This window comes from Ixodes scapularis, unplaced genomic scaffold, assembly GCF_016920785.2.
Source record: "Ixodes scapularis isolate PalLabHiFi unplaced genomic scaffold, ASM1692078v2 PGA_scaffold3__209_contigs__length_174095766, whole genome shotgun sequence".
In the NCBI taxonomy this organism is placed as follows: domain Eukaryota; kingdom Metazoa; phylum Arthropoda; class Arachnida; order Ixodida; family Ixodidae; genus Ixodes; species Ixodes scapularis.
In genome coordinates, this window is record NW_024609868.1 from 91308033 (window position 1) to 91452211 (window position 144179).

Sequence of the window (144179 nt, forward strand, 5' to 3'; positions counted from 1 at the left end):
GGATGTCTGTCACAGGTTCGGATGTTAAATATCCCATTTAAACAAACAAATTTGTAATTTGACTTGGACCGCTGTCCAGGTGTTAGGACCACACCTTGGCGATAGACATCCTGAGAGGCGGGAGGAAGTGAGAGCAAAGCATGCCGACGTTGCGAACAGTATTTTATATAAAATAATTTAAAAGTAAGGGAAATGTGCGCAGGACGTACACACATTCGAAAGAATGAAAGAAAAAAAATATCAAAAGTCAAATCGAGGTTGTCATACAGTTTTGGAGGAGGAGAGCCGAGTCAGCGTTCCAAGGTGCAGGTGGAGGTCCGGTTCGTTGCGCCGCCAGTCGGGGTCGAGAAGCCATGGTGGCTTGGGTGTTGTAGTGACGCACAACACTCACTCACAAGCACTCATACCCCTCTCCGTCGAATACCTTCTCGGTGTTCGAACAACCATACCGACGCGGATCTGCTCAGCGCCGACCATCCACACCGTCGCAACCTTGCTCCGCGGTGTGTTCCACAAAACCTCGCGCGCGCGGGCTAAGCTCGCGCTCCTGTCCTTGGCGCTCGCGCACCCCACTCACAAACCCGGGAACGGACAACACCATAACCATTGAAGGGCAAAAATAGTTATTGAATTCTGTGACTATGTCCATGGGACATACTTAAATAGATATTCGTATGTCCTATGGATATCCCCCAATGTCCGAAAAAGGTACGTGGGAAGGGCCCGATGAGACAAATTAGATATCCCTACACCATTCGATAATGGACATCCTCTCTAGATCCCAAAGTGGAGATCTGGCCATCCTGTGGACATCCATAAAAAGTTTTTATGGTAAGTATCGGGATGTCCAGTGGACATCCCATATATGTGCGGAAGTTACAGCTGCATTTTGGTACAATCACAGCTCCATCAAGCTGCATATATCAGCCATATCAAATAGCGGCATAATTTAGATAAAAGGCATACTTCAGCGATGGCATTACCATATATATGCTGCACAAAATATAATCGAAAACGTCTGCCAAGTTTTCTTCAAATCTTCTAACACATTTTATTAATAATAACCAACTTTTTAAAATGTCTTAATACTTTCGTGCTTTGTGAAATAGGCCTTCAATCGAAATTAGGCTGTTAAATTGTCTGACTGATCGTGCTGCTCGATGAAGCTGTTTTCGTACTTGAAACCTATTTTGCATGACAATCACTTGAAATTATGACATGTTGCTCAAACTAATCGCTTTAGCTACCAAAGAAATGTGCTAGATTTTTTCCCGCAAAATAAATAATTGCTAGCTAGAACTCTATTGCATTTGGACAACATGTGTGCAAAAGGCAATGATTTTGATCGGTTGGCGGGATGGACGTCAAATGCTGAGCAAGTGATGAATTTGGCTGGAATTCTAGAAGACTTTTGATACAAAATTTTGGTATGGGATGTTAGGCCCACAGAGCCCACTCAATAAGGCTTTAGACGAGGGTAAACATAAGGGTTTAGACAAGGGTTTAGACAACGGAAAAAAGTTCAAGCTGGAAGAAACCATGCATAAAAAGTTTTCAACATGAAGACCGTTTTATTGACTAAAAACATTTTCCTTTTTGATACAATAAAAAGCAACAGATTTTGCTCTGAGGTGGTTCTTTGCACAACTAAGTGGTGCCTGTAAAAGCTCTCTTTCTGTAAAATAGTGCTAGGCATTTGAAAAATAAAATAAAAGGCAACTGTTTGCGCTCCTAGGTGCTGCATTGCACAGTCAACTGAGGTGCCCGTAGAGGCCGTCTTATCTGTAGAACAGTAATAGGCATTTGAAAGTTATAAATAGTTATGCAGATTCATTAAAAATATAGTAACTGTCCTAATTAGGACACTACTGTATCCATATTAGCTATGTGTACATACTGTGGGCGAAGTCGTTCCTTTGACCGCCGAAACCGGTCCTTAATGGCCACTTGAATGTCATGACAGGTAGGCCCCCTCCTTCACTAAGGCTTCTGAAATGACAAATTCTGCTTGTAAAAAAAAGTCACGGCCTGGGCAGGCATGGCCTCCCCTACGCTGGGAGGGAGCTCTCAGCCTCAGTAAAGCCAGACTGCTCAAGCACAGCTCTCTGCGAGAGGAAGCTTGAGTCTTGCTTTTTAATAGAAATCTGCACGCAGAAACAATACATAGTGAAAGATCAGTGATTGGAGAATACCTTGCAATTTCGCACAACTTACCAAACCATCTAAGTGGAGTGCAACTGTATCAGTTCCGGTGAGGCAAAGGACACACTCTATTCTTTACAAGATCTTGAATTCATGTAGAACTTCTTTCGGGCGGCCACACAAACAGGTTGTCTTCTATCCTTGGGTGGACAACCGCAATTGTACCATCGTCGCCAAACTTCACAATCGTAAACGCCTGGTTCGCTGAAACAAATGAAACTGTTTGTTGCCTCATGCTCACGTAAGATGGCACAAAGGGAAAATAGCCCAACTGTTTTCATGTGGAAGCCTGCGACACTTGAAAACATTATATATTTTGACGCTCTATTTTAGCTCTAGCAGGAGTATATTTATTAATTAGTGCCTTAATTAGCTCGCTGGCGGCCATCCCTGGTTTCAGCTTTCCCGCCTAAAAGCTGTGATCTTGACCGGCGAATTGCGCAATATTCTAACTCAATTCATATTCGTATATAAAAAACTGCAGTTCACTTACGTACGAAAGCCATCCTCGTTCAGGCCTTGGTGTTGATCAGGAGACGAATCACAGTAGTACAAACTGTACAAGCCGTCGCTGTACGTCTTTCGTTTCAATGTATTTTAGATTCCCGCCAAGGCCGAAACAGCGAAACAGCCGAGGAACGGGAGAAAGAAAGATTGGCGAGATCACACTAGATGGAGTTAGCCAGGAAGCCGCGAGCCAGCGATCACATATAAAAGACCCGCACGATTAGTCTCGTTCACGGATTATGCGACATTTGTAAATAAATAAATTAAATTGTTAATGAAATTTCATAGAAATATAAACCTTTCCGAAAAAGAAATTGAAACGAAACAATTCGCTTTACTTACTCACACTTTTCAGTCGCTTCAGTGCATTTCGAGCTCCGCTGAATGCCGTCGTACGGATATGCATCGCTACGCGGTTTTTTGGGTGTCAAATGTACATCTGATAACGGGCGTCCGCTTTCGGCGGCCCTTAGGATATTCATTGGACATACACTTTTGCACATGGATATTCGGACCTTTTCTGTATGTCCGATGGACATTCGGTGTTGTTGGGGAGCAATCGTAGTCCGACGGCGTCTGGTTTTCCCTTTTCATGCCATATAGCCACGTTCTCGGACGAACCGAGCACATGAAAATATACCTTCAAACCTTTTTCGAATCTTTTGCTACAGCCCCAGTCGCGGCGTTTTGACGAGAGGGCCCAGGTTTTTGTCTAGTTTCTCTCTAAACAACGGAGAAATGCACGTCTCACGTGGCGACTTCCACGCACAGCTCCAGACCGAAGTGCGCTCGACGCGCCACCACCGCGCCGTGACGTAACAGAGTTGAGTTGCACACTAAGTTCTATAGAAAGTCTACAGAAAAAAGCGGCCACAAAGCTATAATGAGTAGATAGAAAAGTGGATACATTTTCTTTAGAATATTTATAGCCTCTATACATTTTCTAAGTCGATTATGTAGAAATTGGATAAATATTTTTGTGAGGGTTAGTCAATGAGAAAATCAGTTCCACAATTAAGAGGCAAACCCCTCAAACGCTCGAGCGATGATGACGCGTACAAGTATGTGATGTGAAAACACTTTTTCCTGATTGCGTAATCGCTTCAGATTCATCACACTGACGTGAATGCCACTATGGCGAAGCCGACGACATCAGCCACTCGTAAACGCAAAGGAATTTTGCTCATCTGTCTTATCGCTGTTCCGGGGAGCTGGTTTCTCACGCGTCGCTTCGCAGCGGTGCACTAAACAGGTCTTCGCATTTTTATGGCTCGTCCATGATCTTCGCCAGGTCTAAAAGTCCACAAAACCTTCGCACACACGTCTTCCCTTATACACATAAAGCGCGCGATCAAACTCGTCCCACTTCTTCACGTCGAGATATAAGCTGAGAGTGTGATGGAACCAAAATGTTCGTTCGGACCAGTCGTGCGTTCATCTTTCGCCACGTGATCACGCTCCCTCCCCATATCCACCACGCGCAGAGATCAGAATCAGGTGACGAAAGAGGGGCCGTTGATTGGTCCGGAGAGCGCGTAGCTCCCATCGCACTGTCTGCTTATGGGAGAACAAAGTACCATTAACAAGGCCGCAGTGCTCGAATGTCTAGGTCATCGACTGGAGGGCGATGACGCAGCTCCCCATCTGCACACCACACTGACCTTTGGTTCGTTTTTTAGGCTTCATAATGTAGGTATAGAGCCTGCTCTGAAAAGTGGCACCGATCCGTACTCGAGACACGAGTTAATGGCGATCGCAATGCCGCCATTTCTCCCGCAGCGGCCACTCGGGGAACGGCACGGCTGGTCAGGAGTATCGCATTGGGTAGCGTCCACTGCGATTGTTCTATTTTGGCTTTGATCGGCCATTTCGGCGCCGAAACGTATGCGGTGGAAGGGGTTTGGGACGCCAGCCCTCGTCTCCCAAGCAGACGCGCCGCAAATGACTAATGAAGTTAGGACGCATCCAGTTTGGGACGCGCTAACTGAAATCACCGGTGAGACATTATTGTATAAAAACAATATTCATTGTGCGGCAAAACCTTGTAAACTAAACATTTTAGAAAACATCACGCTCCTGTTATTTTGTACTAATCTCCAATAAAAGTTCATAAGAAAATAGCTTTTTTTTCGTTTGTTTTTACATAAAAACAAGCTCTCTAAAAGCTATGGTACCACAGTAAAGAAAAAAAAAAGATTGAGCCGCCATCTTGGCATATCGAGCCTGGGGGTTTCGGTACTCTGGGAACCTTCAGTGACTCTGGCAGTAGCCAAAGCAACTTTCATGTTTCAACTCGTCGCTGAAGGGTGGCGCGTTATCGCATTTAGCTCGGTCTCAGTGGGCACCAACGGCCCAGGTTTCAAGGCTGAGTTTCCCAACTGAGTGTTGTAGTAGACGTAGGTATACAGTAACTGACAAGCTCAGAACGGAAGCGGAGGGTCTTCAGTCGTCTAGACTTCAGCGCAAGCCTCGTCTACCTTCGACGAATACTTCGGCGTATCGATCGTGCACCCCGAGCTAACGCGCGCTCCCAAAGCACGGTGGAAGGCAGGGAGGGCGTTCTGGAGGCCGGGCGTTCAAAATGAACGCTCTGCCGTCCTCGCTTTGTCACTGACTACAGAGATGATGTTGGATCCATAGGAAGACGAAGTCGGAAACCCATTTTTTTAAACTAAACAACGTCAATGATGCCTGAAAAAAAAAAAAAAAAAAAAAAACTACGTATTTGAATGGTGTTTGGTTTTTAAAAATCTTTCGAGCATCATACGGGTAAACTATATAGAATACAATAGTATAACGCAAGCATTCTCGTGACGCAATAAAAGCGTAAACAAATAAAAATGTCCGAAAACATTTATTTGTTTATAATCTTCCGTTCTTGATTATCTACCCAGTTTTTCGATAGTATAATGCCGATAGTTTACTATCCATTTTTTTTTTGTATTTAGCTTGCTTGTCAGTATGTTATTTTCTTCAAATAATTTTGTCAATATATAGAGTGTCCTATTGTTTCCCGGTGATTCAGCAACAGCTTCCATAAATATTTTTAGCGTAGCTCCCTAAAATAGGTTTTCGCCATTTTACTTTTTGTCCTAGATTTTTTTTTTAAGTTAACAAAACCTGATTTTAAGTAGAGGCAATGTCTAAACATTGCTTCAAGGTGAGCTTTCACTTATGTCTGCTGATATGAGCTATCATTGTGAATTTGCAGCACATCCAGGTCCCTCGGAATATGTAAATAGTCATGTTCCTGAAAATAACCATACTGTTTTCATTTGTCAGTGTGTCGTAAACATACAAATATTGTTATCGTTATTTTGTTTCTAGCCGAACTAAAGAAAATAGATATTCTAAATAATTGCACTATTGACTATTTCTTCTTTAGAGACCACGTAAGATTATTAAAATAACCCCCGTTATAATCAGACGCTAGTATATACCATTGTGTTCTGTTGGAATGGGCAACCGATGGTCTACCTTTGTAGCTATTTGTAACATGAGCAAGTCAATCAGTCAGAGTGGTCAGGGGCGTCGGAACTACTCGGTAGAGGGGACGGGGAGGGGGGGGGGGGGGGCGCTTGAGAGCGATTTTCTGTTTTCTCCCATGTATTGCTTACACAGGAAGTAAAAAGGCAATCAGTGGCGTCTGGACAGGGGGACGGGGAGGGGGTCCCCGTCCCCCTGTTCAGACGCCACTGCAGTCATCTGTCTATCAAACAACAAAGACAAAAAAAAAAACAAAAAAAACAACCTAGTAGCATGATTGAGGAAAGAGTAAGTAAACGAGCGAGCTGGTTGATGTTACACATATTTGAAAAAAAAATACACGAGACGTCGAACGATGAAGGGGACAAACACAAAACGTCTCAACTGAAACGTTTTGAGATGTTTTATGTTTTTCTTCTTCGTCCGTTGTCTCCAGCTTTTTTTTTTTTTTTTTTTTTCAAATATTTGTAATCTAGTAGCCACACCAATTATATACCCTACTAAAATGTATTTATTCATTCATTCCCTCCTAGTAAAAGCGCCACAAAGACCGTCGTAGATGGGGAGCGATATTTCGGGTTTCGAAATTACGCGCCAGAAAGAAAGATCCGAACCGCGCGGTGTTTTGACGGCACTTCATTCAAGGTCTGGCAACAGCGCGCGACGGAACGCTGATGCGATGCTCCTGATGCCGCAGTGACGCCCGTGTGACGGATGTGTTTGCGGCAGCTATGGTTTTGCTGGTTTTTGTTTCGCGGCGCCGTGTTTACCCTGGTTTGTGAACAGTGCACCTCCAGCTTTCAGACTGGCCTCACGTCGGACGTGACATTCGAGTGTTCTGCCACCATCCCGGGTAAGTTTTTCCGCTGGACTTCGCGCCTGAGCTTGTGTGCCGCGTTTTAAGCCTAAGTTAAATCTTCTCGCCGTCCGCTCTCATCGTAACCTTCGTTCACTCGTACCTTTAATGAGTCTCCCGTTGATTAGCGGTATAGTCTGACCGTTACAGATGCTCACTGTCTGGGTGTGGTTGTTTAATAGCTCGAGAGCGACGAAAATGTTTCCTACCTTTCAATATAAGCCGCAATTTTGGTCGTCCGTCGTCGTCCTGCGAGTTGGATCGCATCTCTTGCTCAACAGAGAATGTATGAAATCGCGTAATCGTATGCACTTGGCACTTCCCTCCGCGTTCTCCCAGAGGGCGTGGGTTCTGAAATACTTGTTTTTCTCAGAACGGGCAAAAAGTGAATCCACTTTTCTCGTGTTTTGTACACGGAACATATGATTTGTCAGTCTCTCGGGCGGTGTTATTGATCGGTTGTGCGCGCTTTCGCAGCGGCTTTGGGGACCGATCGGTTTCGTCATTTTTTTTGTCACCAAAGCGCGGGCAACGATTGTGAAATTCAGTCTCGCTGCTTTCTTTTTTCGGGGGTTGCTGTTAGAGCGGACGTCATTGCGCGCGGAAGACCGAGTCGGATACGGGCGGTGCACACAGATGTTTTCGTTTCGTTTCTGCGTGATACTATCGCGCGCTCTCTGGTCTAGATTCTTGAAGCGAGGTCGTGGAACTTTCGAGGAGAAGGTTTCGTAATTACCAGCTTGGGAAGGAAGGGCACGTCGCGATGCTTTCCTGGAAGAGAGTGAATAGGCCGACGTTGCCAGCTTGTCCTATGCGTGAAGGACTGGAGTGAGTTTTCATACGTTGTCACTCTCTGAACCAGTTGTAGTTGTCGCTCTGTGACTCTGTCAGAACCAAAATACCGATTAAATGTAGTTGTAAAGAGCTGATTTTTTTTAATGTATTTGTTTCCTTGACTACTTCTAGATTATAAATTCTTTTTGTTACGCTTATTGGCATATAAAGTTATGAAAATATAAGCAACAATTTGAGTGTCTCGTATGTCGTATTCTCTAACGTCGTTATATTTCTGATATTTACAGTGTACTTGTTATTGTTATATATGTATACATACATTTCTGGGTATAACGTTTGTTTACATGTATGTACTATATACCACTTCTCCACCTTTCCTTAAAGTGTAATACATTGTTTGATACTTCTGAGGCAAAATAAATGAAATGAGATTATTTCCTCCAACCTCTTCTGAAGTTTTGTTTTTTCATACTGTATACACACTACAGTATGACAGGTGTACGGCCCAAACGGCACAAAATATTACACCTGCCTCAGTGGTCTAAGTGTGGAGGCAGTCATGTTTTTGGTAACTTGAAGCTTTTCTAGTCAAAAAAAGCTGTGCTTAATATCCACTGATACAAACGACTGGCTTACAGTCATGTGTAACTGTTGTATCATGTTCTATTTCTGTTTTGCTCTTCGTGGGTTGTAAACATAATACTGTATGATACTGAAACTCTTGCTGTGTTCTCAGATAGCACCTGAAAAAGGTACATGTCATGTTTAAATGCTCCAGTGTCACAACTCTGTCAGTCCTAAAGAAGATGAGCTTTTTTTTTTTTTTTTTTCCAATGCTAATTATAATATATTTTATTTTCCAACGAAGATGCAATGTTTGTGGAGGGCATGGGAAAAAAAGTTGTTGGGCAGCTTGGTTAGCCCCGAGCCCCCAAAACGGAACAGCAACAAAGAACACATAAAATAAACTTAAGCTTATACATTAACAAGTCACCAATCAAAGAAACATGAGTGAATAGCTGTACATAAGAGAGAAATAATACTTCATACAAAATGCATTCACACAATTGTGAAATAAAATTTGCATACAAACTGGCCATTTTGGGAAAAAATTGATTTTACAATGTATTTTCAGCCCTTCATATATCTGCTGAAGCTTGAGAGAAACTTTCATCTGCATCATGCTGAGGTTATACTTTTGACAATAAAAGAGCTATGTAATCCTGGTCATTACAGTCTGCCGTGGCCACGTTAAAATGTTATTATTTTAGTCAATGAGTACTTATTCATATTTGTTCAAAAAAGAACAGTGCTACATCCTGGGAAGAAAACGTTTTGGAAATTGTGATAAAGATCTCACTTGAAAAATGAAGTCAGAATTTTGACCGAAATTTACAGCACATTAAAAATAAAATTTGGAACTCATGTTAGGCATGCACTATTTACAGGTTTTGGAAGGCTCAATTCGAAAGTATCTTGAAAACTGTAATTTTTCTGATCGTCACAACACCAGATGCAGAACTTGCGTGGAGTGGAGTTATCCTTTTTTTTCTTCCTTTATGCTTCAAGTATGGTGAGATGAAATAATAAGTACCTTTTTCATTGGGCAGATTCCTTTGTTGTGAAGAAAAAGTGGACAATTTTGAGGAGGAAGAAATTCATTGGCAGGTTTTAGTTCAGATAAGCGATTCTCTTCACAAGAATATTTTAAAATGTATTTGTCCAAGAAATGCAATTTTAACAATTTAAATGGCAACGTTCATGCATCCTTTTTGTCTCACCAACACAGTCTTGGATGGTTCTTCGGGTTACCCTGCACAGAATGTAAGCTTTGTGAAAGGTTGATGAGAATCTTTTTTTTTTAGATATCTGTGACACCAGTGACAGAAATACTTCTGGTGGCATAACGCTCTGCTTCCGCCGAAGAGCCGCCATGTCAAAATTCAGCACGCGATTCTCTGCCCTGTCACCAGGGTGCGCCACCAACCTGGAGGCTGAGGAGTTTGTTCTTTTAGTAGCGGTAGTATACGCCGGGTCACAACGCCATGCAGTTTAACAAGATTTTCTTATGGTTCGCGTTTTGTTTTTCGTCAGTTTTGGCTTCCAGAAGTTGCTGGAAATGGGGAAGAAGTGCTTTGTGCCACGATGCAACACAGAATACAAGACGTGCGCGGAGAAGCTCGCCGTTTTTGCTACTCTCAAGGAAGAGGACCGCCCGAAGGTGTGGTGTCATGCAATCCCGTGCAAAGACAGCCTGCTATAGCCGATTTTTGAGAGACCTTTCGTGTTGAAGTTTGTGACCAAATTATGGGAAGCTGTCTATAAGGGCCACATTCTTATATGAGCACCACGGTAAGCCGCTCTAGTGAAAGAAACGGTGGGCTGCCCAAACTGCCTGACGAGACAAAAAAAAAAAAAGAAATGAAAGGACCCACGGATTGTTAGTACCCCCTTCCAGCAAACGGCACCATGTTGCAAAGGAGAGCTAGTGTCAGTATTGAAAACATCCTAAATTAATCAGGCAAACAAAGCTCAAAATCTGCACAAGCTCTCAAAGGCTGTCCTGGAAAGACCAAAAATTTTTGGAGATCCGATAAGGTTTATTAAGGCAATTATTTCAGAAAGAAATTTGCAAAATGTGCCAAATTAAACCTGTTCTACTGTTCAAGCTTTTTTGATTGTTATGCGTAGTAGTTGCATAATAATTGTACTTGAAATTTTAAAAAAATTAAATTTGTTTGTTTGTCAAATGTTGCTGTTTTCTGAAGTAGTTTTATAAATTATGTTAACAAATTAGTTCTCTGTCAAATAAACAAAATCCACATATTGATACTTAACTCTGCCGTGTTTGCCTTATTACATTTGTGCACGGGAACTAAAGTTCAGTGAGCCTTGTCAGCAGGTAAACTCCATTAGAGAGTTTTAATATACCGTGTTGGCTTAATCCTACGATAGAAAAAGTAGCACACCACCCGAAAGCACTTTTCACGTACTGTAAACTACTTAATTTTTGTGAGAACCTTTTCTTGAGAGTTAAATACTATCACGAAAAATAGATAATGTGATTGGGTTCTTGATGGCAGAAGCAAATTGTTGTGTGTATGTTTATACAACCGGAAGTTAGTCTGCCTCAGTGGAGGTCTGGTGTCTGAGCTGTAGATGAGCAATTTAGCCAGTGCGGTACAACCGCTAACCTGGGGTCTTTAACGTGCACCACGCAGCAGTGATACACGACCGCACGCTGGTACGATGCTTATCCACATCGAAACGGGCAGGAATTGAGCCCAGGATCCACGCCCTCCGAGCTAATGTGCGCTAAACCACTCGGCCACCGATTCCCCTTTGATGGTAACAAATGCATAGCATACCACCCTGATTTGCAAAATATTCCTGAAAACGACACTTTGTTGAATTTGCAAAATATTGAGCCCACTAAAATAAAGTAGTTCACACATGTGTAAGTGTGGTCCATGGACATAAACTATATCTCTTAAAGGGTGTGCCAATAACGTGCCTTTTACCTCTTTTTTTTTTTTTATTATAAAAAAACCGGTAGTATCTGTTGCTTCTGGAAGAACGAAAGCACGTGCCATATGTATAAATTATAAAAATAAAAATGACAGTGGCCAAAAGCCCTTTATTTATTATTTATTTGAATTTTATATAACGCCAGGAATATATTCCGCCGCTCAGAAAGTGTCATGTTTAGCCACTACATTCAGTTCAGCACGTGCCAAACTTCGCTGCAGTCGCTAAGCATTTCTATCTGCACGTAGCAGATGGCCGTTGTTGGCCTCGACAATTGTGGCGTCATCTGGTGGCGCACGTGAGAAACAGGGATGAAAGTTTGACGCCTCCGGAGACAGTGTTACTCCACCTCAGTCTTCCTATACCGTGTCTGTGACCTTTTCAATCTTGTGCGGTATTAGTTTGCCATAAACTGACGAAATGATGACGCGCCTGTCGAACCCCACTCACCTCTAACTGAACTTGAATATTCAGAAAGTGAGTTTTAGAAGTTTTAGACAAAAAAATTGGAAGGCACAAAAACTCTGCAGTGCTTTCACGACCAGCTTTTCAACAACTCAACATTGAACAGGCACTCTGGAACCCCTTTGCCTTCCTTTTATGTTCTATAGGCTTGGTGTCTTGTCCTAACTACCCTACCCTAACAATTTCAACCTAATAGCATTGACTGTGACACTTTTTTATTTATTTTATTATACATATCAGGCATTGATGAATTAATTTAATTTTATCTTAAATTAGATATTCCCTATCAGTTCAAGTGGTGCATTTCAGTATTCTCTTCGCTTGCTCGCAATAACAGGGCCTGTACACTCGTGGATTTCCGCTTAGTTGGCAAGCTATGCATGGAGCCTATCTTGCTCAAAGAAATGCAACATACTTAAAAAATATTTTTATTCGAGAAATTTTGAACGTTAAAAAATGGGAATAGCAACAGGGAACTTATCAGACACAAACGTTGCGGAAAAGTCTCCTCTCAAGACGTCTCTGTTGCCATTCAAATTTCTTTTGACGTTTGTCAAACAAACGCCTAAAATATGCAACTTTCCTTTTTTTTATTTCTGAACAAACTTGAGGAGAGTTGCGGTACAGACAGGCAAAGCTGGAATGTTCTACGCTTGAGTGGCTCCTCGAAAGCGTGGGGGGCTCTTCCGTTGTCTGTCCTGTTTCAAAGTGAGCAGCCGGGAAGGACTCTGTCAACATCAATAGCCGGAGTGTAGCTGCCTCCTCGCCCCTTCCTGTACTTGTTTGAGTAGCCCTAGGGTGGCCAGATAGTGTCAACCCGATAAGCCGCCCAGTCCCTTAGGTAGGCTGGCACGAAGAAGCCTTCTCAGAGAACATGTCCCGATAAAGCTTACTGTTGTGCAAAAAACCTCCCACGTTGGAGACCCCCCTTTTTCTTTTACGAAAAAGTAAGTTTGTTGAGTTTCTACAGGGTCACTGATCCATGGAGAATGGAGCGATCAGAATTCCTCGGGGAGATTTCGGGCAAGTTTTTTGTGTTCTCCGCTACTTTTATATGCCAAACTGGAAGAGATGTATACTATGAAAGACACCCTAGCTTTTCTTCCTTTTTTTTTGTGTGTGTGTGTTGCTGGTTTGTTTTCAGAAGATCGTTTATGATAGAGGATAAACATAATCCCTACATTAGATTTTCCTTACACTTTTTTGCTTATATCCTGCAGTGTTTATTGTACATTCTGCTTGTTTTCTGTGCTTTATTTTTGTCACTTCAGGTTTGCTGGGACTTGGAGGATGTTTGGGGCACTAAAATAAGGGGAGTGATCTTAACCATGGCTAAAGTCTAGGGAGGCTTATTTTTGGGTATTGGAGGCCCAGAGAAAGTGCAACACCATGTGGCATTTCTGTTATACAGGGAGGTTGGAAACCTACTGGGAGCTAAGGCCTTAGCAATATAAGGAAGTAGAGCATCTCCTCGTGAATCCCCTTGTGAACATGACTTATAATAACATAGACATGTCCCAAATATTGAACGAAAGTGAAAGGTGTTAAATTTTGTTTTTCGAATACAGCTCATGTTTTTGACTGTCGTCACCCAGTGATGATTTAGTTGCGAAGTATAAAATTTTATAGATGGATCATCACTGGGTTCCAGTGTGCTTCAATAAAATCTTACTTTTTATTGTAGCATGTGAAGCAATCTTGGGAGATTATGGAATCTAACAGCATAATTCGAGTTGGTCCGTGTCAATTGTCGCTAATTTTATGGAATGCATTTGAAGTTAAGCCTGAAAGCCTCAACTGGAATTGTCTACTGTCTAAATGTTTTTTTCCTTTTTGGCAAATTTTACACAAGTCTGTACAGTACCTGTGTCAGCTTTTTCATGTTTGAAATGAAGAGAGAGAAAAGTTATGTTTTTCGTGTTTCTTAAGATATATGGATTATATGTAGGGATCTTTGTTTTCAGTCTTTAGTCTTGGCATGATTCAGAAAGCTTTTGTTTCCTGAGTCAATTTTTTAGGGCAAATACAGTGTTTATAAAATTTTATATCCACTAAATTAAGAACTTTTGTAACTCTGCATTTATAAGAGCCTGATTTGGTTGTATTTTCAATTTTCCTGACTTTTGAATAAACATTCACACACAAGCACAAAAAAAAAAAAACTTAAAAAAAATTTTTAATTGCAAGCAGTATATATCTATTCACAACACGTTAGGCCTCAACACCACCTGATGTAGCGGAGAGCTCATTGTAGTAAATATAAACAAACATATAAATAAATAATACATGTATATAATTTCAAGATCATTTGCTTGTTTTGGGGCACTTTATATAAATATTATAATTATTATTATAGCTTTTACTGTTACTGAACCATGACCTCCTCCTCCTTGTTAGAAGCCGGAAACCTGGACAGTGGCTTTCGTAATGCACGTGCTTAGCCCAGCTCTTTAATGCGCTGCGGGTATACTGTTGCATGTATGCGTGATCCTGAATGGACATAGACGATAAGCCCATTTTGCCAATTATCTGAGCTTGCGAAAGAGACGAGTTGCTTCATCCTAGGACTGCTGACCTGGTGCTCTAACGAGACTTGGATCCAGGATCTTTCTTGTCGCTGTAACCTGGAATGTATTGGGGTTTTCCGAATAAACCAGAATCAACTGAAACTTTACAGGCATATGTTTTTTCAGTTTTTATTGGTTATAACTAGGGCTGGGCGGTTGATTGATTAACCTACCAATTATTCAATTAATTTTTTAACTACAATACATTTTTTTTTATTGGTTAATCGGTAAAATTTTGACGAACCAAAAGAAAGTAAAAATTACACGCTTTCACCATGCAGACGTGGACAAGTACACCTGGATGAAGAGCAAACTTTAGGTCAAATTTTAGCCTAAAGTAAACTGTAGGAACAAGATCACTCCTGACAAGTGCAGAAGGTTACATGTGTCCCAACCACTTCAACGTCGTTCGAATGTCTGTTTAGCGCAGCAGAGACCATTGTGTACAATAAAAGGAGGTCGCTCTTGCGGGAGAATATCAACAAACCTTTTTTGCCTCATGCAGTTTCAGTAATAATCTGTGAGCGTGAGTGTCTTCGAACTGTTAACTACACATTGGGATTGATTCATAATCAAAATTGTATATTGTGGCTTTTACAACATATTCAACAAAAGCAAAAAAATATATATATATATATTTTGACTTTAAAAAAAAGATAAAAAGTTAGGCATGAAAATTAATGAGACTGATTAATTGATTACTCAATCGATTAAAGGGTGGCAATTAATCGGGTTAAAAATTTTAATTGACGCCCAGCCCTAATTATAACCGGAAGGTTAAAACCCTAGTTATATGTAATATTATAAGAGCCACAGTAAAATTATTTTAATTCATTTGGCTTCACAGTACCAACATTGCAATGCTTGCAGGGGCAAAAGTTTGAATCTTCTGAACTTTCCAATGTTTGAAAATTTTTAAATGTTGTAGGTTTGTATAGTTTTTTAAATGGTGTAAGTTTGTTAGGGTTATCATTCAGATTATTGTTTTAAGTTTGGCATGGGAAAATGTTTAATTTAATTTTGGAGCTCTACTGGCTTAAAATTACACTTGTTTTTATATTGTACTACTCTACTTTGTTCCTTATACACGTTTGCAAATCCAGTCTCAGGGTGCCGCGATCTTGCTCAGTTGGGTGCGCTTGGGCGCGGCCATAATCCGATTAGGACGCCTTAGCAAGGCTTCGTAATCGGATTGTGATGCGTCCAAGCGCACCCGAACCGAACAAGATGGCAGCGCCCTGAAGCGGGACTTGCAAACGTGTAGACATGGGTGCCACGTTTAAAAAAAATTATTTCATCATTTTTGCAATTTTGTGTATTCAATACTATTTCATTGGCATCTGCTTTTTTCATTTACTTTTCACTTGCATGATATGACCTGGCTCTATTTCACTATGGTATAAGGACTTTTGTTGCCTATTTCTGGCAATTTTTTATGGTTTTATGTACAATGTCTGTGCTTTTTGAGCCTGTGGTGATAGCCACTGGAAAAAGATTGCGTGGAATTAAAAAGCAGGATCAGTTCGATCTCGGAATTCATCAGACGTAGTCACTTTTCGTCAGTCTCTCTACATTGGTGACCCGGACGTGACCCAAACATGCAACCTTCTGATCGGGAGTCAGAAGCCCATGATCAAAGCTGTAGTTCCTTGACAATACTCTCTCATGCTTTTCAATGCTTACGCAAACATAAAAAATAGTTGGCCATCATCTCCTCTTACAGGAAAAAAAAAAAAGGAACTTTCTCATTTTGGGAAAAACTATAAAGAGACTTCCTCCCACTCTGGGGCATAGCATTAAAGCTTTGCCCTCATGTATATATTTTTTTTTTTTGTCTGCAGTATATGGGTGCTTTTGTAATTACGTTATGCGAATTCACAGCCTTAAAGCCTTCAGTCATTGTTTCTGAGTGCAATCTATTAGTGCAAAGAAGCATTATTCATATAAGTTTTTCAAAGTGAGTCATTTAACCATCTCCAAATTGCAGGTGGAATTTGTTTTTGTTTAATAAACTTGGTTTTGTGTAGGTCTTGACAGCAGGAATGTGTCGAAATGCAGTAGCTTTCGTCTCCACACTCGAAAGGCGATTTGTTCAGTTGGGCATGACCACTAACTTTGGCGTCTTTAATGTGTGTTGCAGTTTCAGTGCATAAGCAGTAATGCCCAAGATTTATGCTGAAATTTTATCTGATGGTTACTGTAGTTCCAGTGAATCAGCTGGGCTAGAAACCATTCCAAAAGAAGAAAAAAAACAACATGCATGCCAGCAGGATTGTACAGTGAGCTTGTTTGTTAAGGCACAGTTTCTCAAAACAAATATGGAGATTGGACACCGCTACACTCACTTCTGCCTCAACTCTGCAATTTGTGCTTTGTTTTGATCAATGTCATCGCAGAAAAGCAAAGTTAATGTGTTTTTTTTTTAATTCGCAAGCCACTTTGCGGTCTCTTGGAAATGCTGCCGTGACTCACAGTTCCAGAAACGCTGGGTAACGTGAACCTGTGTCAGTACAACGCATCTTCACATCAAAAGAGGCAGGAGCAGAGTTGGAACTCACATTCAGCAAATCAATATTATGAGTTTCCGTTACACACTTTGCAATTTGTAGCTGGTTGAACGTGCCAATCGATTAGTTTTGCAGCCTCGTGGTTTCCCAAGCCTTGCACTTTGCCATGTTCTGACTTTCGAGGACTGTGGAGTTAGTGAACCCAGCAGGTACTAGCAAGTTTAAGCGTGTCGAACCTCTAGCCGCTCTGGTCAACGTGGTGGCATCTTTTATTTCTCTCAGGAAAGCAAGCAACATGGGCCCCCCTGTTAGCCAGTGCAAGGTGGTGCACCGCATCTGAGGCCAATGATTTTGCTTCACTGCAAACATTCCAAAAGGTGAGGAATTTGCTTCTTCTCCCTATGGCATGACATGGGAGCGAGAGGAACTAGCCGCTTTTTTGTAGGAAAATTGTCTTAATTTTATTGAGGAATCGATTCAGGTGGCATCATGGGGCAACCAACCGTTATACATTTTAAAGATAATACCGTAATATCCCGAGGGGTAGCCCACCTAAAATCAAGAGCAAATCGAGTGAAAATGAGGACTGGGCTAACTTTTGGTGTAAAACCAAGAAAAGTTGTAAGGACACTTGTTTTTAGATTAGGTTTTCCCAACAAACTTGTTATCGGGGCAAGGGAAATTGAAGCAAAGATGACTGTACTTCCCGGTCAGCAATGTTCGCTTATATCCCGCCATAGCTAACTAGCTGAATTTACGCCGAGGTCGTCATTGATCCAAACGCTATGATTACTAGGAGTGGGCTGTCTTTTGGTGTTTAAAAGAAAATATTCCATGCCCTATGCTTTGCCAACCCCAGTGCATGGCTACGATGAAATTTGGTGGCCGAAACCGGCACGGGAATATGGGGCTGCATGTTCTTGTTGCAGATTGGGAAAGTGAATGCTGCTAATTTTTCTTCATTGCTTTCTGCAACTGTTAGTGCATGGCAAAAAAACCTGAGGCATGCTTTATGATATATGAACGTCAAGGATCCGTCTTGAGCGACTGCTTCTCAGAGTAAAGCACCAGACACATGCACAACAAAGCGTTCAACGAGTCACACGACAAGTCGGATACTTGGTCGCATCACGGCCTCCAAGATTCCCGGTGCACAATGCATGTGTTCAACCCTTCCTTTTGCGTGCACGTTTATACGTTCAAACACCGGCAACCTCTGATGTCATGGTGGAATCTGACCATGCTGAAAAGACCACTTTCTAAGTCCCTCAGGTGCCCCAGGCCCACACTCGAGGAATCATAGCAACGGCGATCCTTCAGTTCTTCTGTGATTAGTAATTTGGACCAATTCGATGCTTACACACTTTTGGGTGTAATCCGTAGTCATCCTGAATAAACGTCATGTAGGGTCCAAAGACCTGTCGTACCACTTTTAAAATTTCTCGTCAATGTCAACGTTTTTTATACTGTGCATGCAATCCACCCTTCAACCTGACTGGGCTGCAGGAATTTCTTACAATATTATCGTTCTCGTGATTATTGCTTTAACAGGAATTGCTTAAAAAGCCGATAATTCTCAACAACCAAAACCAGGACTTAGCTCAGAGTCAGGGGGGCTGTTTATAGCACTTATAGCGTTTCTAAGTTAATATCAGTTTGTTTGAAGCTGGTACTAGAATGATACTATTGTAAAAGATTTCTACAGCTCAGCCTGGTTGAAGAATGGATAGCATGCACAGTATCAAAAATGCTGACATTGTCGAGAAAGTTTAAAAGTGATATGACAGGTCTTTGGACTCTACACAGTGCTTACTCAGGGTGACCCTGGATTACACTCAAAAGTGTGTAAGCATCGAATTGGTCGAAATTACGAATAACTAGGGAACTGAAGGAACATCCATTCTCATGATCTCACGAGTGCAGGCTGGGGTGCTTGGGGGGTTTGGCAAGTGGTCTATTCCATCAGATTCCGACATTTTTCCAATGCGTTGTACAACATGTCAAACATTTTACCGCGCATGTGTCTGGCGCTTAAGACTAGGCGGTACTTCTTTTTTATCTTTGGAAGTGCCTTTGGGTTTAGAACAGTCAAGTTCCGTCTTCAAAAAGTTTTTCCCATCATGAGGCACATGGAACAAAGGGACCATCCACGCATACAAAATATGACACGTTGCTCGTTTTCTGTTTTGTGTGTTTGTGTGTGAACATTAAATTATTTGGCAGCCGGCATGGTGTTTCAGCTGCATCCGTCCACTTTTTAATGTTTCTGAGCACACATTTATGCCTGGTTCAGACATTTCCGTTTGAGTATGACCGGCCAGGTTACTACTTGCATCCCATTGCGACACGTTGCACAGACCTCAGTTGCCAAAGCAACCGTATCGTTGCAGAAGGTCAGAAGTGATCGTAAAGCAATCAACCCAAACGCATATCTCTGAACCAGCCATCGGTGTACACAATCTTTGGTAATTTGCATTCGTCCTGGGACGTACAACCATGGCAACGAAACCATTGAGCCTACCAACCTCTTCAGGTGGCCTCGGTGGCAGGCTCCCAAGGTTCCCTGACAAAACAGAAAAGTGTCGCGTCTTCCTCTAGCACACGGAAAATCTGGCACACACGCTGAGCGTGTCAGTCATGCATCTTTGTGTGGGCAACAGCCCACACAAAGATTTTTGCCAACGGCAAAAATCTTTGTGAGCCCGTTGGCATTTTTGCCAACGGGCTCACGTCACTGTGGCAGGTTCACGGATTTGCGTTTTAGTGTGATCGACCGCATCAGAATTGCTTGTGACCACTTACGAGAGAATGTGCCAATGCCATCTATTGGGCAGCTGTGGAGCACTTTCAATCTGCAAATATTTTATGCATCATTCTTTCGCACATTGTTCTTTCAATCTGTGCGTTCTCATTTCACTTTTGATTCAATTCATGCATTATTCTTTCGCTTCTTTCACCACATGCTCGAAATAATCCTGACACTGTCATAAGCAACCATTCCTTGCAGGTCGTGCATAGAACAACTTCAGAGTTCCAGCACTACTCAATAGATGGTGCCAGTGCACTCTCTCGTTGTAGCTGGTTAAAGTGCAACCTATCGTGCTCAGACACGAACGTGAGAAACAGCCTCTCAATGTGAGCAACGCTCACTTTCTTTGTGCCGCAGGATGTGAGGGCGGCACGGGGGAGCAGCGGTGTTGGCCATGCAGCCGGGGCCTGGTGAATGTTCCCGGTGAGCGGGAGGCATGCTCCTGGAAAGCCTGGGCGCCATCCACCCGTGGTGCAATGCCAGCCAGCTCACCATCCGGCGATGCATGCTCCTCGCCCTTGCCCTGGGCCTCTTCTCCTTCGCACTGTCTGTCTACTTCATCAACTATAACTCCATCCGCGGGTGAGTCACAACAAGGTGCACTGTCCTCCGCGTTGCGTGGCTCGTGGCAAGCGGTTCCGGGATTCTTGTAATGTCTTCGTAAGCTCTTGAAACCCTTCAACGTAGGAATGTTCCAACTTTCGGGGCCTACTAAATTTCCTAGTTTCAGTACGGTGCCCAAGAACAGGTGTCGTAAGCTCAATCACGCCCGTAGTGCTCATGAAAACTTTCATTTCTCTCTTGCTTCTCTTATCTGTTTCTGAAAAAACAGGTTCAGACTGTTTATTTTATTCTGAATTGATGCTAAAGGGATATTGAACTAAGCACCACTTTAAAACAAGAGTTGTTTTTGTTAGAGCTGTCACTTCCAAATTTATAATTTACGATTTTTGGGTCCTTCAAAAAGGCCCAGATACACGTGGCTGGTTAGTGAAAGCTGTTCTTTGAGATTAGTATGAAAGCTCGAAATTGTCAAATAGGCAAAGCAAAGTGCAGTCAGTTTTTAAATTTTTTGCTATCAATTTGAAGGAGATATTTGGAAATGTTTTTTCTGTTTTTCACGCACTGTAAGTTTAGAGTTGGGTTACTTCGTCAAGGTGGAATCAAACCATCTGCCTGCATCTTTAGTAGGAGTTTGCTCCTTATATAGTAGACATTTTTTCAAGGTCGCCTTATTCTAATCATTAGTTAATTGGAAACATGCTTATATTTTTGGCAGTGGTACATACAGGGTAATATTTTTAAATGGAAACAAAATTTTTAAAAAAAGATTGCAAACTGCTAGTTGATTATCGTCTTTGCTAGTTGTTTCTCGAGTTTGGTGGATATTAGCTGAGGGAATAATCATTGTGGTAGGTTTGTTAATTAACTAAAATCTGTTAATTTGGTTTTATGGATCATGTTGCAATTGCAGAATTGACGGCAGTAGCTATTAGAGGCCTGACCAATTAAAAGAAATAGCAAAAGTGTATTAGTGTTTGAGATATTAGTTAATAAGTTTTCACATTTTTTAGCCCAATTTAGTAATTGTGTGCAAAAACTGTGCCGCGTTTTTTTAAATCGGGCTAAAAATGTGAATTTTGATTGATCCCCAGAACTAATAACATTTTGCAAATTCTTTTAATTGGTCTGGCCTCTAATAGTAATTACCATCATTTTTGCAAATGTAACATGACCCGTAACACCAATAATTAAGAAGTTATTTAGCAGATTATAGTTTAATTAGCAATTTGCTATTACAATTATTCCCTCGGCTATAGTCCGCCGAACTCGAGAAACACCTAGCGAAGATGGCATACAGCTAGCAGTTTGCACTCTTTTTTAAAAGTTCTGTTTCCATCAAAAAATATTACCCTGTATATTTGTCATGGGAAAAGTATGTTAGTTTGAATGCTACACTTCTGGACCTGGTTAATTCGAATGGTTTCTTGTCTGTCCCACAGACCTGTGAGCCGAAAAATCATGAAAAACCTGTGCCAAAAGTTTCTACATCCGCTAGTGAAGTTGTCAGCCGCACTGCTATGCGACCGACTACGCTTTATACAACGTCCGCTGCGCTGCTCGCTTTCTTGTTTAGAGTATAGAGGAGAGAAAGCAAGCAATCAGTGCAGTGCACAGAAGCACAAGTGGTGACCACGAGAGAGAGAGTGAGTGAGTGAGTGTGAGTGAGCAGTCAAGCACAGCAGCACAGTGCACAGCATGCCAGGCATGAAAGTCTGCAAGTGCTACTGCCTTTGTTTTGCTCTTTATGGCAGAGATGTAAAGCTCATCATTCTTGCACATAAAAGCATGCTGAAGCTATCTTTGGTGCATGTGTAATTTTTTAGCTTCAGCTGTTTTCTTTCGAAGCCTAAAGCAAACAGCGAATGCAGTGATGCGCTCTTTGCGAATGAAAACTTGATCAATTTAAAGTGGCATTTTCTTCAGGTACCTCTGGAGTAATAATGCCTGAAGTATTAAAGTTACGGATACGTTTGATGGTAGTAATGGAGCACTATTTCTAAAAGCTCTTTGCGCCCGTTTGCTGACACTCTCATTCTGCTCGAATGGCCCCAGCAGACGCATAGTCTTTGATGCAGTAGGATAAAGCGGAAGTGGTCGTTTGCCTTATCAGTTATAGAGTTGGTGGATAGCGGTAAAGTGTTGTGTTTCCTTCGCTCTCGGCGGGACAGCGACACCAGCGTACTGCAGATAAGATCTAAAGAGGCCGCCACGGGTTTCGACACTTGCACACACAGTCCTTTGCCAATATTTTATAGCAACCCACTACTACCGCTGAAGTTATCGACAGTGACGGTGCAAAACTACCAGGACCGTAGAGGAGATACACACAAAGCAAGGGTGCTCACTTACAACTCATCTGTATTCGTCATCTACTTCGCGAGAAGCAGAACACTTTCTGCTTCTTTAAAAGGGAGTCAGTGTGAGGTGGATAGATTTCATGGATGTAGTGCATACTCGTATTCACCTCAAGAACCATAGTAAAAGAGAGTCCAGCTCCTTACAGAATGTCGCTACCAGTTTCCCACCTCTTGTGTTGAATTAAAATATATATAGGTGCAACTTAGGTCAGGTTTGTTATTTTGTCAAGACAAAGGCATTGTTTCTTTCTCCGACAAGCAAGCCTTGTAAGAACTACTTTGTGCGAGGCATAAATAATGCCCAAAACTTTCTTTTTTCTTAATTTGACGAGTAAAGTTTCGTGGCACCACTTCTCTCCAAGTAGAAAACAATAAATACTAGGGTGCCTCGATGTTGCTGAGTTGACAGCGGGGGGGAGGATATTCTGTAGTCTGTTAGCCTATCCGCCAACTTTCCTCCCATTGTATGCAGTCTCTTGTGAGCTGCTCACGCAGCTACGGGCATCACCGCTTGTGAAATGACACAGGGTAACTTTGAGAACATGCAATGTCAGGCATTCCGTCAAGTATGCGTTGGTTTTCGGTGCCGGTCAGGAGACAGGAGGCAAAATGGTGGCCGTGATCAAGAAAAGGCGGTAGGGCCCGGTTGCGCCCTCCCAAAGGACGTCCTGGCTTGCTGGCAAGGCACAGCCAGCAAGCAATGTTGGGGCACTCTAATGAATACAGATGAGTTTAAAGTCAGTGCCCTTGTTTGTCTTTCTGTGTGCTTCCCCTGTTGTCCTGGTCTTCTTGTGCTGTTGCTACCTAAGAGGAGTCACCAACTCACCCAAGCATCCACCTTAACTACTGCGACGAAGCCTAGTGCTGTTACTTGCAAGCCACGCGTTGCTCCGTCTAGCTCAAGCTGATTTCGTGGTCAGGGCCTCCTTTTTCGCAGTAGAGGCTGTCTCATTGTTTTCAAGCTGAAAGTGTAAGTTGGTAACTTGTCTAGTCACAAAAAGAAATGTGCAGACAAAATCTTTTACAGCTCTGTCCTTCGAAGAAAGTGTCAATTCAAGAAAGTTGGCATCCTTACAGACTTGTTTGGAAGTAATGAAGGATATGCAATTTGTTAAAATAGAAGGTGTCAGAATGAAGGTGTCAGAACTGCTTCCAACTAAAAACATATTTTAACATTTTACTAAACCCAGAGGGGGCACATGAGCTATTAGTTGCAAAAGAGACAAGAAGGCAAAAGGAAATGCAAGTTGTTGAGCAGACTGTCCCCGGCTATTTATTTATGGTGAACCTACTGTCAACCATGGGGCTAAAATGGGTGGTGTCTAGGCACGTTAAAAGGAAGAGCATCCTCAAGCATTAAAGATATTACAGAAAAAAGCAGACACATTTTCCCTATTGAAATGTTAAATTATGTTGAAATAGGCTGACATAGAGGCAGTACCGATGTTCTTTACTTAAATTGGAGGCTGAAGTTTGGTCAGGAGAAACCTGGGTTGGGCACGAAGTTACAGAGAGTTTTAGAATAGTCCCAAAGCTTGGGGTACCCAAAGCTTGGGGCCCTCAAAGAAATAGGAGATTACCACTGTGCATGCGCTGAACCCAAACTACGTTTTGGGTTGTGGGTTGGCGCTCGCCCCTAATACCAAATTCGAGAAATTACGTAGGGCGCCTACTTGCTTGGGGCCCGGTTGCGTCGGCTAACATTGCGACGCCCTTTCCGCTCGCTTTAGAGCAAATTAGTCATGGTCGCTGCAGTATCAGCCACAATCATTGCCAGTGAAAATTGAAGTTGGCTTTTGCTTCGCTTTATCACGCTCAAACCCCGAAGAATGAGCGGTGAGCTCGCCCCATTTCAAAGATTGTCTTCTGATTCTGGGTGTTCCTAAGCCTAAAGAGACGCAGTAACAGTTGACAGGGCAACGTCTCATTACTTCGAGACTCCGAGTGGATTTAGTTTGTGGCATGTTGCCTGTAGTTTAATATCCAGTCTTTCATGGCTTCAAAGTATGCTTGCTCGCGTTTGTCTCAGTTTCGGCATTGTTGAAGGCCTAAAGCTTTGGCGACACACGGTCAACGCGACACACAACACCAAAAACAATCCGAAAGCGAGGCCCAAATTAGAGCGTTACAGATCGGATTGTTTTGGCTGAAAACACTTGACAATATTTATACTGATTTTAGATTGTCTTTCTCTTAGCCAGCTTGATTTGGTTTTACCTTAACTATTATTTGTAAACAAATAGTACTTACCAAATGCATATGTTCTATGTTTTTTTTTTTCTTTTTGGATTATTAGCTTTTATGCCGCATTGGCACCGCAAGCGGGAAACACAAGCGCGCTGTGAAAACCCTATGTTAGAAACTGGTGATGCCAACCTTGTTGCGTTTGGGTCCCGCAATATCTTAAGGGCACTAAAACGTTGGGGTCCCCTTTTCTAAAATCCTCTATTTTATCTCTCTGTTCTCTATGCCTTTTTTTTTTTGCTATTTTATGTTTAGAATATACCTAGTACTATAACATGCAATCATTGCCTTGTGCAGTAGACTTGGGGACCTGTTACACAGAGTGCTTCGGAAGCAAGTGAGTGTGGGCGTGTATGTATGAAAAAGAAAATTGGCTGTTCACGGCTGTGCTTCCTGTGCATGCTTGTCAGCTGATTGTGGGAAGAGGAATTTTAGTAAAAGGGGACGGAAGAAAGAGATGTGAGCAAGAAGTCCTAGTTCAGTCCACTTCCGTCCAGCAGGCTGTGGGCCAATTGACAAATTTGCACAGAATGTTTGAAGGCTGCAATAGCCACAGTTAAGAAAGAAAAAAAGAACAACAAAGTTTTGTTGTAGAGACTGGATGATGGGATTTGACCGCCGGAAATTTGGTGATTGGGTGCCTCCCATCATCCACGCCGGCATTGTGGATTGTTTTCCAGTCGTTGCGGATGAGCCCGTTGCTCCGTGTGCCCTAACAGCTGCACTGATAAGCCCGAGTCGCTAGAGTGTCTTAAGAGCGCTTTGGGCGCCATTGCTTTTGCTGATCTCGTTCCTCTTGGCCATAAGATGTCCTCAAGGCTGTTGCTGGGTAGACCTTGGCGAGCGAAGGTGGGGCAGAGCTTGACGCGTTGCACATTGTACACAAAAGCCCCAAGCCAGTCCACGGGGTGGTCTTGTGAAAGCCCGACGCTCTCTTGCACGTGCAGGTTCAGCCTGCTGCGGGTGCCTCCCCAGCCAACGTTCCAGTGCCGGTCCCAGCTGGACGGGGAGCCCACGGAGCAAAGCGCGGCCAACGTGCACGCCTCGAGCGCCCAAGCACGGCTGGACCCTCGGGTGCTCGTCTTCGTGGAGACCCAGTTCTCCAAGCTGGGAAAGCAGATCTGCGAGATCCTGGAGGGCAGCCGCTTTCGGTAAGCCCGGCTGGCTCCGTTGGCTTCACCCATTTCTCCGCTTCTTTTGTAAAAAGCCGACTCTGCACCTCTGAAGTAAAGCACTGGTCTACGGTACAGAGCCTCCGAGGTAAAGCACCAGCCTACGATAGGTGCCTCCGTGGCCAAGCACTGTCCTACTGGACAGTGTTTGCGATGTAAAACACTGGCCTATGGTATGGTGCCTCCGAGGTAAAGCACTGGCTTACATTACGGACCCTCCGAGGTAAAGCACTAACCTAGAGAACGGTGCCTCCAAGGTCAAGCACTGGCCTACGGTACGGTGCTCCTGAGGTAAAGCACTGGCCTACAATACAATGTTTCCGAATTAAAGCACTGGCCTATGTCCAGTGCCTGGAGCGCATCTTCGACTTGGGTGTTTACCGTCCTATCCCACACGTGCATGGGAGGGAAGTGGTCCCAAAGTGGCAGCAAAGTGCGTTGTAGCAGCCGGTGTGTCATGCTGTCAAACGTTGCGATCCTGGCGTTTGGTCATAGATATGCTGGCAAAAAAGGCACGGGTCGCCTTTGCCATGGTGTCCCATTTCGTGTCGGCCTCGCTTTCCGCGGACGTCGCAATCCCGGCATTTGGTCATAGATATGCTGGCAAAAAAGGCAAGGGTCGCCTTTGCCATTGTGTCCCACTTCGTGTCTGCCTCGCTTTTTGTTAACCATCTGGCTGCAGAGCGACTTGCAGCAGAACGGACATCTGCCTTGTGCCACCTCTGCTGCTGCCAGGATCATGGTAGGCAACAGCATGAGACTTTTATGGCGTCGTAAGGCGGAAATCGAGGAACCACTTTTGAGAGCACAGTAATCGCACCAATTGGAGGCACGTTCCAGGCACCATTACTTCCCCGACTTGCAGCTTTGAGTCCCGGCTGAGGTGCCCGGAATCTGGCGTAGGCTTGTTGCGGAGGAGACGTCATGTAACCGAGATGTCGGAATATTTAAGGGTGGTGGAAATGAATTCTCAGTCCTGCGCCGGGGCGTTCCAGGCGCCTTCCTTTGGTTTGGCACGTAAAACCCCAAATTTGACTTTTGACTACCTTTGCCAAAAAGCCTTGTGGGCAGAGCGTGAGTGGGCTGCGTCCACGCTACCATTTGGCTCCTTTTCTGAGTGCAACGTTGTGCACTCACGTTTCTCTGCTTCCTCGAAACAAGCGGTGGGATGGAAGCTGCATTATCGACATCGGACTTGTGCCAAGTAGGGGTCACAAGACCACGTCTGGGAGTCGCAGGGGCCCCGCTGGACGGCAATCAAGTATTTTAGGCATCGCGGGCCTAAAAGGCTGCACACCTCTGATCTAGATGGGTCGTTCGACTTTCAGCCAAGGTCTGAATTAACTATCGCGGAGAGAGGTGGCATTTAAAAATGCTTTGCTTGGCCATTTCCTATATTGTGTACTGTGGAGCAGGCTCGTCAGGTTCGGGTGGAGCAGGCTCAGCGTGATCTGCCCAATTTTTGAAGCGTTATAGCTGAACCTGTGAAATTTCAGATAGTCAAAGCTGAAGCCACAGAATATTTCTATAGCATTGATTGGAGGAGTCAAGCTAATCAAGCTTTAGGATTGGCTCTTTTAGTCATATAAACTGAAGAAGAAGAACAAAACAAAAAGTTGTATGCACGACATATGCACACAGTATCTTTAAGCAGCTTGATAACTGCTCCTTGTCAAAAGGTAATGGGCACATTCATTTTTGTGATTCTTTACTAGGACTTCCTATTTCAAGTTACCCATCATCTAGTGTTTGATAGAATGCTGGTCTGTTGGCCCCATGGAGGTAAGACGTTTCCGGAGGCAACAAAACGTCACCAGGAGTGAAGCTGGGGGAGACTTCCAGTTAAAAGGGACATGCCCCCAACGATGACCAAAAAATAGCAAAACCAAAAGAGTCTATTAAATGGACAGGGGACTCCCTTGGGGGCGTTTTCACCGACTGCATCCTCTACTTCCGGCTTTGCCCGAGATTTGGTTGTTTGGCTAGATGGAGCCGGTGTTCCTTTGCGGCTTTTTTCTCTGACCTGCCCTTCATCATTGATGAGAAATAAAAGCTATTATTATTATTTATTGTTATCCCAAGCAGCATAGGGTTGGCCGAGCATTGGCCAATGGCTGGCAATGGTCCTTTGGCCAGTGGCCAGAGAGTGGCCAGAGATTGGTGGATGACTGGCCTTCCTCTGGCCAGTGGCCAATGGCCACTGGCCATTTGCCATTGGCCAAGCATTGGCCAATGAATAGCCACTCTTTGGCCACTGGCCACAGGACCATTACCAGCACGAGGACACAGCGCACCCGTAACAACCACTCAACGGTTACAGTCACACCAAAAGAAAGGGACACTTACACAGTGCTGACTTCAACTCTTTGTATATTCCCGCCTTTTCCCTTCTTTCACGTCTAATGCATAACCTAGGCCTCATCTTTTTCTTTCTTTGCTAAAGGTTAACTGTAAAAGTTTTAAGCCAGAAATTGAAAATTAAAAATTAAATGGAAAAATTAAATGAAAATTGAAAATTGAAAATTACTGTAGATCAATGATGCAAAGCTAAGTAATCCAGCTCTTTTTGTGACAGCGCTATAGATGGATTACTAATACACCTGCCGTTTTGTCTGGCAATGTTCTCCGCTTCTATTATTTCCCTTGTGAGCTGGTCTCGACTCCTTGCCAACACCACACACTTGTCAAGTTCCGCTGTGCACCCACAGTCCCGAATGTGTATGCCAACATGTCCAGAGTTCTTGTTGATGGTGGACAGGTTGTGTTCTCTAAGGCGGTGGTTTAAACACCTACCCGTCTGTCCGATATATGTTCTTCCACAGGACAGGGGGAACGAGTAGACCACATTTTCAGTGCATCGAACGAACTTATTTCTGTGATTCGTAGTGCAGGACGTCGGTGTTCCTGAAGGAGTGTTTACCCTCTTGCACAGGCTGTAGAGCTTGTTCGGAGCGGAGAAAATAACGTCCGTGCCTACTTTGTTTGCTATTTTCTTGAGGCCATGAGAAAAATGATGGAGATATGGCACAATCACTGGTCTTTTTGCCCTGTCCCGATGACTTTTCTTAATTCGCTCATCATGCTTAAAATCTCTGAAAAGTCCTTCCGCCACTGATATTAACAAGGATGGTGGATACCCAGCGCGTTTTAATCTCGACACTTGCCCATCAAAGCTCCTTTGGATGGAATGGAAGCATGACTTCGTAAGAGAGTTCTTAAGGCACAACCGCGCTATGCCTCTCTTTACGAGTTTTGAATGCGCTGAGTTGAATGGCAGAAGTGGCTTCTTTCCCCTTGGCTCGTAAGTCCAGCACGTATGGTACGGTGACGTACAAAGACGAAGATCTAAGAATCTCAAACTTCTTACACTTGGAAGTTCGTGGGTAATCTCCAATGGGTTCATGCACCTTTTGAAACTGTTGAGAATGTCTGGTACCAAGGCTGTCAGATTTTGGTCATCGGTGGCGAGGTGCGAGTTGAATGGCGAGGACCAAAATCTGACAGCCTTGGTACCAGACATTCTCAACAGTTTCAAAAGGTGCATGAACCCACTGGAGATTACCCACGAACTTCCAAGTGTAAGAAGTTTGAGATTCTTAGATCTTCGTCTTTGTACGTCACCGTACCATACGTGCTGGACTTACGAGCCAAGGGGAAAGAAGCCACTTCTGCCATTCAACTCAGCGCATTCAAAACTCGTAAAGAGAGGCATAGCGCGGTTGTGCCTTAAGAACTCTCTTACGAAGTCATGCTTCCATTCCATCCAAAGGAGCTTTGATGGGCAAGTGTCGAGATTAAAACGCGCTGGGTATCCACCATCCTTGTTAATATCAGTGGCGGAAGGACTTTTCAGAGATTTTAAGCATGATGAGCGAATTAAGAAAAGTCATCGGGACAGGGCAAAAAGACCAGTGATTGTGCCATATCTCCATCATTTTCTCATGGCCTCAAGAAAATAGCAAACAAAGTAGGCACGGACGTTATTTTCTCCGCTCCGAACAAGCTCTACAGCCTGTGCAAGAGGGTAAACACTCCTTCAGGAACACCGACGTCCTGCACTACGAATCACAGAAATAAGTTCGTTCGATGCACTGAAAATGTGGTCTACTCGTTCCCCCTGTCCTGTGGAAGAACATATATCGGACAGACGGGTAGGTGTTTAAACCACCGCCTTAGAGAACACAACCTGTCCACCATCAACAAGAACTCTGGACATGTTGGCATACACATTCGGGACTGTGGGTGCACAGCGGAACTTGACAAGTGTGTGGTGTTGGCAAGGAGTCGAGACCAGCTCACAAGGGAAATAATAGAAGCGGAGAACATTGCCAGACAAAACGGCAGGTGTATTAGTAATCCATCTATAGCGCTGTCACAAAAAGAGCTGGATTACTTAGCTTTGCATCATTGATCTACAGTAATTTTCAATTTTAATTTTTCATTTAATTTTTCCATTTAATTTTTAATTTTCAATTTCTGGCTTAAAACTTTTACAGTTAACCTTTAGCAAAGAAAGAAAAAGATGAGGCCTAGGTTATGCATTAGACGTGAAAGAAGAGAAAAGGCGGGAATATACAAAGAGTTGAAGTCAGCGCTGTGTAAGTGTCCCTTTCTTTTGGTGTGACTGTAACCGTTGAGTGGTTGTTACGGGTGCGCTGTGTGCTCGTGCGTCATGAACTACCAACTCGCCCGAACTTCTGTTTTAACAACCATTACCAGCCGTTGGCCATTGCTTGGCCAAAATACGTGCTGCTTGAGATGTTGCCTCTTCTTGTTCCTTCCTCCATGGTTTGACCCCCTATGATCAGGCTCTGCCAGGTTTGCCCACACCGGTTCTGTCCAATAGCACAGGGCCGCTTAGAGCCACGGAATGAGCAGGTTTAGAGTCACAACACCTAATTCCTCTATCGTTTCGGGGGTGCCGCCATTTTGTTGCAGAGCGGGCGCAATGGGCAACAGTTATGGCGCATTCACACTGGAAGCGGATCCGCGTTCGCGAAGCGGTCTCGGATGCGGTTTGCGAACGACTCGTTCAGACGCACCGAAAGGCGGTTGGCAGTTTTTTGGCAATCACACGTGATCTTTTGAGACTTGTTTTTTTTTTTTCTTTATTTACTTGCATTTGGCAACCCTGTTTTGCAATCCAAAATCCACTTTAATTCAATATCCAAAGCCAAACTTTTGCTATTTTGGCACTCGGAATATATTTCTCCAGGATGTTCGCACGCATGACGAGTTCAGGCAGCGAAAAAAGAAGCATGGACCCGCCAAACCCGCCTGTGATTCCCTCGACTTCGCCCAGAAACAAAGCCCAGCTAGGCCGCCTTGCTGACTCAGAACAGGATGCCCCCGACCGTTTCTTCAAAGTGGACCCTTCCCGCATGATTAACTGACCTTGTTTTCGGGATAGAGGGCCAGTTTTCCCCCCTCGTTGTTGTTCGCTCCTATCATTTTCGAAGTTGTGAGTGGTGGGGCGGACCGTGGTGTGGGGGAATGTGTTCGGCGCTAGCCGGTCGTGGCTTCGTTGTTGGCGGACTTTCCTCTCGTCACTCGCTTGTAGATCGAGTCTGCTGTTTGTTTGACATTAAGCTCCAATAAACGCCGTATGGATTACCTCTGCATTGTCTGGTACGTACACTTTATTCCTTGAGTAGGTTCCCTTTATTTATTTTATTAGTAGCAAACGTTACAGGTCGAGCTAGCGCAGGTACCCTGCCCCGTCTGCGGTAGTGCGTTGGCTACGCAATCAAGCTCACGACGTCTCTATTGGCCTTCGTGGTGGTCATGCACGGTGTCGAAAGCTTTCAATAGTCACGCGACTATCTTAGTGGGTAGAACAGCTGACATTTCGGTCAATCAGGGGCGGGTTCCGATGTTCTACAGGGAGAGATTAAGAAGGCAGCGAGCTTGGGCTGTAGCACCCGGAATAATAAACAAACTCTTACCCAAACCAAATCACCGGTGTGAAGCCCGTTCAAATTACAAGTCAATTCTTTTCACGGCAGATTCAAGTGACGGACGTGACCATCAAGTTCCTCCGTTGATTTGTCGAAAGCTAAGACTACAGCGCTAGGACTACAGTGCTAGGACTACAGCGCCTTGGACGCCTCACCAGCGACCGGTGCCATCTTGTTTCGAAAGTCACTGACGTCACGTCAGCATCGCGTTGTGATTGGTTGCCACCTTGCGGTTCGTGAAAGCGGTTGGGAGAAATCGGTCCCGAAGCGGTTGGCAAAAACGCGCTCCAACCGCTCGATCCTAGCCGCTTAGCAGTTGAGAACGCGTGGATCTGCTTCGCGAACGCGGATCCGCTTCCAGTGTGAACGCGCCATTACAATTTTAAAATTCAACTTGCCATGCTTTAGATACGATATCGGGAAAGCTTTGTTTGTGGCTCCGTCGTAGACTGTGTTAACATTCAGGCAGGACGGAAAAACATTTCCTGTGATAATTGCGATAATGCTTCAGACAACTGGCAACAGTGATTTTAAGCAACAGGGTGGTTGAAGTGTCATTGCTTTGAAGTATAGCTTTACATGTAGTCCTTGACAGAATGAGAATGGCGCATATTTGGAACGTCCCGCCTCCAGCACATGCACCATGCCTTCCACAGTGCTTTGGTTGCATGCGCACACTCAATGTGCACAGGACGCCGAAGCACCGTCGAAGGTGGGACAATTAAAGCTCCTTCCCGCCGTTCTCATGTAGTCGTCGATTTCAGTGCCGCCACACGGTTCCGAAACTAATTCTTGGGAGTTTCAAAACTCTTTGAATACGAAGTGTCTGTAGTCGAAGCCACGCTCATTTAGGCGTCAATCCCGACAGTGTTTACCTGCGAACCGGGGATCCCGGAGTAAAAAAGCTTCCTTCCCTCCCCCCCCCGGCAGGTTCAAGGTGGAGACGACGGGCAAGACGCTGCCGGTGCTGACGAACCAGGAGAAGGGCAAGTTTGCGGTGATTGTGTTCGAGAACTTTGAGAAGTACCTGGCCATGCACAAGTGGAACCGGGAGCTCCTGGACAAGTACTGCCGCGAGTACAACGTGGGCATTGTGGGCTTCATCCGCCCGCGCGAGGACACCTATACGGGGGCGCAGCTCGCCGGTGAGTCTAACCCATGGAGGTAGGAAGCTTCTGAAGCTAGGCAACATGATGCCACCAGAGGTGAAGCCAGGAGTGCTCAGGGGCATGACCCCGCAACTGTGGCCAACTGTGACATGGCGCCAACAGCTGTTTTGGTTACCCGTGGGACTGGCGGGTGACCAAAGCAGCTGTTGGTAATTGCAAAACGGGAGCGCGGCTACTTTTTTTTTTTTCATCCTCAAGCAAATTGAAGAGGGCATGAATGTAATGCACTTGGAGCTCGTGCTGCTCCTTTCGCTGAGGGAGTGTCTCGGGACATTGTATTCAAAGTGGTTGGTCGTAGAAATCTCAGCACTACAGACAAATTGATGCGAGTATTACTAATGTTCTGCCATCCCAGCTCATCACTGCTGTACGATAAAATCCCGAGCAAGCGCCCGCTCAGAATTTGTAAATGATCATGTAAAGGCCTGTTCACACTCTTGCGACCGAGTACGACTGAGAGAGACGAGATCTCTTACAACTTCTTAAATGTTTTTAGAATGAGGGAACATATTGACATTGTGGCGCCATCTATGCGGTGACCCTGGAACTGCATTTCACAAGAGCGAAGGTTTTGCGGGATTTTCGAGGTCAAATGTGCGTAATACCCATAGAAAGGCTCGTTTATAACATTGTCAAAAGTGTTTCGAGCCAAGAAAGAAAGGATAATTCTCGAGAAATAAAAAAAAATATGCCGGACCGCCGAGTTTACACTGCTTCCCAATAGATGGCGCCAGTGTGTTTTCTGGTTTGACAAGTTTTAAGGAACCCAGGTTTAAGAGGTCGCAAGAGTGTGAACGGGCCTTAAAGGTGGGAGATGGGCACTTCTTAGAACGACATGTAAAGATATGTTCTTTGTGCATTTCCCAAATGTTACAAAATTGAGGGGTGGGCGCTTATTGCGGAATGGATGGATGCTCGGTATTTTACGATAATGGCCAGCTAGCAAACGGGCTACTGACGAACAGGCATCTACCTCCTTTACCGTCGAACATATTGGCAGTACCAAGAGCCAAAACCTTGCTGCGACCACCTAAAATGCGTGACTGGCGTCGCCAGACATGAACTGAGCAAATAAACTGAAGATGTGCCACAGTACTACCGTAAAATACCACGTAAGCACCCACCTCAGTCAAGCACCCACTATTAACATTTCCCAAACATGGGAATTCTGCAAATTAAATTTTAAGCACCCAATTTGACCGGACAGGCACTCATGTCTAGATTAACCCAGTTTTCAGTGAAAGTGGGCTGGGTGCTTTCTCGAGGCTTTACGGTAATTATAGCTGCTGCTGCATGCAAGTGCCCTTTTCGCTCTGTTTTCTTTTTTCTTTGACTTCAATGTGTGACACCTTGACTCGCTGCATTGTGGTCTTAGCATTGTGTAAACTGTCTTGGTTTGATCATCTGTCTTCTATTCTTACGGGTTTTATTGTTTTTCACCTTGAAGAAACACTGAACTCTCCAGAAATATTTTTTTTTGAGGGCCCAGGTAGGGCATGTGCATCACAAAACCAGCTTTCCCCAAAAAAAGTTAATTTTTGGGGACCATATGTTTGCTGCGAGACAGATTTTATGTTAAAAGTGATTCCAAAATGCGCCTCTATTTTGACATGTTGGCCCCAAAATCGAAGCGTGCTTCAGAATCAATCAAACAAGTCCAATGACAAAAAAAAAATAAAGAAAACAGGCTAAAAATGTTTTCTTTGTTTGGGACGGGAAAGTTTATTTTGCGACGTATGGGAGGGAGGGGGGTTCAACGTCTTTTTTTTTAATTTACGCCCCAATTATCCCGATTTCATACCCTGTTCCCCTTGTGGCGACGGCAGGGCTGCCACTTTACATGCACACCAACATGGCCCTGAAGGACTACCAGGTGAACCCAATGTCCTCGGTGCTGCGCATCACCCGGGCGGGGGAGGTGTTTTCGGGCAATCTGCCGGGCGAGGACTGGGCCCTGTTCCAGCCCAACCACTCCACCTTCGTGCCCCTGGCCCAGGCCAGGTCCCAGCACGACGACACCGCCTACGGCAACGGCCCACACATCACCGTCGTGCAGGTCAGATTTTTGTCATTGGCGTAAGACTTTGAAAGAGCCGTTAAACATTTCTCCGAAATTCTCGGCCATACCGCAAAATCTCATAAGGGGCCCACCCAAAATGAAGATCTAAAAAACTGAAAAACATAAGGTGGTCTATCTTTGGAGATGAGACAGCAAAACTTTATTGAAAATTAATTATGAACATAGGGACACCCGCTGCCAACCACGGGACATGGGAACTGATACCGCAGATCCCAGACACGCAAATTTGCGTTTCACGAGTCGGGTAACGTCGGCCACGGGCGCCGTAAGTGGTGTCGGAACGTTGATGCTGCTCCCGCTGTTCCCTGCCCGTGTTGGTGCATGGGTATCGGAAGTGGCGCCCTGCCAGCTCTGCACGCTGTGCCCTCTGTCGCCCGTTTACTCCGTTTACCCAGATTGCCGTTTGCGTCGGTAGAGAAGGGGAGGAACGCAAGGAGAGTGGAGAGTGTTTCTTTGTGTAGGCTTGCATGCTTTCGGCACCACAGCCGTCGTAATAAGTGTGGTCGGCAGACGATACTCTTAGAATAATCCAGATAAAAATGTGTGCATTTTGGTCGGGACTACATTGAACGTTGATAAAAGGGATAATTCAAAAAAAGTGATTTCGTTTTAATGAGGGATCACTATGAGCGACACCATAAATTAGGTTTTGTAAGTTGACAGTTGACTTATCAAAAGGGAGAACGGTGGCAGTCTCCTTGTGCACTGCAGCTCGTAGCACGTGGGGTGAAAGCTCGCTCTGTAAAACCCAAGTAGGGTATGTTAGGCTTGATTACCACTTCCTTTTTCTTTCTAAATGAAAATTGTACTGGCATTTATTTGTGTACTCACCACTACCAGGCTAGCAGTTGTACCGCCACTGGCAAAATTTGTCATCTACAGCTAAGGCACCACACGCTGCTTGCTGCAAATTAATTTCCCGCTGTCCAAACTTCAACATTATGAACTTAGGAACACTGAAATGAAAAAGAAATATTTGTATAAAGGACCTAGATGTGCACATTTTTTTCTGTAATGCATTTTTGGGTGAGTACACAAGCTGGCTTTGCTCATTGGAGATCCGAGCTCAGTGATGTGATTGCTGCGCCAATTACACCAAACTGCGCCACGGCGCTAACCCTGCTACATCCTGCAGCATTTTGCCAAAATATGGGTAATCTGTGCGAAGCCTGCGCCAAAGGACCAATTTCGGTCGCCTTTCAAAACCGAAACTAAACTAAGAAGGTAATTGAGTATGCGTAAGCTAGGTGGCTCAAGCGGCCACCCGACACAAAGTACCCTGCATCCATCCGGTCCACCCCCCCCCCCCCCCTTCCCCCCCTTTGCATGGTTTTTGCCGCCGTCTCACGTTTCGCGCCTCGTCGTCTTGGAAATCTCTTCTCTCATCTTTTTTTTAACTTCTTCAACGATAAACGCGGGCGTGTACGGACGCTCCGACGCTAGATGGACGCTAGTGTGCCGGGTGCCAGACATGCCGTCATGCTGTGAAACAAAACCATGTTTTTGCGCGACGAGAGTTTTTTTGTGAGCTAAAACGCTGGTCGCGCAACGTCGGGTGTTGCCGTCCCCACGTCGCTGCAGATGTGGTGCTTTCTAAACTTGTTCATCGACATTCCTGTCCTTGTTTAAATCATACTCTACTACGAAAATCCCTTTTTAAAGAGATACTACAACAAAATTTCGGCGCTTATCTCTTGGTCTATTCGTGTTCAAGGGAGCGCTATCACATCGAACACATCAATCTCTTGCTGAAAAAGGCACGAAAAGGAATTTTAAAATGAATGAAATGATTAGCAAAAAGGACCTGGTGGTTGTTAACGCCTCGTTTGTAATGCCCGTCTGGGAACTTTGACAGGTAGTGACGATAACTGTTTCGCCTCCGGCCACCACGAGAGAAAAGTGGAAGGAGAGCTCCCCTCCCCCCGAGAATATCCTTTGTGTCTCTCAGAAGTCGCTATTGTCCGTCTACAAGATTACAGAAGATTAACCCGTCATTTAAAATTCATACAAAAACAGCTGCTTTGGTGGCTGGAACCGTTAGGACATCTTCTCAACATCAGCCTCGCCAAAGCTTTGCCCTTTCTGAGACGGAACTACGTCACGATTGCAGCGAATGTCACGCGCTCTCCGCTAGCTGCTCTCTGAGCGCTTGCCAGAGTGGGCTGTTTATAACCAAAAATACAGCGATCAGGCTCAAAATACAAACGTGCAATTATCATTTACGGATATTGTGGATGATATTCAACCTATTTCTGAACACGACGGGTGTTTTTCAAATTTCTTTGAAGTGTCTCTTTAATTCAAAGACTGCTTGTCGAAATAATGATTACCTAGGTTTCTCTCGGTGGGCTTTCTTTCCAGAGAGACCCCGGTATGTGAAAATTTTGCCACAAAAAAAAGTTGTTGAAGAGAAGTGAGCTAAAGCAAAAAAGACAATGTCTGCACGCTGAACCCGCACATCGCGCTTGTTTGTCTCGTTCAGTCGTTGCACAAAGTGCTCCAAGAAATTTTGTACCCTGGCTCGCGATGTCCTGCATCGATGCGCTCAGGTTTTTTTCTCTTGTACGTCTAGCTAGTACCTCACCTGCCGATCTGGCAAGCATGCGCCGCTAGAGTGTTGTTTTATCATATGCTGGACAGTTACATTTTGCATACTATTTTGGGAACTAGTTTGCGACGGAGCGGAGTGGCATTGTTCCGCTTTTGATTGAACAGCCGTTGTCTCCGCTTGCGCGACGAAGCACATACCACTGCAAGCCTGCTGATGTTGCCCTCACGTGCATGTGAACATGACTGCACGAGAGAGGCGCCAACCGGGAGTCTTGCAATTCAGTGCTTTACGTTTGCTTACTTTTGACGAAAATCTGGCACGTCGGGAACCAGTAAAACGGTGGCAAGCATTCTCTTTGGAATCGCTCGGCAACGCCTACAACACTGTGCACTTGTGGGATGTCTCAGCAGTAAAAACTCAAGAAGCGAGTTCCGTCACAAGACAGCACAAAGTGCCCTTCGTTTGTCTAGCACTTAAAACAAAAATATTTTTTTTTCTAAGAATTTTTGTTTTAAAAGCCACTTTTGCTGCTCCGAAACACCGTTTCGGCTGCTCCAAAAGCCACGTTTGCTGCTCCAGAACACTGTTCTGGCTGCTCCAAAGGCCGTTTTTGCTGCTCCAAAACACTGTTTTGGCTGCTCCAAAGAGGTGCTCCAAAATGGCTGAGGCCAATCACATCACTGCGAGCTATATTTGAGTAAATATGATAATCTGCCACATTTCAATGTGAATGAAACTGAATGACATCATTTCGCTCCAGATTGGAAGTGCTAAGTGGGTCGTCACGGGTTTCCAGGACATTGGCAAGTTTGATGGCATCCAGAGGATCATCTTTGGGAATGGCTTCAACTTCTGGCTGCACAAACTGCTTTTTCTGGACTCCATCTCGTTCCTGTCGCACGGCAAGCTGAGCCTACCACTGCAGCGCTACCTCCTCATCGACATCGACGACATCTTTGTCGCCGAGCGTGGGAATCGCATGACAACCAGTGATGTCCAGGTACGCTAGTTTTTGTTGCCTATATGTAACTGTTGCTCCTTACATAAATCTGCTGGATATGCTGACTTAGCTTGTACTTCGGTTTCCTCTAACATTGGCTTCCCTCCGCCATAAATGCCTGCTTAATATATCTATATCGAGTTGCGTTTTCACATAGCTCTAGATTTCAACCTAAAATTAAATCTAGAGCCAGGCCCGGTTATAACAAATCGAGGGTGATTTACATGTCCCCTTGCTGTTGTACCCTTCAATCTAAAAAACAAGCGTGAGCAATGATGCACATATTGCTTGTCAGGGCGTCCCTGCCCAACATATTTTTGCGTAATAGTCGTAGATAAATGATGAAAATGGCAGATATCAACATCCACAGACTTCCAATATTTTTATGAGTACATCCTGCATATATATGTACACAGTGATGTGATTGCTGCGCCAATTGCGCCAAACTGCGCCAAGGGGCTAACCCTGCTACATCCTGCTACATAATGCCAACATACGGGTAATCTGTGCCTAGACTGCGCCAAAGGATCAATTTCAGTTGCCTTTCAAAACCGAAACTAAAGTAAGATCGGGTGCTGGCGAAGAACTGACCTCGTACAGCCGCGCGGAGTGCCTTCTCTAAGCAAGAAGCTTCTTGGACGTTGCAGAAACTATAATTACAACACAATAATAAAAGTTACGCGGCACTCAAAAATCAAACGTGGGGCCTCTGTGTGCAAGTTGGGTGCGTTGCCAGTTGGCTACGCACGTGGCGCTAAATATAAATTATTGTGGCTAATTATGCCTTCTACAGTATAGACCACTTACAACGTAACCGCTTATAGTGCAGGACCGGGTATAACGCGGTTTTTTTAAACCACCGGTTCGCCTCCCATAGAACTCCATGTATTTACATACCGCTTAAAATGCAGGCGCGCGAAGGGAAATACCGGCTATAGTGCGGTTTTTGGCACAGCCCGCTGACCGCGCCTACGACCGGAGCAGCGGGCACGCTTCCCTGTGCGACACTAGATAACGGCGCTGACGGCGCGGGGCGAGGATGTTGCTCGAAGAAGTGGGGAGAAGCGAAGAGAGAGGCTTCAGTCGCCGTAGCGACAGAGGGACGCACGCACGTGTCGTTCACGTGCGTGCGTCCCTCCGCTGCGTTGGAAACAAAGGAACAAACAACCGCACCGACAGACCAATCGCAGATCGAGGAGAAGTGTTCGCGCGCGTGCATGCCAGTCGCGGGCCGGCTGCTTCTATCCGCAAACATGGTTTCGGTTGTGATCGTCGTCGTAGACGGAGTTCATCTCATCGTTCCGCGTAAAAGCGCTATCCTTGACTGTGAATTTTCGTTGTGTGTCGCTATGATAACCCAGCACGTACTAGAAGGGAAGATTCACCTACTCGTGCGGCGATGTCGTGGCGGCGCTCTCAAGACGGCAGAAACGCCCGTGTCGTCGTGTTTGTTTACTTCGACTACAGTATATTGCCCGGATTTCTTATTAGGCGCATTTCATGCGTGTGCTAAAGTTCAAGGTATTACTGGCGCGTACCGTATGAAGGATGCGAATTTTCACGCGTTTTCATCTCCGGAGAAAAGTGATTAGGGTTAGCAATCCTGAACGCTCGGAACGTCCGTCCGCAACCCGCGACGCCGTTAAAAGGCTGCGCCAGGCAAAAGCCGCTAATTTCTTTCAAAATGTGTGACACACTTGAGACAGAACTGTACTAGTCTGGTAAAATAAAGACTTTCCTCAAACTAAGCTTATTTTTTCATCTAACATAAAATAAATTTTTTTACAAAGGTAAGTTGTCTCATGGCATGTATTTTGGCCTGAAAAATTGATGTTTTGGTTATAACGCGGTACCGCTTATAGTGCGGATTTTCGCGACTCCCGCGACATACGTTATATGCGGTCTACACTGTATATGATTCGGAGGCAGCCTGCTATGGTCTATGCATACTTCATGTAGCCTTGGCTTGCGTGTAATGCTTTTTCGTCCCACTTGAGCATTACACTTTTCCATGAAACCCAGCCCATAAACCTATTCTATGATAAAGGTATTATTACTACAGTTACTTCAAGAAAATAAAAAAGGTAACGCATTACAGCTACAAGTTAGCAAAGAAAAAAAAGAGTTACAGTATCACAAAACTAGTTACGCAATACTATCCAAGACTGAGTTTTTGTCACGCTAGATCATTTAAAGGCCGACAACCAGTTCGCGCTTTCCACTTTTGCCTCGCTTCCTCCTCTCTCTCCTTCTACCCTGTTCACCGCTGCCTGTTTCCTCCTCCCCCACGGTGAGGGGGATCTTCTGCCTTCCAGAATCTCGAGTCTGGTCGTCGGCCTTTAAAGGGACCATGAAATGACTTTTTTACTTTTTCCAGATAACTTTTACAATAAACCGTCAATGTTCACTGAATGCCGAACAGGCATCCGTTTTCGTCTCGGTTTATTAACTTCTACACAAAAAATTAATGAAATATCGACTTTTTCTTGACCGCAAAACAAGCCGTGACGTACGATGTTTCCGGAACCGGAAGTTCTCTCTGCAGTAGGAGATGGGAGCGTTAGCGAGTTGGGGTGCGCCGGTGGGTTTTACTGCGCCGTTGTCACCGACGTATTTTCTGAATCGGCGCCTCTCATCGCCGCATCGCAGCTGAGCGAAATTCAATGAGATACGTTGCGCTACAGCGACAGCATGGGACTAGTCCCCTACGCCGGTATGCCTGTTGGGAAGTGCAGATGGGAACAATTTGCCGCGGCGTTTTTCGCGGTCTCGGAGATGCAGGAGCGAGCCGACGTTAAAAAAGATACGTTTGAACTGTCAGCAAGAGCCACGTAAATACCTGTTCACACTCGGAGCGGACGCGCGCGTTTGATGAAGTGCTGTATTCGCGCTGTTGGTAAGCGCTTCGGGACCGATCTTTTACAATTGCAACTCGATACTGACGCGACACTCGGCAAAGAAAGGTTGGACCGGTATTGCACGTATACCTCCCACGAACTGTTACAGCTCGACAGTGACGTGCAGTCTGTCAGAATAAAAATGGCATACCAATAACAAAGTGTACATACCGTGCTACGAAGGTAATCCATATAGCGTTTATTTCAGCTCTATACCACACAAAACAAGGAGAGGATCGACGAGGGTCCCTTTTTGACGAGTGTTCGTCAACACTGCCTCGGAAAACAAGGGGAAGAGATTGACCTCACCTCTTAACCTAAAATTGAGGTCAGCGATCAAACTATAATACGGAAGGGTCCACAAGGGTAGCGCGGGCATATTCCATTCAGTACGCCAGCCGGTCGTAGGCAGACAATCTTGCGACGAAGCAACGCAGCAACGCTGCGCCAAGTCGGAGTGCCTGCTAGGCCTATATTCCGAGAGCTTCGTCGGAGCGGGATTCGTGGCTGTTGTCGCTCTTCTCGGGTGTTTGTGGATCCAGCGTTCTTGTTCGTCGTGGTTTGTTTTAAGTACATTTCTTTCTTGCTGCTTGAAGTCGGCACGCGCGAGATGAACACGTAGAAAAATAAACGTTCAGTCAGTCAGAGTTTTGAGATGAAGGAAACCAAAGGAAATAACAGTTCTGAACTTGGCCCTGCCCTACTGCGCACGCGCAGTAGTTGCTTCGTTTACCACACGATAGATGGCGCTTGGCTCTCAGCATTATCAAATTTGGCAATTTTCGCCACACATCTCTAATTATGCTACAAAATGTGGATCTGAATATTATTTAACAAAACTTTTAGGAAACATTCGGCGGCTATTTATTGTTTACGATCGCGGTGCTGGTGAGGTAGGCTCTTACCCAATAGGCGATGTGGATTCGGCTGACGTGCACCGTTTCTGCGTATGCATCGTAGTGAAAAGGCAGAGCTTTCGAAGGAAAGAAGTCGCAAAAGAGTCCAGTTTTCTTTTAAAAGTTCTATAGCAAATAATTTTTTTTGGCTCCCTAGTCTTGTGTTTTTGTGTTCCTTTTCACACCTTTTACGACGTGCGGTGGATGAAATTCGATTTTAAAATCATTTCATGGTCCCTTTAAAGACGCCACAGTCATGGGAGTTAAGTTTCTGCTCTGTAACTTCTTTGGGTGGAGCATCGGTTCTTACGTTTTCTCCTGCCAGGTGCTATGTCACGACTTTTGGTTTACTCTCTTTGGAAATTTGAAGGCTCACCTGCAAATTTAAGAGCCATCACTAACAGCTTTGCATGTTTATTTGCAGGCACTGCTGGAAGCACAGCAGCGGTTCCGCAAGCTCATACACGGGTTTCGCTTCAACTTGGGCTTTTCCGGGAAATTTTATCACCGTGGCTCTCGTGAGGAGAACAGGGGAGATGACATGCTGCTTGGTGAGTTAGCCTTTCAGCTTCTTTCATAGTTAGAATAATGTTTCTTGCATTACACCCAGAACCATTTATAATAAACTTCGTTGGAAGCACGCATATTAGTTTGTTATATTGGGTTATTTGTTATGTTCAAACTCACATGTACAAGTTACAGGGCCAGGAGTTTGTAATAAAATATTACAGTGGTAGCTGTTTGTGTCGGGTTCCCTGGCTTTTTCGACCACGTGAGCGTAAACGAAAAGTTTTCCAGCTAAATTTAGCAGAAAACTTGATGTCACGTCACCTGTGCACCAATTCAGTTTCCCCACTAAATTTGGCGGGGAAAATTGATGTCACGTGACCTGACATCACATGACGTACGCACCAATTCAGTTTCCCCCTAAATTTAACGGGAAAACACATCACGACTTTAAAAGCATTTATTTTTCAACAACATATCCGCGCTAAATCAACACAACGTCATTTCAATATCAGATCACCCAATGACGCACGATCAGCACAATGTCAATCAATCGTCATCGTTGTACTGTCGAATAAGCAGCACAGCTGACGCTGTCGAAACGCATCACTTTGTGGGATCGTCGCACAATATTTTTAATTTTTATAGTTTATTAAACGCTCGTTAATTGCTCGTTCGGCGGACTGCAAAAATTAAAGGTATGATCCAGGAAAGGCAACAATGGATAACACTCTATGCAGGCTTATAGATGAAAGTTAAAGTAACCCTCGTGCAATTGCTCATTCTGTGAGTCTATTCGCAAGATTGGGGCACCACTATGCTCTCTGAAAGGAGAGATCATTTACCCATTTGTCTCTTAAGACAGTTGTTTGACAGACACGCCAATTTTGCATTAAGCCCAAAGCTTCCGACTCTACCTGTACTCTACCGTCTAGGTTTGATTCATGGTTTTTTGGAAGGCAAGTTACAATACTCAAGTCACTCTTTTCTTCCCAAGCTATCTTTTTTGTAGGAGCAAACAATGCGGTGCATGTGAGGCCACCGTCGGTTCTTAAGAAAGGCCTTCTTTGAGGAACAAACCATAACAAGGCTTTGTCTTCTCCTTGTCTTTATCTTGCATTGCCACTACTAGATTCATTTGCAGCATCGAATATACCTCATTATTCTAATAGATATCTGAAAGTTTCTGTAATTTTACTTGCCAAGCAATATTGGTGACGGTTACATAGCCACGAAGATTTGACTTTCGACGTACCGTAAGCCTTCTTGACAATGAAGTGCCCTACCATTTCAGCAGAGTAAACTGGTTTGTTCAGATTCTGGTCAAGCACAATCTGTCTCGAATAAAGTAGCATCAGGTAGGGCGTACCCCTTTGAATGGGAGGGGTTTCTCACTGCGTGAATTGTGGCTTAGTCTGTTCTTCTGTCCCCTTGCAGCCCATGCCCACGAGTTTTGGTGGTTCTGCCACATGTGGAGCCACAGCCAGCCGCACCTGTACGAGAATGTGACCCTCCTGGAGACGGAGATGAGGCTCAACAGGGAGTTTGCAAAAGTGCGTCTGAGCCCACCTAGGTTCCATTCGTGTTAACAGTTCGTTATAGTCAGCGACAGGCTGAGAATCGGGTACCGTACAAGCTCCAGCTCCATCAAGCACTCGTTGCCTTCTGCCAGGCTCTTTGGCTGCGCGTTCAGTGGAATACCATCACAGGCACAATGCTTGCACTGGAGGTGGGGAAACTACCGAATTCTTGACCTGCCAACTACTAAAAATTGTTAAAATGTAAAAAAAAAAAACATAAATAAAATAAAAGTATTAAATAGAAGGAGTAAGAGAAACTGGTCCCAGGTTCTTAGTTTAGTAATAAATATTCGCACAGTTAAATTAGTGACTCTAAAATGTTACTTTTTAATAAATAATTTTTGTAGTTTGAAGCAATACGGTAACGGTGACAATTAAAGGGGCACTGGCACCTCAAAAGTATAATTTTTTTTTTCTTATTGTCCAAAACGATGCAAATTGTAGTCATAGACACACAAAAAATTTCCACATCGCAAAAAGAAATATTTCCCACGCGTGCGCGCGCCTTTTTATTTTTGGCGTTTTTTTCTCCCGCTCCTCTCTTCCTCGCTTCTTTTGATTTCTGACTTCAAAAAATCGTGAAATTTAGAAGCTTTGTAGGCGACATTTCTATAGCATTTAATACCGGCAATCAAAAACATGTCCGTTGTGATGTCGCCTCCTGGATTTTTATCCTCCCTCGAAAAACATGGCGGCACTTGATGCATGTAGCAGAGGGTGATCGGTGTGTCAGGGAATCGGACAAAGTGGTCTTTTTTAGGTGCCTGACGACCTTTCAGACTTCCAAAAGGAAATCTTCAAACGGTCAAAACAACTGGGTATCATAGTTTTGGTTGACTCCGCCGGGACAGTGTCGTCTGCTCGAAGTGATAGTCAGCACAGCACGCACGCCGAAAACCGGTTTCCCTGTCCGCCGGCACCCTTCTCTCTCACTCCTTACCTCCTCGCTTCAGGTTGCGGCGATATGTTTCCGACCGGAGGTACGATAGAAACTTGACTCGCAGGATCCCTCAATATTTTACGTCACTCCACTGGCGCAGATTGTGCGGGAACTTCAAATTCGGCAGTTGGAAATTATCTTTTTACTTCACAAATACTGAATTCCCAAGTTTCGAATTTTAAGGGTAATGTCCCGGCATCGTTTTCAATCGTTTCGCATAGTAAAAAAAAAAAAAAAAAAGGTTTTGACGTGTCAGTGCTTTTTTAAGAAAAACAGAGTTTTAGAGAAATGCGGTTAGCTGCCATTCAGGGAAGCAAAGACCATGGATTACAGTTTAAACTACTGCAAACAGAGCAAGATAAGGAATCACAGTAAGGCATTGGCAAATGCACTCAGTTCAGAATTAAGTAATTCAAAAATAAAATTTAGTACATTGAAATAGGCATGGTTCAACGTCTTTTGAAGGAGCTACATAACAAAATGAAAGTACAGTGCAATCCACTTATGATATACCACATGTAACGATGTACTGCTTATAACGATCAGTTGCTAGAGTTTCTAGTCCAGATACAACAATGAGGGTGCAACTTTTATTAAAAAAAGTAAAAGAAAAAATGAGAGTCAATAAGCAACCTAATCCGGAAACAAATAGGCAGAGTCCTAGTCAAGATGTCAAGGTAGCTTGTTTCAGTCTGGTAATCTCTATATTTGCATCCTTACTATGTCAAACTTTTTCTTGGAAAAGTTCTACTCTTGCCTACTGATACAAAGTGTGATATTCTGATCTTTGGCGTGCTAGTCTACTTGTCTCTTTCAATTTAGGTTTCGGTAGAACCGTTTGCATTTGGTATACATGAATACCAAGACTGAAAATGGTTTGCCTGCCAGAATAGATGCCAGAAAGGGCTCACCTCATTTCAGAAAAATGATCTCTGGAAATTACCGGCTCCAGGCCTAGTGCTAGTGACCCATTGCCAAAACATTGTCCTAATTTAGAGCGTTTAAAGCTTTGCCTCCCGCATCACTTCGTTGACATCATGATTGGCTTCACAGTCGCAATTGAAACAAATGTGAATACATACTCAGTTGTTGACTTCTTTGTACCAACAGCATCACAAAACAGCAACCATAATGCAATATATGCACCTTATCTCGTGCCTTGCCACACTAGATTTGCAAAGCGCACGTGCCATCACAGTCACCGCTTCCTGGTGCTCCCAGTATGAAGTGGTCGTTAATCACGTTCACATTCATATGGACTTCGATTGTGCTAACAATAGGAGTAAACTCTTTACTCAAGCGGCTATATTGGAGGTTTTCACACATTGTTATCAGCATGAGCTGTCACTAAAGCAACTTACCGTCTGCAACGAACGGCAGTTTTGAAAATTCGAGAGGAACCCGGAGGATGCTCTTCGTCATCACATGCTCAGCCTCAAAACGCACTACTATGGCCGACGGCAAATACTATCTATGCAGAGCACAAGTCTGTCTGCTTCTTGCACATGGACTGTAATGATGCCAGAACAACTTGTTACAGAAAGAATAAACAAAGAGGACGGACAAGGACAGACATGTCCGTCCTTGTCCGTCTTTTTTGTTTATTCTTTCTGTAACAAGTCATCAAAAACGAACGCACTCACATTCAACTATGCCAGAACACTGAGCTCTTATTGGCTGACTGAAAAAAATAGTGGGTGGACCTCAAGGCATCTAGCATTGAGGTCTACCCACTATCCTACCAATCAGAGCTCGGCGTCGTTCTGACGTCACCGCAACTCCTGCGCAAGAACAGACAACTTGCTCTCCTCATAGGTTCATCCGTTACGCTGCTGCCAGCATGCATGTGAACTGTGAGCGTTTCGTAGGAGAGGTTGTCTCTTTAGGGGGTGTTCTGGCCAGGAGTTTACCCTGGGGCTTGTCTGGGGCGTCCTGGCAGAAGCACCGGATCCAGACGGACTCCGGGTACTCCGTGGCGCCCCACCACTCTGGCGTGTACCCGATCCACGAGCCCCTGTACGACGCCTGGAAGAAGGTGTGGAACATCCGGGTGACCAGCACCGAGGAGTACCCGCACCTGCGCCCGGCCAGGCTGCGCAGGGGCTTCGTGCACCGCAACGTCATGGTGGGTGGGAAACCCCCCTCGCCCTCTTGCCACGTTTCGCAGCAGAGGTGGCACCCATCCCCTACTGTTACTGCGTTGCTACATTGGTTTTACTCTCGTCCAGGAACAAAATTAATTTTCTTAAAGTGATAACTTCAAGGAGCTTGTGTTGCAGAGAAGCCGTTGTCGTCATTGGTGGGACGGTAAATTATGATTGGTCGATAAGGTCATGACAATACAGCCACATCTCCTCGCCGGAAATTTCTAACAACCCACAATGTTCACGTGAAATATGACATTACGTGTGAAATGAAAGTGATTAAAAGATGACATGCTATGCGAATTAAAGGTCGCCACATGTCTCAAATGATTTCTTTTTATAAAGTAATTCATTTGCCTTAAGGGGAGACACCCCCTGGGAGGGTCAACTTCTGAACCCTTGGCTTAAAATTAATGAAATTTACAGGGTAGGCTGGTGGTCATGCTAGAGGGAGCATAACAAAATTTTAGGTCTGTCGGTTAATTGGGAAGGAAATTAGGGCAGCTTCTATCAGCAACACCCCTACACTGTTTAGTTAATCTATCGTCAGAAAACTATCACAATATTAAAGATTTTTATTCGCTAGATATGTAGCAGAATGCCTAGGAGGTGTGCCTATGGAAAGGTTTTTGTAAAAAAAAATTGATTTCTATCAATTTTCTCTTCTGCGAAATTGGTCAAGTTTTTGGTCTTCTGTGTCTCCGACAAAATGTCAACATTTTTTATAAAAGACATCCGTAAAGTGACAAACAAACTCCATAGACGTATTCCTTATTAAATTTCAGTCAGGAAAAGTGAAGAACGAGCCTTGCCTGTATTTTCATTTTCAAACGATAGATTGACTAAAATGGAATTTTTACAAAAAAGTGGAACGGAGAAAAATGTGTTTAAAGTGCTCCAAACCCTACCTTTCCTTTAGCTTTGGTGGACAGAAAATAATTTATAAAAAATTAACTATGCAGTGTAAACTAGTGAAAATTTCTGGGAATACTCTCTGGATGTAGATGGATGTAAATATGTAATTTTTCAAAATCAATGTTTTTTGAAGAATATTTTTTTCTCCGGGTAGTGTCCCCCCTTAAAGAAAAAGTTCGAAGAATTCGAGGCAGAAAAGGGATTCGAACCCATGACCCTTGGGTTGCGAGTCAGACACGTTACCGACTACGCCAGGCAGACACTCTTGCGCGGCTTGGGAACAAGCTGGGGTTTATGTGTTTAGTTATCGCATTCAACCCTTAAAGGCGAAGCTTAAGCATCTTCCTGTAATCTTTTTCCCACCAACTAACATTTTTTTAAGATAAGTGTAACACGCAATCACCTCCAAGTAGAATGCTGCAAAAGAAAAAAAGAACCCCTGAATAATAGAGCAAAAACAAAGTGTGTGACCGATCGTAGACAGTTTTGATAGAAAGGGTATGTAAGAACTTGCACGAGAGTTCTATTGCTTGCATTTTTATTTAAAGGGACCATGAAATAAATTTTGGATAGGGGTAAATTTTAAAGGATTTCAATCACACTAAGTGCTTATGGTTTAGTGCGGCGCTTCTCAAAGGGAGGTTCGTGGACCCTTTGAGGTCCCTGCAGGCCTTCTTGGGGTCCCTGAACCCCTTGACCGTCAGTCAAGCCAATCAATAAAACTTTTTTTTATGATGATGGCTGTCCCAGGAAGCTAAATACACCAAGCAATGTGTGTTGAGTGTGTACAGTTGATTATTCTCCGTTTCAAAACTTCAAACTTGGTTTGCATGCCTTTAGTTTTCTTCATTTACTTTTTTGTTATTGTAATTATCCAATACCACCCTTCCTCCCCTATGGGTAGGGTCCCCCATCACTTCCGCTGATCCAGAAGGGGTCCCCCTAAACATCGGGGTTGAGGGCCACTGGTTTAGTGGATCAAATTAAAGCTACTAGCGCACGATGGTAGAGAGCCGAAAGCCTGCTTTTAGGTGTGAAATATTTCAAATAAGAGCAGACTATTTCTTATTTTTTCTCTTGCGGAAAGCTCTGCTTTTTCACTTTGATGAATCCGCAGTTCTCAAGCAGTCAGCTGAACCTAGCTCACGTATGGGACACAAGCATTGTGTCACTTGTACGTATGAACTCATTAACAATCAGTCTGTTGACAAATATTGGGTTATTGGGATCCGCATTCGGGGCCAGCGACATCGCGAGTTTCAATCCCATCTACTTATCATCACTTGCGAATGACAAGTTCAACGATGTTGTAGTGGTCAAGGATGGCCACTACATTTTGGTGACAAGGATGTGATTGATACCGTTGATTTTCCGCCAGTGTTCCGTGTTCTGGGACATCGTACAAGGGGCTCCCGTTCGGTGTGAAACTTAGCAAGAAAGCCGTTTTCAATGTTATAAACTGTCGTTCCTTGGCCATAGTATGTCTGTAAGGGGCCCACTCCTCTTCCATCAAAGATAGACACTGTTTTAAATTTCTATAGTCAGTTACAGGTTAAGAAGGTAGCGGCAAATGCCCCTCAAAGGGAATCAGATATCCCTCCGCCACCTCCGCATCCAGTATCGTCCCACCGTTTCCGTGACGTCGCGGCCAACGCGCGAGGAGGGTCTTGCCTTTCTGTACATATTTGCTTTATCTTTCGACTTTGACTTAGCATTGTGGAAGCCACGAGAAGGAGATTAGAGTTCTCTCCCACCGACGGAAGCAAATACAACTTTCGGGGATTAGCTTCCCCCCCGATGGATACAAAGACTGCTTTCAGGGGCTCGGTTCCCTCTCCAATGAATACAAAGGTCGCTTTCTTAAAAAGTGGGATCGGAGACAAGTGGGAATCCACTGAAACGGAACAAGGAGCATTTCCAGTGAACTCTTCTTTCGACTGCGGAGAGATTTGAAACAGGCGCATCACACTTGTGGGAGGAGCTTCTCCTACCTTTTTGACTTGTAACCGACTTTAGCACCATCTGGATTCCTGATGGCATACTACATCTGTGCGTAAAAAGCTCGGCAAAGGCAACAAACGCCATCAAGATTGGTTTGATATTACTTTTATTTCTGTCAATGAAAGCAAAATTAATCAGAGTGGCCAGTCATAGAATGCCGACCACATAGGAAAGAAGGCTGGGAGGGCCGTCTCTGTAGGTCGACATATATCGACAAGTGCAGCCGATGCAAGGAACATGGACAGCTAACCCTGCCAACTCCAGACAGCTGGGAGATCTTCCGGGCGAAATAAGATGTCACGATCACATGATTTCCCATTTTGCTTCTGAGTTAAGGAGGAAGAATTTGGAAAATAATTTCATGATCCCTTTAGGCAAAAACACCGTTGCCATGATGAGGGCTCTTTCTGCTTGCAAAAGGTTTGTTGCACTGTGCTACTTCAAGCATGAATAGAAAAATATTTGAAATAAGATAAAAAATGCACAAACAAAAATGAGATACTCTGGTCTTTGCCAAACCCTCTATACAAAGAAATATTAATGAATGTTCTAGCTAAGCTAGTAAAGACACAAAGTCTGAGAACTACCATGGTTCTTCCTCTTTTTCGTTCTTCCTCTATATTTGGTTGGCCATTGTAGTATTTTTCTTTAATGATAAAGATAGTGCAGCTGCAGTCCGCATGACAGGAGAGTGCAGAGCAAGTCGCCACTATCTTGATTCAGAGGAGCTTGAAGCCGAAACTATGTTTTTGACAAGATCAAGATTATTTCCCACATCTTGTATGTGTTCAAATTTAGTTTTCCTTTGTACCTTGGAGCTATGTTTCCCCCCACAATATGAGCAATTTTTCATGATACAGCAACACTGGGCCACAAACCAGTGTTGCCAGCAACACTGGGCCACAACAAATGAGCCACAAACGTCAGGTTTACGCACGTACGGCACTATACATCACAAAGATGGAAGACAGGTGGTCCTTCCGTTGTTGCACTTTCTTTTGCCTTTAGTAACATCCCTCCCCGAAGTTCAGACACAGTTTTTGCAGGTCAACATTCGGAGCACCCTTCCCTACTTTGGGGGGATTCTTTGTTTCATTTCCTTTTCTTATTATATTCAAGAAGAGCTGAACCACGCATGTGGTTTAAACTTGCCGACAAATTTACATGTAATATATAGATCTTTGTGTGCATTTACTACATAGCCTTTTCGGACTGATGTTCGTCACCGTTTCACGAGGTAATATCACTCCACTGAAATCCTCTTAGCTTTATTGCGCTGACAGCTTTTAATGCAAAAGCATTAACTGTCCCATGGAGCGAACTGACGTCATCAGCTTTGAAGCCGCGCCAAACGGCTCCTTCCCCTGTCCCAATGGAGCGAAGCCTGTCTTCTGTAGCAGAAATCTGATGGATAGGCTTCCATTGGCTGGCGCGCATCATCCAGGAACAAGGCTCCCATTGGCTCTCGCATGGCGTAGTTAAAAAGTCCGAGGACACCTAGGCACTTCTTATGAGTTGTGAATGCGAAAGCATGAATGTCATTCTTCGCTCCCTTAGTTCGTCTGCGGCATAGTGGCATAGACGGCCACGTTTCCCCGGCTGACGGCCGAGTGCGCGCTTTCGTGAAGGGGTAGCGTCGGACTGAGCACGGCCGTGCAGCCTCCCCGGAGCTTGCCTGAGCGGGCTCTGCCGCCAGGCCCGCACCACTGCACCGCTCTTACCAGCGGCCGGGCCACTACGTGCGTTGCGCTGCCATGGAGAGGGCTTCTCTGGTGGGTTTTTTTTTTTGGAAGTACGCCGCACAAGAGCCAATGGGAGCCTCATTCGTTGATGACGTGCACCAGTCAATGGGAGCATAATCCATCAGAAATTATTTCGCTCCCTTAGTTAAGGGGATTTTAGGTGCCGTTTGGCCAACGCTTGGCGTGGTTTCAAAGCTGATGACGTCAGTTCGCTGCATGAGACAGTTAATGCTTTCACATTAAAAAAACGCCACCAGAGAAGCCTTCTTCATGGCGGCGCAGCGCACACAGTGGCCCGGCTGCTGGTAAGGGGTAAGACCTGGCCGCACAGCCCGCTCGGCCAAGCTCTGGAAAGGCTGCACGGCCGACCTCAGCACAGCGCAGCCACTTCATGAGAGCACTCTCTCGGCCATTGGCCGCTACCTCGGCAGTTGCAAAAGATGGCAGATGAACTAAGGGAGCGGAAGAACGACATTCATGCTTTCGCATTCACAACTCGTAAGAAGTGCTTACCGTAGAATACCGTGCATCTTCCCATTCCACACTAAGCGCCCATTACCAAATTTGTAAGTTCTGAGAAAATACGCACCATACATTTACATGTAAAATTGATGACCAAACAAGCGCCCACCCCCTATTTTTCTGCGATTATCTCTCAATTTTGAGTGGGCGCTTGCCCGGTATTTTACGGAAGGTGTCCTCGGACTTTTTACTGAGAAGTCCCTGTTCCTGTTTCAGTCTGTTTAAGTAAGAAAGTGCATTCAAAACCGTCCCCTAGCAATCTATCGATTGATAGTAGATTTCTGGTAATAACTTTGGACACATAAGAGATATCGGACCTTTGACTAATTATATTGGCAGAAAAAGAAAGGACCAGTTGGTCAGATGTCAATTAGCTGTCCTACTCAAAGTGAAAGCATTCATTTCCTAGACTTTTATTTTTAATGTGGCTTCCGCAATGTTTGCAGGTCCTTCCACGGCAGACGTGCGGCCTCTACACTCACACCATATTTTTGGAGAGGTACCCGGGGGGCAGAGAGAAGCTGGACAGGAGCATTCACGGGGGAGACCTCTTCCACCTGTTCGTCTACAACCCGGTAAGCCCATGGCGGGCACAGCCCGCAGGGTGAAGCGTTCTACTGCGGTATTCTCCGAAAGCGCACGAGACTCTGCCGCTAAACTTGGAAGCATCCTCTTTGGACATTCCTTTCCTCAAAGACAGGCACTGTCAAGCTTTTCAACCTCAAGGAGCCCCTTCTGGTTTCGACGTTGATGCAGTAAAGGGGGACAGGAGGCTACAGACTTTGTAAGCAGTAATTTACATGGTAGCAAGTGTTTGGCTCATAATTATGCATCAATGAATGGCTCGGGCCTGCTAAAATTGTGCTTTAGCTGGGAAAATACTCTAAATAAAGGCAGATAAGGTAAAAAAAAAAATTTGGGAGCTTGAGGAACAAATGAGGATACTGTGGGACACCTCTGGGTTCCTACAAACCTTGTTTGAGAACCCATGCTCAAAGGGACTGGGATAGAGATTTGCCTGTTATGAAACCATTTTAGTGGAGAAGCCATGCTGCCATCCCTAGGGACTCCGGGCTTGCTCCCCTAAACTTATGTTTTAGTTTTGTGGTAATCTAGATGCTCAGTAGCTCCAAGTTGCCTTGACGCCTGTTTACACATAGAGTGCAGTGCTAACTGTTCTGTGTGTTGATAGCCCCATCCGTCCCTGGGCTTAGAGGTGGGACTTGACATACGGAGCACCGTACGAACCAGTCCGCCAATCCGAAGCAATGTATCGGCTGGCCTCAAAAAATGCTACCACCTCTATGACTGGGTTTGACTGTGCTTGTGTAAGCGAAGTGGCTGCTGTCCTGGTGGCTTCTTACCTGATCTTACGATGGTCCACAAAATGTTTTAGGATTTGCAAGAAATAAACATTTTTGGAAAATGAAAAAAAGAAAAAAAAACATTGTAAAATGCAAAACCTCCCCTGGCCACGATTGCTGTTTGTCATTGCCTTGGATATTCTGAAAATGGCTAGATCGTTGCTTTGATAGAGTCATGAAAAATATGTTTCGTGGGTGTTGCAATGAAACACCATAAAAAAATTTTTTCAAGGATCTAAAATTAAAAAAATGCTTGTTGTTGTCTACATAATGGCACGTGATAAAAGAGAAAAAAAAAAAAGAAACAGGCAAAAAGGGTTTTGGTGGAAAGCAGAGCACAGAGTGTTGACGTGTGCTCACGTAGAAGAAAGTGGTTTTTCACAATGAAATTGTTTTCACTGTTTCTGACACCATCTTGATGCATTTGAGACCGTAAAAATAAATCACAATCGGGGGTGTCAGGGCCCCTTTAGATATGCAGACTTTAAACCATAAGGCTTGCTCACTGAGCCACTGTTCACCAAGTCACTGTGGAAGGTACCGAATTCTCCTCCACATTCAGATCAACATCTTCATGACGCACCTGTCCAACTACGGCAATGACCGTCTCTCGCTGTACACCTTTGAGACGGTGCTCAAGTTTGTCAAGTGCTGGACGAACCTCAAGCTGAGCACCATCCCGCCCCTCCAGCTGGCCGAGAAGTACTTCCAGATGTACCCGGACGAGACAGACCCCATCTGGATGGTGAGGGAGGCAGGATGGATGAAAACCATAAAACAAATCAATTCTTTTTTTTTTTTACATATTGTTAGTTATGAGGTCAAAGCAAGTTGGTAGGCATGTTAGAAGTAAAAGCAGCCTCAAGTATTTAAAATAGCATAAGGAAAAGTAGACACATTTATATTGTTTACAACATTTGTTGATGGATAGTTCCTAACAAATGCAGTGTTTAACTGATGAGGCATAAGGAATTTGTTGTGTTTCATTCTAGTGCCATTATCAGAGTTTGTGAATATCTATAAAGTAATTGACTACATTTGTTTCTTCTGCTTCCAGAACCCGTGCGAAGACAAGCGTCACCTATCAATCTGGTCATCTAGCAAGTCATGCGAACAGCTGCCAAAATTTCTAGTCATTGGGCCCCAAAAGACAGGTGAGTGAATAAAAATACCCCTTCCATAGCAGCTCAGTCTTCTTCGATGCACTTTTAAACTAAAATAAGGTGTTTATAGTCTTGTGTGAAACAGCTTCATTGTCTTTGTTCCCATGTGCATCAGTAGCATCGCCGAAGTTTTGATATGCATACCTATAAGGAAGAAGCAAGATTAATATTACCATGTTGCTAGCAGCAAGCAGATTTTTGAAAGAAGTTGTATCATGTTTCACTTCTTGTTCTGGTTAGTCCGCAGTGTTATTGTAGATTGCTCACTAAAATCGTGAGCAATTTTTCCCGCTGAACCCGCACGGTAGCTGTTTTTACCTTTTGCTTGGTTGTGACCAAAAGTGGAATTACCTCGCTTAGGTAATTCTTTTCGACTATTGTCTACCTACGACACGACCATCAGCTTTCAGTTACTTATTTCAGTTGCATTCCTTCTTTTAGAATCAAATGTCTCTGGATTTCTTACCTTTAAAGCAGAAGGCGTAGCATAGACCAAATCTCGAGATAAGAAAACGAAAAGTAAAACAGCACCAAAATAACAATGGAGGTCAAAGACGAAAAAGTGCGCAAAGTGTACAAACAGAGTTTTAAAATTTCTCTAGTCATCTGTTGACTGTGCCATCTTAAGATAATCGTTTTATCAAGAACGGGTTTGCAACCGCACCTATCAGTGTACTGACAAGTTGCCTGCTGGCGATGATCTAATCGATAGAGCATGCTCTCTTCACCTCTCGTTCACACATCTGCCGGTCTGTCCGATGTAAACATTGCCACATCAAATTGTCCTGTGGCAATGTTTACGTCGGACAGGCCGGCAGATGTAAACATGCAAGTCCCACTGGCTGCGACACGTCATATCAGATGCTTCGTCACAAAAGCCGGCAGGGCTGCTCGAGGTCAAAGCGGATGCGCCTCATAAAAAATAAAACACAAAGAAAAGCACAGCAACACAGATGTATTGTCACAGAAGCCGGTGGGCCACTCAAGGTCAAAGCGGACGTGCCTCATAAACAAAATGCAAAGAAAAGCACTGCAATGCAGATGCATTGTCACGGAAGCCGTGGAGCTGCGCAGTAGGGGAACGTGATGTCACCTCCAGAGCACCTTTTGAAAAAGGAAGATATGGTGCGCTGCTTGTTGGAGTGCTTTCGCGTTCCTACACACAAGCAGTCTTGAAGGGGTACTGACAGGGTATTTATGCCCACCAAGGTTTTGATTTGTACATGACATATGAGAGCCCAACTACCCAGAAAACAATTTGCGGCTCGAAATTTGTTTTCTTTCTGCCCAGAAACCGCCGATCGAGGTCTGGCCAGCTTGAGTCGCGCTCACTCTCTTCTCCCTGGTCACGTGCTGTTTTCTATGGTTTAGACACCACCACTAAATATAATACAAGTCGCAGGTCATCGAGGGCATGCACAATATTAAAAATAGGAAAGAAACATGAGACCCATTTATTGTGGCTGCTAAAAAGCTGCAAAAGGGTTGATTGGGAAAAAAAAAAAAAAAAAAAGTATCACAGGCTACGGGACTTTTGTCAAATTTCTCCTCCCCTATGTTTCTTCCTCCTCCCCAGTCCCGTTTCGGTTTCGAACAGTTGTGTTTCTTTACTAAAAATATATGAGAAGCTGTAGCAAAATATTGATTGGGTAGTCTTCTGACACCGTAATATATCATTGTTTTTTTTGGCGCTGTTTTACTTTTAGTTGAACACTTGTTTTTGATTCGACCTGAAATGATGAAAGCGACCTGTCACGAGTGCAGTCTGCGATGGGGGCCCCTTTTCTATGTGTTTCAGGCACAACAGCACTGTACACGTTTCTCACCCTTCATCCCACTATTGCAAGCAACCACCCCAGCCCTGACACTTTCGAAGAAGTGCAGTTCTTCAATGGCAAGAACTACTACCGGGGCCTCGACTGGTGAGTGTTTTTCAGCATTGAAAGAGCACTAGCATACCAAAGGAACGGCAAGCAATGGGCTCGCACATATAGTCCTCCAAAATTTTGTGTTTGCCTTCTGTGTTTTCATTGCGGGTGCAGAGCGCAATACTGTTAGCACAAACAAGTGTTCAATGGTTTTCCTGTTTCTCTTTTGGGATTTAATCGCTGGCATCAGAACCGGCACTCCACGTTTGTCATGTGACTACGCTCTGCCCAACTGGGAGGTCTTTTTACATGCTCCGGTGGCTCGTAGCATCCGATTTGCTCCATCATAAGGTTCGTCGTAAGGTGGGACAGAGTGTAGTGTCACGAAGGGTGCTTCTTCGGGGCTCCAACCTAGGCAATAGAATTTTGGGCTCATCAGTAACCCGATGTAGTAGAATGCAAAAAAGCTCCGCTGTCGTATTCACACTGTTTGTTTCGCATGGTGCGCAACCATTGCATTTTGTCCCAACGCATGCCATTTTGTCTTTTTCGTACGAAGAAACAAACTTCAACTTGGAAAGTGGAGGCATATTTTTTCTAACCCTGTAAATTGATTTCGTCCGCTTCAGATTTGGGGAGAGGTATATAGATTTTAAGTAAAGGTGTGCGAATACTCGAATATACAAATTTGAATCGAATAGCAAGTCCCCGAATAATTCGATTCGCGAATCGAATTCCTAGTATTCGGTCACTCGAATATTCATTACATTCGGCCAAAGACGCGCGGTCGGTGCGGAGCTGACAAAAGAGCCGTTTTATCTTCCTATGTTAGCGCCGTGATGTTTGACAGACCATGCGATTAACCTCTTGGTCCTACCATTCCACAAAAATCTAATCATGTTAGAAAAAAAGAAAAGTAACGAACGCCACAAACTTCATAGCACACAGATTTACTCATGATCGTGACGCAATCTAACCTTGAGTCACAACCGAAACATCCCGATTGCGCCGCTTCCTGAGAGGAATTGTTCTTTTCACAAGTAAAGCCGCTCATTTCAAAATGAAGCTCCAATGTAGAACAGACTTGCCACGCTCAAAGAAATCGGCGACTGCAAGATCACAAAAAGAAAACCACGTTAACCACATTGATTAAACCAGCCGAGTTGTCGGCGTCATTCTTTCGGAACCGCAAGCCGCAAATTCTGATTCGGAACGAAACGGAACGGAAAAATAGTGTGCCTAGATTTGAGAGGGTTTCCAACCGTTCGATAGCCACTTTTGAATTACGAACGGCGAGAAGGTGACGAAAAGACGAAAGCTTCGTTCGGGCAGGCGTCGTCGCTCTTCCGTTTCCTTGCCTTTTTTCCACGTGACTACAAAACACATGCTCACTTACGACCAATCTGAGCAGGAGCCGTCCCCATGGTTTCAGTTTTGCTTGCTCCCTCTTTTAAATCTGGGCTCTCTAACACAGGATAGGTCGATGGATGCATAGCGATATTTGGATGGTGACTTGTGCCACCTAACCACATGTTTTTTTTCTTACTTCAGATTATATTGTTTAAGCCTGTTTAAGCAGATTTCACAGCTATCTGTTTATTTATATCAAATAAAATCCCGGGTGCTTTTTTTCTCTTAAAATTGAGACCGAATATCGCAAAATGTCCCTTTTCTGAGATATATAAATATATAAAAAAAAAAAAGGACATGTCACGGTGTTAGGTCTTGCTTTAAACGAGAAAAAAAGGCACGCGTGGCTGTAACTTTGGTTGGTTTTTTTTGTTTTTTTTTTGTGACGCTTAGGGTAGATAGATTATGTTTGCGCCATAAAATTGGATCTTTAGTGCCCAACGTCCATCTGCAGTTGCTTTTCTTTTTTCTTTTTTTTTTTTTTTTCACTAGAACTGCTATACATTTTAGCTTTTGTTCGTTATGAGATGCATATTCTGCACCATGCGCATACTCTGCACATATTATAATTTCATTCACAGCACACTTTGTAAGATTCCTACAAATAAAATCACTATTCAATATTCGGCTTTTTTTTCTTAATTCGATTCGGTATTTGATTTATAACTACTATTCGGTATTTGCACACCCCTAATTTTAAGTGCTGAGGAGATAAATGATGTGTGTATGTTGCATTTGGTTTTGATTACTCAAAATAATCTGGAGTAGCTGAACAATTTTGTCTTTGATGAACTCGGAAAGGCTTGTTTGTCTAAATCGTCTTGCCTGCTGTCAGAATAGAACCATGATTGCTTCCAGTGAATTCTCTGGAAGGTATCGTACCGCAGTCTATCATGGTTGGAATGTAATATTTCGACCAAAATAATTCCTTCAAGTCACTCGGTTGTATGGACTCCTGCACGATATCCGTCGAGTCGGGAAAATCGGCGAGTGACTATGGTAATTAAATAGTTTTTGCGGGTGCAATGCAGCTTTTATACTCCGTTTTACGTCAAGTCTGACCACAACCAATGCCACAATTTGACAGAGGCGATCAAGCGGCACCAAAAGTGCATCGTCCTGGTGCCCGTTGTCTTTTTACGTCCGCCATCACCGGCCAAACCAATTGTGTACAGCAAATGCACCGCAGTGCCGTGCTTTCTTTTCTGCCGTCGATTGGTTCAGCAAATTCACTCTCAAATACGATGAGCAACACGACGAGACACTTTTGGCATTGCTCGATCGACCCCGTCAGATCTTAGGATTGGCTGCGGTAGGATTTAACGTGAAACAAAGTCTCACGACCTCATGTTAAGGACCAGAGGTACACCCCCACCCAACGCCGCAGGTACCAGAGCTTCTTCCCGGTGCCCAAGAACGGCACGTCCCCGTTGCTGTTTGAGAAGAGCGCCAACTACTTTGACGGGGAGTCGGTACCCCAGCGGGCCCATGCCCTGCTCCCCCGTGCCAAACTGGTCACCATCCTCATCAGCCCCACCAAGCGTGCCTACTCCTGGTACCAGGTGGGCACACCTCCCTCCCGCCTTGAAGTTCTGCAGACGAGAAATTTTGCGAGGGCACTATTGCCGTTCGCCCGGGGTCTTTGGCACGCACTACGCAGGGGTGGGGATTGAGTCCAGGATCCCTTTGTTCAATCCCCACCCCTGCCCGCTTCGGGAGTGCCCAAACTTCTCGATCATGAGGAACCTTTATCTCTGTCAGTCGAGATCCAAAGAACCCCTCTCGGTCTCAGCATTGCTGCAATAATTCAGTACAGAAGTCTACAGAAATTGTAAACAGGGATGGATGTACTCGGTCTTAAGTAGTAATACATTACTAGTAACGCGTTACTGTAACTTCGTTACTTTTTTTGTAGCTTGTAACTGTAACGAGTTACTTTTTAAGAATGTAACTTGTAACTATAGTTTTATTACTTTTTTTCTGAAGCAGGGGTGAAAGTAGTAACGACGTTACTTTTGTCGTTACTTTCCAGTTTTTTATGAATAATAAATCACTGAATGAGTACAATTTAGCCATTCTTTGCGCTTTCCAAATTGTCTGTTCTGACATTTCGAGTGTCAAGTTATTTATTGCACAAACTTGTGAATACGTTCTTTCTCGCCAGTCACGACCCGATTATAGTCATGTGTAGATTTGGTGAAAAAAAAATGTAGCTATCTTTAGCAAGTGCTTGTACTTTGTGACTGAACAATTGCATCTTAGTATCTTGAAGAACTGTCTCTTTTGCGGTTTTTCTTTTTTTCTGTGCAAACGCTTTTTAATCGGTTGAATCAAACGTGAAACAACAATACATGCGGAGGGCACTGCGAATCTTTCATATTTTGATTAGCGCCACCACTCCGCACTGCGCATGTTTCATATTTTGATTTGCGCCACTACTCCGGTGTAGTGTCAACAGTCGAGGCAAAATTTACTGCTGTTTGCGTGGGGTTTGTTTCTGGCTTGCTAGGTACGAACTGAAATATGTCCTGGGACTCAATGAACCCAGCGCAACCGTCCACGAGCCAGCAATGTGCTAGTGCTACCAAGGATATGAATGTTGATAAGAACAAAGAACTACCACGGCCAGCGTACAGAGAGTATTTTGCTGTTGTGAAGGTGGTTACTAACAACTTGACCGCAGAAAACGGCACTCTGTTGCCTCAATGCCTACCCGGTAATCAAAAACCTGTTCCGGCAAAACAACACAGCAATTCCTTTTTAGGGCGTTAGACGAGCGCCTGTTCAGCAAGGGCAGGGACGTGTTCATTATCAAACAAGGAAAACTTTAGACACTAATTTCGAGAAGCAACTGCTGCTAAGTTACAATATGAATTGAAAAGCACGCTTTTTCATTTTATACAAATAAACTTGGTGAAAAGCGTTTTCTAGTTTTTCCTAATTTTTTTTGTGTTGTAGAAAAGTAACTGAAAAGTAACTATAACTGTAACGAGTTACTTTTTTGTTGCGGTAACTGTAACAGTAACTTTGCTACTTTTTTTAAAAGTAACTGTAACTGTAACGAATTACTTTTTAAAAGTAACTTACCCAAGACTGGATGTACTAGTGAGTGCTTGGCACATAGTTGTACGTCAATGGGTGGCTGAAATCTGCTAATTAAAGAAAGAAAATGCGCTACAGTCAAACCCGGATATATTGAATTCAAAGGGGATTGTAAAATTGTTTGATTTGTCAATATTTTGATGTATTAAAATGTGTTAAATTAAGCTCGAGTTGAGATTCCCTCGCGTCTCTGCTAATATCGAAGGTATCGACAAACGGGAGCTTACCAAATAGAGCATCTAAGAGCCGCTAAATATAGTAGAGCGTACCGTATTTACTCGCACTATGAGCGCACTCGCGTAATGAACGCACCCCCCAAGTAGGCTCTCAAAATTTCGACTTTTTTTTTCACTCGCGTAATAAACGCACCCCCAACTCGGACGTCAAAATTTTGACCCCTTCCCCCCAAGCGCGCGAAATGAACGCACTTTTCTATCCTGGTGCAGCGAGGTCGCGAATGCATGGGCAGCGTGGGCGAACAAACGCCTTGCAAAGGGCGTTAAAAAAATTGGCAAAGATCCAACGGAAGCAAGAAAAAAACAAAAAACATAAAGAGGAGCTTTTCTTCTTTTTTTTTGTTTTGTTTTTTTTGTTTTTTTTTTGCACAGCGCAGTTTAGACTTTGGGTTCGTGCGCCGCCGCGCGCAAGGAGGTAAGGAAGAGAAGCGGAGACGCGCTCTAAGCAAACGAAACAGCTTGCGAAAGGTGGCAAAAAGAAAAAAAAAAAAAAAAACCACGGAGCTAAAAAAAAAACAAAAAAAAGCTTTTTTTTTTTTTTTTTTTTTGCACAGCGTAGTTTGGTTACGGGGCGGGGTCACGCGCCGCGCGCAAGGAGATAAGGAAGATAAGCGGAGTGCCCTCGTCTAAGCAAACAAAACAGCTTGGGAAAGGCGGCAAAAAGAAAACACCCAGGAATTAACAGAAAAAGAAAACACAGTTTTTTTGTTGTTTTTTTTTTTGCACAGCTTAGTTTGGTTACGGGGTCGGGCGCCGCGCGTAAAGAGATAAGAAGTTACTTCGATTTTTCAGGATAAAAGGTCGGTTCATTATGCGAGTAAATACTAAATACGGAGGCAAAAGTTTTACTTCCCGTAATAAACGCTCCCCCTAACTTTGCATCGATTTTTCGAGAAAAAAAAAAGTGCGTTCGTTCTGCGAGTAAATACGGTAGTTGGTGGAGACCACAAAAACCACTGTGCTTACGCGTGCACCTGGCCGGAACCTTCACACAGCTTAAAGGGGTAGTGAAATGAAATTTTAGCGCCGATCTTGTTGCATAAATATGGGCTAGGGACAGGCACCACCTCGGAAATATAAATATTGCGCTGTAAAACACAGGAGAACTAATTTTAAACATAATTCGATTTCAAATTCTCATCTGGTGATTGGGGGAAAGCTCTCGTGACATCACTTGTACCATAATAGCAGCGCCGTTCTGCGGCAATACGGCGTGCCGGCAGAATTCGCCTAGGCCTGAACGCGTTTGCAAAGCCTTGGCGGAGAAAGCCAAAGCGTAGTTGGCCACAGTGAGCTCGTTCTCGTTGCGGCTCTTTGCACGACACGACCCGGGCGTGCTTCTGGCACGGCCGGTATTAGTTGCTGCGAGTCGCGAGCTGCGAGCTGACGTTAAAAAGGATATGTTTGAACTACGAGGGTGTCAGCAAGAGCCACGCAAATACCTGCTCACACTCGGAGCGGGCACGCGCGTTTGATCGAAGTGCTGGATTCGCTCTGTTAGGCCGCGTTTCGGTAAGCGCTTCTGGACCGATCTTTTATGATTGCAACTCGATACTGACATGACACTCGACAAAAAAAGGTTAGACCGACATCGCGTAGCTCCCACGAACTGCTATAGCTCGACAGTGACGTAGCGTCGAGTCAGAATAAAAATGGCATACTAATAACAGAGTGTACATACCGAGTTGCGAAGGTAATCCGTATGGCGTTTATTTAAGCTCTATATCACACAAAACAAGGAGATAGAATCAATGAAAGTCCCTTTTCGACGACAGCGTTCGTCACCGCTGTCTCGGAAAACAAGGAGATCGAGATGACAAGGGGAAAATATTGACTTCTGAAATTTAGTTCAGGGATCAAACTACTCATCCGGTAAGGGTCCACAAGGGTCGCGCGGGCATATTCCATTCAGCAGGCCAGCCGGTCATGGACAGACAGTCTTGGCCAAGGACCGCCGGAGCAACGGTGCGCCGAGTCGATGTTGCTGCTAGGCCTACTATATTCTGCCGAGCTCGCTCGGTCGGCAGAATCGAGGCCGTTGTAGTTCTTCTCGTGTGTTTGTGGATCCTGCGTTCTTGATCGTCGTGGTCTGTTTCAAGTACTCCTTCCTTTTTTCTTGCTGGTTGAAGTCGGGACGCACGAGAAGAGCACGTAGAAAAATAAATGTCCGTTGGTGGCCGATACCAAGTAACTGAGCGACGTTGTCGGCCTTGTTGATTTGATCGTAAAAAGTGCGTAAGACAGCTTCGGAGCTGTCGTAGGATTCTGTCGTAACCTGCGCAAAGGTTACGACAATTTCGTTTCGAGAGTACGGGTTTTCTCTCAAATTTGTCGTACGCACTTTTTTCGTCGCGAGTTCGCTTTGAGAATCCGGCCTCAGAGCTGGTTTTGTCAGTGCTGCCGTGGTTGCCGACTTGCCGTGGTGCAGCGTGCGTGCAGCCCTTGCACATCTCAAACGGCCACGTTGTCACAGGTCGTATATCGTCGACGCGCCACCAAGTGGCAACGCTCGTAACCACAACATTCACGCCGTAGCCTTTCCCGTCTGGCACAAGTGACGTCACGAATGCGCCCAATATCCCAAGACGCATCGCGCTCTCCGATGGCCGATTTTTGAGCGCGCGCCCAATCGGGCCCATTAGGGTGAAAAATATAGCCATCCGTTCAAAATACAAACGCGCGATTATGATTTATGAATATCATTGATCATATTGAACCTATTTCTGACCATAATAGGTGCATTTCAAGTTTCGCTTCAGAGGGATACTGAACCGAAATTTCGAGCTCACTGAACAAGGCCGGGCGGATAGGCGGGAAGCTGCGGAACCAAAAAATATCTCTCATACGGCGATATATCTAACGGATCGCCGTATTTTTTTGGAAAAGAAGTGCGCGATTGAACCCGGCCGACAAGGCCGACGAGCCAAGGCACGTCACGATTCCCATTCTCTCTCCTTCTCGCAACGTCCCGTCAAGCTGCTGAATTGAAGCAAGGAGGAGAGAAGCGAGGCCACTTCTCCTAATTCTCAAATTCTCCCGGAGGACAGTTACGTCAAAGAACTCGCTTGATCGCGCCCTTCTTTTCCAAAAGTACGGCCATCCGTTTGAGATATCGATGTACGAGTGATGTTTTGGAGTTCGTAGCGTCCAGTTCAACACTTCTGCAGCTTTACTTTGCAAAATCCAAATTTTGGTTCAGTATCCCTTTAAGCAACCAAAAACGAAAATAAGTTTAAAATAAAATGAAAGAAAAATGGAAAAGCAAGATACATAGAAAAAATTATAGGGTGATTTCAGATAAGATCGACCAAAGGATGGCTAGTCGACATTTTCAAATCAACTGATGTTTTTATATGTTATTGTCTAGTGTCTGGTATGAACGAATCCAAACTTAGTTTTGACTAGAAAAAATACTTGGGGACAGGAAAAATCGTAAGGCATGAGGCGGTGGACAGTTGCATTAACGCGCACTGATGGAGGGGGCCCGTTTGAGAGTGAATAGCTAAAGCGATAACATTAGGAGAACTCTAATACGTTTTAGGCGCAAACTATGGGTATAGCTTGCTAGTAATAAAAAGTAATCATATTTATTTAAAATTTATTTATTTTTTTAAAAATTGACAAACATGCCTGCTCGAACGACAAATGGCAAACTTTGGAGGTCTGTATCTCATGAAATAATTTAATCATTATGATATAATTTGCAGATATTATTCTACTAATATATAGCTAATATTTAAAAAATAACTAAGGTATCTGTGTGATACAATACTTAGGATATATTTAGTCAAACATGGAAAAAAAATCAAACAAAGAAAAATTCCAATGCGAATAAAAAAAAAACACCACCCTCGATTTTTTTTTAAATTTAGGTAACCTGTTATACTCTATTTTGGCATTCATTTCCATTAAAAACATGTTGCATCATTTTATTGAGAAAGAAGATACAACTCCCCAAAGTAGGGTCCTTTTTCAAAGCCTACACTTAGCAGTGTTTTATACAAGAACTGACTCTGAGTTCCAGTTTCATGAAACCAACACACATCTTTTATATATTTTTATTCAGATGAGGTCAATGATAACTAAAGAAATCGTTCACACACTTAAATTAAGGAGAAACTACTGTGTACAAAGAGGTATCATATTACGGACTAGTGATCCGAGAAAAGATCATGCAGCCATCGGCCACTAGGAACTTTGTTTACTTTATTCACCTGCGACACTATATGCTATTCCCTCTTCCGCTCTACCTTCATCTCTCTCTCTCTCTCTCTCTCTCTCTCTCTCATATATATCCCTGATATATATCCAGAACAAAAACATGTTCAAGCATTCCCTTTCTGCGTGGTAGTGTTCTGTGGCTAGCAAAAATCATTTCCTCGCTAAGCTCACTATTATGGCAAAATAGTTGCCGGAAACCGCAGACGACACTCGTCGCTAGTTCTGGCAAAACGGCCGATACAATCTTTTTTTCGCATTTCCCCGCTCGCTGTCAAGGACAAGGGGGTTCGCTTCAACCAGCAAAACATGGCCGCCGACGCCTGTTAACTGAGCAGTCATGCCTGTCGCCATCTCACTCGCTGGCGTCACGGGCGATAATATCAGGCACAAAGGGGCACACCAACCGGCAGCATTATCCCCAAATACTCGAGCCTCGCGTAAATACATAGAGTGTAAACGCTGTCGCCATGTTATCGTAGTAAGACCGCCCCCCCCCCCCCCCCCCCCCCTCCCCCAACGGGGGACTGCAGTACGCGACGGCGTACTAACACAACGGCGACGATATCGACATCGCGGGCTCCGAATTTTCCCATAGTTCTACTCCACGGGCATTTCTCGAAACGCTTGATATTGTGTACGCCCGCCTGGAAGGATTTCAGGCGCGTAGTTAAGATAAGGCGGTTCTCCGCGGCAAAAGAAAGCAATTTCACAAAAGCTTAAAAGCGGCGGCGACGCGTGTGCGGTGAACGCTTGTAGTTTTGGTGTAGACAGGGTGTGTGTGTTCTCGTTGTTGACACCAGCCGGCGATAAGGCACTGCAGGCGGTAGCTCAGTACAGCAAGGGCTAATCCGAGTGACCATCAACGTAACCCCACCGCCAACCCCTCGCGAACCAGTCGCCGACATGGTTCAGGCTGTGTCATGAACCACGTGGTAGAAGCTCGGGTGCTTTCATATCAGCGCGTGGAGGGACGACAGTGCGATTCCGGAAAGTCTTTTTCGAAGGCCGCTGACCACAATTTTTTGTCTGGAGACTTTCCCTCTTTCTTCCTTTGACGTGGATCAAGCTTCGCCGACAGCCTCAGTTGTGACCTCTCTTTTCAAATGTATGTTTGCAGTGAGTGAGCTCCTCAGCCTCGGACTTGTCAGTTGTGCACCCAGTAGTTCTTTCACTTGGCAATTATATGCCATCAGTTGGGGTTTAATTTCTATTATTTATGTATACATTATGAAGACGTCCTGGAGCTCCGAACGAGTGTTTTGTGCAGATTACTTTTGCAAACACAAAAAGACTATACCAAAGCAGCGGAATTTTCGAAGTGTTGGCGAGTTGGACCTAAACTCGTTGAAGCAAATTCTTCCGCCTGACTGTTCCACCAAAGTGAGTGCGACGGACTACCTGTGCTACCATTGCTTCATGCACATCGCTAAGGAGATCTTGATGCGAAGCTCAGAGCAGTGCCCTGACATATTTGTGCCAGCTGAAGAAGCAATTGAAGATCTAAATCGCAGCATACTACCTACAGATGTGTCGCCGCTGAGACAACCAAGCGTCGTAAGAAGTCGGGACAGGCCTGCCTATGTCAAGAGAAAGCAGACAGAACTGGAGCAGGTTGCTGTCAAGAATATACGCTCAAGGCTACGTATTGCGTACGACAGGGACGCACCATCGGGGTCGTCCGAACCAACATGCTCCACATGCACTGAGTGGGTGGACAACTTTCGGCAGGTCTTTGAAACCGCCACCTCTCTCCGGGAACGTTGTCAACTGCTTACACTCCTGCCGTCAACACTGACGAAGAATGAGGTTCAAAAGATGATTCCGCAGGCCTCAATGTACCTCATCAGTAAATCCCGAAAACTCAAAGAAAAGCATGGCGTGTGGTATGAGCCGGATCCTTACACGAGGTGCAAGGTGAGCCCTGAGAACCTGTCTGCTGCCCTAGAGTACTTCACGAAAGACGAGCTACAATGTTCGCGCCAAAGTCCCAACCAGAAGGACGTCATCTCTGTCATGCTCAACGGAGAGAAAACGTTCGTGCCAAAGCGCTTCATGACACGCTCAATACGAGAGGCCTTCCGTATATACAAAGACAAGCATCCCGATTCCGGCGTTGGGCTAACGAAATTTTATTCGTTGCGCCCTAGATGGGTCCAATGTATTCCACACCAGGAAGTGTGCGTTTGTGTGTGCTGCGCCAATTATTATCTTTGTATTGCCGCTCTAGAGAACGTTACAGGCTCAACATTCAACACTGGTGAAATGAACTCGGCATTTCTGTGCGACCCAGCAACAGAACTGTGCCTTCAAGGAGACTGTGATCACTGCCCAAAAGGCCAGTTTCTTACACTCCAGGAACTTGATATCCCGGAGGATGAAGAGATTGTGCTTGCAACATGGGAGTCCGGCGACCTTGTGAAAAAAACTTAGGAACCTGAGACTTTCCTAAAAGTCATCCAAGTGACGGTTGGAAGTTGGGTACTTCACAACCATATACGGCTAACGCAAGGTAAAGCGGTCTACGATGAAAAACAGTGCATGCAACGCGGGAGCATTGTCTTTCATTTTGACTTTGCTGAAAACTGGACCATCGTGCTTCCTGACGAAGTGCAAGCATATCACTGGAAAAAAAAAACAAGTTTCGATATTTACATGTGTAGTGACGACAAGAAAATCTACAAACAGCTTTGCCATCATCAGTGAGGACCTGTGTCACGACGCCGCTCACGCTTGCTTGGCTCTAGAAAAAGTGAAGGAGTGGGTTGAAGACAACGTTGCGGTATACTCGTACGTGACGTACGTAAGTGACGGCGCCGCCAGTCATTTCAAGAATCGCTACCAGCTTCACCAATTTGCAAAGGACGATTGCCCACAAGCCCAGTGGTTATTTTCTGCATCTGGACATGGGAAAAATGCATGTGACGGAGTTGGCGGACTCGTGAAGCACCAGGCCACGCTGAACAACCTGAGAGAACGTTCAGTAAGCGCAATTCAGACGGCCAGGACAATGGTGAGCGTTCTATCAAAGAAACTGAAAGGCGTGCATCTTGTATATCTGGACGAAAATGAGGTTGTTCGGTATCGTGAACAAAAAAAAGAAGAGTGGCTGACGGTGCGCGCCTTCCCTGGCATTCAGTCTTGGCACGCGTGGCGGCTCAGCAAGTCATCAACAGAAGGGACCTGTGACGTATATGTAGCACGGACAGTCGGATCTGCTTGGAAGCAACTTTATTAAATGGGTACAGCGAGGAAAACCTTAGCGTAAAGTGCCGAATTTGATTTCCCAAGGACTGCTCATTTTGAATGCAGGGACATCTTATTTATCACATTTTTCTTCACGGGGTATTTAACCTACTGTTTCGGTTGGTGGTTACTAATAATTTTTATCTGATCACTATAAAAAAAATCCCAAAATGTTACCCTCAAGCAGGATAAAATATATCGGCTTGCCACGATTCATTCATACACCGAGAGCATCGAAGCTGCTCCAGTTAGGCACTATGGCATCCATCACCTGAAATTGTTTGTAATCGTAAATACACAGCCAACCTAAATATCTTACTATTATATCTTTGTTTTTGTGTGTGGAAGTAAAGTTATTTATTTTACTCTAGATGTAAAATATACCGGAAGGTACAACTCCACACTGCATCATCTTTTCTCAAATCATTAGTCTCTAATATGATACCACTTTGTAAGCTTATGTAAAATGCTGTATATAGTTTCTCCTCCCTTTTACTGTGTGACCGATCGCTCTTTTTATCAATGACCTCATCTGAATAAATGTATATAAAAGATTTGTGCAAGTTTCATGAAACGGGAACTCAGAGTCACTTCTTGTGTAGGACACTGCTAAGTGTAGGCTTTGAAAAAGGACCCTACTTTGGGGAGTTGTTTCTTCTTTCACAGTGCAATGGTGCAACATGTTTTTAATAGAAATGAATGCCGAAATAGAGTATAACAGGGTACCCAAATTTTAAAAAAATCGAAGGTGGTGTTTTTTTTTTTATTCGCATTGGAATTCTTCTTTGTTTGATTTTTTTCCCATGTTTGCCTAAATATATTGTAACTATTGTGTCACTCAGATACCTTATTTATTTTTTCAATAATAGCCATATATTAGTAAAATAATGTCTGCAAGTGATGTAATAATGATTAAATTATTTCATGAGATACAGATTTCCAAAGTTTGCCATTTGTCGTTCGAGCAGGCATGTTTGGCAATTTTTAGAAAACTAAATAAATTTTTAATAAATATTATTACTTTATATTACAAGCAAGTTGTACCCATAGTTTGTTTGTAAAAAGTTTTAAAATTCTCCTAATTTTATTGTTTTAATTATTCACTTTCAAACTTGCCCCCTCCATCAGTGCGCGTTATTGCAACTGTCCACCTCTCCCTGCCTTACGATTTTTCTTGTCTCCAAATTTTTTTTCTGGTCAAAACTAAGTGTGGATTCGTTTATACCAGACACTAGACAATGTCATATAAAAACATCAGTTGATTTAAAAATGTCGACCAGCCACCCTTTGGTCGATCTTATCTGAAATCACCCTATATATCCTTAGAAAAACTTTTGGCTAGAAACAAAAAAGAGAGCTCCTAAATTCAGGCAGCAAAAAGAAAAACTGGCAAGGCAATAACGGTGAAAGAAAAAGGTAAACAAAGATAAGGCGGTCAAAATGCGATTGCAACGCTGTTCTTGTCAACACCCTCGACTTGCTGAAGACTTTTTGTTTGCTTATATTATTTTGAAGCTAGGAATTCGTGCAGCATCAGTAGCGTTCAGGGAAAGGGCACAGGCTTCCGTTCTAACAGCAGGCACTCCCTGCTCTCCCTAGGCACGCTGGCATATGCCCCTCCCTTTGTTTTTGCCATCCTCCACTTTTTTTTTCTTTTAAGGGGTTCATTGTCTCTTTTCCCACAACTGCTCTTTTGCTGTGTATCTTCTCGCGTGTATTCTGGCTTGGCGGCCTGCCAGCTACGCAACCAAGTGATGCAACCAAGTGATGTGCTTGCCACAAGCCCAATGGGATCGTGGAAAAAGCAATAGGCCTCTGGGCTTCGTTCGCTAAATTGAGCGTCCCCATAATGGGAGTTGGATACAAAAAGGCAACGCTCCTATACTATTACATGTGATTTTCAAGGGGTTGTTTGCACTGTCTGATATAAACAATAATTCGAAATACCTGAGTGTGATATAACCAGGCTCGATTGTACTTGGAGGTAGCCATGGTCAGGAAATTCTGAGTGCTCAAAGAACCCTCGAGAATGCTCAGGGAATGCCATGTTCTTGGGAACCCATGCTCGAATTAAATGAAGCTTTCTTTCTTTTTTTGGGGTCAGCACCAACGGTCGCACGGGGATATGATCGCCCTCAACTTCACCTTCTACGACGTGATCACTGCCAACGACCACTCCCCCAGGCAGCTGCGGGAGCTTCGCAACCGCTGCCTCAACCCGGGCCTGTATGCGCAGCACCTGGAACGCTGGCTCACCTACTACCCGCCCCAACAGGTGTGCTTCAGAGCGGTCCTTTTCACCTTTAAGACCGCCATGGGTTTTGCCTTTTCCGCCTTTTGTTCTCTCCTATTTGCACCTTTCCTCTCGCAAGCATTTGGTATTTTCCCTTAGTGGGGCTTGTGTAGCCTGTTGTTTTCTTGGCCTCTTGCAGAAATAAAGTACCTAAAAAATATCTTACAACCTGCTCAAAGATTTTTTTTTTTTTTTATGTGCATTAGTGGTTTTGTTTTTTGTTCCAAAGAGATAGTACAAGGAAAAATTCAATATATGGGAGTTTTTTGTTTGTTTTGTTTACCATTATTTAATGGAAGCTCAAACAGTGCTTGGAAGGTATCCAGATTAAGAGCACGGAGTTGAGACATTGCAAGGGAAAAGTTGTCACCTTGCTTCCATTCGGTTTCATTTTGGGACGTCCGCTTCTGCGACATTGCGCAGTCTCAAACTCTGAACCGGAGAATCGTCGGATGATAGCTGTCATCCTCTGAATTCAATTCTCAGAAGTGTAGAAAATTCTGAATTAAAAGAGCCAGCTTTCTGATCGCCACTATACTGCCAGAGCAGGCAATACGAAGCAACTATCTTACGTGGATTACGTGTACGAAGCTTCAAATTTCGAAACCACAGATAGACCAGAAAGGCAAAACACGATGTGAATATGTTTTTAGTTCCCCAAAGACATAATGGAAAACAGAAACCAGCATCTCTCGGGGCACGCACCGGGTGACGCTGGTGCGTACCCCAAGAGTTTGGGTGGGAACTTACAATTATGTAATCGGCGCCGTAGATGTGTGGCAATGACCATCAAAGGATTAGCTTTAGGTTCGATTGGGGAGGATAGTTGAGCTTTTTAAGATTTTTCTGACACTTTCAATTGCTTTTTACATTCATATTGGTCATCTGCTTAGCAAGCTGTCAGAATTGACGCACAGTGTAAGAAAGCATACCGTAAAGTTCTGAGAGAATGGCTGCCCCTGAGAAATCGGCCATCCCGTTTTTCTGGCTAAATATCTGTAACATAAAAATCCTGAAGCATTGCTTACCTCCCGATTTCCATCGGACATCACGCGATGTCCAACAAGAATCGCATCAATCACAGAATTACTGTACTGGCACGTCTGACAAGCAAGTTCATAGCGGGTTCCCGCGTTTTTAGGGAGCTTTCGTAGACCTCGTTTCCCGCTCTGCTAAGCCATCCGCAACAAAGAAACCTCTACTCTGCCTGCACACTGATGTCCTTGACTGTAGAGTTCCAGGTATCATAGCGGGTTGTGTAGAGCATTGCGGGACGGTGAAAACAATCTACGAAAATTTTCTATTGTCCGCGATCTGCGCGCGCGATATCGGCTCCCGTAACACGCGAGTTGTTCCCGCTTTATGTTGCACCGTGAAATTCGAATCTGCTGCGTTCGCAATTTGCGATATCCGTTCCCGTGACATTAGGTTTATAGGAGATTCCCGCATTTTTGTCTGCGATCTGCGCACACTCTCTCGATTCCATGCGAGTTTGTCCTGCGTGTATATTGCATCATGAAATATGATTCTACTGCATTCGCAATCTGCAGCATCTGTTCCTGTAACATACGAGTTTGTAGCAGATTCCCGCATTTTAATCCGCAATCTGCGCGCGCGGTATTGGTCCCTGTGACAGGCAAGTTTGTAGTGGGTTCCTGCGTGTTTATTGCACCATAAAACTTGAATCTGCTGCGGCCACGATTTGTGGTATTCATTCCCGAAGGATGCGAGTTCTTGGCGGGTTTCCGCGGGTCCTTCGCTCGGTGAAACGCGAATATGCTGCGTCTGCAACCTGCGGTATCCTTTCCTGTTACACAGGAGTTTGTGGCGAATTCCCGCATGTTTATTGCATTGTGAAACGCTAATTTGCAGTGTCCGCAATTCGCAGTATCAGTTCCCGCGTCACGTGGTTTTCAGCGTGTGCCAGGGTGTTTATCATTCATTTTTGATTAAGTTTAGCTGTGGCATCCCCAAAGATAGCCCACCTCATGTTTTTTACCATTTATCTCTTCACTTTTGCTGGACGATCTTTCGGAACTTTACTGTATGTTTGACCTAATTTATTTCCAAACATATTTTGTTGATGTGGGGATTAGTAAAGCATTTTTCTGCATGAATGGCAAGATGCAATTAACATTCTTGGGGTTATTGCTAAAAATTTCATTATATAAAATTGTGGGACGGTGTTGTTCCCCTGAGCCTTCCTTTTTCCTGCATTCGGAAAGATTTTTTTTTTTTTTGTCTGCATTGGCAAAAAGTTAGCTTTGGATCCAAGCCAGCTTCAAATCTCGACTGTGGTGCCAGCACTCTGAGAAAATTGTATTGCAGTGTAGGTGCCATGTTTCTGAGATAGCATGTGCATCTGAGATCCCCAGGCAGTTAAAACTATGGTCGCCGACCGAATTTTCGGACTTGGAGGGGACCCTGAAAATGTCCAAATAATCAAGCGGTTCGAAAAATCAATTTCAGGGCAAAATATCAAGTTTCCACGCATATTCCGCTGTGTATTGGCCACTTTACACTCTCTCAATGTCAATTTTAATTTGTGCCTTCGTGGGCACAAATAGCGAAGTTGAAGTTGGCTCCATTTGGCACTATTTGGAGACAACGTTTAGTCCACCAAGCTCGCTTAAATACTAAGCCTTTCGGCAAAAAACCGTCACGCCTAAAGACCACAAGAACGGCAGACGGCTGCTCTTCTCGCGGTCGCACTCGAAAAACACGGACCACGAGGAGAACTGGAAGAACCATAAGTATAGGCAGACGGCGGCCATGTTGGCTATAGTGGAACCAGAAAACACGACTATAGCCTCAACCTAGCTTGTTTACTGCGTAGGGCATGGTATCGAGGCTACAGGGCAAAATCAAAGCAACCAAAATGGCGGCAACTAAGCTCGCTGCACTATCGCGGCGGCTGTTTTGTGGCTGTAAACTGAGGAAATCGCACAAATTATGTTCGAAATATCGAGCAATTAGCTTTATGGTGTCCAAAATATCAGTCAATGTTATACATTAACTCTATGGGGCAAGTGACGGTTCGGCAAAAACGTCCGAATAATCGGATATGTCCAAAAAATCAGCGTCCAAAAATTGGTCGGCGACTGTATTTCAATGTCTCCAGCTGGGACAAGCTGATGTCCTTCATTATTTAGATGCAGGAGCCTTTAAACTTCTATTTCATTCCACAACCTTTCTAGTTTGACAAAGAAAGTGTTCCTAGCTTTACATCAGCACATTTTCTGGCAGTCACTTACATTTTGTGTATGGTCCGTTGCAACTCGAGAAGGTAGGGCGAGGGTAAGATGGGCCGGGGCTTCTCATCTTCAGCGTTCCGTCTGCTTCCCCCTCCCGGGCCCGTCTTACCCTCGCCCTACCTTCTTGAGTTGCATCAGACTATAGCACACACTACCAGTTGTGTTTGTGCCAGCTCGTTGCTCTTGGTACTGACGCTGGTTGCTCTTTCTGCAGCTGATGATAATCGACGGGGAGGAACTGAAGTCGGACCCTGTGAGCGTCATGAACAAGCTCCAGACATTCCTTGGCATCACACCCTTCTTTGATTACACTGCATCTCTCAGGTAAATCATCAGTTACATTCTTTTTTTTTTTTTTTTTACTTAATTAGGTGTGTGGTTTTTCAAGAAAAATATAGAATACTTAATAGTCTCACGTGCCCATCTTTTTGCTAAGGAGGTGAAAAGTGCATTGCACAGATAAGTTGTATGTGGAAATTCTAGTTTCACCACTCTAGAACCGTGCTAGTGTGTTTTCAGAGGCTGCTTTAAAAATAATGTATGGTTGAACCTGGATATAAATTGAATTCAAAATGAATCATAAAATAGTTTTATTTTACTATTCATTTTACGACTCAGGAACATGCACTTGGTCATTTGAATAGATGGCTGCACTAAGAGTCACAAAATGAGCCATCCCCGATTTCCCTGTGGGTGCTGTCATCTTGGTGCCTAGCGTAGAGCGGGCGCAACTGGCGATAATTACAACGAGAAAATGCAACTTCCAGTGCTCTGGGTAGGATATGGGGCAGCTCTGGCCATCTTGGTTTTAAAAGCGCACAAAAGACGAGGACAGAGTAAGAAACACAAACAACGGACGAGCGCTCTTACTTTGTTCTCGTCTTTTGTGCGCTTTTAAAACCAAGATGAATAACTACCAACTAGCCCAACTTTCCACTCTACTGCAGCTCTGGCCATATTGTTTTCTTCTGTCCCAAACCGTTTTAACAATCTTGGAGTACGGAAAGGCATTTCCTGCAATTTGGGATAAAGCGTCGGGCAAGTGGTGTCTATGGTCTAAAAGCACCAAGTTTGCTGAAGTGTCGTTGTTTGAAGCATAGCCTATGTAGTGTCTCTACGGTAATCCAGTGTTGGTGCACCTCAGCTCAAAGCGCGTAGAGAACCGAGGGGGCTCCTGAGATTCTTTCCCTGCACGTGCCCCCTTTAATCCGAATGAACATTTCACTGGCTTGCTTTCGTGTACTCGCTTCAAGCGCATTGAAGGTGCCATGGGTTAGTGGTCGTGCACTGGCTAAATGGCTGAAGTGGTTTGCAGTGATATCGCATTTTCGTTTTCGCTTTCTTAGGGTAATACAGTCGAACCCGGATATATCGAATTCAAAGGGGATCGTAAAATAATTTGCTATATCGATAATTTGATATACAAAAATATGTTAACTTAAGCTCCAGTTGAAATTTCCGCGCGTCCCTGCTAATACCGAAGGCCGCGACAAACGGGACCTTACCAAATAGCTAGAGCTTCTAAGAGCCGCTAAATACAGTAAAACTTGGTTGGTGAAGATCACAAACACGTCCGCGTTTACCCCACGATGTTTGTAATAAAGTTAAGCAAGCAACAAAAAAGAAACCTCACTAAATTCAGGCAACAAAAAAAAAAAGCAAAAAGACGGGCAATGCAAAAACACGGCGAAAGAGAAAGGTAAACAAAGATATGGCGTTCAAAGTGTGATTACTCAACCGTTGTCGATGCTCTCAACTTGCTAAGACTTTTTACTTTTTTTTTTCTCCTTATTTTATTTTGGGGCTAAGGAGTCGCGCAGCGGCAGCGGTATTCCAGGAAAGAGCGCGCGCTACTGCTCCACCCCCTTTTTCTAACGTTTGGGATTTTTTTTTCCAATTGTTATTTTGTTGCGTAGCTTCGTGCGCGTAAGCTGGCTTGGCGGTCTACCAGCCCCGCAGCGCGAGCTATGTGCCCGCCGCGAACGCAATCCCGACCACCGGAGAAGCGACCTGCAGCCGTTTTAGTTCGCTATACCGAGTGTCCCTGCCATGGGAGTTCAATACAGAAAAACAACGTTCCTATACTATTACATGTGATTTTCAAGGGGATGTTTGGACTATACACAATGACACATACACAGCGCAAAAGGACTAAAAAGGGAAGACTGTTCTGTTCAATATAAACAATAATTCGAAATACCGGAGTGTGATTTAACCGGGCTTGACTGTATAATCTTAATTTAATTTGACAATATAAATTCTTCTTTATTGTTATTAATATATGTGTAACCTTGGTTCATATTTTTCTTTCTGTACGAACTGGTGTCTATTTCTGTGTTCCCTTCGTGTATCTGCAGTGTCACCACATGATGTTTAAAATTGGGTTAATATACATATAAAATAACAATGAGTTTATTTCCATCTGCATTGATGGTGCAGCTCGAGGGAAAAAGCTGTGAAATACAGCTTGACAAGGCCCTTGACCTCCTACATAGGCACAACAACAGAGGTACAGGAAAAGATGCTACTTCATGCCGAAGTACAAAACGGGTGGATAATATATGCACATAACACACAATTAAAAAAAAACTGAATCATCCTGGAAATATTAAACAAACCGCCAGATCACTGGCATTCTACCTATCTAGGTTTACAAAATATTCTCTAAGTTGCTCAAAGGAAAATATTTTGTAAACCTAGATAGGTAAAATACCATTGACCTGGAGGTTTGTACTTTTTTGATAAATATTGCCTTATGATTATACTTCTATGTATTTGAAAGTATGTGTATTCTGAATTATTGATGCTGCTGCTACGTGATGAGATAAGTGTTGTATTATTGTTTTGTATTGTTTTCTTATATCTATATCGTGTATTTATTTTTAAGCTCTTGAACTGAATTTTCGGGGTGGGGGGGGGGGGGGGGGGGGGGCAGGGGCAGGGGCAGGGGCAGGGGCAGGGGTAGGGGGGGGGTAGGTAGGCAGGGCAGGGGCAGAGGACACTGCCATTGACCATGCCTTTTTTCTGGCCTCTCAGCAGATAATACTGTGCAGTTCACCTATAACGATACCACTTGTAACGATATATCGGTTATAACAATCAAATTTTATAGCAGCACCCGTAACCCCATAACCTTGACGACTGTCCAGCCTGCCCCTCCCCGCCCTCCTCTTCCCTGCGTCGCTGGCGTAAAAGGCGGCTCCGACGAAGCGGAAAGCTATCTCCTTCGAGGTGAAAAAGCAAATCCTCTGTGATTCGCGGCTCTCCTGATTTCAAGATCACTTTATTGAAGGCTGTGCGTTTTGTGTACAGCGCGTGGTATGAAGTGAAGCAGACCACGATTGAGAACTGTTTCAAGAAGGCAGGCTTTGTACAGGTGGACGATATAAACAGTGAAAACGAAAGTGACGTTCTGATGGGGCTACCGTCAGTGTACGCGCAGCAACTGGCTGCGATGCACACCGCGATAGTCAAGCTCCAGCTGCCGCGCAAGCAAGCGGAGATCCTCGATTTTTTTAGCGTGCTTAACACCATTTCATTGCGTGCTTGCTGATGACCCTGCAATAAAACTTTGTTTTATTGCGGCACTTCTTCTGTGGTGTGATTGAGTGAACACTGGTGAGTAACCTTCTGCTTCGGGGAACTATTTTGGGCAGTTTTCAGGGTCAGTTCACATACAACGATAATCGCTTATAACGATCGGATTTTCCGCATTTAATAATATTATAAGTGGGCTGCATTGTATCCCCAACACAAATAATAACGAAAAGTGTTGCTATTCTGAAACATTACTTGCTTTGAAGCTTTGGCTAGCTTCGCCCTGCCCCGGCCGGCACCGTTTTTTCTCACACGTCATACCCATTCCCGCAGGTTCGACCCGCACAAGGGCTTCTTCTGCAAGGTGGTGTCCCAGAGCAACCGCACCAAGTGCTTGGGCCAAGGCAAAGGCCGCCTGTACTCGCCCATGGACGTCCGTGCTGAGAAGTTCCTCAAGGCCTACTACCTGTCGCACAATGTGGCCCTCTCCAAGCTCCTCAACAACCTCAGGCACCCGCAGCCGCACTGGCTTAAGGAAGACCTCTCCCGGGGATGAACCACGGCCACACCGGTGTCTTCCTCTCCTGCCGCATGCCCAGGGTTCGGGCCATTGAGTCCGGAACGCGTCTCCGACCGGTGTGTTTACCGCATCATCAAAAGCGGTCCCTCGATTTCCGCCCGACAACTTCGCAGAAGCGTCCCGCCGTCGCCTTTTTCGATCGCGGAGGTGGTGCGGCGACGAACGTGGGTGCGGCGGACGCCCATTCCACCACAAGTCGCCCTCCGGTTTGACGGGCCGCAGAAGCTTTAGCAGTCACGAGGTGGGGCAACACACAACGGCGACCATGGCGTTAGCTCACGCTTTTTCCTGGAATTCTACGAACGACTGCAAGGATCGCGACATCCGCCAGCACGACATGGCAACCTTGTGTGGTTTAGGACACTAAACGCACCAGTTGAAGACGAATTCCGGGCACCTTTCGTGTGAACAAAAAAGCCGCCGTTCTTTCTTCTCTTGAAGAGAGGCTCCGAGGCTCTGGAGCCTTCTCCTTCATTGCCGAATTCCGGCTTCGGCGACCGCACTTCCGACAAAGAGAGACGCCAAACGTCCGGCGAGGAAGCGCGCGGTGATCTCCTCGACGACCGCCGGCCGGTGTTGCCAGGTGGAACTCTTGGGAGCCGACGGCCACACCTCTTTTGCTCGGGTGACGTAGGATCGCCTCCTCGTTGTGATGCGAAGCAAAGTGTTGTCTGTTCCGTCTCTGTCACTGCTTGCCCAACTTGGCTCCTGTAACGTTTGTTTTGCAGCTGCGCGCCAACGGACAACTGAAGGTTCTTGGGTCGTAATGGTTCGGCGGTGCACTGTAGGTTTCGGTCCTTCAGCGTTGGGAAAGGTTTCGTTCGCACATTTGGCATTAGTAGTGTCGACAAAGGGCGTGAAGCATTCACAGTTGTTTCGAGCGTTGCCAATAAGTCGTGTAACAATATGCTGTCGGCGTCGGGACTAACCGGGGTGGGTAGTTTCGACCTCGGTTTTTGAACAAGCTCGAGAGTATGAAGCTTCTCACTGGAGAATGGTGTCGTATGAGCTCTCAAAAATTTCTCGTGCTTTGGAGTCTAGCGGGGCTTGTTTTGTGTCGGTTTATATCTCGGCAGGACATAGAAGATATGTGTCGTGCGTTGTGTTTCAACCTAATTATGTTTGGCAAAACAAATCTGATGCCCATTATCTATCAAGAAGGTTTTTCTCCCGTGTGCTAGAAGTGGTGCTAATGGGGGATAAATGAAACTCTGCAAAGTTGTGCCATATTTTTAGGGTATTCATTAGTACATCTGCTGCTTGACATGGATTAAAGAGTTTGCAGTCATCTTACTAAATGAGCATCTGGCACTGGACACCTTTGGTATGTAGATATCGGTGTTCAGGAAAGAAGACTGCTGAACTTAAAAGCCTGAAATTTCTAACATATATATATCGTGGAATCTAAAATGTATGCAAAAAAGGGTAATCATAGTTGAGCACAATGCCTGGAAGTGAATTTCCTAGGGTGCCATCTGGAGGGGACTGGAACTACTCTGAAGTGTGAAAACACACTTCAACATTATTTTCCTTGTCTTCCCTTACCTTGCCCCTCATTTTACTCGAATTAGGAATCTGTCTAAAATTGCTCATAAAGCAGTCGCACTGTTGCAGACGAATTTGATTTAGTCTGAACTTAGCAGTGCTGTCTCTTTATAAATACAAAATTTTAGGCAAAAAAAAAATAAAAAATTTTCAATTGCATGTGTTATGATAGCTAGGGCATGATAGCCTACACAAATTTAAGATTGTTTGGATTTCCATTTTTTCTCGAATAATGCTTAAGGAATTAACGATGGTGCTCTATGTTTTGTTTGTGCTGATATATTGTATTTGCACGAATATATCGCGAAATGCAAATTTTTAAGCTCCTAAAAAAAGAAAAATTATTACCATTAGAACGTGATTGTAAGGTTATAGCACTCAAGGGCATAGCAGAAAGTGGGGATGAGAATCGGGGGAAAATGTGGCCTTGCCTTGACTGCACTCATTGTCACTGCTCAGCTCCTTCTCCTATAGCCACTTTGCCACTTCGAAATATGCTTGTACCATAGTCTCTTTTTCTTTTGGGTGAGCTCTTTGTCCACAAAGCATTCCTCTTGAACCAGCGTGTCAAGTCGGTTGCAGGGGGCAGAAGCACCAACGCACAAACACCAGCTCACCCCCGAGCAGAAACTAAGAGATGCACAGCCAGAGCAAAGACTGCTGGAAGCGATACACGATTCTTCTTGCCCTTCCTACTCTTCCTCTGCATAAACGCACACCTTGTGCTTTATGATTACGTAAACTTGGCCAACCATCTTGGCTTGGCTTATGTCTTGACTTGGCCTGGCTTGGCTTGAACCCGGTGTCCCACATTCCCGAGCAGTCGGAGGGATGGCTTTAGCTCAACTCAAGCGCCTCGTGGCCGAGCTTGATATCAGATATAACTCGAGATGTGTTTTGGAGCATGTAATTTCAAAGAAAAACTTTGTTATATTTGTGCAAGTACATACTTCATCACACTTATTCTGTTAAGGGAAGTCTGAAAAGTTGAAGTCTGCCTCTGGTTTTTTTACTTTCTTTTACAACAAACATGTTCTTTACCATTTTTAGGCTCTTAATTAAATAGCAGCTGGTAGACTTCTGTCCTAGGGAATTTACCAAACAAGATATGTACACTGCACGACACCATTAGCGCGAACACGTCTTTGGCATTTTTTTTTGCATTTTACCTCGAAAGGATGCTGGCAAGCATCAAATTTTACCACTTAGGTTAGTATCACAACTACACTTTCCACCACTTTAATTTTGATGACAGTCCTTCTAACTGAAAGAAAAACAGAAAAAACCCGCGATGGCTTGTTTGTTTGTGCTAATAGTGCCGCAGAGTGTACTGTGATTTCAATCATCTCTACTCTTCTGTAAGCAATTGGGTTGGATAGCAACACTCCACTGCTATTTGTAAGGTAATGTTTAAGGTGTTTACGTAATGATTGAGCCCAGATATTAAGGCTATCGTGCAAATATACTACCGTTTTTATAAAAGAAATCAAATACTTGTCGCACATTTTGCTTTGCACACTGTTTTTGTGTACATTGCAGATAGAAATCTAATCTCCTTTAACAACACTAATAGGATAGGAAAGGGTTTATTGGCAGCAAAAAAGGGAGATCTTTTAGGTTGCCATTATGGTTTCAGCTTAGGGAATCGATTGTACTCCGGGCAGTTTAAGCTACCTTTATTGTTAAACAGTCTAAATGGTGTACTTACTGTTACCCCTTACTGTTAGATACTATAATATTGTGTGTAACTATTTTGTTAGGTGCAACTTTTGCAGACTGGGCAAATGCCAAGATCTCAGTGTCTTGCAGGCACTAAATTTTGTGAGAGAAACGGACTGTGGGTGGTGAGAAACGTCTCTGACGTGTTATAATTAGCAAGTCTAAGTTTGCATATGTTGTCGTTGATGAAATTTCAAAATATGCATCCACTTCAAGAAATTTAAAAGGGAAGGGCTAAGAGGCTAGTGGTGTTTGAACCATAGATTACCGGGGGCACTGCCCAAGTCTTTGCAACACAATGGTCAAAAACGGCTTCGCTAATTATCGTTAGTTAGCCTCATGATTTCATGTGCGGTGCTCCCACTTCAGGTGACAACCCCCGTGGAAATGTCGAACATGTTCTGGGTACTCTACCAGTTGTCGCCGTTTTGCCAAACGGACGAACGACCCTTGGCGTTGACCGAAGACGCCCTAACGGACCTTTGCGCAAAAAGCGCTTTTCTGCAAAGTTGTGGAGGTCCTTGCCACAAAAGTGTTGTGCTACGTAGAAGGTGCGCCTTGCTTATGGCATTGCAGATGGAGAAGCGAGGGACAAGAGCTTCTTGTATATGTAAAAGTGCTGTGTCTTTGAGCCTGTATCCACAAGGAAACCACTAGTCTTTCAGGGTGACATTTGCGACAGAAGTGCCATACGTTGAACTGCCAGATGAGCTCTTTCATGTGCCTCGTGCCCCCGAGCGCTTGCCTGCGTAGCTTTGGCCAGGAGACAGCGTCCTCATGCCGTCGCCAACGGAATCCCAAAGAGGCTTTTGTCTCACTTTTTAGCACCAGCGGGATTGTGCGTGGTGCGAGCAAATTACGGTTCTATTCCTCCTTTATTTTTTCATCCTGGTGCATATTTGTTTGTTAAAACAGGTTGTATTTAATTAGTGCCCCTTCACGTTCTGGTTTGTTTGGGTTTAGTGTTGATTTGTCTGCTGATAACCAATTCAAGGGGGTGTGTTTATGTCCAAACTTGCATATGTGAAGCCTATCTTGACTCAGGGTATGTATATTTCGCCACATGTTGTTTGATTTTCGTTCTGCATAGTTTCTCGTTAATGCGAATTGTAGCAGGATCTCTATTTACCATCATTTAACTCGATCGAAAAGTGCCCCCAAAGCGTTTGGTTTCGGGTGCTTCTAACGAACCTCGGTCCGTATTGAACATAACCCGCTGTCCACTTGCATTCTAAAATCTCCTTTCATAGTTCCACCTAACGTCAGTTAAACATTAAAAGGCGTTATTAACCCGAACGCTTGGCAAACAAAACACTTTTTGGCCCGCTGGGTATAGGCCATTTCTTTTCGCGGTTTCTTTGGCTTTTGTGTCCGCAAAGCTGCACTTGCGTCGACATCTGCCCACCGGAAATAGCGATTGCAGCTGTTTAAGAGTCCTGCCTGCACAAATGCCACCCGTCGGAGTCTCTACTTGCAGTATTTTTCTGGGATATATTTGTTCTTACAATATTTATACACTTACTGTCATCGCTGAGTGTTTGAGAGTGTGTGTGGCATGTTTAGGCAGTCGTACGAGAAAAGCACTCCTAACAGCAGCTTTGCTAGGCGGCGCTCCAAGCGCGCCGTGCACAACACGTTTCCTGTGGCCGTCCCAGTGATGAAGCGTAGCGGGGCCGCTTCTAATTTATTTCATCACATGCATGAGTTTGGTCCCTTGTGTGAGTTTGTTGCCAAAATGTGTCTTTGTGTAAGCCCCGAAATGCAGCATCTTATTTCCTGCCTGTCGTTCGAGTATAGGAGCTGTTCACACGTCATCAGTTTGCCATTACTCTAGGTAGTATGCTCGTTGTCTACTCAGAATGACAAATTTGATGGTGTGAAAGGAATAGGTCGACAACATTCTGTCGGGTTATGTACGAGTGCCTCAGGCACGTTGCTCCTTTGTGTGTTGGTTTGTTTGTTTCGGGGTAAATCAAAAGATTGTCACATAGCTGGTCAGTTTTCAAGTTCAAAATAGGTTTCAGGTCGAGTAACGATTTTTGACCACGACCACAGGGGTTTGCGAAAAGTTCAATAGCCCCAGTGCAGGAACATTTTTTTTTTCTGGCAGTGGCTAGTGTTTGGGCTGCAGTTCTCCTGCGTGTTTTAAATATGTACAGAGGTTATTGTTATAGAGAACATCATAAATATATCCTGTTTTGCATTGTGTAAAAACCGTCTCAGAACTTTGATTTCCAATATTTTTCCGCTTTCTGTGAAAGCTTCATACACTAGTGTAGACTGTTAGAGGTGGAAAATGTCCTCGTCTGTATTGTACAACATGAATCGGAAATATTACATATTTAAGGCATTCCTTTCGTTTTCTTGTGTGTCTGCTCACTGTGAACAAAAAGCATTTAACTCTCACCTCCCCACGAATATTGCCCACGTCACATCAACATTAAACTCGAACCAGGAAAAGAGATATTATCAGAAGACTGTTCCTAAGTATTCATACAATTTTACTGTCTTCAAATTGGAGTCCCTGCTTGCCATAAGAACCGCTCATGCAAGGGACGTGCAGTTTGCATTCCGTTACGCATCTTAATGCCCCATTTGCCAATTTGGTGCGGAGTGTTTGCACATTTTAGATATTTCTGGGCCTACGCTGCTAGTCTCACACTCCACCATTACGATTCTGTAGCTGCCCAATTTAAACTTGCAGTTGCTCCGCTAAACAGGACGTTATACTGGAAGTATTGTGCAAAAGGCAGGGCAGTTACATACAATCTGTTGCGTGTTTGTAGTGCGCCGATGAGCTTGGCGGTGCCTCAAGCATTTACATCGTCGGCGGCTGCAACCTCAGCCATTGCAAAACCTGCCTGTCCACGCAAGTACATTGCAGTCAAACTAAGGCCCTTTCCGAAATTCAATCTGGCCACCTTGATTACTATCATCATCTGTGGAACGCAAGGAGGTTAGAAGTACGCAAGGAGGTTAGAAGAAGAGAATAGAAGTACCCTTCTATTCTCCATGGTGGAACGACATCTGTGCCATACCAATGGCGGCCGTCTAGTGACTGATAAAGGAAGACGTTGAAGATGCTCCTAAGTGGATGATGCGAGGCCTGTACATTCGGGGGGTCAGTACGACGCGACGTAGTATTAGAACACAAGAGCTACGTAAGCGTTTATTTCTAATAACTCAGATTCAGTCAATCTGCGGACGGCACACAATCGGCTTTAAAGCACTTTGGTTTATGGAATTTTCTCGAGGCATCTGAATGGATTGGAGCTTTATTCTAAATGCAGGTTCTTGATCGCCATCGAACTGAAAGTGATCGAGAAAGAACTCACACTGAACAATTCCTGGCGTGCCGCTGACTTGCAAAAGTGACGGTGCCGATACAAGTTCATTTCCGCCATTGCTATGGCAAAACCTAAACTGCTTTACGAACCACTAAATGGCACTGAATTTCGGAAAGGGTCTATAACGCAGCGCAAGGAGCGAGGAGGCAGGCAGCGAAATCCACCATCGTTGTCAAGTGTCGGATACACTTCGGACGGTACGAGCAACGGCGCAACGCGCTAGCACAGCCTTTCGAAAGTGTGAGGCGCAAGCGGATCGCAATTCAAAGCGTCTCAAGGCCTGTCCAAACAGGCTACTACAAAAATCGTCAGGCCACACGATTCCTGCAAAAATCGTGAAAATTGAAGCGTCCGGTAGTCGTCAGTCGTATGTCTGTCTGGACACCGGCCAAGCCAAATTCACAACTTTCCTCCTCGCCTCCTCCACTTTTCTGTGACGTCGGTGCTCGTCAGAATTGACGTCGCACGTCACCTGCCAATGGTGTTCCTGATGCCTGTCTATCTCCCGGTACACGGTCGTTTCGGTACCGGACATTTTGATACGTGGTTGTTTAGGTATCGGACACATTTCGGTAGTGAAAATTTCGGTGAACAGTGCATTAGGAAAATTTGGTTGTAAAAAAGTCCGAAGGCTTTTTTTTTTTTTTTTCTAATTTAAAAGTTAGTGGCTGATACACTTTATCTACTCACATTTAAGATAGCACTTTAACCGAGTTTATCTTTGTTTACAAATAGATATCTAAAGCTGTTTACTCAAGTTCTGAAGTAAACACTAAGTGCTGTGCTGGAAGGAAAGGCGTGTGTTCTCTGCACATGTGAGAACTCGGGCATTTGTAAGTTCTATTGTCATTCATACATATATGTTGCAAGCACAAACTCTAAATACTTCAGAAAGTAGTAGGGGTGCTCAAGTTTTATTCGAGATTAAAGATCCTTATCAATGACGCTGAGAAACAAATGAAAGCCAGTGGAGGCACACAGTTTTAATACCACAAACATCTCCAAATGGTACAGTATGCTAAAACGAAACGTTGTTAGCTACACCTTTCAGATAGCCGATGATGCCCAGCCTTGCATAACGCGCCTCGAGCGTTTGAAGCCGAGAAGCGGAGTCTCTATATGTTTTCGCCGATTGTTCTTCAATTCCCATGATGACACGCTCGAGGCGGTGCATGTTCAGGACGTCTTCTCTCTGCAAGATGGCCAGGAACTTCCACAGGCTTGGCTGGTTACATTTAACGTGGATCTGAAACCCTCGGTGCCACGCTTCTGCTGAGTTCGTTGTTTTGGCATCAACACGGAGTACGGTTGCATGGTGGTTCCAGAGAGAGGCTGGAAACCTTGGATCCCGTCAGCAGGCTGTCAGTCGTCCCAGGAAATTGTTTTGGAAGTAATCCAGGACCGGTAGCAACTCCGGAAGAAACCCTGGCACCCTCGATAACGCCTCGAAGGCATCGAAGACGTCCCCTTCGGGTACGAAAGCAATAGTGGGGTCATGCGTGCCATCAGATAACATGCGCCGTCAACTCGATACGACTCTTGAAGATCCTCGCTCTTCAACTTCCTGTACGTGCATTGGCACATATGGAAGAAGCAGCCAGGAGCTTGACAAGAAGGAAACGCCCTATAAATCTGTTAATCGCGGCTTGTTCGGAGCCCAGTCGAACGGTGGATGGATCAGCAGCGGCACACTTGGTCTTTAGAACCGAGAGTAGCGTAGTGTACGCAACTCCTGTTTTAGACTTCATCAAAACATACACTGCAGGGATATCCGCACCATTAACCTTGCAGTGGACTGTATATAGCTGATAGAAGAGAGCAGGTGCCACTTTGAAGGTTCCATCTGCAAACCACTGCCGTGAAGCAGAGCCGTGTCTGCCGTGAAGCGCCTAGCAGCGCCACCATGTCTGGGCTACATAGCACAATGAAGCGCTCTGCATCAGTCACCGGAATGGACCTTTTCCGAGAAGCGTTCTGCGCACGCGCGAGCGCCCGATGCCAAGCGGTGGAAGTCGGAACAAAAAATCGAGGAAATTCAGAAGGAGGCTGTGGATCAGCGAGTAGGACACGTACTAGGAAAGTGGACAGAAGGAAAAACACGACCTTTGGGTGGACTCCACGGATGTCTCTCTAAAGTCCCGTTGGGCACGCGCCGCAGCTCAGAGAGCGAAGAAGCTGGTAGCGTGGCTCCCATTATCGATTGGTAGCGCAGGTAGGTTACTTCCTCGATTTTTAGTTCGTGCAGCCACCGCATGGTGCCGTCGGTATGTGGAAAAGGTCCATTGTGAAGAAGGAACGGTGCTCCATCCCTCTTCACGGCGTATTCGTCTGGAATCACTACGTCCTGCAGGCGGGAGGGCAACGGCTGTGGCCACGTTTCTCGTGGGCAGCGGCGTAGGCTTTCCATTTTTCCGCTGGGGGCAGGCTGAGAAGTTCTCCGGGAAAGGGGGGGGGGAGGGGGGGGGGGGTGCGCTTTTCTGCGCAATTTTCTTTACACCGACAATTATCAGTAGTTTATTTTGGGGGTACATTTTACAGCGTATGTATATCGCCATGTGTCCGTCGCTGTGTGCGTTATTTTGTTTACATGCCACTACCAGAAGCTCGTTACATGGCACGTAAACAGCATCTCAGTAACGATTATAGCCTAAGACGCTCTGCCCCTCCCCCCCCCCCCCCCCCCCCCCCCCCCCCCTCGGATCTCACCAGGAAGGGCAACCCCGTAGCCTACGCCCAGAGCCGTATATGTAGAGAGTTTGGCCATTCGTTGGGAAGTAGAGGAGACAAATGAAGCGGCGCCATTGGCCGAAAGCGGACTGGGCGTGTTCCAGGGCGTCTTCAGAAATTCGAATGTGACCAACCAGAAGCCGGAAATAATACCCTGGCGGTGGTCGCGAGAAACAAACCTGATAACTGCATTGGAGTAACTCTTGATGGCTGAAAATAAGGTACACGTGATGTTTCAATCACACTCATCTAAAATGATGGTGGAAGAGTGCGACTAGCGGAAAGATCGACATAATCCTTACGCCAAACGCCGAGCGCCGGGAATCTGCCGTCAGAGCGGTCACACTCTGTCCGCGCAAAACAGAGTTGAGCGGCGCATTCGTTTCTTACATCTTTCTGCATGATCATGATGAAACAACACGTACACCCTAGTTTCAACCACAAAGAGTTACTACACTTCACTCTTACGCACTTATTAAAACCATATACGAACATAGACCTTCGATGATCGATCGGCTCAGAACTGTTTCTCGCTACCACCGCTAGGGGATTCTTTTCGGCTTCTGGTTGGTCAAGAGAGCATGCCAAGCCCTCTTTCCGAGTCTGGCGCACGCCCTGGCTCTGCCCGCGCCTCCCATTGACCAAACTCTCTACATATACGGCTCTGTCTACGCCTATGCTCGTGGGCCCGAAGTCTTCTAGAAATGAAAAGCAATAACAATATAGCAGTAACGTATTGTCACTAGTGGGTAGCAGACATTTCGTCAAACGCCGTTTCATCGAATCGCTAAGGGCCGTTTCATCGAATTTTCTGTTATGGCTCTGTACCGAGTTTTGGGGCATAACAGTGCTTTATAGATGTTCCACTTTACACTTGTTAAGACTAAGGTAGCCACTTGTGAAATTGTTCTGAAGGTGGTGTCAAATTACTAAAAATGAAAACAATTGGCATAAAAAGAAATAAAATGCGACTTACTGAAAAGCTTTACTCATGTACATGACTGAAACCGCGACACTGCAAATAAAGGACAGACACTTAAAACACTTGTAAGTGTCTGTGCGTTCTGTTTTTGTCTCAATTTTAATTGTTTCATATGAAATGGAGAGGGGTCATTGTTTCATGGAGGCTTTCTTCTCGAAGCACGATATGTTCACGGTGGAACTTATCTCGTCACTGCGCCCAGTGATTTATAAAAACAGAAACAAAAAAACAAAAACACAGAATTGGATGAAGTTGTGTATAAACATTAAAGTAAATTCCAAAATATTAGACTTTAACGTTGTTCGACGAAACGGCTTCTATAAAACGGCGTTCGAGAAAACGGCGTACAATGAAACGGTGTTCGATGAAACGGCTTCGATGGAACGGCATTCAATGAAACGGTATTTGATGAAATGTCTGAACCCAGTTACTACTGTTGAATTGGGAGAGGTATATTTCATGGCTTGGAGGGTGGCATATTTATTTAGGGGGTAGCGGACATTTCGTCGAACGCCATTTAATCGAACGCCGTTTCATCGAATGAACGGACATTTCATCGAACGCCGTTTCATCTAACGCTGTTTCATCGAATCGCTAGGGACCGTTTCATCAAATTCTCTGTAATGGCTCTGTACCGAGTTTTGGGGCATAGGAGTGCTTTATAGATGTTTCACTTTGTATTTAAGACTAAGGTAGTCACTTGTGAAATTGCTTGGAACGTGGTGTCAAATTACTAAAAATAAAAACAATTTGCATAAAAAGAAATAAAAACAATCGGGTATGCGACTTACTGAAAAGCTTTACTCATGTACATGACTAAAACCACGACGCTGCAAATAAATGATAGACACTTAAAACACTTTTAAGTGTCTGTGCTTCCTGTTTTTTGTCTCATTTTTAATTGTTTCATGTGACATGGGGAGGGGTCATTGTTTCATGGAGGCTTTCTTCTCGAAGCAGGATATGTTCACGATGGAACTTATGTCGTCACTGCACCCAGTAATATAAAAACAGCAACAAGAAAAAAAAAAAAAAAAAAAAACAGAATTATATGAAGTTGTGTATACAAGTTAAAATAAATTCCAAAATATTACAGATTGTAACGTTGTTCGATGAAAAGGCGTTCGATGAAACGGCGTTCGAGGAAACGGCGTTCGATAAAACGGTGTTCGATGAAACGGCTTCGATGAAACGGCATTCGCCACGTTTACAGGCGTGTAGTGACCGGCCAGCGGGGAAGGAGGCGATCACGCGGCACGAGCCCAGGACTGCCCAGGACCGCATCAGTAGCATCAACTTAATCTAGGTGGCGGTCCCACGGCGGCCATCTTGAACAAGCCATTAGTTCAACCATTAGATGGCGGCCCTCATCCCTTGTGGCCAAAACCGCCAAAACGGCTCTGCTTGTGGCCAGAAAAGTGGCTCGTGGCCCAGTGATGTTCCTCCTCTCCTCTTAATTTTCTCCTTTCTGCTGCTCGCACGTTCAGCGCTCATCGCGTGCTCCCGCTGACAGAAATGCCAGTCAAAATGTTGCACGTTTGGGACTCCCAGGAGACTAGGGAGAAGGAAGTGACGTAGGTGTGAATGAACGCCACGCAACGCGTCGTCAGCGACTCCACCAATCAACATCCAAAGAGCGTTGTGGACGTCACTTCCTTCTCCCTAGTCTCCTGGGATTCCAAAACGTGCAACATAGCGCCCGAGTTCACCTTATCTGCGAGCGAAGCCAAAGCTAAAAGCGCGATATTAGCGCTTTTTGCGTTTTTCCCCACCTCGCGCGCTCGAGCAAAGCCTGAACGCACAGAGCTTTCGAGCTCGCGCTTCCAGCTTTGCCTTCGCTCGCACATAAGGTGAAACGAAGTATAGCTCATCAACCCGATCGAGAGTGCCTAGCTGGGCAAAATATGTTCTTTGATACTGGCTTTGTTCCGCGCTGCAGGGTTGGCAAAGGGATTTCGTTAGTGGTAGGGAGGCTCAAGTGAGGGTGGGTGCAACTGCTAGATCGGCGATCACGGGACATGGACGCCATTTAATTGCTAAATTTTGCTGGGAGTCTATGGGGCAAAGGGTCGTTTTCTTTCCTAACTCAGGTCTTAAAAGCCCATTAAGGTGCTTGAATAATTTACGCAAGGTATAAATGATTACTTTTCCATAGCCACCAGTTTTGTTGCGATAGGTGAAGTATTTTTTTAACGCGAAAAATGGTAAATTCCGCCATCTTGGACGTTGCTGCTTGTCTGGCAACTTTGCTTTCTCCGCTCGACGTTTGCAATTCTCGGAGCGAGAAGGAAGCGAGAGAGGCTGCGCCAAGGCGCTCGTTGCTTGCAATGGGAGGCGAGAGGAGGAAAGGCGCATGGAGCAACACAGTTGCAACAGAGCGGGCGCCTGCTCTCGTGCAGGCAACACTGGCGCATATCCTTTCTCGAATCCTCTCCCTCAGGCGCCGCCATTAAATTGCAAACGCTCTCCAGGTTTTGAGTTGCGCCCACCCTCACTACAGCCTCCCTAGTTAGTGGCTCAGAAGCCCACGGCCCCTACCGGTGGCAGCTCTGCTAACGCTCCTGTTTGCGGTGGAAATGTCGCGTCTGTGCGCTTGTTACATATTTCGTTCTTTCTGCAAATAAATCGCCAATTCATCATTACTCTTTTAGTGCAATATATGGTACGCATGTTTCAAAACTGAACGCACAATAAGAAAACAAAAAGTGCAAGTTTTTTTTTATATTTTCAAAGACATACCTCTATGCATTCCAAGTTTCTAGACTTGTAATGCATCCAAGACGCATTCTTATTTTTTTATTGAATAGATGAAGGACTCGTCTAGTTCCGTGTATACGTGTTTTCCTTAATAAACACATTTTGTAAATATTTATTCGAAAAGAGCCTTTTTTTATGCGACTTTGAAGTCTCGTAACTCAGTTTCACATCATAACGCAGCATCGACATTTAAGGGCATGCTCGTGGTAAATATAGGAACTTTGTATGATTGTATTTTTTTTTTAAAGCATACTAATTGACCTAAATAATTAAAAGAACCTATGTTGTAGCAGACGACGCGCACTTGCGCCAACTTTTGAAAGGTGACTGAAATTTGAGGTTGAGAAGTTCAGGCAAAGTGGCGCTGATTCTGTCCCTGACGTAGAGTTCCTCTCCTCGCACAGTGCAGATAAAGTTCGCTTTTCACTCTCTCACTATGGTTTCAAGCGGCGCCGGCAGATGACTCGTCGACCCGTGGGCACGGCAAAGACTGCTCGTGCCGCCTCATGCTCCACCATACTTCGGCAAATTCATTCATTAACTCGCTCATTTACCTTCATTCACATTCACGGCGTGAATCTGAATGACTGAATGAATTCTTGAAATTGAAAAAAAAATCTTGATGTGATGGTGAATGACTTTGTGAATTTAAATGAATTTGCGATGTGATGGTGAATGACTTCGTGATGTGATGGTGGATGAATTCGTGAATTTGAATGAATTCGTGATGTGATGGTGCATGAAGTCATAATGTGATGGTGAATGACTTCGTGTATTTGAATGAATTGGCGATAGTGATGGGTGAATGAAGTCGTGATGTGATGGTGAATGACTGTGAATTTGAATGAACTCACATTGTGTTGTGATTGTGAATGACTTCGTGAACTGAATAGAATTCATTGTGATGTGAATGACTCAATGAATTCGTGACGTGATGATGAATGGCTCGTGAGCACGTTGAATTTGCGATGTGAGTGACTCGTACTTGATAAGTTCGTGATGGGAAGTAACACCGTGAACTTAATTCTCGACGTGATAGTGAATACGGTTATTAATTCAGAATAGGTGGAAAACATGTTACGCTGGTGCTTGCCTGCTGGCTGGTTGTTTTCATCCTTCACCGCAAGCGACAGGAACGGATCTGACTTTAGCGGTTTGGGCATCAGTCTCGCTGCGTAGAGTTCCTGTATAGGCTCCCTACGAAAGCCAGAGTAGCGCGTCTGTTTTCCACGTGCCGTCGCGCCGCTATTCGCCGAGATCCGATCACGTGAGGAGCCGGATCAAGTGCCGTGCAGGAAAGTAGACGTTGCACGCGCCCCGACAGTACGTTCCCCTGCATTTGAGCGCGCCACGCGCCTCGATCGTGCGGCGCCACTATTCGCCGAATTCAGTCACGTGAGGAGCAAGATCAACATGCCGTGCAGGAGAGAAGCGCTACGGGGATGAAGGCGCCAGAGTTGTATATGGGGAGAGTTTGGTCAGTCTATGATCTCGCTGCCGTAACGCTCTCCTCCCGAGCGAGCCGATCAGCACGCGGCGTAGAGCGAGAGACATGAGCGCATGCGCGTGAACTCCCGGCTCGGTAGCGCCTACAACCACTACAACACTGCCGTTCTGTCGCCGATCCCCTTCTGCTGAGCAGCACGGGCGTAGCGAGCCTCCGACGAGCGCTTGGCCGTTGCTTTGTGCGCGAACACCGTGAGAACCAAACCCGGGTGGTCTCGATCATACGACGGTTTCCCTGCACACACGTAAGCCTCGGGAAGGAGATTGAAACGAAAGCCGCACTTGCCTTCAAGAAAGTGCTTGCCGCACAAACGGTCGTTCGCGCGAGCCGGCATCCTTTTCGATTCACGGATATTATCCACTTTCTGTGCCTTTCAGAGTCTGCCGGGAACTTGTGGAAACTTACTCCGCTACTTTTCTTGTACATTTCGGTGTAATTAACGGCAACACAGCTTCGCGGCATGCTGAAAAGCTATGACGCCCATGCAAAACGTGCGCACTTTTGCCCTCACCTCCCGGCTCCGGCTAGGGTGCCTACATGTCTGTTTGTCTCAGGGTGAAGACATCCATTGTTGCCCTGGATGTGTCAGCGCGTGACGCTCTCGAGCGCTCGGTGCGTGACGTGGGCGGTAAAATGGCGTCTATGCGTTAGCCAAAGCTACGCGCTCGAGCTGACTGACACCGGATTGCGCGCACTTCAAAATGCATAAAAAAACGACTGGGCGGAAAAATGGCTGAGATGTCACCACTCAAGCAAAAGCGCGCGTGTGTATGAAGGCACTCTAGCTCCGGCGCGATCGCAGCGCCGCCGCAGCTCCGTGACGTCAAGCCCGCGTGTCGGTCTTCGGCCATAGCTGTGTACGCGACTGCTGAGCGCGTGCTGATGGCGAGCTTCCACAGTTCTTTTGTAACGTGCATTCCGCACCCTCAAGATTGCCGGTCTTAGCAGCCTATTAATGTGGGCTTGTTCTGAGCTTGCGCTCTAAACAGCACCCACAAATATGGCGCCCAGTGAATACTCCTTATACAGGAACTCAGAGGATTCTTTTCTCAAATATTTCCTCGCGCTACTTCCTCGTTCTTGCAATGAATCAGTTAATCTTGCAAAAAAAGAAACGAGAAACGCGTTACAAGGGTCACGATCAAGTTCTCGAAAACACCTAATGCCTATAAATAAGCTATTCAATGCTGCCGGCCATGTTCCGACGCCTCGAAAGGTGCAAATATTGAACTCCATATGATGGTGACGACGAAGGGGAATTTCTTTCCCTTCACTCCATAATTTTAACATACATTTTTTTTTTTTAAGGATTTAGCTTTTTAGTTGCACTGGTTCTGTTTTGTTCGCCCTAGGGTGCCTCAATGTCCTTCCGTTTAGGGTGATGCCACCCTTTGTAGTACCCGATGCCGACAGCTCGCGCTCACGGGGAAAATACAAAGAAATCAACGAAAACACAGTCAGCGTTACAAACGCGTGCAAGGACACGCTCTTTCACGCGCTTCTAAACAAAAAATAAAAATAAAAGTGTGGGACAAAATGGCGAGATGTCTTTACCCTATAGTGTGCCTTCATGTGCGCTTTGCTTAGGGTGGAGACATCTGGCCATTTTGTCCCACACTTTTGTTCTTATTTTTTGTTCAGAAGCGCGTGAAAGAGCCTGTCCCTGCACGCGTTTGTGGCGTTGATTGTGCTATGGCGACATTTTTGTTTTCGTAGATTACTTTGTATTTTGCCCGTGAGCGCGTGCTGTCGGCATCGGGTACTACAAAGGGTGGCATCACCCTTAAGAGAAGGACACTGAGGCACCCTACTTTACCCTAAGCAAAGCGCACATGAAGGCACCCTAGTTCGCCCTCATGCAGAGATTTGAGATTTTCAGTTTTAACGTTACTCTACTCGTAGACAATTTACATAGAGTGTTATGTGCAAACCGCAGTGACTGGTCCTCATGGTGAGGCAACAAACAGCCAGTCATCGTGGCTCAAATCTGAGGATCAGGAAAACGGTCTAATAAACCCCCTTTCCATGAAGTGCTCTATCAAAAGCGTTATGTGGAAAACCCTCACTAGGTCGTCGTTCTTTGGATTAATTTTTATTTCATGTATTCAAATAAGAACAATGTCAGACGATCAACTTTCATGGTGTTGGTTTAATAATGCAACGACTCCAAGCTTCCACTTTGTGCTTTACACCAACCACGACTCTAGTCCTTTGCAACTAATTATAAGCAGCCAGGTCCGACTACGGCCGGACTGGAAGCGCGCGCTCTCCTTCTCTCTTTACGGCCTTTGCCATAGGGGCAATCACCACCTCCCGCCCCAATTCGCGAGGGGCGCTGCCACCTCACCCCTGGGCTACCCTTTGCCGTTTGCACAGAGCACGTCTGACAGTGTATCTCAGCGCTGTCGCAACTTGCGGCCGAGATTTCTATAGCCTTTGACACCTGATCCTTACGTTCAGAACCTCAGCCACTATCTAATACGCTTCTGATGAGCCCAAAACAGTGAATATTTGACGCACATCTCCGAGAGATTCGGGAGTGAAACGTAGTAAGTAGAGATAGCGAATGCAGTTCTGAAAAAATCTATATTCGTCTTCACCTCCAGGACTTCTGTTGCAACACAAGAACAGGAGGAGACGGACCCCTTCTACTCGGAGGAACTTTAAATGACAATTAATTCGTACAGTCTCGTGAAATGTAAGCAGGCCCAATCTATCTATTGCCGTGCTCTGCATTATTTCATAGGCCGCACATGAAGTCGGTCAGCTGCTTTAGACGAGGGTGTAGTAGTCTGTACAATTTTCGCACAGTGCATATTACAGCCTAAAGTGCTTCCTCGAGGGCTTGTGCACATATCCAGCTGATTTTTCGCTTCTGTCCGTGACCGTCTTTGCATGGTTAATCAGAAGTATTCGTAGGAACTTGTTGCAAATTAATCCAGCAAAGCGCTTTGAGTGACTATGGTCAATGCCCTCTGGGCAACTTAGGATAGGCGCGTCTTCAAGATAGGGTGCAATGAGTAGTTGCAGAACATCGTGCAGATTTATACGCGGAAGGTGCTTAACAGCCTTTAAAAAAAAAAGCTAAAAAAAGCAACAATGTTGTCTAGAAGTGCGAGGAACCTAGGATTTGGATAATGAAGTCCGCTTTCATCCTGGCCTTGCAATAAGACGAACAGAGGATCACCTCTGTTACTCGTAGTCAACAGCTAACACAGGTGGCGCACCCAAACTCACTAATGAGTTTCACCAGATAGCAGATAGCAGCTCGAAGGGACTCTCCGAGAGGGGTGAGGTGGTTGCGCCCCTGGCGGCAAGCAAGTGAACAACACACGGAGGAAAAAATGCTATTGACTCCCGGGCGATTGTAAAGGCCGTAAGAAGAGAAAGAGAGCGCCCGCTTCCAGTCCGGCCGTGGTCCGACTTGCTAGAAACAGTGTATCAGCTGAGACTGTGGGAAAGAAAGCAATGCAAAAGCCAGCGCTCGAGCTGAGCGGGACTCAAGCCGCGTCTCCAGAGCTCTGCGCGTCTCAAGACAGTCGCGCGCCCTACCCTTTGCACTGCTTTCTTTCGCTCAGTCTCAGCGGAGACGCTGTTCTAGCAAGCCGGCCCAGGATCACAACTCGTGAAGTTTCCTCGCGCTTCTCTTTCGGTTTTAGAAGTCCCCGCAATGAGTGTTGCGAAATAAAATCAAGCGAGATGCTCAATGCTGCCCTGTCATGTTCTTCCATGACCGGGCTAGAGAGCGGTTTCCTTGTGGCCTTTACTCTCGCCGAGGAGCAATGGGACTATAGCTGCGTAGGGTGCGACCACACAACTATGCCAAACACCGCCTGAGCCATCCTGAACAACTGTTTGCCGACCACTGCTATTAAAAATGTGTGCAATTATACTTGCTTGAAATAACTGTAGTGAGCCGATTGAAATAAGTTTCGGCTTACAATAATTAAATGCTTGTCTATACAAACTTGTTTCTTAAGAAGACGAAGAGAAAGATGTGTTTCGCATAAGTCCCTGAAGGCAGCCGGCCTCACGACCTGTATAGGTCTAATTACTCTAGAAACTTATCCAACTCGACCCCCAGAGCAAAGAAGACAACACGGTGAGGAGGACGTGCCTCGCAGAAGGAAGGCGCTGTAGGAGTTGTAAAGTTACAGCGACCCCTCCAAGCTGCCACCACAGGGAGCAACTACTCCCGGTGCAAAGGCCGTAAGAGATCGCGCCTGTTCACTCTAGCCCGGCCATTGCTCTTCAAACTGCTGAACGAGGCAATGTCCACTCACACAGGGGCGTTTGCTTGTGTTTTCCTATGTTGCGTTATAACTAGGTCTGGGCACTTGATCTAATAACCTACCGATGAATAAAAAAATGATTTAATCGCGATTAAAGTTTTGATTCGCTAAATTTTGACAAAGCAAAAAGTAAAAAAAATTAGCGCTTTCACTACACAGACGTGTACGAGTACACCTATATGAAGGAAAACTTTAGGTGAAAATGGGACCTAAAGTAAACTGTAAGGGCGAGATGTGTGACTCGAAAGAAGCGGAGAAGGTTATATGTGACCCCAGCAACTTCAACGCCATGCGATTTTCCGTTTAACGCCGCTGAGCCTATAGGGAGTATTCACTGGCGGCCATAGCTGTGTGCGCGAATGCTGAGCGCGTGCTGACGGCGAGTTTCTGTTCTTTTGCAACGTGCATTCCGCACCATCAAGAGTGCCGGTCTTAGCAGCCTATTATGTGAGCTCGTTCTACGCATGCGCTCTAAACATCACCCACAAATATGGCGTCTAGTGAATACTCCCGAGCTATTACTGAATTATCCAACCATCAAGGAGAATGCAGGGAATGTTCCACGCGCCGCACGTGCACGCGTCTGCAGCAGTAACTGTCCTAAAGAAAAAGCCTAAAACAAATGGCATCTTGCACGTCAATGCTTTATTTAGGTTATTTACTTCGAAGTTTTGATACGGGGAAGGTGTGCGCGTGTGGCCCATGGAACACCAATCCCTGCATTCTCCTTAATGCTTGGGTAGTATAGCAATAGGTCCATTGATTAATTATTCGATTAGAATTGATGCCCAGTCCTAGCTATAACTAGGGCTCCGTGTTTTCTGAGTTTATTTTTCGTGAAATTCGGAGGGTGTTATTCGGAGTTTATTTTTTTAGCAAAAATTTCGTGTTTATCGCAGTTTATTTTTCGTAAATCACAAATTCTCCGAAATTCGGAGTTTAAAGGGGCCATGAAGCGAATTTTGGGCTGGGATAAATAATTTTAAATTATGACTTTACTAATCGCATATCGTGTAGTTGGCTAAAAGAAAGAGGGTAGAAAGTCAAAAGCCAGCTTTTCGGTACGAACAATTGAAAATATAGCGGACTATTTTGTACCTTCTTTCCTTCGAAAGCTCTCCGTCTTTTCACTATGATACATCCGCGGTCCCCAAAGCGCGTCAGCAGAGCCAACCTGACGTCAGCCGAGCCCAGCTCACGCATTGGACGCGAGAACTGTGTCACTCGGACGTATGCGCTCGTCAACAATCAATCCGTCGGCGAATATTTGGATTCGCGTTCTTGACCAATGAGCGCCCTGACAGAACTTATCGTCACTGGCGAATGACAAGTTCTATGGTGTGCATAAAAAGCACGGTGGAAGCTAGGAGTCATCGCACCGGTGCCGAAGAATGTCACGACGACGTGATTCCACAATTCGCATTTGAGTTGAGGATTAAAGCTAAGGAGGCAGAAGTAGGGAAATCGTTTCATGACCCCTTTAACTTTCATAGTCCTCCTACCGCTACCTCTCTTGCCTCAGGATAACTCGGCCAAGGCACGTTTTCAAATATTCTTTGATAAAACACAATCATACGTTGTGACTAATAAAAAAAAAAAAAAAAAAAAATAAAAAAGTCCCGACGCAAGAATTGGACTGCGTCTCAGTCGCGGACACGAAATAGCTAAAAGCTGGCCGTATATATATGCTTTGCACTTAGGAAGAAAAAGTGACAGAATCGTTTCTTTTTCTTGGGCACGTTTATTGCATCTTTAGTTTGCGGCAGTGTTCTCTCAAAGAAGTGCACGGATCAATTCTGACCTGGTAGACCAAAATCTCGTGCTGAACCCGAAAACAACATAGACCCGAAGAGGTGCGCTCAGTTCTGTAGAACCAGAACGTTCATCACCGTACTTCCGTTATTCGGACAGATTTTCAATGCCCGCAAGAAGGGCATCAAAATGGTCTCTCCTTTCAAAGGATGATCTTCTTGGGCTGTTCCCAGGTGAATTCAGACCGTCCGAAGTGCCCGTAGGCGCTGGTCTTTCTGTAAATGGGAGTCTTCAGCTTCAGGTCTCTGGAAAAAAAGAAAAGTGAAAGGGTGTGACGATTGAGTTTTCTTTACTTGAATGAGAATTAAAGAGAGGTCAGCTGGGTGATTAGGTTTCTGCTCCACTTTTAGTGCTCCGCTGTAACTAAAGAAATTGCGTGCACTTGAGTGCCGTGGTGGAGATTGACCGCATTCATCCCCGGGTCTTTGGCACCCAAGGAGGGGGACAGGCGTGCGCGCCTCAAGCTGTTGCAGTGTGAGGAATTATGAACGTGAAACTTTCTTTGGCTAGTTGCTCCGCATTTCGTGTAGCCTGATAAGCGTGGCCGCGAAGCTCGATGCTGATTGCTTAGCGGGGGAGTTCCCGTGACCAGAGGGGTAGGCGAGGAGGAGCTCATCCGCCTGTGCTCACTGAGGAAGAGGAGCTCGAGAGTGTATAGAAGGCTCCGGAAGATCGCCAGGTTTATCACCTGGATTAGCGGTAGTATCGTCTCATTCTAAGAACAACTATCAAGGCAATTGTGTTACAACACTATTTGCCCTAATAGTCACGTTTGAATGCATACGGAAAATTTAGAGTACCACTAAACGTTTGTGACGCTAGAACGTTTCACGTATACAACACTATTGCCTACCAATTTGCCGTGCATTTTTATTCTCAGAGGCTACGAGAATCACTTGAATGAAGTATGTTTTTCTACTTCGCGAAGAAAATGAAAGAGAAGCAGAATCGGAATTAAACGGAAGGTGTAAAGAAGCGTCTGAGAATTCGAGGGTAATGAAGCAGAAGCAAAATATTACCGAATAAAGGTACCAAGTATACATGATTCCAGTTTAAAGCACAAGCGTATGATTATAATATGCTTCGTAACCAGAGCACACTCGATTCAAGCAGGTTGTACAGTCTCCGGCGATATGAAAGACCCACTGGGAGTGCATGGCCGAGGCGGTGGCTGGCGGGGGCGCTGCAAGCGCTCCGGGCAGTTCCGTTCTGCTTCGAGGGGAGGGCGCTCACTCGGGGCTCAGCTAAAGCACGCGCTTATCAGTTTGTGCTGAGCCCCGAATGAGCGTCCTCCCCTCGAAGCAGAATGGAATTGCCCGGAGCGCTCGTAGCGCCCCCGCCAGCCACTGCCTCGGCCACGCGCTCCCAGTGGGTCTTTCATATCGCCGGAGACTGTACAGGTCAGCTGTATTGTTTATCCATTGCCCCAGCTGTGTTCTTAGGGCTTTCCTTCGAAATCTTTAAAGCAGTTGTTTTTTACGATACCACAACGTGAGTGTATAAACTGCACGATCCATAAAAATACAAAGAAGCACTTTCGTGACCATGTGGAATGAGATACGGAAATCTGAATCATCTGCGTTTACGAAAGAAGTTGAAAGATATGGCACATGCAGACGGTGAAGCAGAAGATCTGAGAGGGCGGGAAATTGAAATGCGAACTCCGTTAAGAAAATAGGGAAGCTCCTCGCGGTTTACGTAGAATATTCGAATGACTCTGCACTAGCACTGCGCTGTAACTTGCAAATAAAACAAGAGTGCTGGGAGCTTTCCAAAACGGGTACACGAGCAACCGAAGTTGATGTTGGAAAGTTCATTTGACACCTCCGGCAATTTTCACTCATACTAAAGAATATAAAATTGATTTCTTTAGGGATCTTAGAAGCAACTAGTTTACGTAATTTAATTGTAATGCACCGATTAATAGCTGAGGTTGATTAATTTCTTTCGCAGGGTGCTATTGGAACTTTTAAAGCTTCCAATAGCACCATGGAAAAGAGTTGCATCGTTGCATAGGGTTGCATCACCACCCTGAGCATGAAATGTAGTTTGTGTATTGCGTGCCGAGATCTGAATCATGTTCGAGTTTACATCTCTACAATACATGTCTGAATCTTGACCCACTGAGTCCCGCCAGCAGGTGTGCTTCACTTACTGTATGATCCTGCCAGGTCGAAGGTCAAAGTTCTCCTTGACGATCTTGTGCAGTTCGCTGGGCGATTTGGTGGCCGTACCGTACGTGAAGATGGAGATGGACACCGGCTCCGCGATGCCGATGGCGTACGACAACTGGAACAGATTGAAGCGATATTTCATACAGAATTACAGTAAAAGCTGAAGGCACTGACTAGATGATGGACGTGCATTCCGTGGCTCTATTTTCTGTGATCTTTTTTTTAAGCGAAATGTTTTGTTTTATATAAGTTTTCTAAAATGAACAAACTAGTAATTGAAATATATAATACAAAAGTAAAATCACGTAATTTCCCCGCAAAATATAGTGGGAAAATTTGAAATGATGCATAATCATTCATTCTATTTCCGAGCAAAATTTAACGGGGAACCGCTTCCCGCTAAATATTAAACACATTTTTTATAGATTTATTGTAAAAACTTGAACTGATAAAACATTACCAATTCAGTTTCCCTACTAAATGCAGCAGGCAAACTTAAATTGGTGCATATAATTATGCACTTCAATTTCTACGATAAATTCAGTGAGGAAACACCTTTCACTGAATATAACGACAAAATGAGATTTCCCTGCTAGATTTAGCGGCAACACCTTAATTGTTGCGTGTAATTATATTATACATCAACACACTGTTTATAAACAAGCCCGCGTTGGCCCCCACCGGGTGTGGGCACTGCACATGCGCAGAAACCAGATTCGCGTGAGGCAAAGCATCTGCTCATGCGCAGGGGTCCTAGGAAACAAATAAAGTCCGCGCGAAAAAGAAACAACAAAAAAACTCAGATAAAACGTTTGCTTATGCACAAGGCCTCTGGTGCAGAATGCACTGGAGGACCTCGAACGTCCTCAGAGTTTGTCAAGGGGTTCGTGACGGCCAAATGTTTGAGAACCGCTACAATAGATTATTAGATCTGCACAACCGGGAAGGGTGACGCTTACCTGGACGAGGCAGCGCTTGCAGAGTTCCGCCACGACGAGGGATTTGGCGACCCAGCGGGCGGCGTATGCTGCGGACCGGTCCACCTTGGTCGGGTCCTTGCCCGAGAAGGCTCCCCCTCCGTGGGCACCCCACCCTCCGTACGTGTCCACGATGATCTTGCGCCCGGTCAAGCCCGCGTCACCCTGTCACGGGGCAAACCAAATGGCGGAGCGTATGTAGGGGAGGCTCTTCATTCTTAACCATTTTCGTGGTGAGATCTCCGGAACTCGGTTGTTTTTGCCATTTCACGCTAGAAACATCTAAATTCAATATCGGTGTTCTCGGGGCTTGTGTCCTCCATTTTAGCGCGTTTGAGAGATCAACTTTAGCGTTATTTTTAGGTGGATGTCTCATGATTACTCCAAAGTTATTATCTGCATATAATGCATACACATTTCAGAGTTGGCAGGAAGCTAGATTTATTCTAACACTGACGGTATTGTTCTTTAAAAAACAAGAAAGAACAAGAAAGCCGGTAGCCGAAACCAGTGGCAAAACCACGATAGTATTTGTTTGACCCTGAGTAGATAGATTTTTTTTTGCTCATAGTCTTGAGACAAAAACAACAACAAAAAAAGCAAAATATAAGCGAAATAACAACAGAGGAGTATGTAGATTGCCGGATAAAGATATCGAATATGTAATCTAATTAGGTCAAAGGATTTTTTGCAGAATGACGTGTGTGTACTCCTCCTTAAGCCACAGACATACTGACCCTGCCTCATACAAAAGACATGGTGTTCGCTATGGACGTGATGACATAATTATCTGTGGATGCGCCTGAAGCATGTACGGAGTATGCTGGTTTCATGCATATGTATGCTCCGAACATGTATGCTTCGAACATTGTGACATGACCACCACGCAAGAAAGAAACACAGCTCAGCCAGTGTCTGTAAAACGTCTCTTGTACGATGTGTTAGCAGTATGACCGTAGCCTTTACGGTTTCCACAGCATAAAAATCCCGAGGAACCGAGAAACAGAGGCAACGGATGAACACATCGCTTATGACGTGCTGTCTGCCAGACACCTAATACCCAACACTGCTCGCCTACTTAAGGCAAGCAGTTCCTTGATCTTCCAAAATAAAACACTTGTGGTTGAACCCAAACTGGCGCGACGTACCATGGGCCCTCCCTCGGTGAAAGGCCCGCACGGGTTGATGTGAAAGATGGTGTTCTCGTCGAGGTACCTGGCCGGCACCACGTCTCGGATGACTTTGTCCATGATCTGACTGCGGACGTCCACGAGTGAGATGTCGTTCGAGTGCTGGGTGGACACCACGATCGTGTGTACCCGTTTGGGCACAGTGGCGCCGTTGCGGAATGCGTACTCGCACGTCACCTGCACCGCGTCGAGGCCAAAGCTCTGTCAGTTTACGACGAGAAACAAAACACTAGGCGGGATTTTGTTTATTTACCGAGAAACGTTTATAACTATTAGCCGGAAATTGAAGTAGCTTGAAATCCCAAGTCAACGCCCACCTACAGTGAAGAGACAAGTGGTGGAAAAAATTGGGTGGGCATTCTTTCGGTGAGGGGCCTTCATTTGGGATTACTATGCTTGTTTTCACTCGAAGAAGCGTAGTAGAAAAATGTTCAACGTCTCGCGGCGCGTTACTACTTTGCTCCTTTATTGGAGAAGTAAAGTACTTGTACGTGAATTTATTATCAGTAATTTATTATTTCACAAACCGTACAGCCTCCAGATTTTTCAACAATATCGCGCGAACGTCGATCGGCCGATGGATCAGCACCTTAACGCGGCGTGAAAGAGCAGGTCAGCGAGACTACGGGCGTGTAGCAGAAGGCACACGCCTATCCTCGCTGACTTGCTGTTTCACGCCGCGATCAGGCGCTGATCTACCGGCCTTTTGGCGTTCGGACGATATTGTTAAAATATGTGGAGGCTGTAAATGTTTCAAAGGCAAAAGCACAGTTTGCTCTCTTTGACGACCTAATTTTGTAAGAACTACATCGTGTAGAATATAAGCAATGCGTGAAACTTGCTTTTTTCTTTAGTTGACAACGAAAATAAATTTGTTTGAGCTTAAAGACAGCCGCGCTGCTGTACTGCTACAATAGTGATCGATTGGATAAGTTGGTTGACCTTTAAAGGGATGTATATGACTATTTTAATTACTCTTCTTTCGAAAATCGAGTGCATTCGTATATTTACACATTTTATTTTCGGAATAGGGCTTGCTAGAACTAAAGTAAAGCAGCAAAGTCAATGTAGAGACTCTTGGTGGGTATCTAGCTGGGACGTACCGTTTTTCAACCTGTTCGCTACCGGTACAATACACTAATTAGCTGTTATTTGCTATGTATTTTTTTTAGCAGGTTAAAAAAAGTTTTCATATTTTTTCCTTCTTTATGTTCTAATTAGGTATTGGTTCTTCGACTCTCTTTACTTAACAAACTGAAGACCCTTTGGGTTTATTTTTTACATTTTCATGTTGCCTCAGAAATCATGCTGAGTCGATTAAAGCGAAATTCGTTGATATACGTTCCATGACTGCGTAGAAAAAATAGTTAAGATTTGTTCATGATCATTAATGCTTCTTTTTTTTTTTTTTGTCTAAATTAGATTTGTCCAAATTGCTCGCCGAACGTTGTTCGTTGACACGCCTAAATTGCAGCATTCACGCTAATTCAATGAACTCAGAACACTCCACACTTCTAATTCACTCAAGACTAATTCTAAATGTTCACCGGAACTACAACTAATCAAGCCGCTCGCACATTAGCCGTAACTCGAGACTATACTGAAGTTAAACGGAGGCTTTCATGACTAAGTCACTCGAGGGACCGGAAACCGTAAGATTCTTACGCGTATCTGTAACTTCACCGTGACGTTTTACGGTTTCCGGTAGCCGTATTCAGGAATCTGATATTTTCAACTTTACCTGCGACTTAAACGAAAACCGTAAGGTTCTTACAGATGCATATATGCATGTCACCGTTGAGATGTCCGATAGCTGTATTCAGGAGTCAATTAATTTCAATTTTAGACTTAGACCAGAAGCAGTAAGATTTTTACGGATGCCTGTGATGTCACTATGGAGTTTCAGGGTTTCTGCTCGCCATATTCAGGAAAGAAATATTTTTAACTTTAAGTGCGACTTAGTCCGGAAAACGTAAGATTCTTATGGATGCCTATGACAAAAATACATGAAAGAATAAAACTTCGAGGACGGGAACAAAAACAGGACTCTTTTACGTGAAAGAAGTCTTGTTTTTGTCTCAGTCCTCGATGTTTTATTATTTTATGTACTCGTATCTATTCACCAACACGCTCGTTTTCAATCATTAATGCCTATGATGTCGCCGTGACGTTTCACTGTTTCTGTGGCCATATTCAGGAGTACAATATTTTCAACCTTACCTACGACTTGGACCGGAAACAGTAAGTATTTTACGGGCGCTTATGACGTAACTGTGAAGTTGAAGTTTTTGGTTGTCATATTCAGAAGAAAGTATATATATATATATATATATATATATATATATATATATATATATATATATATATATATTAACTTTACCTGCGACTTGGAGTCCGGCCTGGCCCACCAGAATGTGCCGTTCCTCCTGAGCTCGGCGAGTCTCTGGTTGAGTCTGTGCGCGATGACCACTGTGAGCGGCATGCACTCCGGGGTCTCGTCTGTCGCGTAGCCGAACATGATGCCCTGGGAAGGAAACAAAAGCTGTTCGTCACTTTATTACTTCGAAACAAGCTCAGGAGAAATGTGTGCAAGGAGATTTTCATAGTCTGTTTAACTCCAAAGGCCAGTTCGCACACATACAGCGCTGCGCCGAATCGGCGCTGAAACAGACGCGGATGTGGCTCTGATGCCGTGCCGAGTTGTTGGTTTAGCAGCGATGCATCGGCGCTGTATCGCCGCTCACCACTGTAGAGCAGCACGTGCACCGCTGTGGAACCATAGAGTTATTATAATGTACGCTAGAGGTTCAAGTGGCGCTAGTGTGCTGACGCAAATTGAAGCAGACAGCAACCAGTCGAAAATTGACTTCCGGTAATGCATTTCTATGGGAAAAAGCGAGTGCATTTTCTCTCTGCGCTCGATCATAAGAGCAAATATCTCGAATAATTCGTACGTACTAGGTAGCTCGGAACATTTCTCAGTCAGGCCGACGAAAGAATCGGTCAGTTACGGCGCTTTTCTTTCGAATTCATCGCATTAAAAACGGTGCTAAAACGGCTTCGTACGTGTATTTATGTGCACTGTCGGACACTGTTAGCGCGAGCGCGGTGTCGGCGATTTCAGCATGGGTGATATACATGCCAAACGAACGAAGCACATCTGGAAAATCAAGAGCGGCGGCAAGAACTAACACTGGATCAGTAACACTCAGTGCATGCACGATCAAACTAAATTGAAGGCCACGTAATCTATTCCGAGTTTACATAAGTAAGCACCGCTTTATTCTTTTTGCCCTGAGCGGAGCTGCTTGTTCTACGTTCAAAATATCACCCGCGCGCTAGATATCTTTGAGAACAAGTGCGCGATAAAAGCTGCCCGACAGAGAAAACAATACGAAGAGACACCTTTCATAGCCCACGGACTTTATTCTTTGTTTTGAATGTTTTTATCCGCTCATGCACGACGGGATCATTTTCATAGACTGACGTACTGCACTGGCATATTATCCATATACAAGCGTCACCGGAATGTTGGCGAGCCTTGAACACGCTCGATGTTCGTTTCGATTATAATTTTGCTTTGAATCGTCGCTTGTTTTTACACACCTGCTGCGGAACACACGTTTGGGGCTGAAATGTAGCGAAGTTAAATATCGTTCACTGATGAAGAAAAATGCGCTAACTAAAGCAATTACACTTTTACAGTGTTAATCAAGGTACATGATATTCGGTACGACTCAAATAACCAAAGTGTTCCGTGTTATTTTTCGGCGAACAGACAAAATGCACGCGCGTTTTCCCATAGGAATGCACAGGAGCACCGCTAAAGTAGATTGGTTGCTGTCTGCTTCATTTTGCGTCATGGAAGTCGCATAGACACTAGCGCCAGTTGAACCTCTAGCGTACATTATAATAACTCTATGCGTGGAACCACATCAACGATAAGTCACGTGCATGTCAGGGCTGCATCGGCGTTGTTTCCGATTCGGCGCTGTGCTGTATGTTTCAACCAGCCCCAAGTCCGACCACAGCCGATACTAGCATCCTTTGAAGCCAATCGAGCAGCAGTAAAGTGCACTGTCATGCCGCTTGTTTTCTTTTATGTTTGTTATCATCACCGAACCAATCACGTATAGACCTTTTTCGTTTGCTCTCGTCCCCAGCCACCTGGCAGGCACATCTGGTACGGGCAATGAAAAAAATAATACATTTAAACCTGCAAAAAGTAAGGAGGCAAAACGAGAATGGGTAGATGGGTTACTAAATCTAGTCTATTGACGTGGCGACGGCAAAACAATGTTTGCGCCCAGACTGTAAGTGCCGAAATTCAAAATGGCGCCGTCCTGTGTAAAAGGTGCATTCAGTTATGTCTCCGTGGTCATGCTCTGTTTTTTTAGGCCTTATCATTAGTGCCCTGGTATACGCTCTGACTTTGGACTGGCTTGGAGAACACGTATGTAATGTTCGCAACGTCGCCACGGGATGGCGCCGCAGCTCCACTGGCTGTGAAAACTGTCTAGGAAACACCTTCTTCAAGCGCCGACATATGGCGGCAGGGTGCGTGTATTACGAGACGCTTGGCACTAGGACGCATAGCAATGGATGACGCACTGGATTGGCTGGTTGTAGGGGAGCGACGCCGTGGCGTAACACCTAGCAACCGAACATCGCCGGCGACGTACAACCTTCGCCAATTTCGGCGCCGAGCAGGGAAGCACAGCGGGTGTATCACTGGTGTAACCCCCCGTTCACGCAGCTTTGCGGCGACAGTCTGCGGATTGCTCATTACAGAATATTAACCCACCTTGGGCCGCCCATACACGCCACCTCGCGTCACTCTACCCGCGGCCCAAATATGTAGTCCCGCAGTCCCCCACTGCACCTCGGTTGCTAGGTGTTGCGCCACGCCGTCGCTCACTACTGGGGCCGTTTAGAGAGCTCCCGTACTACACCTCAGGTTGTTTTCGATATTCACGATTACATCCTAAAGCATAATCTTGGCAGCAGCAAATTTGTCTTGACTGGAAATTTTAATGCACCTGACATTAATTGGGAAACGCTAATGGTTGGTAGTCGCTATAAAATTAAATGCAATGCCCCTGTTGACACTGCTGTGTCATTCGATTTAGATCAAGTTGTTAGTGATTGCACAAGAGATCATTCAATTCTTCACCTTTCTTTTGTTAGTCAAAGCATTACCGAGTTTGCTTACGAGTGTGAAAGGGTAGTAAGTCTTTTGAGACCACAGAGTTGTTGTTGTAACGTTCAACATTCGTGCCTTACACACAAATCCCGAGATTGTTAGCGTTATAGACTTTAATAGAGTTGAGGACGTGTCTATTCTTGATGAGCTTAGTTTTGGCTTTGATGATTTCGAAGCTCTAAATCGCGACTCTAGTGTTGACAGCTTAGCAAATTTTGTTTATTAGTTTATTAGTAAAAGACTGCATAAAACAATTTGTTACGGAATTCAAAAAGTCAAATCCAGCTCAGCCATGGATTACTAGAGAGGTATTGCAATTAACTTGTAGACTGAAACGAAATCGGAAACTGAGGCAGAGTACTAATCCCATGAATGTTACCTGGTTTGAAAGCTTACAGAATAGGTTAGTAAAAAAAGGACAGCTGCAGAATATACTTATTTTAATGTAACGCTGACTCAATATATGAAGTCAAATCCGGCTAAGTTTTGGAGATCTATCCTTCCCAAAAACGATATTTCACACAGTTTATTGTTCAAGATCAATGTGCCTCCGCTCCTGTATATATTTATAATTTTTCTATTGCATATTTTTAATTTGTATTTATTAAAGTTAATAGTTGTGAACCTACTTATCCTTTTATATTACAAAATATTTTCGGTGTTCTCGTGTTCATCGTTAGAAAACATCCTGATCAATGTTTGTGGGGTCCACAATTGGCTTTTAAAAATGAACTGCAAGGAAGGTTAAGGTCCTGATGGTATTCTTAATTAATTTCTTCATTGTTAATTTCTCTGGACATCGAGATACTTAACCTTAATCTTCGAGAAGTATCTTTCTTCTGGATTCGTACCTAAACTTTGGAAATCAGCTAGAGTTGTTCTCATCTTTAAATATGGTAACAAACAGAGCCTTATCAGTTTCAGACCAATTTCATTGATACCTTCTAGTAAGCTCCTCGGACATATAGTCTACAGTCATATTTCTGAATGTCTCGAAAGCAACTCAATCATCTGCCCACAACAGCACGGTTTTCGTCGTCATTTTTCAACCACCGCGCAACTCCTGGAATTCACTCATGATATTGCCTCGTCTTTGAATTAAAAGGGACAGGTTGACGGCGAAATTCATAAATTTTTTGAAGGCATTCAATAAAATTTTGCATTCTAAACGACTTTTGAAGTTGAAAGTTATACTTAAAAATCCTGTTTCACTCGACTAGATCACTGATTATAAAAAGAAACAAAAAAAAAGAAAAAACGGTCACAGTTTGTTTTGTTTGGTAATGCTGTTTCTGCAGAAGTTACGGTCAGTTCAAGTGTATCACCAGGACCGGGGTTAGGACCTCTGTTATTTCCTCTGTATATTAATGATATTGTAGAAAATATACCAGCTAAAGTTCGCCTTCATGCCCAAGACCACACCCTTTATAATGATATTAATTCGGTTGATGATCAACTGTTACTTAATGAATCCTTCGCGCGCTTCTTTAATTGAAACAAGCAATGGCAAATGGAAATCAACTGTGAAAAGATTGTGTTCATGAGGTTTACGAATACGAAACCGCCTTTGATTTTTTTAGCTACGGCATTGATTAGATAGTCTTAAGGGAAGTTTATGAGTTCAAATATTTGGGTATAAATTTTTCATCTAACCTTAAATGGCACAGGCACGTTGACTTTATTCGCCCTCGCACCCCCAGGAAGTTAGGATGTGTTAAACGTACGTACGTTGAAATGTTCTGCAAAAGAGGTCGACTGAACCGCTTTTAGAGCCTTTCTTAGGCCAATTCTGAAGCATGGTTCTGTAATTCGGAACGTTTAGCTAAAAAATGACACTAATCTTATCGATTCTATTCAGGACAAGGCGGTCCGATTTATTTCCAATATATATGATCGACACTTTTCACCTTCATCCATTATGTCAACAGGGCTAGAGTCTCTGTCGTTTGTCTGTTGAAAATGCTACATAGAATTGTTAATGAAGATAATGGCATTGAGTGCATGAAATCCATTTCAATTTGAGACATCACGCGCACTAGGCGATCCCATCCTTTAAACATTGCACCCTTTCAGTCTCATATTAATTGTTTTAAAAATTCCTTGTTTTCGCGCACGGTTGATTTGTGGAACGGTATTATAAATCTACGCGTACGCTTCAGTACAACGACTTCGTTTTAGAAATTGTGGAATTTGATTTTGTTTGATGTGTGGCTGGCGAATCATTATTTTGTGTATGTTCTTGTTTATTCTTAGCACTATACTTATCTGTTTTTCACTTGTGGATTCTACTCCTGCAAGGACCTCAATTAAGGTCGCAGTGTGCTCAAATAAAATAATGAATAAATAAGTAACCAGCCAAACCTGTGCGGCCACCGTCCTTTATGTACACGCTAAGTGATATGATCCGCTTGCACATGGGGAGAAGAGGGGTTTCGGGAATGTTCCCGTCGCGGGAAAGCTCTGAGAGGCTGTTTTTTTTTCTCTCTCTCTCTTTTTTTGCGTTATGGTTTAGCTGGTGATGGCGAACCCACAAAGAAAACTGGCGCCGTGACGAAGCACTTTTGGCTCTGTTTGATTGGCGGATTGTAGCGTCGGCTCCGGTCAGCCGACGCTCGAGTCGGTGGGGCCAATCAGGCTGCCTCAAAAGTGCAACGTCACGGCGTTTATCACCTTGTCTTGTTGTCGTGCGTCTGCTTTGACTGGCTAACTCAATCAGGTGCAGTGAATTCACCGCGACGTCGCGCTTTTTGTACGTGCGTCCTCTGGTGCGTCCGTTTTTGTGTAGTCTACCGTCTTGGGGCCTTCGACTGCGCTCTTTCTTATACGGGGAACAAAAGCAGGGTCTCTCAATCTTGTTTCTCTGAGGCCGATGCATCACTCTAAAAAAGTCTGTGCGTCTACTTTCACGCATAACACTCGGAGAACCAATCAGCGCAACTTACGGAGGCAGCTCAGCGAATGACGATGCCGAAACATCTCTTTAGACCAAAAACGCTGACTGAGTTGTGATATTAAGCTATGCAAGCGTGACGTTTTACATTGCTTAATGTCACAACTCAGACTGCGATTTTTGGTCTAAACATATGTTTCGCCATCGTCATTCGCTGAGCTTCCTCCGTAAGTTGCGCTGATTGGCTCTCCGAGTGTTGTGCGTGAAAGTAGTCGCACAGAATTTTTTTTAGAGTGTGGGGGCTTCCATCCAGCGTCGATACGGTCAGTTGGATACGGCTCGTTCTCTGGGACTTTGACGCGTTTGTGACGCAAGTGTATAATCAGCACCGCATACTCTTGGAATGGCGGATTCTGCGGCAGTCATCACCTGATCTCCTGCGCCAAGGTCGTCTTCCAGTCGGTTATGGTGAACACCCCTCGCTATCTCTTGCGCCTGCTGTTCAATCGTGATGACCACGTTGCATGTTTTGTAGTCGAAACCTGCGATCGAGTAAAGACGAACGTTTGTGCATTCATTGATTTAGTAATTCATTTGCTCACTGCTCCATTTATTTATGCATTTTTCTTAGAGAACCCCGAGGCGCAGTTGTTCTTGGAAAGCACATAACTTCATAGACTGCAAATTGCGCGCCACGCTATGTGGCTAAATTTTTTTTTGATCTTATTGAAGGGAAGACCAATTTTAAACCGAAGATAAGTGATCTAACTCTATGTGAGTGATATTCGAAATCTCCTCCTCTCCCCTAATTGAGGGGCCACAAAAAATACCTGTATATTACTATCTGGATGTTACTTTGATGTGTTTTACTGCGTTGACTCATATTATTCCTTTTTCATTTTATGAGCTTTTGTCTTTACCATGCACCCGTCATCTTTCCCTACAGCCTATTTAACCAACCATTATTTCCGAATTAAAACAGAGCCGTCCCCTCGAGGTGCAGCTTATCTCGCATCCGCTCAATTTCTTTATGCAATAATGCGGTCCAGATCTATATTTAACTGATAATCGCGCATCAAAGTTCTTTTGCGTTTTACGATGCTGTAAAGAAAGCTTAAATTTAGAGCATGCTCGACATGCCGTATGTTTTTAGTCTTCTTGAGACATACTCCGAGGCCATTAAACAACGGCCTGCCAAGAATAAAAAAAAAAAAATCAGTAGTAAAAGAAAGACATCGTAGCTTCAACATATAATTGAAAAATAAACACAACATTGGTGTAAAAAGAATTACGACTTTTTTGTGTTTAATTATTTTGAAACATCAACTCTGTTCCGCCTGCCTGTGCTCGCGGGCATCCATATGTTACCGCCTCTCGCGCTCCATGCGCTCGTCTTTTTGTACCGAACATTATCCGCCCTTATCTTGTTCGCACCTTTGGAGGAGTCGTCGTAGCCGATTTCCTTGATGGTATCGCGAACTACCCTCTGGTAGTCGATGGTGTGGACAGATGTGATCTCCCCGGCCAGTAGAATCATGCCCGTCTTGGCCACGGACTCTAAAAACGCCACCATGAAAAATGTGGGGTTAGCCTGTTTTAAGAGACAGGTCGCGACTCGTCTTTTCCGGAACTTTTCGTTCGCGTCAAAGGTGTACGTACCGCACGCTACTTTGGCCTCCGGGTCCTTGGCCAGGTAGGCATCCAAGACGGCGTCACTGATGAGGTCGCACATCTTGTCTGCGTTGAAAACAATTATGTCTTCATTTAACCGCAGGCTTCTATGACGTAAGTGCACCTTTGTTTTTTTCTTCATCATTTTCACAATTTGCATCGATCTTGGCCAAACATTATTTGCACTAGCCTTGGCCAATATAACGAATTAATATTCGGCGGCAGAAGTGCGATAACAGTTGTTTTTCTACGCAGCTTTGTTGATGTAAAAGTGCACTCGTATACATTTGGTTACAAAGAGCGATATATACTCCTTTATGTCTTGAACTTTTATTTTTTTAAGTATTTACAAATACCTTTCAAAATCGCGGAAACCCGTTTTTGTTCCTTGCTTCCCGGTTTCTGCGATGTTGAATGTTCACCAGCTCAACTGATTAACCTTTCCTTCTAGCTCACCGGAACCTTTCCTGATTTTTAAAAATGTATGCTTTTCTCGCACCTTAGATCGGTACACTCATAATTTTCGACAAATTATATCCCCTTTATAAACCATTTCACATAAGGGAGTGAAAGCTACAAGTCTCTTATTCTATGTTACGATCACACCCTACCAGACGATATGTAGACTCATTATTTAGCTGTCGGCCGCGAATGCGCCAACATGCTAAGTCCGTATATGTATACTCATTTGATTACGCAGACAACATGCCACCTTTGCTTAATAAGGCTTGGAAATTTCCGTGCACAAAACATGGTAATGCACACGCTATGCACCCACACACTGTGTGATTTGCCTTCGTTACAATTCCAACGACATTTAGGACAGATGAGCCTTAATCTTAGACTTGGCATCTCCTGTTTGCCATGTAATATTTTATATTTGCATCTAAAATTGGATGCGAGATATCCCTCAACTACTTTATTGTTTTATATTTGCATCATATGAAAAAAGATAATTGAACGCTTCAGAACATGTCAACCATAGCTCTTTCTTACTGTATGAAGCAGCGGAAGAGGTTCCTAAAGTATCTGCATCTTAAGGGTCCCTTAAGCAGCAACCCTAAGCAGCAACACTGTTCGCGGATATAAAAGAAACAGCTTTGTATTTACTCTATTAAACTTCACCGGTATCTTCTTTTTTTTTTTTTTTTTTTTCATTAGCATTTTTTTTTTGTTTCCGCTTGTTGGTGTTCGAACCCTGGCTACGTGGCACCGGCGCCCGGTTGAACAGGTTCACCCGTTTTCATTCATGTTTTCATACTTCCAGTTGCTAATCTGGTTTACTTGACAATGTCCGTGAGCAGAGCGAGAGAAAGAAGGAGAAATAATAGGCATATCTATAAAACTTGGTTATAATTTGAAAATGACCCTCTACTACATAAGAAAACAAAAATAAAAATAATTTTTTTTTTTTATATTTGAAGAGTTAAGACCTGAGAGTCACGACCATTCCACTTTAGTTGGTGTATTCTTTGTGGACTAACCAAAACGAGCTTTTAAAATTAAAAAAAAAAAAATGGTCAGTTATATTTCAGGAACGAAGTTCGCCATTCTTTGGTTGTTCTCTGCTGGAGCTTATCGGATGATGCTGCGATTGTATGGTGATAATCACATTGTCAGAACAATTTCCACGCTATCTGAGTCAGTCTTTTAGAGTATGCCATGGGATAACAATGACTTCATCGTTATCATAAGCGATGACGTCAATCAAGAGACAAATAGCGTGTCCATTGTTTTCTACACTAGTTCAATGCTGAGCCACAACTTCTAATGGACTCTAGGATCACCTACTGGTACCATAGTATTTGCACTGGAGCACTGATGTAAGCGTTACCGAAAGAAATGTAACAATATACGTTACTCGTTACTTGCAAATAAAAGAAACGCCCTACTTGCCTACGTTACCTCGAAATAAGAGGAATGCGTTACCGTTAGAGTTAAAAACAACGCACAACACGTTTGCGTTACCTTTTAATTATAAATTAATACGTTTTACTTTTTGACGTTACAGGTATGAGTAATGCCATGTTTCAAGAAACATTATATCCATCCAGAAACTGAACATAATTTTTAACCTGCATCACGCAGTAGTGATTGCACGAACACACTGTTTTACGAGACTCATTTTGTTCGAAACGGCCAGGGGCGAGCAGGAGGTTGAGGTTCAGAAAAACCTTGAAGCGACCTGGCAAACTAGCTCGCCACCCCTTGCACGTAGCAAAGCGCACATGAAGGCTCCCTACTTGCACGCTGGTAGTAATCCGATCCGGTGAAGTTTATAATTGTCCTGGAGGTTTATTTTCTGGGACGGAGGAATCGCCTCGCAAGAAGCACAAATGCCGACACAACTCGAGGTCGAGGAGCGTTCTACCATACAAGTGGCGTCGGAAGAGGAAAAACGGGGGGAAAGAGGGTAGCGGGGGGGGGGGGGGGGGGGGGGGGCGCTTCAGCCTCCTTGCAGGTATTTCGGATTGTTAAAGAAAACAATACGGGGAAAGAGGGCGTGGTCGAGCTTTTTTTAATCTGAAATTTTTTATGCATATGTATAGCTACTGTCGCTCTTCACTGCATAAAAGGTTGCGTAGATGGTCATTGTTAAAAACTCGTTGTCAGAAGGCACTGCTCGTCACATGCTTAGTGGTTCGGAAGTTCAAAGCTGTCTTTTCGACCTAAACACCTGTGCCGATAATAAAAAAAAAAAAAAAAAAAAATAATAATAATAAATGCGGGAATAAAAAGCAGGAGGAAAAAAAAACTATAAAGAATTCGTCGGAAGTGTTCTATTCTCGCATATTCAGAGGTTCAGAACTTCGAAACAAGTTTCTTTTACCAAAATGTGTACAGGCTAAAAGAAACACGTCCCAGGAACGTGAAGCGAAAAGAAAAAGAAGTTTTCTTTTAATGACGTGCTGAACTTGAACACTATTAGAAATCTTCTCCCATGAGTTAATTTATTCCTTAACGTGAAAAAACAATAAATATATTATTTTGTATTCTGCAGATGGCAATGATATATACTGTCTGTGGTGTTAATTTAAATGCGATACCTCAAACAACTTAGACGAAAATAAATATCAAGTTTAGGTCATAATTGCATGCAGATATATGTTTGGACATTTCTTCGAAACTCACGTTGAATAACAATAATCACATCTTAAGACGGCACTTACCTAGGCTATACATAGATCGTTCTTAAAAAAAGTATAACATATCTACCATAAATAGCTCCGGCTGCAGCGTGCTTCAAATCTGGCACAAACGATAATCGTCAAAAACCCGTCGTCCTTCCTCGCCCCTTCGGGGATTTATTTCTTTAAACCTAAGCATGCCAGAACATTGAAATAAACGACATAGTCTTTCGTAAGGAACGCAGCACCGCGTGTAAAAGTTCGAGAAAAAAAAAATTACGAATGTACCCCACTACTTGAAATCAAATGAAACCGTCCGCCGGTCTTTCGAAGTTCGACGAACGTCGAACTTTTACCCTAAAAGTTCGAAGTTCGTCGAACTTCTGACTTTTCAGAATTCGAAAGTTCGAAACTTTTCGATTTCTCTTAATAAATAAGTTCGAAAGTTCGAAATTTATCGATTTTTTGGTCAGTCAAGTTCGAAAGTTCGACAAGCATCGAACCTTGCAGCGCAATAAGTTCGAAAGGTCGAAAAAGATCGAATTTTTTAGCGTAATAAGTTCGACGGTTCGAAAAGCGTCGAACTTCTTAGCTTAACAAGTTCGAAAATTCGACCTCCGTCGAATTTTCGATATAGACAATTCGAAAAATCGAAATCTTTCGAACCTTTCGAACCGCTTGATTCGATCATCGAAACTTCGATGCGAAAAAAGTTCGCGGCATCCCTAACATGTAGACCCAGATGCCGCTTGGAAGCAGAATGACCAGCAAGGTTTTTATTTGTTAGCAAGGTTTAAACGGTTTTCTAGCACGACGTGAACGTTAGGAGCCAGCGTTCCCGTCGAACTGCTCGGACCTCTCGGGCCCACTTCCGCCGCAGAGACTTCTCGTTCGGAAACCAATACGATGTCATTCCGCTGCATTTCGTCGTAGTGTTATTGCACGCCACAGGCAATCACTAATTCCCCTCATCGTTAGCCGCAAGCAGCCTAGACCAGCGGCATTTCGCAAAACCACAGACGCTCACTTATCACTACACCGCAAACGCCGAGCAGTAGGGAGCGTCGTCTGCTCTCAGATACACCATTTGACGTCACGAGTGTGCCTGTTCGTTGTTGCCACTAGAGCGGCAGCAAGTGATTCGGGGTCCATATCACATGAGCGAATGACATTTTAGCGAACAGCGACGTTTGAGCGAATTAACGTTTTAGCGAATAACGGGGGCGCGCGTTAACCCATCCGCCGCGCTGCGCTTTACGCGGCTTCGCGGCGACAGTCTGCGGCAACTCATTACAAAAATGTGAACCCATTTGGCCCACCCGAAAACGCCGCTTCGCGGCGTCCGACTATTTGCTAAAGTGTCATTCGGCGAAATGTGGGCGTTCGCTAAAATGTCATTCGATCAAGTGACTGCCTCCCAGTGATTCGGAGGTGTACGCGTAAACATCAAAATTCATTTCCTCGAAAGAAAATTACCATTTTGATTAGATATTTCGTAGACATGGTCACGGGTGGACATTTAGTACCTGGTGGAAATTTTATGAAAATCACTGAACATTAATACATAGTTCGCCGAAGCAACCCATGCAACAAAAAAAAAAAGTTAAATAAAACATGTTCTTTTAGAAAACAGGGTCAGCCAACCCCAGGAGCTGCGTAAGCGCGAAATGTGTAGCCCAGTCAATCCGTATAATGAAAAAAATAATAATAATAATAAAAAACGGAAATTGGTGCCAGGGATAGAACCACACCCGTGTAAACTACACCCGTCGAGCGTGCAGCATTTTTTTTTTCATGTGTACGCACAACAACGCAAAAAAAAAAAAGGCATAGGCTGTTATGGAAATAGGGAAAAGTTTGTTTCACTGAACCGTGCTGTTTGCAGAGGCTTCAAGTAAAAAACGAAAAAGGAAAAGCCTGCCTATACTTCGTTTCAAGCCCAGACACAGCCGGCGGTACGAGCTAACGGAACAAATCAAGCAGCGCCAAAAACGCAAGTCACTGGGTGTTTTTACTTTATGATTGGTTCAGCGATGATAGAACACGTACAGAAACATGATTCGAACACCATGATGGGGCGCTTTTGATGCTGTTTGATTGGTCCCATCAGCGTAGCATTGGCTGCGTCTTGAATTAAGATAAAACGAAGTATAGCTATATTTATGTATTTTATTTCTGTCACAGAAAATAACTGATAAGATTGACCAGCCCGATTTGGCCTAAAGAGAGATGGAACTTTGAAGCACGAACTTTCGATAACGGAACGCTGACCGGTACTGTTGTATTCCGGACTCGCCAAACACAAAGTTGGGGCCGAAGCTGACGGAGCGCACCGATCGGCCTATCACAGCGATGACTTCGCGCTTTTTTCGCCGACGTCCAATCGGCTCGCTCCGCGAAGTTTCGGCTCCAACTTTTTGTTTGACGAGTTTAGAACCCCAGGGTCGCTAAACTCGTGAAACACAAAGTTGGGGCCGAAGTTCACGGAGCGCACCGATTGGCCTCTCACGACGATGACTTCGCGCTTTTTTCGCCGACGTCCAATCGGCGCGATCCGCCAACTTTCTGCTCAAACTTTGTGTTTCACGAGTTTAGGGCCCCTGGGGCCCTAAACTCGTCGAACACAAAGTTTGAGCCGAAAGTTCGCGGAGCGCGGTGATTGGACGTTGGCGACAAAAACGCCAAGTCATCGTCGTGATTGTCCAATCGGTGCGCTCCCTCAACTTCGGCCCGAACTTTGTGTTTGACGAGTTTAGGGCCCCACACTCTAAAAAAAGCCCGTGAGTCTGCTTTCCCACACAACACTCGGAGAGCCAATCACCGCGACTTACAGAGGCAGCTCAGCGAATGACAATGCCGGAACATATGTTTAGACCAAGAAACGCAGTCTGAGTTGTGACATTAAGCAATGCAAAACGTCACGCTTGCATTGCTTAATGTCATAACTCAGACTGCGTTTTTTGGTCTAAGCATATGTTTCGGCATCGTCATTCGCTGAGCTGCCTCCGTGACTTGTGGTGATTGGCTCTCCGAGTGTTGTGCGGGAAAGCAGACTCACGGGTTTTTTTTAGAGTGCAGGTGCCCTAAACTCGTCAAACACAAAGTTGGAGCCGAAACTTCGCGGAGCGCGCCGATTGGACGTCGGCGAAAAAAACGCAAAGTCACTGTCGTGATAGGCCAATCAGTGGCTCCAACGACTTCGGTAGCAAGTTTGTGTTTGACGTGTAAAGAAGTCCCCAGAGCGCGTATGTTAGCACATGCAATTTCTGGAGAGCACACGAATAGGGTTACGAAGAAACGTTTTCTATGCCAGGGGCCCTAAACTCGTGAAACACAAAGTTGGAGCCGAAAGTTCGCGGAGCGCGCCGATTGGATGTTGGCGAGAAAAGCGCCAAGTCATCGTCGTGATTGTCCAATCGGTGCGCTCCCTCAACTTCGGCCCCAACTTCGCGCTTCACGAGTTTAGGGCCCCTGAACTTAAAACAAAGAAAGCTGACGATAGACAAAACTGCGACATCAAATTACCTGGACCTGGACTGCGTTTCGACTTTGACAGCAGGAAGCTTCTGAGCGCTTATTATGAAATTGCTGACTACCTCAACGATATGAGAATCTTTACGTGCATTCCATTTTCAAGCAACTTTTCTATTTCTGCGAACTTTCGTGCCTTAGCCATTGGGCTACCCCACGGAAACCCAAACTCTGCTTACCTGGATGCCCTTCGCCCACGGACTCCGATGTAAAGAGGAAGCTCTCCTCTTCTCCGGGCATCTCCTGCTGGCCGTCCACTCTCCTCACGGCGCTCAGACTGTTGTCCATGCTCTCCTGAAGGGTGCCCATGTCTCTCGATGGCCTCTGCCTAGCGTCGTTCCTCTTGTTCACTCGCTAAGCCTAACGATGTGCCGGGAGCGATCCACAACACCTTGTCTTCCTGGTACTCACGCCGCTCTGCTTTGAAGCCAGCGCGTTGGAGGGCAGCCTTATATGTGAACGCGGAGACAACAATAGAGGTATCACGTGAACGTATGCGGACGTCGCCGAGTGCTTACCGGTCGCCTTATCTATCGTATCCTCCGGTTCTTCGACGAACCGATAGGGCCTCGACACGTCGGGGTCGCCCACCGATCTCTCACTTCACTTGGTTGCTCATGGCGACTTTCGGCAGACGCATTTTTTCTGGCTTTCGGGGGGAAAACAGTGCGCGTGAGAGGCACATAATGCATAAGCGCCACTGTATACACCACGAAACTAATTGGAGGCAATATTTGACATTGATGATAAAGTATTTATTTGTATTTTTTTTTAATGGGTGGTGTTTGAAGACCCGTTGAAGAATCTGCATGTTACAGACAAGACTCAAAACGTTGATTACTTCGGCTTGGTTCAAGACTTGTCCTCATTCTCCTTGTGCTTTCTTGGTGAGTTTTCATCAGTGACACTGGCGTGGAGCGCAGTGTATACTTATTAACAGTGTCATCATTTACGGTGGTGTAGGATTGAACCAAAAAAACCTTTGGTGTTGCGTAATTTTTATTCCCCTTTAGCGTAACTACACAGCAGGTCTCTATGCGAGTTCCATATTACGTTGTGAGGAAAGGAAATATATACACACTAGAGCAACTCGTAAACGCGCCCCGGTTGCACCGCCGCTGGAGTAAAACATGGAGTAGCACGCAGAACGCAGTTTAAATGTGGATTGTGTCAAAAAAAGGGCGTTCGCGCTTTCTTAAGCTGCCAGCAGCGGGACCATGGTCAAGTAAGCAGTTTCGATTAAGTAGCGAAATAATATTTTTGCGCGGCGCTTAACATAGAATTCTTGGTATACAATGGCTTCTTCTTTTCAACTTCCAATAAACTGCGTTAAAATGTCAAGAGCACTAAACATTTGTTTAGCATAGACAAAATGCAGATACGTACTCTAGCCATTTCTTTACATAATCATCGCACAAAATAAAGTAATTTTTATGCACAAGCGTTTAGATGCCCCCCCAAAACAAGGTCGCGACCTGAGTTCTCAGCCCTTACGATGATACGGGAAAACAACAAGAGTGATGAAAAATCTAATATACAGCGTGTCCCCCAGAAATGTAAATTGCTTTTTTCACTTTCCCAAAATAAACTACACTTCGCCAAAAGCTCATTCTCCGCCCAAATGTAGGGCTAGCGGTTCAAACCAGATGTCGAAATTTCAGAAGTAACCGTTATCTCGGTCAAAAGTTAAAATAAGGGATTCTTTAAAAGTTTAACCGGGGAAATGGGGCCCGTTTTTTGTAACTGGCGCCATTCAGCTCCATGTATTCGACCGCTAAATTGGCCGCCCTTTTCCCTCAAAAAGCTTTAGAACATCAATTATAACATTTAAAAAGAGAACGGTTAGCTTTGATTCTTTAACATCGGGTTCGAATTGCTAGCGCCACATTTGGGCAAGGAATCAGCGTTCAGCGTTAAGTAATTCAATTTCGCGGTTTTAAGAAAAAATGAAAAAAAAAAATTGTTGGGGGGGGGGGGGGGTGCATTCTGTTCCCAAAATGTAGGTGCATTTTCTAGCTAAATCTTCACATAATCACCTTAGATATTTAGGCACTCATTATAACGTGGCACAAGCTTTTGAATTGTCTCTCCAAATAAGTTTGTCGCCTGGGTCATCCCATCACAAGTTTGACCAGGCCGTCAGTCACCACGGACGTTCTTCCTTGACTCCTATAACCGAGGACGTCTGTCTGTCGTTCCCGAAGCTCCATGAAGCTCTCCCCGTACACATTACTCGTCTGTGACGAGTGACAGTCTCGTTGACGCACGAGGGAATGACTGAGAAAACAGGCGGCAAACATCTTTGGGAGGGCACTCCAAAAGACTTTGCCATGTCATAATAACCTTTTAGAGTTTTGAGGTGAGGAAGTGAAAAGGTAGCTAGAGTATGTATCTACGTTCTCTGTGTGTTCAAAATTTCTCTCACTCTTGTTCTTTTTACCCTAGTTATGTGGAAAAAAGAAACATGCCTATAGTCCGTTTCAACTCAAGAAGTTTGAGCGAGGTAAAGGAAGGCCGGGGAGGAGGAAGCAGACGAAACGTCAAAGAGAGGAAGAGGTTTCCTTCTCTCTTCTGCAACGTTCCGTCTGCCTCCTCCTTCCAAGCCTACCCTTCCCTCGCCCTACCTATTGAGTTTCAACAGACTCTAGTCAAATACTCGGTACCATTTCAAAATGAAAGGAAACAACATACGTGGCAATCAATTGATAATGAGTACACTCCGTCTGTTTGCTCCTCATGTTTAATGTAGATTAGGACGGCGAGAGACAGATTCTGCGTCCAAACGAACTTTCCGTCGCTCTTGGGCCAAGGCGTAGCCCTACTCGTTTATCGCTTAGTTGCAACAGCGACAAGGACGGCTCAGTGCAACTTTATTCGAGAAATTTCTACGCTTGTTTTCATAAAGAAACCTTGCCTGGTGGTTTAATTGGGAGCCTCTGGCTTGCTAGTGATCTTAGTCAGTGAGCGTTGGTTCTTGTCGAACTGCGTCCGTGAATAAATTATTCATTTTAATCGTTAATCGTAAATTGTTAATGTTAAGTTTTTGTTTTAAATTGATAGCTTTTGTGTGAAAACACTGCACGCAACTTCCTTGCGTGTGTTCGTCCTGATCGCGCCATCATGTGCCCATAGGTCACGTTTCGTAAATTTTCCAGCTAAATTTAAAGAAGGAAATTGACGTCCCGTCGCGTCATGGTATCACGTGACGTGACCGCGACCATAAATCGTGACGTCAATTTTCCCGTTAAACTTTAAGGGAAATACTCAATAGAAATCACGTCATCGCGACATCACTAACGATAGACATTGTAACGTCGCAATAGATTAGGTAATATAGATGATTATATCTCTGTTGTTGAAAATTATGCTTTTTTGTAGGGACTTTTTTCCTCACGGTGCCCGCAAGCACCCTATGTATGGTGCATTGCAATTTTACGAGTCGAATGAAATCAATATTTAAAGTTAAGTCCATGAAAATGCGCAATTTCAACGAAGATATGATAAAACAACGCAGACTTTAGGACTGCAAGGCTGCCTTAAGTACACTAAACTCAAGAAAAAAAATCTGAATCACAACGTGCACTGTTCTTGAAGGCAGCCCGTCGAAGCAAAAATATTTTACAACCTTGGGGGTGGAAAAAGCGCTCCAGGGGCTTACTTACACCCATGGCTGCATCCTTTCATCACCCTTACTTTGAATAATACATAATTTTTCATTGCGATATAGGGTGCTGTTGCATATAATACCCTTAGTTTTGGGATACGCTGATTTACCCTCTGAACCCTTGACGGTCAAGTTTTTGTTTACTTCTTTCTTTTCCAAAAGTTGTTTCTTGGTGGTAGAGAGAGAGAGAGAAAACTTTTATTTTCGCTCCGAGTCTGGAGCTCCTTAGTGGTACGGTTCTGTTTCCAAAAGAATAGTATAAAGGATCAATGCAGATTGTTGAGCTTGTTGGTACTGGGAATTTGACGTCATGATGGCGCTTAAGACGAGGACAAAAGGGAGACAGACAACAAGCGCTGCGTGTTGTCTGTCTCCTTTTTGTCCTCGTCTTAAGCGCCATCATGACGTCAAAATACAAAGAAAGGGTCAGTGCACAATTTGTTTTCTTAAGTATTTGGCTGAAGCATGCACTTACAGTGCTTACAAGCTGTTCAGGTTCAGAAGCCTCAAATGGAAATATTAAAAGCGAACAGTTTTCACCTTTCTTCTATCGGTTCAATTTTGATACGTCTACTTCCGCGACGGCGGTTTCAGATTCCGTACCGGAGGCACTTTACAGATCCCCTTCTTCGGATGGTAAGCTCTCATCATCTAAATTCAAGTTTGAGAAGCGTTAAATCTGGATCGCAAGAGCATCCGACAGGCGAAGCGACAATCTCGTCCGTATTACGTGCGCGGAGCGGCTAATTTGAAAACTATAACACCGGCAAACTCAAACACCACGTAAACATAAAGTTTATAGTTCACCAAATACATTACAGATAGCAACTCCGCACGCAGTGTGCAAGGTTTCGCATTTAGGCGAATACTTTCAAATGCGTAACCAGTTTTACATACGGCGACAGCCGTCAAAGGGTTAAGGGTATGAAATGATTTGTTTGCATGAGGATAAAATTAGATAAAATAACGAATATACTTCGTTTTAGCTTCGGTCCGAGCGCGGCCGATGTTATGAGCCGAAGGGCCAATCAATCACCGCAAAAAGTGCAGCGTCATGGCGTGCTCTCGCGCTTGATAGGACTAGCCGGCACAGGAGCACGCACAAAGAGACGGCGAATACCGGCTGGTCCTATCAACTGCAGAGAGTACGCCGTGACGTTGTGCCTCTTTCGCTGTTTGATTGGCCCTTCGGCTCGTAACATCGGCCGCGCTCGGACCAAAGCTGAAACGAAGTATAGACCTGAAGGGAACATGAATATTGATATGGCCAAGCAACAATCTCAGTTTTATCTTCCTTGCACCGCACTCGCGAAAATATCAGGTCTTTGTAAGCTCGTCTTGAGATCGCAAACTTCTAGCTGGAACCGACGGCAATTCTTTTGCTCTTTCACTATTTCTCTAAAACTATCAAATTGGTTACTTCAATGCAAAACGACTCATCCCGATTCCATCCGAAACAACCAAGCGTCTCTGCCCCACCAGCGGCGTCACTTCCGGTTGCTACCTCGAACCAGAATGGACCGAACCGCCAGTCGCTGTATTGTCATCCATATCGATCTACATCTTGATTAACTTTCTGGCCGTCCTGCTGCCGTTCTGTCATCTTTTTAAACAAAGAACCGGTTTTTCCTCTTACGCAGACCAAAACGACACGTGTTGTTTATCGAGGCAATGGCCTCGGAATTTCTGCCCATACACCGCAATGTCTGATTAATCAAATGTTTTGTACTTGCCTCGCGTGCCCAGTGGTGTATTCACGCGGCGGAGATTTCTTCCATAGAGAGCAGCAAATGTCATCCCGCTTTGAGGTCACGTGCGCCGCATCACGGTTGCTTGCTATACTCCGTTCACCCTTAAGCTGAGGCTACAGCCAAAGCTGCAAGCTCGAGCTAGCTCGCGCTCTTGGCTTTGAAACGGGCTTTTCTAGAGCGAGCGCTCGTTCTGCAGAAGAGCATTTCAAAGCTGCGATCTCGTGCTCTTGTGGTCGTGGCATTGGCTGCAGTTTAAGGGTCAATGCAAGCATCTATGATGTGGCGCACGTGACCTAGAAGCGCGATGACTCTTGCTCCTCTCCGTGGAAGAAATCTACGTCGTCTGAATACAACATATGCGATAGCATTGTTACTTCACCCGCTTTTCGCGATGCGCTCTCTGGCATCGAAGGCCAGAGAGCGTATTGCAAAAAACGTACGCGGACTTCCTGCGTATCAAAAACGCAAAAGCGTACGCGGATGTCTTGCGTACACAGAGCCTCCGCGTACGCACGACCTCCGAATACGCAGGTACCGCGCGTCCAAGAGGTCGCCCTTTAAGTCGCTCGAGAGGTCGTCCTAGACACCGTTCTTGAGGTCGTCCTAGAGTCGTCCTAGAGGTCGTTCTAGACGTCGTCGTTGACGTACCTTCTAAGACGCCGTTCTCGACGTCGTCCTAGACATCGACCTTGAGGTCATCTTAGAGGTCGTCCTGGAGGTCGTCCTTGAGATCGCCTTTGAGGTCGTCCTACAGGTTGTCCTTGAGATCGCCCTAGAGGTCATCCTAGAGGTCGGTCTGAACGCCGTCTTTAACGTCGTCCTAACAAGCAGATAAACCCGCGCCGCGCATACACGGAGCGGCAGTACGCACACATTCATATTTGCACCCAAGCTACGAAGCAATTATCGGCTTCAGTTGAGCTAGTTAGTACATAGTCAATGACGGTAGTGAAACAGCTTAAAATGATTACGCGGAGACAGGACAAGACACACAGACGAATCTGCAATGATGGTGGGGAAACAACTTGAACATTAAACGATTACACAGAGACAGAAGATTGAACAATTACGCAGAGACAGAAGAATGAACAATTACACAGAGACAAAAAAATCCCTCAATTTCGAAGTGGCGCGCTGAAGTTGCGCTGTCCTCAATGATTGCGTCGTAAACCATTCATGAAATTAAGTGTTTGTTAAAAATTAACGTCGTCGTATTCACAATGAGTTGCGTCGCAAGGCTCATGACGAATGCTACCGCAATTCATGAACAGCCAAATATAGTGGATTCTGCAGTCAATCTGTTGGTCCCTTTGTCAATATTGCTCAAACATGCATGATATTTAAATGACACCAGACCACGAGTAATTACAACGCGTTCTTTAATAATTGCACCGATGTATCGTTCTGTGCTCTGCGACTGAACTTTGAATGGCAGCAACGCACAGAAGTAGCTGAAGGTGCGCGTAAAAAAATTGTTTTGTGATACGCCAAACGCCCGGCTTCCAGGAGGTTAACTTTCAAATTCTGGTAAGAAAGATCGACAACAGCGCACCTTTACACTAGGTAAAATTGTGAGGCTTAATTTTGTTGCAGCTGTAGCACCTCCAAAAGCCACTGTGCTTTAGTAATTTAGGACTAAACTTGTACTTCTAGTTACAAATTTGTTTTCATGCTTACAACTGTACCTGCTTGTCGTTACGAGTATTTTATTTATTCGTAATATAAGTAATATGATGACTACAACTGATTATCACAATTCCGTCTTGCAGGTTTTTTTTTTCTTTTTTTTTTTTAGGTGAAGCAGGCCAAGGTTGTGAACTTAGAGTGCTCAGTTTGAATCCTCAAACTGTCGATATTATTAATAATTTCATAAGCAAAGTTACCAGATTTCTTTTCAATCACTGTACATCAAGAGGTATCTTCCAACTTCAAGGAAAGTGCAAACCTCCTTAATTTTAGTGTTCAAATACGCCTGACCCATGTGGACTTTTTTTTAAAACTTTCTACATGATTAATATGATATAACTAACTTCAAAAATGCTTCATATTTCATATTTGATCATTCTGCTGTTAGAACAAAACATAACAAACACCTTACTTCTTACGCTTCCGCTATATTAGTCTGGATTTTTTTTAATGCATGGATAAATAAAATTGTTTATAGATTAATCTTGTGAATTGTTCAAAGGTGTCTTTGATTCTAGAAAATATTCCATGTTTGAGTCTGTATTTCTTTCAATGACTGTCCGCTCGTGCATTGGACTCATGACTGGCAGTACTTCGAAATTGTACTAGGAAAGAGCCTTTCCAATCACGCGCTTGCTGTCATATATGTGAGCCCAGTTTAAGACTTAAGGTTGATCACAAATTCAACTTAAGATTGACTTAACTAGTGAAGCATGTCGACTAGGCTTGGCAACTTATGCCGATCTGTTTCGGTGTCGTTTAGACGCAGCTGATGTATAAATTAAAAGCACCCTTGAACGCAACGCAACATCTACAAGGCATCTTGATTTGTGGGGAACGTAATTAGACATTCAGCATAATAATAAAATGAGAGCTCAAGATGTTTTGCCTAAATTATTTCGATAAGTTGAACATAAAGAAGGTTATTTTTTTATGCCTTAGGCCAGTGGTTCTCAACCATTGGTGTTTCGCGGACCCCTTGTGGATTGGCAGAGATTATGAAGGACCACGTCCGTGGAAAAGCGGAGGGGAGGGGGGGGGGGGGAGGGAAATGTATATTGGTAAACGCCTCTTTTCGCGGGCTCAATATTTCGCGATTTAGGTCAAAGCCGAAGTTTTTGAAATAATTCGCGGGTTCTGATTTTCGCGACGCGGTGGGAACTCAGTTTAGATACCAATGTGTTTGCATATTACCGGAATTGTTCGTGGTATCTATTTTTCGCGAATTTTAGACGATTTGCTCAATTCGCGAAAATCAGGACCGAGTGAAAACTAAGTCGTTTAGAGTAGATTAATTTTGATAATGATTTCATAAATGGATATAGCAAATGGTTAGTGCGAAGTAGGGTTTTCTCATTGACATACACACGAGAAAACTCACCCGAAAATTATAACGATTCTTGCCAATCTGAATTAATAAAAGACAACTTTAATTCCGGGTTTGAATGATATCCGGCAAGGCTTCGCGGAAGCCTAGATCGCCTTCGCGCGCCCCCATTTGAAAACCGCTGCCTTAGGTTAATCACCACGTCTCAACACTTATAGGGTCTTAATAACACGCAATAATGAATTCCATAAATATTGGCTGCTCGTTCACAAATGTTTCCCTAACAAGCTATTTTCGCGCTTCGGCAGTTTTTTTAGCTTGAAAGCCACTTGTACAAAGGAGCCAAATGCTTTTTTTCTCCTTCAGTGCTCCTTTTTAGATTGTGTAATTGTTTACCCCATTTTCTGTTTACTGGAAGATTTGTAAGCGCTCAAAGCTAACGCAATATTTTGTAATATATCAAGAAAAAAAAATATTTGTATGAATATGACGTCCAAAAGCGGGGCATGCAACACCTTTAGCGGCTTTCAGCTCGCACTAAAATGGAATTATCTTCCCTGAACAATTTTATTCACGCATTAATTAAATAAAAAAAAGCTTGACTACATTTTAATTAAATTTTGTGTTTTTTGTAATAACTTCGGAGGAGCTTACCGATTTAAATGTGGAAAACTTTCGCTCGCTCACTTTTGTAAGTTTGTTTGCGTGGCAGAAAGCAAGACGAGAGGAGGCCGACGGCACAATAATAGACACAAAGTTTCTTTGTATCTCCAGAAGTGCTGAGTAAACGTAAGTACAGTGCCGTCGACGTCTGCCCCTGGCGAATCAAAACGAGGTCGTAGTCGTTGGAGGACTTGCTTCCGTGTGGACAGGCGTCAGGCAGCGCTTTATCCTCGGTAGAGTTATCGGAAGGACGTTCCTCACTTTAGAAATCACGAGAACAAGCCGTTGCTCTGAAAAAGTTTACTTTTATCGGGGTCAGCAGCATCGCAACCGAACTCGTAGTTATCGACTTTTGCTTGTGTCTCTGATTGATGAACTAAAGACGGCTAAATACGTGTTTGTTTCTAAGAGATTTAAGTCTAAAACAAATTATTGCCGGATTATCAAATCCGTATTACATTTATTTATCTAAAATTGGCCGTAAAACTCGACGCCTGCGCGTAGCAGTCTAAGCTTTTCGTCAAAAATGTATTTCACAGGTTTTTTTTTTTTTTCTTGTAAAATTAGAAAGCGTAGCTCCCTTTCTGTAATAAATAGGGCCAAGAAACTTGCCAGGCTAAATGATGGACGGCGACGCAGACGACCGAGTCGAGTTGCGGGGCGCGTTTGGCGCGCGTATTGATAGATGGCGTCGGGAGCGGCGTCGGAATGCGCAGCTAACGTTGTGCGCAGCCGCCCAGCGAAAGAAAGCAGACGACACGCAGGCGACATCCGTTGCCAACAAAAAAAAGCGCCGTCGTTATACAGGCTCGCATTTTTTTTCTTTTACATTAAGCTTTTCTTTTAATGCCCGCATTTATTTCTAATCAAAGGTAGGCTTAAAAAAGCTTATGTTCATTTTAATAAATTACGGTTGTCGCAAGCCGTCTCGATAAAGAGGTAGCGCCATCTATCAATACGAGCGCCAAACGCACCCTGTCACTTGACTTTTTCGTCTGCGACGCCGCTCGCCGTTCATCCTGGCAAGTTTCTTGGCCGTCTTTATTAAGAAAAAAAGGGAGCTACGCTTTCTAAATTTACAAGAAAAACCGACATGTGAAATACACTTTTGACGAAAAGTTTAGATTGCCCCGTGAGGGCGTCGATTTTTACGGTCTATTTTATGGCGAATTCCACTGGGCGTTTTGGAGCGCGCCGGGATCAGTTGACCAGATCCAGACTGGAGCACACGATCCGAACGGAGTCGCGCCGCCTACGGATCCCCGTGGAACATGTCCACTGCCCCGGGATCGGCAGATGCCTTCTCGTCCATTCAACTGCCCGGGAATAATTATAATGCAATTACATGCAAAGGTGCAAGCGAGCTGGACAAGAATGATGAAAATTATCCCTGGGGAATGGGAAACAAGAGGGACAAAGGACAAACATAAATCTCCAAACACAGCTAGGTGACTGGTGCGCGACCGAAAAAATCCGCCTGGTCCGGGTATCGAACCCGGGACCTCTCCATTACAGGTGGAGCGCTCTACCAACTGAGATAACCAGGGGTTAGACGTCAGTAGAGCAAACCGGTTTTATCAGCCGCCACCAGTCTAACACCAACAAGGGTGAAGCTTGCAAATTTAGCTTCACCCTTGTTGGTGTTAGACTGGTGGCGGCTGATAAAACCCGTTTGCTCTACTGACGTCTAACCCCTGGTTAGCTCAGTTGGTAGAGCGCTCCACCTGTAATGGAGAGGTCCCGGGTTCGATACCCGGACCAGGCGGATTTTTTCGGTCGCGCACCAGTCACCTAGCTGTGTTTGGAGATTTATGTCTGTCCTTTGTCCCTTTTGTTTCCCATTCTCCAGGGATTATTTTCATCATGCCCGGGAATCCCCTTTCCGCGGCCGCCGCGGTCGTTTCGAAGACGTTTTCGCAATCGCGGCGCTAACACGTGTTCGACGCACGAGTGGCAGGAATTGCTCAGGCGCTTCTAGCAAAGATTGCCGGAATGCCCGTAGAGCGGCAAATACCTACTCTTCTACTTCCTGGAAAACGAACCGGCTGTCGAGCCAAGGGGTAAGCAAGCGGCCATTACGAATTCTTCTGATGTCGAGACAATCTAGGAGCCCAGCCCGCGACGTGCTGCTTCTTCTTCTGAGGCGAGATGGGCGAGATCAGGCGAGATGCCCCACGAGAAAGGAAGTCACGTGTGTGCGCCGAGGGCTGGCCCGGCTGGCTTCCGGTTGAATCCGCCGAAATCGTGGGAGCGACTTTTCTCGGATCCAGATCAAGATCTGGAGCGGGAGCTAATCCAAAACGACCAGTGAATCACGTCGGTCTCGATCCCAATCGCACCATGAAATAGGCTCGCTCCAGAAAAGTCGATCCCGGCGCGCTCCAAAACGACCAGTGGAATTCGCCGTTAGATCGAGCTTGGTGACTTGGGGCACCCTATATAATATATATCGAACGCTGTCAATTATAATTTAGGGTTTATTTGCTTCTAGCACTAATAAAAAAGTCATTTTGTTTTTTATACAGTGGGAAGTCAGTCTGCCTCAAGGAATGTTTGATTATTCCTGACTTGTGCACATGAAAACCTTAATAAAAAAAATTGGTGTGTGCCTCAACGGGCAACTTGTCTCTCAGCTGCAGATGAGAAATTTAGCCAGTACAGTACAACCGCTAGCATGTGGTCATTAACGTGCACCATGCAGTAGTGATATACAACCGCACGCCGGTACGATGCTCATTCAGATCGAAACTGGCAGGGGTGGGGATTGAACCCAGCATGCCTGGGTTCTGCAGCGCGAGCTTTCGTTCCACGTGCTACAAGCTGGTGTGCGCTAGCCCACGCGATGCTAAAAGTCTCTAGTGTGAAATAAAATATAAATTGTCAGTAGCTCATAGCTCATAAAACCTGCCAATTAGAAAGGAACTTAGCAAGGTTCGACCATCTCGGTTACATTCATATGCTACAGATCCAACTTCGCAGGCAGTTCCTGGTTTGTAAAGTGTGTGAACAAAAAGTGGCTTTTTAATTTCGGTAAATACCACTGAGAATATTTCCTTCATATTCATAACATATGTTACACGTGTTGGTTTCTTTCTATTCCAAGAAAAACGAGACGTTTTCACCCTATAGGGCGCCTCAATGTCCTTCTGTTTAGAGTGACAACATCCTTTGCTATCGTATTTAAAAGTGGCCAGATATCATCACCCTAATCAAATTGCACATGAAGGCACTCTAGTAGTTCCCTCCCTCAATCCGCAGCCAGAGCACCGTGAGCCAGAGCAAGCGGCCACGTGATCTGGAGCCGATTATATGCCGCCAATGGTTGTCATAGCCACGCGTTGGATTTGGCGAACCACAGGGCACGCATTGAGTTTCACGCTTTGTTATGCCCGTCATCGCATCGATAGGGCTCGCGCCACTACCTGACCGCATGTCGAGGCATTTATTGTCAAGAGCCTTGATCGAATGCCCACGCAGTGCTCGTGCCCGCTGTAGGAGCCGCATTTAAATATCCTCATCGCGGGGATTGCAAAGCTTCAGGGGAAATTACTGGGTATCGTAAGTTCACAGCGCTAACAATGCGATCTCTATAATTCCGTCAAATTCTGCAACAAAAAAGTGTCTGAAAAAAACATATGTGCGTTTATCTTTTAAGATTACGCGGCGACAAATAAGCTTCTTGGTCAGTGGAGTTGCGTGCGAGTACGCTTAGGTCAAACTAGTGCAAGTAAGCTTGTTTAAAGTGAGAAACATTCCTATCCATTATCGCTGCCACGTCCCTTTTAAACAGTACGGACGCACACGGAAGAACCCCCTTGAACACTCGCTGAGTCAAAACCAACGGGTGAGCGCCCTATCTAGGCCGGACCCCGCGCTGGCTCGGATAACAGGTAAGGCCGCGGATCTCGTGATTCGCCTGAGCCATTGTACTCCGGGCGCGCGAGGGCGGCTGCCAGACGAGCGGCGAGACACCGCAACCCGCAGCGATAAGCCGTACGAGATCGAGGATTCCTTCATGTCAACTGCGCAGCGGGATTGGCAAGGAAAGCCCTTTGTCCTCGGGAGGCTGAATTCCGGAAGCTGTTGAACAGAGGCGTGGGACTTGAAGAAAGACTTATACCTATAGTTACATTCACTGGACGCCATATTTGAGGGCGATGTTTAGTGCGCGTGCTCAGAATGAACTCACATAAATAGCCCGCTAAAGACTAGCAACCTAAATGGTGCAGAATGCAGGTTGCAAAAGAACTGCAAAAGCTCTCCGTCAGCACGCGCTCAGCAGTCGCGCACACTAGCGCTCACAGCTATGGCTGCCATTGAGTACTGTGCATGTGCACATGCAGCTTTGGTGGGTGCTCAGGATGTCAAACGCGCATAGCTTTGACAACATAGTCACAGAGCGTTGTCCAGGAGTAGAGTGAGTGTGCTAACTGTGGCTTAGCGTGACTGAAGTCGAGTGCAACCGTGCAACGGGGATATTAGATCGAGTGTCGAAACAAGCTTCAAGAGCGAGCTCAAGCTTTGGGGGTCCCTGCCAAGCACGCGTGCTGGAGGTCGGGTGCCCCACCTCCATGCACGCGCTCTTTGCCTTCCATCCCGCTTCGGCTGCGCGTGCACCCTCGACGCTTACCAGATGTCGAAGAGTTCTCGAAGTTAGGAAGCTCGCGCTGGAGGCATGGACAACCGGGACTCCTCTCTGCCGTTCTCATTCTGCCAGTGACTATAGGGACCCCCGTCCCCTTGAAATGTTGCTTTAAATTTCGTCTTTCTATAGGCAGTTTTTGTAGACTGCATTTCCCCCTCGGCTAAGCCCTCCGCAACGACGAAGCCGCTACTCTGTCTGCGCGCCCATGGCCTTGACTGTAGAGTTCCGGGTATCAAGTGGGTTGCGGAGAGCGTTGCGGGACAGCGGGAACGATTGACGAAAACTCCCTATTAAATCGATTATTCCACTATTTTTATAGCGGAATGGTCGATTCTCTTTACATCTATACTTTATCAGTCGTCTAGCTCAGTTAAAATGCGATATTATATGGTGTGCAAGTTCGTCCGCGTCCTGCCATAGCCTAGCTCCTTTATTCTAGGAAGCCTGTCAATTCCACGACGGAGCCATTGAGCACGCGGCCGCCGCAAAAAGTCGAAGAGGATCGCCGAACGTTTACCCTTATGATAGCGCAGAAGCACTTCCGGGGTAACCTAGAGTTCCAGTATCGCACACACACACCTGGCTCCCGTAGGGAGCCAGGTGTGTGTGTGTGTAGGCGTTATAAGAAGAAAGTAGAGGGAAATTGAGAGTCATTTGTTCACGAGCACTGGGTTCATTTGTCACTAGCTCTACGGGAATCAGAGTTGCGTGCTTGTTTTCCACGGGCCGCCGCGCGCTATTCGCTGAGATCGATCACGTAAGGAGCAAGGAATCTAGCGCCGTGCAGGAAAGTCGCTTCGCCGAGGTTGCACGCGCCCCGGCGAATCTTCCCCTGCTTTGCTTCGATCCTTAAGAGTTCAGGATAGCTGAACGCGCTACTCTGGCTCCCGTATGGAACCTATACACGAACTCAACTCTCCTACGTCACGCCGCGGTGGTGGCGCGTCGGACGCACTTCCGGTCTGGGGCGGTGGGCAGAAGTCGCCGTGCGAGACATGCATTCCTGTGTTCTTTTCGGAGACACCAGACGAAAAACCTGCTTTCTCGTGAAAATGCTGCGACGGGGATGTACCAAAAGAGTCTGGAAAGGTTTGAAGATCAGTTTTGATGTGTTTCTGCCCGCTCCGTTCGTCCGAGTACGTGGATAGTAGCCGTCAAGAGGCTAAACCAGACGCTGTCGAACTACGTTTGCTTGTGCGGGCAACACTTTGTGGTCTCCAGATGTATTTGTTTTGATCCAACATGAACGAGAGAAAACCGCCAAGTTGTCCGGACCACCCACGGGTTCAGTGCGTCTTCAAATTTACACGGCCGCCTGATCGTTCGAATTTTCGTCTGCTCTTTCGAACGTGTCTACTTTTTGTCGTCTGCTCGTTGAAACAAAAGCGGGCCGTAGACCAAACTTTGACCCGGTGATTGCAATAAGAAGTAATAGACCGATCTCACGAGGAGTTGCGCGACGCCACCGCTGCCGCGGTGCATTCTGGTACCTGTAGTTCTCCTCAGTTTTCCGGCCGCGCGGTGCGCATTGTACGCCCGGCGTCGGGTTAGCAGGAGACATTTAGCCAGGTGTTGACTCATGGTTTTCGATCGGTGGCTTTACATGTTGTATGCCACGGAGCTATAATAACAGCACCAGGCAAAAAGGCTTCGGATATTATGTCTTCCCGCAAGAAAGAAGCATGGCAAAGAAAGGTCGACAGAGCCGGAAAGAGTGGCAGGAAAAATAGCGTTTTACGATTTGTTTCGCGATTTGCTTCATAATTTATATACAATTATTGCACGTCAGCTAAAATATGTAAGATTACAGGGCACGAGACATAGAGCGTGCCGAAGTGTTCCGTAAGCTGGAATCTCTCTGACCATTTACTGGCCTATTCGTTGGTCTATCTCAAATAGGACCTCCGCACTGCTTTGCGGGGGCCGTTTTTAATACGCTTCTTACTCGGTGTATTTTGGTGGTTATAACTGTTATTGCGACGACATGTTTCAAGCACAACTGTGCTTCAAAAGATCAGGACAATCACTAAAAAAGAGTAGCGATTCCCGATATGCACCACTTGATATAACACAACTTTTTTTCGGAAGCAGCCTTCATTTTTTTTTTTTATCATACCAACGCGAAAAGATTACATAATGCAATTTAGAAGCGCAACACGGACTTACCGCCAGAAATGTAACAAAAAAACCTCATCCATTTTGTGGTGGTCTATTAGGCTGGTGTTACTGATCCATTCTGTATTAGCACCAGTCGAGACCGCAGAAAAAAGCTTCCCCCGTCGGGCGACTGTTAGCGTTCGGATCTTGCGCAAACAAAATAAAACTGAATAGAAACTGTGCACGAAAAATCATCTCCACCCCAAGCTTTCAGGTATCTGGCATGGTTGCTTCTTTTTGATAGATGCCAATTATTACGGCGCGTCAGGCATCGCCTTTCTGTAGATCAGTTCTTTGTGTGCAGGCTTCTCCCGCTGTTCATCTCTACTCTGTCGCACAGGCTGTCAACCAGAATGAAACAACTTTTAGAAAACTATCGCTGACCGAGAAAATCTATTTAGCTCCTCTTACTTGATGGCTGATTAAACGTTATGCACACGACTGAGCACCACCAAGCTCAGTTTTTCATCACATTTGATGCTGTTCCGTGGTGCTACACCGAGCCGATGGTCCCTCAAATTTTTTTGTTCTTTGCTATTGCACTAGATATTCACTTGTTTGCAAGGTAATTGAGACGTCCGAGGAGTCGGAATGCTCGAGTAGTGGCGCCGTTGTTTTTTTGTTTTGTTTTTTCCGCGGCCGCAGTGGGATTACCCCGTGAACGGCAGTGGGCTCACGCGTTCACGAAGACGAAGAAGCAGACGACCATGAAGCAGACGACAAAGCGATTCTAAAGCGACAAGACGACTGAAACTGCTTTTCTGCACTTGCTGAGGAAAGTAAGACCATCACAAACAACACAATCTTATGAAGTAAAAACATGCAAGAGAATCAAGGTGATACCGGGGCGTGCCAAATGATAATCTATGATGATGTACGTACGCGCAGCTGTATGTAGCCGGGAAGCCGGGGAGGGATGACTACAAGTAGCATGGCGGCGGTACCACTTCCGGAATGCGCGCGCCTGCGCAGTTCGCTTGGTGACATCGGTCTATTGCAGGCCCTAAACGACTAAAGTAGGCTCGGTGTAAACAGTACATACACGATGTTAATTATTGGAACCAGTGGCCATCCTCCACTTGTTACGCTTGGTTTGTTTCCGCTTCCGAATTTCAGTATAGACGTCGATCATCGCCGCTACCTTCTACACTTTTGCAGCACGAGTGACGCCGCGACCGAAAATATCTAGAAGATTCTCATCGTGGTTTTGGCGTCCATTCTGTGGCGTTCACGCGAATGAATCGCCGCACGTCAAATTATTTACGCAAAGTTTAGCGGTGTAACGAGCCTTGATAGTTTCGCTCAGGCGATTAAAGTGGTAAGATATTGCTATGAGGACGTAGAATCGGCAATTCCAACGTAAAAAACAGTAGGCAGACTCACACAGACGCCGACCACGTGACATTCCAATGGCTTGTGGACGCGGGACACGGTGCTTCTTGCCCGCACTCCATTTCGCATGCGTTCGAACTGTCGTCTGCTCTTTCAAACTTGTCTGCTTTTTGTCGTCAGCGCGTTCAAACGACAGCGGTCCGTAAACCAAACGTTGACCCGGTAATTGCGATAAGAACTAAGTGCAGGCCTCAAAACACTTTTGAAGGTTGGTTGGCGTAAGTAGGTTAAGTGTAAACAATAGACACAAGAAGTTGATCATTGTTACCAGTGGCCGCCACCGACTTGTAATGCCAGATTCTACTTGCGGTTTGCAGGATCGACGTCCACCATCTCAGCTACGGTTCACGCTTTTGCAGCCCGAGCGACGTCGCGACTGAAAATAGCGAGCAGAATCTCATCGTGGGAGTTAGGCTTTAGCGCCCATTCTGCGGCGTCCACGTGAAATGAATCGCCGCAAGTCACATTATTCACGCAAAGTTTTGCTTTGTTAATTTTGCTGAAGCCGCTGAAGTAGTCAGACATTGTTAGGAGGACGTAAAGTCAACAAATCCAACGCGAAAAAGAGCACGGAGACTCCCAGCGACGCCGAAAACAACGCAATGCAATGGTTTGTTTATGGGCGACGGCGGGCTTCTTGCCCACCGTCCACCGCGCATGCGCGGCGCCGGTGGCGTCCACTAGGGGCGCTCCGGTTTGTTTGTAAACACGGACGTGTTTCCTGGTTCTCCTCGAGCATCCGAAGCTAAGTGCCAGTTTTTCTTCTTTTCTCTCTCTTTTTTTGAGAGTTGATTGGAAGTGACTATGCGGTAGCAGTATTAGGTTTGAACAGCAGCAGTTAACGTTAGTTTCGCAAAGTAGGCTCTGTTTGAATTTTTGGCGGGAAGGGACGGTTTGTTCCCGGTCTAGACATGGGTCTAGATTTGGGTCGGCATGACAAGGGTGGGGACGAGTTGGTGCAGTGCGAGGGGTGTGGGAGGTGGTGTTACCTGGAGGAGACGGGTTTCGGGAGCCTGGAGGTGGCGGCGGAGGTGAGTTTCGAGTGTCGGCTTTGTGTGAAGCTTCAGCAGGTAACTGGGGAATGGGAGGGTAGAGTTCGGGAGATTGAGGCCCAGCTTAAGGCAGAAGGAGAGAAGCGGGTGGGTCTCGAGGCCCAGGTAGAGGAGCTGACTAGGCAGCTTAATCATGAGAGGGAGCAGCGGGTCGGCCTCGAGAAGCAGGCGGAAGAGCTGGGGGAAGTATGGAAGGCGGGTTTAGAGGAGCGTAAGAGGGAGTGTGACAGTAGGGTAGAGCGCCTGGAAGGGGTAATTCGAGCGAGTGAGAGTAGCGAGGGAAGAAAGGAGGAAGTGTCAGTCCTAGCGGGACGAGCCACCAGTCTGCAGGCTGGGGTCCCTGGTGGCCGGGAGTCCGGCCTGTTGGCAGGCGGGCTCGACGACGCTGGAGAGCTGATTGAACCTCAGCTCAATGGCGCCTTCGAGCAGCAGGCGTCGGGCAGTCAGGTGACAGGAGATAAGTCGCAGGACAAAGGCGCGCAGGCACCAGGGGGATCTAGGGTACTGGTAGTGGGGAGCTCTAACGTAGCACGGGTTAGGAGGGGTGTACATAACAGGGTGAAGGGAGACCAGAGGGTAACCGTAGAGGTCCAGCCAGGGAAGTGTATGGTGGATGCTATGACCGCAGCACGTGAGGGGGTGTGGGATAACCGGGAGGGAAGGAACCTAGTAATAGTTCATGCGGGGCTTAATGATGTGCTGAAGGGTAGGAGCCAGAACCTCGGAAAGCAGCTAAACGTGGGAATACGTAAGCTGAGGGACGTGTCTGAGAATGTGCATGTGGTTGTGTGCACCATTCCAGAAGTTCGGGGGCAGTCCGGGTTAACGGAGAGGAGGGTTGTCGAAGCCAACGGAGTAATTAAGGGTATGAGTCGACAGCTTCGGTACGACGTAATGGAAGTAAACAGAGAAGTGTACGAGGCTGGCTCCCGCCCTTTTGCAGATGGCATTCACTACAGTGAGGCCACGGGATACAGGGTGGGGGATAGAATGGGCCGCACGGTGACTGCTTTTTTGGGGGGACCGAGGGCCCTGGGGGCACTGAAGTAACTGAAAACCCAACAAAGTCAGGAGAGGCACCCAGGGTTAAAAAGAGGAGAAAACGTAAGAACAGGTATAAAAAAACAGCACAATCGGACATTGGATATATTAACATGCAGGGTGGTAGAAATAGGTTAAAATGGGAAGAGGTAGAGGAGCAACTAAGAAAGGAGGATTTAATGGTGTATGGGTTTGTGGAAACACATCTCAGAGACATGGAGCAGCCACCTTGCAACCCTGACTATGTGTGGGAAGAATGCAACAGAATGGAGGGAACGAGGAAGGGAGGTGGAATTGGAGCATTTATTAAGAAGAATATGAACTTTCAAAGGATCAGAAAGGAGTGCGCCGAACACTTGTGGCTGAAAGGAAAAGTCGCTGGGGAATCAACAGTCCTTGGAGTGGTTTACTTATGGACAGGGACAGGTGCTAAAGAGGAAAACAGAAAAATGATTGATTGCATATCAAGAGACATTAGTGAACTAGGAGAAGGCTCCGAAATAATTATTATGGGAGACATGAATGCCCATATTGAGGGTCTGGATGGGTATACGGACTCAACTGGAAGCATATTACTAGAACTGGTGGAAAAGCATGATTTAGTTTTATGTAATACCAGTCAGAAGTGTGACGGGCACATAACTTGGGAAACTGGCAATCTACATTCAACTATAGATTACGTACTCATGTCACACAAAATATATGGTAAGTTACAAGTAATGAAAATAGATGAAGAAGGTTCCAAAAGTCTTGGTAGTGATCACAAACGTATTAAGCTGAATTTTGCCAGAGAAGTAAATGCTGAAACTAGACAACATAATTCAAAGCAAACTTTCTGCAGCGACAAAGAGTTGGAAATAGTTGTTGAAAGAATAGAGGCAGCAGTTTCAGGGCAACGGCGTACAGATTGGACCTATGAGAGCCTAACTAGGCTTTTTGCTCTAGAACTAGACAAAGTTAAGAGTAAACGAAAGGGGAGGCAAGGACATAGACCAAAAAGTTGGTGGGACAAAGAAGTGAAGCAAGCGATACAAAAACGTCAGGAAGCCTCTAGAGAACACAGGTATTCCAAGCGTAGTGGGGAGTCCGAAACGGAAGTAAAAAGAAAATGGGACAATTTTATAACATGTCGCCGAGAGGCATCCAGTTTGATCAATGCGAAAATTCAGAGAAAGGGTGAGGAATGGATGAGTAATGTAAGTAAGAAAGATAGAAACGCTGCCAAGAAGTTTTGGGAGCACTTGAACTCACTCGGTGAAACGACGCAAGCTAGACAGAGGTTCATACTCTCGCATCAGGGAGATCAATTAGAGGGAGATGATGCGATACAATATATAGGAGCAGTGATGGAGGAGAAATTTCGGGAACGGGTACATGTGGAAGATAGGAGAACCGAAGGAAGTAGCAGTCCAGTTTGTGACATCGCGGATTTTGGACAAAGAGAATGGGAAAAGGCGGAACGAAGAGTCCCTAGTGGCACGTCGACAGGCACAGATGGTATCCCTATTAAGCTGGTGAAGAATTTGGGTCCTAAATCTAAGGCAAAACTAAGGGAGGTAGTGAGTACCATGATAACAAAAGGAAATATTCCAGATGAATGGAGGCTTAGTAGGATGAGTATGATATATAAGGGAAAGGGAGATAAGTCTGATATTAGGAATTATCGTCCTATAACCGTGACACCGGTTATTTACAGGTTGGTAATGCAGATTATAAAGAACAGACTGGAGGAATGGGTAGATTGCGAGGGCATACTGGGCGAGTTACAGAACGGGTTTCGAAAACAAAGAAGGTTGGAGGACAACTTATTTTCTCTAACACAGTGTATAGAAATAGCGCAAAAAGAAAACAGACAGCTCTGGCTGGCATTTCTGGATATCAAGGGTGCCTATGACAATGTGAACCAAAGAAACCTGTGGGACATAATGGAGAACTTAAACCTAGATGAAGGACTAACAGCACTATTAAGGAACATTTACAAAGATAACAAGGTGATTATAACATGGGAAGGAAAGGCGACAGGAAAAATAGAGATAAGACGAGGCCTTAGGCAGGGGTGCCCGTTATCGCCTTTGCTGTTTATGTTGTATCTGAGAGGATTGGAGGATAGACTAGAGAAGAGTGGGCTTGGGTTCAACCTTTCTTACAGTAAGCTAGGCCAAAAAATTCAGCAATCCTTACCGGGATTGATGTATGCGGATGATATTGTACTAATGGCTAACAACAGGACAGAGTTGCAGGAATTAATGAGCATCTGTGGTAGGGAAGGAGAGGAATTAGGTTTAGAATTCAGTAGCGAAAAATCGGCAGTCATGATTTTTAACGAGGATGAAGTTGAGAGGCTGAAGATACAGAATATTACAGTTGAGAGAGCTAGTAAAAACAAGTATCTAGGAGTATGGATATGTGATGGTGCAGAATATCTGAGAGACCATGAAAAGTATATAATAGGTAAGGGCAACAGAAATGCAGCTGTAATGAAAAATAGAGCACTTTGGAATTACAACAGGTATGAGGTGGTGAGAGAGATTTGGAAAGGGGTCATGGTGCCTGGCTTGACTTTTGGAAACGCAGTGCTATGCATGAAATCCGAAGTGCATGCGAAACTAGAAATAAAACAGCGCGGAGTAGGTAGACTGGCTTTGGGGGCACATTGCAAAACGCCAAACCAGGGAGTACAAGGAGACATGGGATGGGCATCATTTGAGAGCAGGGAAGCGGTGAGCAAGGTAGAATTTGAGGATAGGTTGAGGCTAATGGACGGGGAGCAATGGGCACGAAAGGTTTTCAGCTATTTATACATGAGGAGTGTAGACACAAAGTGGAGACAGCGCACTAGGAAATTAAGAGGAAAGTTTTTGGGCTATAGCGAAGATACGGCAGAGCAAGTCTCAGTTAAGAAGAAAGTTAAGGCCACAGAAAGAGATCGGTGGCTAGAGGGAATGCAGACAAAGACGGCTCTGGAAAGCTATAGATTAAACAAAAGAGTTATTGCCAAAGAAAGCATTTATGACAATTCTAGGGGAAGCTCATTGCTGTTTGAGGCAAGAACGGGTGTTCTGCGAACCAGAACATACAGAGTGAAGTACCAGGAAATTGATACAGTGTGCACTGCTTGTGGAGAGGAGGACGAGACGGCTGAGCACTTGATACTCTACTGTAAAGGGCTTCACCCTATGCCTACCGAAGACAACATAGATTTAATAAAGTCATTGGGTTTTAGAGACAGCGAAGGGAGAGTGGATTTCAAGACTGTAGAGATTACCAAGCAAAGATTAAGTGAATGGTGGCAGAAATCGAGAGAAAACTAGGTATTTTCTTATTCACTGATGGCAAGGGGGTTTCATAGCCTCACTTTCTTTGCACTGCGGAGTGAATATAGATTCCACATTTAAATATTCTAAGCTTAAATGGTAAAACAAAATGGCTAGGTGGCGTAAGCTACCGCCCGATCCAAAGGGCTCAGCCGTATTCATCCATCCATCCATCCAAACATGAGTTGGTGTATACAGGCGCTTTAGAGTAGCCGTTCAGCCAGCTCCGGCTATACGCGCGGTGGCCTCTTCGCGAAACAAAAAAACCGCAACGTAAAAAGAAGAAAGGAGGGTACCGGCGCAGGGAGAGGGGAGGAATAGAGGAGCATCGAAGAAAAATATTCTTTCCAAAAAAAAGCACAAAAAAAAAAAGCAGCGCGTTGTGTGTTTGTATTTGACCGCTGGGGCATTGCTTGGCGCTGCCAGAGAGCCCCTGCGCTTGCTCTCTTCTCTGATCCCTTTTCCCATTTACAGCACCCACGTCCTTTCGCGATTTGGTAGGCTTCCTTGAATGAAGGAGGCCATGTCCTTGCACACATCGGGCGTTTGTTTACCCCCCGAAATGTGCCCGCGTGTGTCTATTTTTTCCTCGACCTCAATCAATGCTGACGCGAGCTTGGATGCATCGTCATCGCTCGTTCTCCACGCGTTCTCTATGTGGCGCTTTGATCGGCGTACCCCTTTTTTCGTTCCGATGAGTCAAAGACGCATTTTAGGATTGATTTCGAGCGGGCTACAACGTCGGGCCGTCGCGAGATCCGTTTAAAGGCAACAAGTTTTGTTTTGTTTTATTTTGGCTGGACC

At 44.9% G+C, this 144179-nt stretch overlaps 2 protein-coding genes across 3 annotated transcripts; one reads left to right on the top strand and one right to left on the bottom strand.

The window, feature by feature from the left end:
- Positions 1–6833: 6833 nt before the first annotated feature.
- On the top strand, positions 6834–84848 carry LOC120847479 (bifunctional heparan sulfate N-deacetylase/N-sulfotransferase). The gene is made up of 18 exons (XM_040219264.3): positions 6834–7048; positions 17196–17290; positions 20080–20304; positions 25835–26038; positions 32947–33161; positions 35012–35241; positions 38613–38816; positions 43034–43160; positions 44554–44669; positions 47576–47761; positions 53407–53535; positions 54887–55069; positions 55382–55478; positions 57286–57409; positions 60153–60327; positions 71672–71842; positions 75329–75438; positions 78985–84848. The coding sequence occupies exons 3-18, from the start codon at positions 20159–20161 to the stop codon at positions 79205–79207; spliced, it is 2640 nt and encodes an 879-aa protein (XP_040075198.2). The 5' UTR covers positions 6834–7048; positions 17196–17290; positions 20080–20158; the 3' UTR covers positions 79208–84848.
- Positions 84849–99828: 14980 nt separating this feature from the next.
- On the bottom strand, positions 99829–121191 carry LOC8041891 (S-adenosylmethionine synthase). Of its 2 annotated transcripts, XM_002415057.5 has the most exons (9): positions 120863–121191; positions 114013–114090; positions 113788–113910; positions 112783–112895; positions 106641–106784; positions 104219–104437; positions 103053–103235; positions 102075–102208; positions 99829–100164 (listed from the first exon to the last, which is right to left on the bottom strand). In XM_002415057.5, the coding sequence occupies exons 1-9, from the start codon at positions 120990–120992 to the stop codon at positions 100062–100064; spliced, it is 1227 nt and encodes a 408-aa protein (XP_002415102.1). In that variant the 5' UTR covers positions 120993–121191; the 3' UTR covers positions 99829–100061. The 2 variants fall into 2 exon arrangements, with proteins under 2 accessions (XP_002415102.1, XP_040360091.2); XM_040504157.2 differs by having other exon boundaries at positions 113788–114090; positions 120863–121121.
- Positions 121192–144179: the final 22988 nt, after the last annotated feature.

Coding starts and splice junctions, on each gene's coding strand:
- LOC120847479 (XM_040219264.3), top strand. CDS start 20,159: ATGCTCCTGGAAAGCCTGGGCGCCATCCACCCGTGGTGCAATGCCAGC. Junction 33,162..35,011: donor TACGGGGGCGCAGCTCGCCG/GTGAGTCTAACC, acceptor TGGCGACGGCAG/GGCTGCCACTTTACATGCAC. Junction 44,670..47,575: donor TCAACAGGGAGTTTGCAAAA/GTGCGTCTGAGC, acceptor GCGTCCTGGCAG/AAGCACCGGATCCAGACGGA.
- LOC8041891 (XM_040504157.2), bottom strand. CDS start 120,992: ATGGGCACCCTTCAGGAGAGCATGGACAACAGTCTGAGCGCCGTGAGG. Junction 114,091..120,862: donor CGTGGGCGAAGGGCATCCAG/GTAAGCAGAGTT, acceptor TTTTCAACGCAG/ACAAGATGTGCGACCTCATC. Junction 106,785..112,782: donor ACCTTGGCGCAGGAGATCAG/GTGATGACTGCC, acceptor TTTCCTTCCCAG/GGCATCATGTTCGGCTACGC.